This window comes from Ascaphus truei, chromosome 22, assembly GCF_040206685.1.
Source record: "Ascaphus truei isolate aAscTru1 chromosome 22, aAscTru1.hap1, whole genome shotgun sequence".
NCBI lineage: Eukaryota > Metazoa > Chordata > Amphibia > Anura > Ascaphidae > Ascaphus > Ascaphus truei.
In genome coordinates, this window is record NC_134504.1 from 10771993 (window position 1) to 10893888 (window position 121896).

The following is a 121896-nucleotide window of genomic DNA, read 5'->3' on the forward strand; positions in this document are numbered from 1 at the left end:
TCAAAGGGTTAATTAACCCCTGGAAAGTAGCTAATAAGGAAAGGGGAAAAAAGGGGGGAAAAAAAGCCAGTTTCAAATTATTGGAGTAAGAAAGCAGGTTTTTTTTTGTTTTTTTTAACAGGGGGAACAGTCGCACAGGGGTGCTTATAACTTGTCCTCAACCCCCTCCCCGATCTGGTTCAGGATATCCCAGCTTCAGCACAGGTGGCTCAAAGACAGAGCCCCCTGTGCTGAAGCAGGGATATTCTGAAAACCTGATCTGTTGGGGGAGCTTGAGGACCGAGTTGGGCAACCCCTGCGCCAACACACAGATGACCCACAGCACCGGAAAGTTCGCGCCGTATGAGAACGCCGATAAGGGGATAGGTACATTTTTGGGGAGCAGTATTTTTTTACAGGATGGACGGGGGTCCCAATAAACTTGTGACAATGACCGTGACGTGAACGATTTATGCGCAGCAGACGTACGGCAGTTTTGCATGTCATCGCGTTTTACTCACAGCCAGCAAAGAGAGATCAGGAACGGCGAGGAGCGTTAGCAGAGGTTCTATGGCACCATATTTAATAACCAAGTCCCTGTAAGCAGATCCGTCACCTAAGAGGTAAGACAGCAGGTCAGCAGAGCGACAGGGCCAGAAAAAGGTCACCTACCTACACAGGTTCACCACGGAAGGTCTGTTAACCACAATAGAGGCCTGGCACAGAAAACCTGACCCACTGAACATCTTTGGGAAGAGACAAATCACGGCTTCCTGGAACCACACCCCACAACTCCTGGCGTTGCGCTAAGCATTATGGGACACGACTCCGGGAAGCAGAGCAGCGATTGACCATTTCCAAAGAAGCTATGCAGCAGCAAGGGGGCCTTCAGCTCCCTACGTCACCGACGAGTGGATTTTTCCAGCCGTGGACAGCACATCCACTGCCAGGAAAACACTTCACATTTGCAGGTCCCTCTAGCACCAACGGGCCACATGCTTTTTATTTTTAAATGAACCTTTAACTTTATTTTCTTCTCTGAAAGCCGCAAAACAGCCCTGCGAGATGTATTCTCATTACAGGACTGAAGCAGGTGGTCTCCGGAGCCAAACAGCATGTCTAGGGGACCCCCTGCTTCCAGAGACACTTACCTCTGTAGGGGGTGCGGGGCCAATAGGAAGACGCAAGGGATGATGTCACGGCTTCACATTGGCCCGCGGTGCAGTTAAAATGCCACCATTATGTTAGGCACACAGCGTCCCTGACTACAGATACTGGCTCCCCCTACCGAGGTAAGCATCTCTGGAAGCAGGGGGTCCCCGGAACGGAAGTTAACAGTTCAGCTCTGTGGAAAACTCCCCTACTTCAATCCTCTAATAAAAAACAAAAATGGTGGAATGCGTCATGTTTTGCCGCTTTAAAAGACGCAGTATGTAGGACTTCATGTGCAGGCCCCTGAACGTACAATGTGATATTCAGCTGGAGAACAGATAAGGTGACCACGCGTTTCATAGCTTTTGCTGAAGCTTCAAGCCAACAAATCCATGCAATGCACACTACCCAGGGTATTAGGTACCTTCATGTGTACCAACTATTGCAGAGCTGTAGCAATTAGGCTGCAAGTAGAGGCATCTTAGAAAACGGAAATACGGCAATACTTAAAAGCAGATTTTTTTTAACCCCCCCTGAGAAACAGGTGAGGGTCCCCTCCCCACGTCACAGACCATTGGAAGCTACAAACAGCACCTATGAACCACGTGGTCCATAAGATCTGCTCGGACGTAGTACAGATGCAGGATATCTTTACACCTACCCGTAAGCAGATGGATACACAGGCATCTACCAACTGGATACAGCATTGGACACTATACATAAAGCTTGGCCCCCTGCAGGCGCACTTACCTGAATTCCCTCCTACTGTCTCTGTACGTTCTCCCTACCTACCAATTAGACTGTAAGCTCCTCGGGGCAGGGACTCCTCTTCCTTAATGTTACTTTTATGTCTGATGCACTTATTCCCATGACCTGTTATTTATATTATCTATTATTTGATTAACACGTGTATTACTACTGTGAAGCGCTATGTACATTAATGGCGCTATACAAATAAAGACATACAATACAATTGGACAGCGACACGGAGAACCCCCATTCCTAAATCCACGTGTGGTTGGGACTTGGAATACAAGTCATTATTTGTAACCATCCTACTTCTAGGTACCTGCAATATTGCCCAGGGCCCACACCGCCTGCTCGCTGATGTGAGGGTGCGGAGACGCCAGCAGGGAGATGAAGGCCGGTATAGCGCCACCCTCCACGACCGCCCTGGTTTGATCGGAGGTGCCGGACGCTATGTTGGTGAGAGCCCACGAAGCTTCAAACTGAATGGAGCTGCAGTCCACCTGGCCCAGGAAAGACACCAGCTTGGGAATGAGGCCGGCTTCTATAATCCGATCGATGGGTGGCTCCCTCTCCCGGGACAGCAGCTTCCTGCCAAGGGTGAGATCAACCCATATTAAGAGAGATGTCCAACCAGCGTTACATTACCCCAGCAGTTGTGTAGGGTTTTCCCTTATAGATGGGAAGCAGGGGGGGTCTCTGGAAGTGACCAGTGATAATTTCAGCTCTGGGGACCTGTGCTTCCAGAGAAGGGTCATAAATTACATCTACGAAAAAGGAAGGAGTCTGGGCTCGTGCTGTCCAACAGTTTCAACTTAAAATATCGTCTTGCAGCTGTGTGCGCTGGAGACGCTCCCCAAATGCGCCTAAATCGAGAACACCCCAAAGGTGATCTCAAAACAAGACATGCACAGCGCACCAGGGATCAGTATCAAGAATAATACATTTTATATATAGTCAAAAATACATGGAATGACCAAACAAAATAAGAAAGAACATAACAAATCCCTCCCCCACGAGGGTAATGGAAAGACACAGGCTTTGCCAGAAGCACGTTGTAGCGAAACGCGTAGAGGTCCTGAGGCAGCTCAACACGCTCACCCATTGGCTGTGACAACTGAACCAGGAGCGGAGGAGAGATCGGCTGGGTGCCGGTGCAGTCTGGACGCCACATCAGCGCCAGCCGCGGCTACCCCGCTCTGCTTCCTAGGGTCAGTACTTGGCCCTCTCTGGTTCTTCTGCTGTAGCTGAATACAACTAATAAGTAGTTTAAGCTATTTTGCTGGTATTTTTTTTAGATTCATAGACGCCTATGTCTATCCATTACCCCTGTGGGGGAGGGATTTATTCTGTTATGTATTTTGTCTGTTGCACTATTTTTATTGTGTTTGGTCATTGCATGTAATATTTTTGACCATCTATTAAATGTATTATTCTTCATACTGATCCCTGATGCAGTGTGCGTGCATTTCTTTTTCTTGTCATAAATTACAAATCGCCAAGAAATCAGAGAAGCCGAAATATGGAGCTTTACCAATTTCACAGGCCCCGTTTCCCAAATAAGGCAAATGTAGGATTATAACGAGTTTATTACACAGATTAGGTTGTCACAAAGTGCAGGTGCAGAGATTTACACCAAGCAATAGCTGGAATAATGCAAAGTTAAGGCCAGCCACGAGTGACAGGATTTCCTTTGCAAGAGGCAACAGCTATGGCCGTGATATCAGAACCATTAACAGGAAGTGATGTCAGAACCATAACAGGAAGTGATGTCAGAGCAAGATGCAGGTCAATGTTATTTCCTGCTGGGTAGAGGCTGCAGACGCAGCTCAGTAACCATATCAATGCCTTTGAATGGGGGTTGAACTTCATTTGTGCTTCTGACCAGTTAAATTGCAAGCTCTTTGGGGCAAGGCCCAATGAAAGCTGCAAAACATGGCATATTCTCTTTTATGTTGCTACTCAAATACCATAAATGTAATATTAAAACCAAGTGTCACCGCCTTTGCTCACCTAAAAAACAACAACAAAAAAACAGACTAAAGCAGCTAAAACCCCAACCAGCTGCCATGGCGTCTGCGATAACGCAAGGCACAGACTGTGGGCGTCACGCAACTTACCTCGCAGCTTGCGTGGCTTGCATTTGCGTCTCCAGGCCGCTGCCGTTTATCCCGCGGACGATCTCTTCAACACTCCACTGGGTAGACGACTAGAATGGGAAGAGAGACCTTCAGCCTGAAACGCCGCGCTGGCTGGGGAGACGCCGCAGATATTTCTGTAATGGGTGCTGCTGTGTATTTCCAGTCTATTAAAGAGGCAACCCCAAGCATGCAATTTGACAGGATTGAAGCAGGGGGGGCCCAGGAACTGAACCCCGTTAATTTCAGCCTCCCCCGCTTCCGGAGATGCAGACCGGCATAGGGTGCGCCGGTATCTGCTTGGCTAGCAGGGACCACGTAATGGCGGAGTGTCAAAGCTGGCGCGCCCGGTGGGCCAATAGGAAGCTGTAACATACGGTTGAGCGTTAAACTTTGCAGAGATACCGTCCCCATCTTTGAAGGTCTATCCTCAGGAAGCATGGGGTACCCGGAGCTGAAATTAATGGGGTTCAGCTTCGGAGACCCCCTGCTTACAACCCATGTAAAAAAATATTTTTTTAAAGCAGATTTCTACTTTAAAGTGGTTCAATGAAACAGGCGGTCCGACCCCATTTTTAAAGCGTTTATGTGATGGCCGACGGGGAGAAAGGACCTGCCGTTTACATAAAACGGAGTTTATTGGGTGTTTAAATCAATTCATACGCGCAAAACACGGCTTCTAGACAAGGGTAAGAGGGAGGAAGTAGTTCACAGAAAGTGTGCTGGATTCAGGGAACCGCCTCCCAGCAGAGGTGGCAAGGGCTAAAACAGTAAGGGAATTTAAAGATAAAAAATGCTTGGGATAGAGATGCTACGATTTAAATAATAAAGGCAAAGATCAAAAGGAGGACTGAGGTTTTACAGCACAGGAAAATGAGTCTTAAGCAGAGTCGGCCAACTCCAGTCCTCAAGGGCCACCAACTGGCCAGGTTAATGATATCCCTGCTTCAGCACAGGTGGCTCAATCCGTCCCTGCTTCAGTACAGGTGGCTCAGTCTTTTGCTGAGCCACTTGTGCCGAAACAGGGATTGATTGAGCCACGTGTGCTGAAGCAGGGATATCCTTAAACCCTGACCTGTTGGTGGCCCTTGAGGACAGGAGTTGGACAACCCCAACGTAAAGCATTTTCACCACATAAAACAAAAGTGACCCATCTGTACACCGCAGAGATGGTTCTGCAGCACCCTGTCACGCTGCTGCACCGACGGAGACTTGTTACAAGGCTCACCCGCTCAGACCCGCACCCTACCTGCCCGTTCTGGCTCTTCTCCTGGAGAGGAGACGTCGGGTCGTCCGGGAAGCTGCTGACATTCCTCCGCTTCAGCAGCTGGTCGTCTTTCTTGGCCTTCCTCAACTCCACGTTCACCTCGATCCGCCTGCGCCTCATTTCCTAGGAGGGAAGCAAGACTTCAGCGCGTGCCTGAGCTCGACTGCCCTGGGGGACGGGGGGGAGGGGGGGAAGAGTAGAGGCGGTGAGCAAGGCCCAGCCACATGTCAGCTTACCGTGGTGTCTTTGCCCTTGTTCTTGAACCTGATGAGACGGGCGCCGGTTGCATTCTCATTGTTGGACATCTTCAGTGTAAGGAGTTAAAGAGAGGGGGATACCGCAAAGTCACAGCAACTGCGGGCACAAGAAGCTACAGTTAGATCACCGATCTCACCCCAACAAAGGGCAAGTAGATTGAAAAAGTGTAAAGGGGGAAGCAGAAGTTTGCAGGAGGAGAGCCCGATTTAAATCCTAGTTCCGTGTGACTTTGGGCTAAGTCACCATCTCCCTGTGACTCAGGCACTCACAAAAATAGAACATAAGCAGTGACTCATGCTGGGAAAAAAAACCCAATGTACAGCACTGCATACACTATCAGCAAGGTAACAAAAAAGTATAGGCATTAAAGTGGGAAATGACATGTCAGATAAAATCAATTTAAAGTCCACCCTGTTACATCAGCATACCCGTTAAAGTCCCGTCCACTGAACCCCTATCCGTAGATGCCCCCCCTGAACCACCTCCCTGACCCTAGACAGCCCCTGAACCCCCTATCCCTGACCCTAGACAGCCCCTGAACCCCCTGACCCTAGATGTCCCTGAACCCCCCTATCCCTGACCCTAGACGCCCCTGAACCCCCAATGCCTGACCTTAGACAGCCCCTGAACCCCCTGGCCCTAGACGCCCCTGAACCCCCTTATCCTTGACGCCCCTGAACCCCCCTATCCCTGGCCCTAGACGCCCCTGAACCCCCCTATCCCTGACGCTAGATGCCCCTTTACTTGTCCCTTGAAACCCCCTGACCTTAGATACCCCCGCACCCCCGCACCCCCGCACCCCCGCACCTTCCAGCAGCCGATGCCTCCGCAGAATGCAGCGTGCTCGGGCCGCCGGCGATTTAAATGCCCGGCTCATCTCTCCTCTCATTGGTTAATTCGAGCACAAGCAACGCAGCAATTGGTCCGTTTGAAACAAGCTGCTGGGCGAGGCTTGGGGGGGGGGGGGCATTCGGGTTTAACACGTTCGTTGCCGGGCGTTATTTATAAAATGCACTCCCCCCGCCCCCACGAGTACTGCAGGAGGTTGGGTTACCATTTCCAATCGTTAAGTGCTTGCAGAGGCTGAAACGGACGGAAGGAGATACATCCGCTGATAGTCTCTGTTTTTGGATAGTAACCACACTCCCAGAGTGCCTATTTATTGTAATCACACGCCCATAATATATATAGTACACTGGAAAAGTAGTTTTTAGATAGTAACCACACTCTTACAGTGCCTTACCATACCAATAATATATATATAATAAATATTATTATATATGCTGCATTGGAGGAGTTCTTTTAAATAGTAACCACACTCTTAGAGTGCCTTACATACCAACACACACACAATACATGTTATGTTATTATATATGGTGCATCGGAGGTTTTGTATTTTTTTGTGTGCTGTACATCGATCTAAATGCTATTGAAAATGTAGTGGGGAAGAAAAATAAAGTCATTGGTGTATTTATGGCTCAAAAAAAGAGCACAGGAGAGACTACAGAAGTCAAAGTTTAGTTTGTAAAAAAAAATTATATATATATATTAGTACCCAACATACAATGTGTCACCCACATATATAAGCCCGGACACACAACGCTCTGTTAAGTCACTTAATATAACATTAAGCCATATTTTCTCCTGTATTGATCATAGCGTTAACTACGGTCGTTTCAGCTTCAGCAAAGGTGCTCAATCAGTCCCTGCTTCAGCACATGTGGCTCAATCAGTCCCTGCTTCAGCACAGGTGGCTCAATCAGAGGCTCAGTCTAAAGCTGAGTCCCCACTGGCGCTGAGCGCGCTCATGCTTGGAGAGCGCTTCAAGCACGAGCGCCTGGTGTCCTGTCATTTACACACACACACACTCGCGCGCGGGGAGGGGGGGGCATTGAGCGCGCTGGAAAGTTAGATTTTTTTGTTTACATAAGCGCCAAGCGCCGGTGATCTTGTGTGCCCACGCACGCGCACCGCGTGAGCGGGGACTTACATATATCTGATATCTGATTATTATTTATATAGCGCCATTAATGTACATAGCGCTTCACATCAGTAATACACGACTGTTTAGTGATAATAACATTTAAATAATGCTGCAAAACATTTAGAATAAGTTTACACAGCCTGAGGTTTTTGGGATCCAGAATACCACGATTTTTGTATTTATTTTTGCAAACCCAAAATACCACATGCGTACTGCCATCCACCAATGCGTTTCAAGCCTCGCTTTGGAACAGGGCCACGCCCCTTGAAAACCTCCCAGGTAATAACAAAGAAGTGGGCGGGGTCTTACAACGTAAGAAACGTTTGTAATGCTGGCAGACATGCAGTGACCCAGTGGCCTAATGGATAAGGCATCAGCCTCCGGAGCTGGGGATTGTGGGTTCGAGTCCCATCTGGGTCGCAAAAAGCTGACGTTTTGTAACACAAAGCAAATAGTTCCTAATTAATAATGTAATTATATGAATCTTTGTCCTGCCTTTCATTATGTAAAAATGTCACTTCCCTGTTATAATTGTGCAGGATACTGTCTGCCTCCTTATTTGTTTTAGAACAGTTTATTTATACGCAATTTTAATGGGAGACAGAACAAAGAAATGGGGAACCACGGGTAAAATAACTAATATAATGCCCTGTAAAATCTGTGCTTTTTTTTTTTGTTAAATAAAAGGTGCCTCGCGTTGTCGCGACGTTGCGCGTCATGCGACTTCCCAGATATCGTTCCAGTCCTCCTCAAAGGCTGCGTCCCCGCTGGCGCTGAGCGCGCTCGTTCTTGAGAGCAGTGAGGTCACCAACTCTCTAAGCATGAGCGCCGGGTGTCCTGCCTAATTTTGGGGGTGGGGGTGGGGGGGGGGGGGGGGCATTGAGGGCATGTTGAGCGCGCTTCAAAGTTCACTTTTTTGGGCTCCTCAAGCGCCAAGCTTGGGAGAGCGTGTGTGCCCGAGCATGAGCGCGCGCGCACCGCGTGAGCGGGGGCGTCTACATAACGAGTACAAGAAGTAAAAGCGAACAGCACGCTCAGCACCAGCGGGGACGCAACCTAGCGCTCTCCCAACTCTTGCTCCCATCTGCTCATAGAAGCACTTTCCCCGTTACTCTCCGCCCATAATGAGGACATTATTCTCTTGTAGATGGGGAAATAGTTTTAGGCCTGTGATTGATACCATATCTTTGGGTTTTTTTAATGCTCGGCCGCTGCCCTCCGAGCCTGGAAGGCCGTCTTGGGTGGTACCCCCGGCTCAAAGACTGTATTTCTAAAGCGCGGAATCATGTCTGAGTGATTGGTTACATTTTAGGTGGACCCCACAGGGCCAGGGAATGCCGGACCACCGGGCGAGACAGTACCCCCAGTTTTAATCAGCCAAAGGCGGAAGTCTTTGTCCGCTGGGCGGGATTCAGACTTCTCCATGTCAACTCAACCACTCCCCATTCTCCGGGAGTTCCCTCAAATAATCTGTCCCAGTTGGGAGACATAGTAATATTTCATCAAGTTGGAGTGGCTCGTCCCCTACAATCAGTGGGTCTGTGCATGATAGAACGGTTATCCTAGGGCGCCTTCCCCCCCGCCCCCTACCCCTCACACGAATTGAACAATGTGTGATTGGAGGTCTCTCAAGTCTCTATTTGAAACTGGGATCAGTTACGTACAGAATAATGATGTGATTCTTTCCATCCACGCTTCTTAAAATAGTCGGGAACCCCACGATTGGGGAGTTCTTTGTTTTTTGGGGGCATTATTGTGGGCTAGGAGGGTAGCATGACAGGGAGCTCAAGTTATATTCAAGCAAGTTGTGGTTTTATCGCAGAAAAATTAAGTCTAAGTGCCGCTCTTTATCTCGATCCGCTATCTCGACTCGCGCATACGCCCTGAGTAGTTGGAGTATATGCGTTTTTGAATGGTAAAAAGGAACATGCCAGGAAAGTAAAAAAACATTTTATTATAATGCAAATCTGTGTGCATTTCAAGTGTTTAAATATATATACAATTCCCACCAGCGATTAAAAAATAATAATAAGTGATATTGTTCCACTGCTTTTACATATTTCAAAGGTAAAATAAACATTCCAATACTAAAAAAAAAATAAAAGAATTAAAAACAAAATAGAAAATGATATTTTTCTAATAACACAGTAAAAAAAAAAAAATGGAAATAAATGAAAACTATATTCAGCTTAACATAATAACAATTTCATATTAGGCCAAAGTAGACTGGTTTATTCAACATATTATTATTTTATTCACAGGTAACCTACAAAGATATGCTGTATTATGCTTTCGAGATATAATGCAGGCAAAAGTGATTGGGTGCGAATAATTAGATCATATTAAGATTATATGTTTTTAAAAACAAACAAAAAAAAAAAAACAGAATTTCAGGCAATTAAAAATTAACGATATTTCAAATACAACGCACCAAATGAATTAGGAATTTGTAAATTCATAAGAAGTATTTTTTGAACCCCGACGCGTTGACCCGTCTGGCAGCGAGGGGGTTATTGTGTAATTAATTATTAGGCCCAGATCTATAACGCGGTGATAAACGGGAGTAAAGACGAAATAAAGCTCAGCGCACTTTTTGTGGATCCAGGCTTGTGTCTGCTCGTGTCCGCAACGTCTGACCCCCGATTAGATCTCTTATTTGTAGGATATCGTTGTGTTTATCCCAAGCAGGTTTGAACATCCTTACAGTATTAGCCTTTTTACCACCTCTGTTGGGAGGCTGTGCCGTGAATCCACTACCCTTTCTGTGAAGTACTTCCCCCACATTAGCCTCCCACCCTCCAGCTCCAGAGAAGGACCCCTCTCCCTCTCTCTGAAAGATGCTTTCCTCCTGTACTTTGCGGATGTCCATGCAAGTTTTTACCACCTTCCTTTTTCCGAACCGTACAATTACAGTCGTTTAAACATGAAGCCCAGACGTTTGCAAATAGAATTATCTGCCCGCGACGGAATTAGAGTGCGATGTACTTGCAGCTTTTGGCCACAAGGAGTCAGTATACTTTTACATACCCTAGTAGTGGTAAGCAAAGCCATTTACCTCCACACCACCAGCAACATCTCCACTACCTCTGCACTGGGGAGAGCGGGCTGCTGCGGTGGCCAGGGGTTGGGGGAAGCAGGTGAAGCCCCCCTTATGCGCACCAGTAACATAGGCCAGGGGTGCTCAATTCCAGTCCTCAAGCTCCCCTCCGCCCCAACAGGTCAGGTTTTCAGGATATCCCAGCTTCAGTACAGGTGGCTCAGTCGTCAGGTGTTGGGGATATTGAGCCTCTGATGGAGCCATCTGTGCTGAAGCATGGATTGATTGAGCCACCTGTATTGAGCCACCTGTGCTGAAGCAGGGACTGATTGAGCCACCTGTGCGGAAGTAGGAACTGATTGAGCCACCTGTGCGGAAGCAGGGACTGATTGAGCCATCTGTGCTGAAGCAGGGTCTGATTGAGCCACTTGTGCTGAACCAAGGATATCCTGAAAACCTGACCTGTTGGGATGGGCTTGAGGCCTGGAGTTGAGAGAGACCCCTGCCGTAGACCAAGTTACATAGTAGATTTATATTTGTATTTATAATGATGCAGACGAAGGCGAAACAGAAAACCCCAGTGACCCATCACCCGATGCTATCTCACAAGGGGAAATATAAATTCTTCCTGACCCCAGTAATACCGGATTTCTCCCTGGATCAACATCCTTCCGCCGATCGCAAACAGCGGTGGGATTCTCCTCTCCAAATCCGCAACACATCCCCGGGATATATACCGGTGACTTTCCTAGTGTTACTTCCTGGGGTTTTTAAAGGGCATTTAAATAGCCGTCCAATAGGAAGCCGCCACCGATGACGTCGCTGCTTCCTATTGGCCCAAGATTTGGCAGCCATTTTATATCCCCGGTGGGAGATTAAAATCCGGTAACTTCACCATTAGGTATCTCAGAAACTGGGGTGTCCCCGGCAGGGGCCAGCCTTGGCATTTGCGGGGCCCAAGGCGGCAGGCTGGCAGCAGGGCTCCTCCGGTGCAAGCAGTCAGGGGTACTTACCTGCCAGCCCGGGTTAATCCTTGGAGAGCAGCCCTCCTCCTGCAGTGTTGCGGCGCTGTGACGTTGCGGAGTCACTTGACGTCGGGTCGCATAACAACGCCGCCCTGCAGGAGGAGGTAAGACGCCCCCGCTCAACACACACACATCTCAAAAGGAGCATTTCCCACGAGAAAGACGGGCAACTGAACAGGGGCGGCCGACTCCAGTCCTCAAGGGCCACCAACAGGTCAGGTTTTCAAGATATCCCTGCTTCAGCACAGGTGGCTCAATCCATTGATTGAGCCACCTGTGCTGAAGCAGGGATATCCCTAATAGCTGGCCCTTGAGGACTGGAGTTGCCCACCCTTCTTCTACAGGGAAAACAAAGAGGAGGTCACCTGCTGCAGCTTTATTTTGGCCAGCATGCCGCGGGGGTTTGAAACCTTCATTGAGTAACCGGCGGTACCTTTCCCGGTAAGTATCTTTGGGGAGCAGGGGGTCCCCATTGCTGAAATGAACATGGTTCTCTTTCCGGAGACCCCACTGCTTTTTATCTAGGTGGGGGGATGGGAGGGGGGAAAATGACGGTGTGTTTGTGTGTGTGTGTGTACGTGTCTAGGTGTGTGTATTGTATTGTATTGTATGTCTTTATATAGCGCCATTAATGTACACAGCGATTCACATTAGTAATACGCGTGACAATCATATAAATAACAAATAACAGGTCATGGGAAGAAGTGCTTCAGACATAGAAGTAACATTAAGAGGAGTCCCTGCTCCGAGGAGCTTACAATCTAATTATGTGTGTGTGTAGTTGTGTGTGTGTGTGTGTGTATTCCGGTATATATATATATTTTTTCCCTGCACATTTAATGGAGTAACAAGTCTTAAACACCTTTCACATTAATTATAATTCACATTAGCGCCCCGCACCCCTTCACTCCCGCACCCCTTCACTCCCGCACCCCGCACATTAGCGCCTGCACCCCTTCACTCCCGCACCCCTTCACTCCCGCACCCCGCACATTAGCGCCCCTCACCCCTTCACTCCCGCACCCCGCACATTAGCGCCCCTCACCCCTTCACTCCCGCACCCCGCACATTAGCGCCTGCACCCCTTCACTCCCGCACCCCTTCACTCCCGCACCCCGCACATTAGCGCCCCTCACCCCTTCACTCCCGCACCCTGCACATTAGCGCCTGCACCCCTTCACTCCCGCACCCCTTCACTCCCGCACCCCGCACATTAGCGCCTGCACCCCTTCACTCCCGCACCCCTTCACTCCCGCACCCCGCACATTAGCGCCCCTCACCCCTTCACTCCCGCACCCCGCACATTAGCGCCCCTCACCCCTTCACTCCCGCACCCCTTCACTCCCGCACCCCGCACATTAGCGCCCCTCACCCCTTCACTCCCGCACCCCGCACATTTAATGTAGTGGGGGTTTTTTTCACCCCAACATTTTTTATTAAATCAATGGTGCGTCTTCGAATCGAGGAAATACGGTATATCTCGCTAGTTTGTGTTAGTTTGTGTGCTGTTTGTGTGCTGTTTGTGTGCTGTTTATGTTAGTTTGTGCTGTTTGTGTGCTGTTTGTGTGCTGTTTATGTTAGTTTGTGCTGTTTGTGTGCTGTTTTATTCCGAGTCTCTCAGTATAAAACCATTGGACTCTAAGGGGCCTATGCAGAGAGGTCCGAGAACGAAGTAATCTCCATGATGTCGCCAAAAGTGGGTATAGGTATGCAGAAAGGTGCACAAATGTGGCGAGATGGGTATGACATCGGCGTGTTTTTTTGGCGGATATAAAAAAGCGGAGAATCGTTGGCGAGAAGGTGAAACTCGCATCTGTTCGCCATGTCGAAGAAAACGTGGTATTCCAGGAACAACGTTTACAGATTCTCGCCATTTTGGCACACCAGAATGGCGTATGTATCAGCAAAAGTAAACGCCAGAAAAAAACGGCAGATTTATAAATCTATGTCAACAAGGTAATCGGACTTATGTGCATACGCAACTCTCTGCATAGGCCCCTAAATTACAATCCACGCTGAGCGACCTCCCCCAAATATTCCATGTGTCGCCCACTTTTTTGTTTTTAGATTGTCAGTTCCTCGGGGCAGGGACTTCCTTTCCTGTTGTCTTGTGCTGTGTCAACGTGTATGTCCTATTTGTGTAGGCTACTGTCCTCCTTCCCACATTGTACTGCGCAACAGAACACGTTGGCACTATGCAAGCATAATAATGATTCCATCTATCGTGAAACAAAAGTGAAAATCAGCACAGAAGGTGTTACGAGGGGCGAGTGCTTTTAATACGTGGCAAGCCCTGTTTACGTTGCCAAGTGGGACTAAACCTTTTAGCGAAACCTTAGTAGCGAATTCTACTTCCGAGCTCACAGCACACGCGCTGAACCAACATCAGCTCTCCGTGTGGACGCAATTTCCGCCATTTTTTACTCCCCAAAAATCTAAAAATGATCCTTTTGCAAGATGGCTGCGCAGGCGGGAGGGCGACGGGCATTACACATTGCGCTGTGTCGAGGGATCGAAAGGGGATTAACACTTTATTATTGATCTCCTTCTTCACTCTTCTAAATCCCCAAATGCATTTTGAGCTGAGCGAGCGCTTCACAGCAGTAATACACGTGACAATCATATAAATAACAAATAATATAATTAGATTGCAAGCTCCTCGGAGCAGGGACTCCTCTTCTGAAATGTTACTTTTAGGTCTGAAGCACTTATTCCCATGACCTGTTATTTGTATTATTTGTTATTTATATGATTGTCACGCGTATTACTGCTGTGAAGCGCTATGTACATTAATGGCGCTATATAAATAAAGACACAGATACATAAATAACAGATAAAGGGGAGAAGCGCCTCAGACATAAAAGTAACATTTAGGAAAAGGAGTTAATATTCTATGATGTAACCTTATTCCCCCAATTCTTTTGTAAGCGCCTCAGACCTGCTCCCCTGCTGTTTCATTGTTTTAAGCTGTATGTATATGATGTTTTTGTTCTTGCCCTTAACCTCACATTTGTACTGCACTGCAGACTATGTTGGTGCTATATAAATAAAGGATACCAATAAAATGTGCAAAATAAAGTGTCATGTCCTTAAAAAAAAAGATAGGAGTTACTGCACAGATCAACTAAATAAATGTACCAATATGCTGATATTATACATTTGTTAGTACAACGAATTGACAAGGCACTGAGTGACCTGTTGTTGCTTTTTATCTCCCCTTGCCCCTTTCCAGTGCCGTTCACCAGCTAGGTCATTGGTGATGTCATATGGAATGTCATCAGTTATGTCATTGGTGATGTCATATGTGATGTCTCCAACTGTCATTGGTGATGTCATGTGTGAGGTCATCAGTGGTGATGTCATTTGTGACTTGTACCCATAGACGAAAACCTCGATCTCAGGAACCGTCATGAAAAATGTGGTTACGATGAGATGTCCCAAATGTGCAGCGAACAGACAGAAAGCTTCCTAACACATATAGTAGGCGACTATGGGGGGCGATGGCTGCTTTAAAAGGGTGTATAGGGGGAAACACATCCAGGCACAAACACACACAATGGGTTTGTTACTCCCAGTCGGGCAGTGAGGGAGGGTGACAAGAATTGGTGCAGTTTTGTCGAGCTCCAGAGGCTCCTCCAGTGAATCATTCATGTTTCCCCTAAGGCTCCCCCCTCATTAGCATGGAACAGGGAACGTGCTACAAACAGCAACTCTGCCACTCAGTGCCAGGACCACATCCCCGCTAAGATGAGAACACACGCTCTGTGGCTCCTATTCCTCTCCGTTGGCTCCGCCGGTGCTGCGGTGCAAAGGAAAGGTGAGTCCAACCTTAATATTAAAAAAAAGGGGGGATTATTTGTTGGTCTCCTCCTGCTGTGAAAACAGCACAAGATTTAACCTCAAAACAACATCTCCTGAGAGCTGAGATGGGTTCCCCCTCCCAGGATAAATCAGGTGTTTGCAGCCAGGGCAGCTGATAAATCACATTGTAGGATTGTGTATTTTCTTGCACTGTTTTGCAGTGAGAGGCGGGATGTGCGATATTATTGATCTGGAATTATTTCTGATAAATTAAAAAAAATAAATATGGCAGCCGTGTGTTTCAACTGATCAATACATTAGAACAGGGGGTGCGCAAACTGGGGGGGGGGAGGGCGCGCGTCGCTTACAGAGGCCCCAACACAACGTTGAAATAAAATGTCGGGAGAGCGCGCGAGGCCTCTGTATGTCTCTTACCTGCTTGACGTCAAATGACGCCGCCGATGTCGCAGAGAAGGGTAAGAGGGGGGCGCGAGCAGGCCGGGGGAGGGGGGGTGGCGCACCCCTGAATTAGAACAATAATATTGAGCAACAGGGTAGTAGAAACGTCTTAGCTTGAAAACTTTGAGCACATGACGTTGTGTCGTTTAAAGATATCACAACCTGCAGCAAACCTGTCCTGTTTGTGGCCAGAACTAAACAAGCAATCCATGCAATATTCTACGGGTTTTTCTTTCTTTTTACATAAATCAGTTCTGATGTGTTAGATAATACTACGGGTTTTTTTTTTTAAATTCAACTCAATGTCATTTTTAATGAGTTTAATATACTGAGCATCCTGTTATGTCTACAGCAGGCTTTAGCCCACCTCCCCAGCAGTGCAAGATATTTGCAACACTTTCCTGTTTGTGATAATCTGTTGCCGATGTTCCCAGCTGTTTGAGCTGCAAACTGTAACAATACATAATGCTACCTTAGTAATATGAAACGTAAAATTTAGCATAGGTTGAACATGATCCACGTATGTGTCTTTTTTCAACCTCATCTACTGTGTAACTATGTATTATAAGAATACATTGTAGCTTCTGAGTTACACTGACTGAAGGATTGATTTGAAACTGAAAGGCGGCCATTTAGTGAACCCCGGGAAGCAGGATCTGTGCTGATCGATCACGGGAGAACGAATCGATCGGCAGCTTAGGTAATTGGTTTTCAATAAAGATAACCAAAGGCTGCATATATTAAAACGAAAACAAAACAAAAAAAAGATATATATTTGTTAAGATTGCCTATGTAAACCCCAAGATCCATAGGAGTTTCCGTGTTATATTTCCCCGAGCAGCACTTTTGTGGGGGGTTTCCCAAGCAAAACTGAACGATGTGTCATTAACATCACAGGAGTCCAAACAGGCCCCTTTTAAAGTATTTCTCTGCTCAGTGTTAGCAAATTAAAACTATACACTTGACACAACGAGGTAATTTATATTATGTACTTTTCCGAGCGTCCCTTTTGAGTTGGTCGAATTCCCCCAGCGCTCTCCAAACAGAGGTGAAACCCCCTTAAACATGGCGACGCAGTTACTCACACAATGGCAGCCCGAAGTGGGCTGCGTCTTAGAAACAGCACATCATTCTGGGACCGGCGTGGTAACGCCAGGCGGCGACCTGTCTCGTTAATCCGTCCCTTGGCAGGGGTGCTGATGCCCCCCCCCCCCCCGGGTAACACGGCGGGGTCCCTTTCCGACTCGAGCGCGGAAAAGCTAGCCAAGAATGGGAGAGGTGGAGGTTTGCTGAAGGGGCTTTCTGTCCGGCTCATAATGCCAAAGAATTTGATTGTGGATTTCAGCGTCCGTGACTGAGCAGGGCACAAAGCCATTGTTTAACTCCTGTCCTCAAGGGTCACCAACAGGACAGGTTTTCAGGATATCCTTGCTTCAGCACAGGTAGCTCAATCAGAGGCTCACTGAGCCTCTGACTGAGCCACCTGTGCTGAAGCAGGGACTGATTGAGCCACCTGTGCTGAAGCAGGGGTATCCCCAACACCTGATGACTGAGCCAGCTGTGCTGAAGCAGGGATATCCTGAAAACCTGACCTGTTGGTGTCCCTTGAGGACTGGAGTTGGCCCCCCTCTGTTCTAGTCTCCGGGAACGATTGGATTTTGAAACTAAATCTGCAACCAAGAACGAATTGGAAGGTGGTCCTTCCCCCCCCCCCATTTAAATCCACTATTACCCCTTTCGCTGCTGGAAGGGTTAACAACGCTATGCAGAGCAAAAGAGCATTATTCTATTTGGGAAAACATTTTTTTGGCGATGGCGCCCGTTGATAAACCTTTTTTTATTCTTTCTACAGAAATATCTCTATATATTTTTTTTAATGCTGTCGGATTATTATTTTTTTCCTGCGTTGCGCACGATATGTCTCCTTGTAGAGAACGGTCATTTTGTGGCTTACTGGATAAAGCCCGGTGAAGAAATGTAGGAGAAACGTATATTATATTATATACTGGCCCTTTAATATGGACCAGAATATCTGTTTAAAAAAGAGAACACAGATATACCAAATAAGTAAACATGGGAAGGATGTGGATCCAGGGAGAAATCCGATTGCCAATATTTGGTGTCAGGAAGGAATTTATTTCCCCCCTTAGGAGATACCATTGGATAATGAGTCACTGGGGTTTTCTGTTTGCCTTCCTCTGGATCAATACACTGTAAGTACGGATATAGGATAATGTATCTGCGAGGTTGAACTTGATTGAAATTTTCAACCACAGTTACTACTGTTTGTAACTATGTAACATTGTCCATTTGAAGCTGTGCTGCTTCAGTTTGCGTTCGCGACATTTGAATTAAAATGACATTTACCAAAATAAAATCCGAATATTTCTAAAAAAAAATTTGATTCCCATATTCATCTCATAGTTACATAGTTACATAGTTACTGTACATAGTTACATAGTAGATGAGGTTGAAAAAAGACGTACGTCCATCAAGTTCAACCTATGCTACATTTAGACAACAGATACTTTGGGCCTCATGCAAAGAGCAGCGCTATTTACAATCTCGCCATTTTCCGGAGAAAATCGCGCTAAAAACAGCTGAAAATGGCGAGGTAGGAAAAAAGCGCCATTTTTTTTTCTATTTGAAAATCTCGCCGCGCGGCTGGCGAGAAACTACATCTCGCCAGTCTGAAAAATATCCGAATTCAGAAAGGCGCGCTCGCCATCTAGCGGCTGTTTTTGGCGCGATTTTCTCCAATTTTCTCCGCCAACTAAAGTTGGCAAGAAGCAGGAGCTCGCCGGCTATAGGGAAACAAAAAAAAAATGCGCGATTTTTTTTTTCCCTTTCAGCTGCGCGCATCTCCTCATTTACAATTCTCCACATGCAGTAATGCTAAAAATAGCGAATTTCGCCCATTTCTGCATATGGAGAATAAAACTCTCCATTAAACCTACTTTTTATTCCCCTCTCCAATTTTAAATAGCGCTGCTCTCTGCATGAGGCCCTTTATCCTATATCTATACTTACTTGTTGGTCCAGAGGAAGGCAAACAAAAAACCCCAGTGTCACATCATCCAATGATGTCTCATTATTTAATTTTTTTAACATTTAATCTTAAAAGTGCACTCGTCTTTAAAGCTGGGCCCTGTCCTGCAGGACACATTACCACGCTCAGGAAGGGGTCGGGTCGGATTCTGAGTCGCTGTCCTGCAGGACACATTACCGGGCTCAGGAAGGGGTCGGGTCGGATTCTGAGTCGCTGTCCTGCAGGACACATTACCACGCTCAGGAAGGGGTCGGGTCGGAATCTGAGTCGCTGTTCTGCAGATTCCTGCATATTTTTGATGCCAGGGGAATCCTTTATTAACTGCATTTGCTGCCAAGCTGGACAGCAACACCCCAACCCCCCCCCCGTCCTACCCCCATATTTAATATGCAGTGAAGCCGACTTCTACGTGCCCAGGAAGATTTAAACTCCCTTCATTTGACTCCTATTGCTGAAAATAAGGGCGAAGGGCGCTATTTTATGCGTCTAAGATCTTTCACATGTACCGTAACCCCCTTACTCTAAAAACCTTAACCCCTAATGCTAATCTTTATCCTAAAACCCCCAACCTTAACCCCTTACCCTAAAGCCCATGAAGTGATCCCCTAGTGCTATCGCTAATCACTTACCTTAGGGGCGAAACGTGCCCGCCCTTGGAAGCAAGATGTCCCTTTCCCCAATTTTATATCAGCTAAAGCCGTTTTTTTTTTGGTGGAAATTTGCCCGCTAAAGTGAATAGGGAATTTTGGCCACTTCGGCTGATATAGACTAAGTCCCAAAGCAGGACGTTCGCGGAGCTCTGGTGCGTGGAAACGGCAGGAAACGTGGGACAGGGGTATGGTGGCAGGTAACGTGGGGCAGGGGTATGGTGGCAGGTAACGTGGGATAGGGGTACGGTGGCAGGTAACGTGGGACAGGGGTATGGCGGCAGGTAACGTGGGATAGGGGTACGGTGGCAGGTAACGTGGGACAGTGGTACGGCGGCAGGTAACGTGGGACAGGGGTAGGGTGGCAGGTAACGTGGGACAGGGGTAGGGTGGCAGGTAACACGGGACAGGGGTACGGTGGCAGGTAACACGGGACAGGGGTACGGTGGCAGGTAACGCGGGACAGGGGTACGGTGGCAGATAATGCGGGAAAGGCGTACGGTGGCAGGTAACGTGGGACAGGGGTACGGTGGCAGGTAACGTGGGACAGGGGCATGGCGGCAGGTAACGTGGGACAGGGGTACACGGCAGGTAACGTGGGACAGGGGTACGGTGGCAGGTAACGCGGGACAGGGGTACGGCGGCAGGTACCGCGGGACGGGGGTACGGTGGCAGGTAACGTGGGACAGGGGTACGGTAGCAGGTACGTGGGACAGGGGTACCGTTGCAGGTAACGCGGGACAGGGGTATGGGGGCAGGTAACGTGGGACAGGGGTACGGTGGCAGGTAACACGGGACAGGGGTACGGTGGCAGGTAATGTGGAACGGGGGTACGGTGGCAGGTAACGTGGGACAGGGGCATGGCGGCAGGTAACGTGGGACAGGGGTACACGGCAGGTAACGTGGGACAGGGGTACACGGCAGGTAACGTGGGACAGGGGTACGGTGGCAGGTAACGCGGGACAGGGGTACGGTGGCAGGTACCGCGGGACGGGGGTACGGTGGCAGGTAACGTGGGACAGGGGTACGGTGGCAGGTAACGTGGGACAGGGGTAGGGTGGCAGGTAACACGGGACAGGGGTACGGTGGCAGGTAATGTGGGACGGGGGTACGGTAACAGGTAACGCGGGACAGGGGTACGGTGGCAGGTAACGTGGGACAGGGGTACGGTGGCAGGTAACGCGGGACGGGTACGTGGCAGGTAATGCGGGACAGGGGCATGGCGGCAGGTAACGTGGGACAGGGGTACGGTGGCAGGTAACGTAGGACAGGGGTACGGTGGCAGGTAACGTGGGACAGGGGTAGGGTGGCAGGTAACACGGGACAGGGGTACGGTGGCAGGTAATGCGGGACAGGGGTTACGGTGGCAGGTAACGCGGGACAGGGGTACGGTGGCAGGTAACGTGGGACAGGGGTACGGTGGCAGGTAACGCGGGACGGGTACGTGGCAGGTAATGCGGGACAGGGGTACGTGGCAGGTAACGCGGGACAGGGGTACGGTGGCAGGTAACGCGGGACAGGGGTACGGTGGCAGGTAACGCGGGACAGGGGTACGGTGGCAGGTAACGTGGGACAGGGGTTACGGTGGCAGGTAACGCGGGACAGGGGTACGGCGGCAGGTAACGTGGGACAGGGGTACGGTGGCAGGTAACGTAGGACAGGGGTACGGTGGCAGGTAACGTGGGACAGAGATTACGGTGGCAGGTAACGCGGGACAGGGGTTACGGTGGCAGGTAACGCGGGACAGGGGTTACGGTGGCAGGTAACGCGGGACAGGGGTACGGTGGCAGGTAACGTGGGACAGGGGTACGGTGGCAGGTAACGCGGGACAGGGGTACGGTGGCAGGTAACGTGGGACAGGGGTACGGTGGCAGGTAACGTAGGACAGGGGTACGGTGGCAGGTAACGCGGGACAGGGGTACGGCGGCAGGTAACGTGGGACAGGGGTACGTGGCAGGTAACGCGGGACAGGGGAACGTGGCAGGTAACACGGGACAGGGGTACGGTGGCAGGTAACGCGGGACGGGGGTACGGTAACAGGTAACGCGGGACAGGGGTACGGTGGCAGGTAACGTGGGACAGGGGTACGGTGGCAGGTAACGTGGGACAGGGGTACGGCGGCAGGTAACGTGGGACAGGGGTACGTGGCAGGTAACGCGGGACAGGGGAACGTGGCAGGTAACGCGGGACAGGGGTACGGTGGCAGGTAACGCGGGACAGGGGTACGGTGGCAGGTAGCGTGGGACAGGGGTACGGTGGCAGGTAACGTGGGACAGGGGTACGGTGGCAGGTAACGTGGGACAGGGGTACGGTGGCAGGTAACGTGGGACAGGGGTACGGTGGCAGGTAGCGTGGGACAGGGGTACGGTAACAGGTTAGAGAGTCTCCTAAGGATACAATTTATATGCAGCAGAATATCTTCTGAATCTGCTTTTCCCTGTTCACTTTTTTTCTGTACAATAGAAACTCTTCAATCAGCAAAGTTTCCCGGCTGCAAAAAAACCCAACAACCAGGTCTATTAAGGAGAAAAACCCCATTACTTGAATTAGTATTTTTTGTGTACTTTGTATCAGTCTGTAGTAAAGGGCTTAAATAAGTATATCATTATATATATATTATTTTTTTAAATTAATGAGTTAAAGCAGGGGTTTTCAACTCCAGTCCTCAAGCCCCTGCAACAGGTCAGGTTTTCAGGATACACAGGTGGATCAATCAGTCCCTGCTTCAGCAGAAGTGGCTCAATCAGTACCTACTTCAGCACAGGTGGCTCAATCAGTCCCTGCTTCAGCACAGGAGGCTCAATCAGAAGCCCAGTCTTTGACCCAGCCTCTGATTGAGCCACCTGTGCTGAAGCAGGGATATCTTTAAAACCCGACCCTTTAGGGGGATCTTGAGGACTGCAGTTGGCCCCTCCCCTGTGTTAAAGGGCAACAAAATAACCTTGAAAGTCAACGTGTTTTTCCATTGCTTTTGAAACTCAGGTCTTCCGCCCCCTGATATAAGACCCGTCTCGATATCGTCGGCTGTCAGGGACCCGCACGTCTTTGAGAACACAACTTCCAGCCTTGACAAGATCCCTTCTAAAGGGACGTCCACCAGTGTCATGGCCCCAGCTCGGAGCCTCTCACTGGAAAGCTCCACCAGCCGTGGACATCTGTCTTCAGCCGACCATCAGGGGCAGAAAGATGAAGGGGAGCTGACGATGCCGCCAGATAAGAAGACGAAGGCCAAACTGGCCTTGGACAATAATACCGGGCTGAGGATGGTAAACGTGCCGCGAACGGCTCTGTTGTCTGCAGGTATCCACAGAGGTGTCCAGCTCTCTTCCCCGGCCTACGGGAATTCCCATCACTTCCAGCTGGACAGGTTGCAGCCTGTTGGCACCAGGATCTCTTCTTCTTTCCACCATGCAAGTTCGCTCCATCATAAAGCCAGGTCACTGACCGATTCTCAGCATCTACAGGATCCCAAAGGAAGCAGGACCAATGGGTACGACACAAAGGACCATGAGAGTAACAGGCCTCGTAAGGTCACCCATTACAAGCACGGAGAAGCTCTCCGTAACTCCAGCAAACCATCCTGGATGACCAACCGCCAGCCGTCCAGCCTACTCTATCAATTCAATGCATTCAAGAGAGGTGATCTGCTATATATTTTATTATTAGCATTTGTTGGCAAGATGCTAACCTAACGTATGCAGCAGAGCAGTACAATGGGGTCAGGAAATAGGTTATCTCATTCTGAATTTATAGGTTAGAAGGTTCCTGCTCATAGGAGTTTACAGTCAAAAGCAGGGGTGGGCAAATATTTTGGCCGGAGGGTCACTTTACAAGTTTTGCTAAGCTTCGATGGGCCACACACAATGTAGGTCCTCACCAGCTTCTCCACTCCTCTCACCTTCATCTGCCCTCCCTTTCTCTTTCTTACCCCCCTCACTCTGCCACTCTTCTTTCTACCACTGTGCCCTTCCCTTTTAATCCTCCCCATCTCTCTTCTACCCTTACTCACTCTCTCCCACCTCTTCTCCCCCCTCACTCACTCTTCCCCCTCTCTTCTCCCCCAACCTTCTCTTCCCCCTTCCATCTATTTCTCGCCCTCCTCCCCCTATCCCCCCCTAGGACCCGGAGACTGAGACCTTGAGAACTTGGATGCAGCGTTGGGCCCCCAAAATGGGGCCTTACACGGCAGCGGCAAAGGGGGAGCCCACCCAGACGGTGATAATGGAAGTTGGGCCCGACCTCTGGTGGGGCCTAACTTCCGTGTTGGGACCACCGTGGTGGGCTCCCTGTGTCACCGCCGGGTAAGGCCCCACGCCACAGTTAGGGCCCGGGGAGAGGGTGCGGAGAGAAGTGGCCCGTGATGTATTTTGCCCACACCATGTCTAAAGGGTCTTTGGCACACCATGTTTTAGGCAACTTACAAGTGCATCAAAGGTAAGAAGCTTGTTGATGGAGTTTCTTAAAGTTGATGTTTCTCATTTGATACCAGATCTGGAGGAGCTACTTAATGCAGAAAAAAGGTGATCAAAAATGACGGGGTAAATACAGAATCTGATACACTTTATTATAACATTTGCACGATGTAATTTCTACTTAAAGCAGCAGTATGCTGTGGACATTTTGGGGGGGGGGGGGGCAGGGAAGGGGGTGTTTAATGACCTGAACCGCGGGCCCCTCACCTTTAGCGATCTCGCAGTTCCTGAGATTTCATTCATTTTGTCCTGAGGGTCACATTGCAACTTTCTATTGATAATCCGGTGGCCAGTAGTATGAAATTAGGAGCAGAGAGTCCAAGGGGCACCATCAAGGTCCCGAGTGGGGCGCCAATTGAAGAGCCCTGGTGCAAACCATTTAATGGCTGTTTAGAAGGTGAAATGTGTAACTAGGAAGTTATCCAGCCACATCAGCCCGTGTACCATGTTGGATTGTCATTTGTACACGCGTGTTCTTTACAGACTCTGACAGCAAGGAGAGGATTTGTTTGGCAGAGTGCCACAAGGAGAAAGACGAGAGAGAATCCTTCTGTAACAGCGACTTTGGTAATTATTTACCTCCGTTGGGCGCCATGACTAAAGGGTTTGTCTTATACAGAACTCGCTACATTCGTTTTGTGCGGTAAGAACAGTGGATATCTCTCCCTATGTACGGCGACTTGGTGATACGCTGCCCTTATAAGTTACCCCTGTACATCATCATAATAACAATAATATAGCCCTTTTGTCCCACAGCGCATCGCAATTACAGTATAGTGCACGGCCTGCAGCATATAGGAATGTTACAGACACCCAGGTGAGCTTACAATCTATGTTGTTGGTGCCTGAGGCTCAGGGAGATACAGTGACCTTCCCCAAGGAGCTAATACCGGGATTTGAACCAGGTTCCGCTGTGTGCGTTATCATAGTCAGCGTCTCTGAGCCGCTCCTCCTCGTGGGAGCCTGCACACCAGAGATCTTTATAACTAACACGGTATGGCAGGCTATGTTTCTTGGTGGAGATCACCATTGGCATTAAAGTGAAGCCCTTCTCCACTTCGGGCCAACGCACACGCCCTGGATGGCTCCCGCAAGCAACCACATGGCTGCGAGCCCATTAGCCTAGTGGCACACTCAGGTGACACAGGTCTTCCTGCAGTGAAAGGGTTACGAGATCTCCCTTTATTTTACCAACACATATTAATGACGACAGCTTGTAGATGTTGGCAGGTATGCTTGTACGGGCAATGAATTTACTGCTGCTGGAGTGGTGTCTCTCTCTCTCTCTCTCTCTCTCTCTCTCTCTCTCATTCTGACAGCGGTGAATGGAATCGTGCACAATGTAGAAACGCTCAGTACAGGACGCCAGCTGATTACTCTGCTCGTGAACAGTGATGGTTTGTATAAAATGAACCGACTGTACATAACCCCGGACGGATTTTTCTTTCGAGTCAAGATACTCGCGGTGGACACGCTGGGCTGCCACAAAGCCTGCCTGGATTTCAAACTCGGTAAATACAAACAAACCATCATTTTGCCAGTAAAAGCACGAGGGAAAACGTTGTTACTGGTAAAACAAAATACATCTTGTATTCAGAATATACTTTTGATTGCTTTGCTGTTCTACGTTGTTATCCAAGTATTCCTTAGTTTGTGTTAATAGTGTGTTGATAGTGTTATCATAACTGCATCTCTACTCAAATTGTGTTGTATTGTGTATTGTGTTCCAAAAATGAATAGCAGTTAACACACACACGCACGATCTCCATCCAGCTGTGAAGAACATAGATGGACAGAGGCAGGTCCAAAGCACTCACTCAATAGCAGTAAAAAGTATACTTATTCCATCAAAAATACGCAAATGGGCGACGTTTCGGACAACCAAGGCCGTGTTCATAGTGGCCCCACACACGTGACGTCACACGTGCCTGTTGCTCGGGAGAAACCTGCACGGAGGTCCGGGGAGGCGTGGCCGTGATGTCACGTGAGTGGTTCGCCCTCATTGGCTGAAACCGCACGCCGTGATAAACTCAAAATTGTTTGTCTGGCCGAGAGTCCCGCGTGCGGTCGCGCGCTCGATGGCCGGCCTCATAGAGGTACGGCCTTTTGTTCGCGGCGCGCGGTCACTATAATCGCAGCCCAAGAACATTGTCGGGATCCTGTCCTGTCTGTCGCACGTGCACGCAGGCGCTGGCTATCTTTGTAACATATGCTTGGTAAAGAGTTCAGTTCAAGTAAATCCCAAGCACATTTAACGCTTCCAACTTTCCCAGTAACATACAGTATTAGTCCTACGAATGACCTCTGCATATCCGTCTACCGTCTTACCCAAATCCCCATTTTTATCTCTTCCTATACCACAAAGCAGGGCTGCGCAACTCCAGTCCCCCATGCCTTCCTGGATATCCCAGCTTCAGCGCAGATGACTCAATCAGACAGAGGCTAAGTTTGAGACTGAGCCTCCTGTGCTGAAGCAAGGATATCCTGTTGCAGGAAGGGGCTTGAGGACTGGAGTCGAGCACCCATGCCAAAATTATTTAGACCAACACCACATCTTGTGCTATGCTGCACCATATATCATTTTCTATAACAAAACCCACTATATAATTTGCAAATCAGTGGCTTGTTTTCTCCATTATACATTTTCTGCAAAACAGGATGAAATCTAGCAAAGAAATTTTCAAAAAAAAAACATATACAATATTTGATGTTTTTTTTGATTTGATTGAAAAGTACAATTTGAAGCCGTTTCCTTTGCGTTGTGTTGTAGGGAGCAGGTATATAGTGATGGGGCAGGTATACCACAGGGGGATGGAGTTACCGCGCGGCCCCCAGCAGCAGCAGCTACTTGGTGGACGTTTACGGTCTGGGGACGGACTTGTGAGAAGCGGCAGCTATGTGCGGAGGTTTAACCGAAGAAAAAGCCGCAAAGTGCTAACGGCCGTTCATGCCAAATGCAGATAACACCGTGGGGCTCGACTCCATTTTGTGGGAAGTGGGGGAAGAAAGTCGAGAGTGGTGGTGGGGGGGGGGAGAGAAAAGGGAGAGGGAGAAAAGGGAGGGGGGGGGAGAAAAGGGAGGGGGGGGGGAAGAAAAGAGAGGGGGGGGGGGGGAAGAAAAGGGAGAGAGGGGGGGGAAGAAAAGGGAGAGGGGGGGGGAGAAAAGGGAGAGAGAGGGAGGGGGAGAAAAGGGAGAGAGGGGGGGGGAAGATAAGGGAGAGAGGGGGGGGGGAAGAAAAGGGAGAGGGGGGGGAAGAAAAGGGAGAGAGGGGGGGGAAGAAAAGGGAGAGAGGGGGGGGGGGGAAGAAAAGGGAGAGAGGGGGGGGGGGGAAGAAAGGGAGAGAGGGGGGGGAGAGAAAAGGGAGAGGGGGGAGAAAGGGGTGAGGGTGGGGAGAAAAGGGAGAGGGTGGGGAGAAAAGGGAGAGGGTGGGGAGAAAAGGGAGAGGGGAGGGAGAAAAGGGAGAGGGGGGGGAGAAAGACCGGGACAGAGAGAGTGGGGGGAGAGAAAAGGGGGGGAAAGGGGAGAGACAGGGACAGAGAGAGGGTGAGGGGGGAGAAAGAAAGGGGGTGGTGATTATTTTCAAGGTACCTCTCCACGTGTTGTGACAAGGTGTTTTGGGAGGTACAGAAGTTAACAGATGGTCTACTAATAGGTCCCCCTCCCTCCTCTCATACCTGCAGCATCCCAGACTGATTTGGAACATAACTGGGACCCAGCGACACCATTCCATAAAATGTACCACGATACAATGTAACCATAACCACGGATGGCTTGTAAAAAAAAAAAAAAAAATAGTCGGGCCCCTCCCGTGGCCTTTTCCTTCAGCCTCGTGGCCTCCGTTCCCAACTCCGTGAAGCCGTTCTCGCCGTGGCGAAGAAAGATTCAGCACCATTGAAACGCATAAGACTAAAACTATCTGCAGCGGAGGGAAGGCGACTTCACAACAGCAGCTTTGAGGGTCACTCAACTGTCGAAGTGCCTTACTGCGATCACAGGTTGCGCTTACACAGGCATCGGGGGAACCAGGCACAGGGAAAACTGCTGCACATATATATATTTATATATATATATTTATAAATGGCAAACATATTTTGTATAATATACACAAAATTAGACAAGTAAAGATATTAATATGATAATTATACCATTTTGGCCTATCCGCTGTAACCCTTTCACTGCTTGAAAATCCAAACGGATTGCAGGTTATTAATCGCTGGGCCGCCTCGCTGCTTCAGAGCATGGAAAGTCCCACTTACGTCAATAGCAATTTCGATGCAACCGTGCCCCAAACGGCACCATCATAGTGTAATGGGCAACTCTTGTGTAGAACAGGTGTGGCCAACTCGTCCTCAAGGGCCACCAAAAGGCCAGCTTTGTAGGTTATCCTGCTTCAGCACAAGTGGCTCAGTCAGTGACCGAGCCACCTGCGCCGAAGCAGGGATATCCTGAAAACCTGGCCTGTTGGTGGCCCTTGAGGACTGGAGCTGGCCACCCCTGGTGTAGAATGAAAGTTAATGAGAAAAGCAGTCTCCAAATTGATGGAGACTACTGCCACCTACACCGATTCTTTCCTTTGTGTGCTGTAATACTCTGTGAACATCTTGTTGCCTTGGACACTTAACCATTAAAAAGGGCGGTCACATCCTTACAAATAACCCAGCATCCTCATGCTTGTTTTGTGGCTCCCAACTAGCACTTCACATGAAAAGGCAGTGCCATTATTCGGCGCCCGTACTGGGACCTGGACACCAGCATTGTGAGTTCTGCACTCGGCCCTCACCTTTTGAAGCTGGGCCCCGTGCTGCTGTTATCCATCAACGCACACGTGTTTAATACACAAAATGAGGCCTTGCTCAGCTTCAACGAGCCCCTCTAGGAAGTGAACGTCACTTCCTCTTCAGCCTTTGCACCGAACTCCCCCCCCCCCCCCCACCGCACGTTGCGGGACAGCCCAAGATGTATTTGACGGACACAAACACAGGCAGGAGAGCAGTGCCGCGGTCACTGGCAGTAGGACCGGTGGTACTCATTTCAATCCACACATTTACCCTTAAAACGATAATTTTACAGTCTGACATTTAGTCGCAGTTCTTCCACAACCAAATCTGCCGGTATTCAGCCGCTACGTACCTCGCCGCAGGGACCTTATCCTTACCCTAAAACCCCCTAATCTTAACCCCCAATACCAACTAACCCTTACCCTAAAAACTTAACCGCTTACTCAAACACCCTATCCTTAACCCACCTTCCCTTACCGCTAAATTAAGTTGTTCTTGACAAAGCGGCTGGCGGATGAGTGTCCGGCGGAGACATGGCTGCGGCGAGATGGGCAGGACCAAATGTCCGATTCGGATAATTGTATGCCGTGGCACTCCCTGTATATACGCTTGCACTTCTGTTTCTATGCTTTGGGTTTAAATAGCCTTCCCATACCTATCAGTTTCCTTGATCTGCATACCGTTTCCCCTAACGCTCACATGGCCTCATGCAGAGAAATCACATTCTTAGGAGGGAACTGGTGTGCGAGGATTACAATACTGACGCAGGGTCGGCCAACTCATGGGACACCAACAGGTCAGGTTTTAAGGATATCCCTGCTTCGGCACAGGTGGCTCAGTCATTGACTGAAGCAGGGCTATCCTTAAAACCTGACCTGTTGGTGGCCCTTGAGGACTGGAGTTGGCCACCTCTGCTTTAACTCATTCAGTGCCAGAGGAAACCTGCAACATTCAGAGTCCCTTTGGCACAGAATAGGTTAAGATTACTTGCATACGGAACAATGTGAGCTTATGTTTTAAGTTGAATAAAAGTATGAAAACAGAAAAGGGCAGATCAATAAATCTGCAGTTTCAGTCCGAATCAAGCACAAAACATTAGCGCATAAATTTGAGTTAAATTACGCTAGAGTGAATGCCTCTCTAGTTATACTTCTTTGCTATATAACGTTTCTGAAACCGTAACACTGTTACCGTGATATTCAATGGGGGTTTTCGGATTGTGCTACTCTTATCCCCAAATTTCTAGTAATTAAAAGACATTTCTGCAGCATATTGATTTGCGAAACGGTGTAACGTCGCCCTTTTCAGACATGGTGTATTTCTAGAGACAGCCGTATAATCAGAGCGCTCAGCTGAAAAATCTACCTGCTGCATGCATGCTATATGGTTCATGTGCAATTGTGTATTTCCCGGGCAGTTTGCTCAATATTCTAAAAATGTAAGAGACATTAAAACTAAATTACATAGTGAGTTCCAATCATCGCAATCAACAAAAGTTACACATGAAGTAAACAGCAGCTCTGGATTTGTGCCTAGTATCAGCCGACACGACCCAAGCTCATTGAATTCAACCCATGACGGCTTAAAAACATATGTGTAAAAAAAAAAAGCACAAAATTGCAATAAATACAAAAATATAAACCGGCATATATGCAAAGACATCTCTAAGCTCTGGGGAGAAGAATTGATCTCCGTTTATTTTGTTTCATATACATCCATATTTCGAGTTTTAATACAAAAAGGAAAAAAAAAATTTGAAATCGGACAAATGTTTACAAACAAGATACCTTCAAAATCGATGTTTGACCCTTCAGTCTGACTCGCTGTAAAGTATCTTCCAGTCAACAGTCTGTAGTCCTCAGCCTGGCATTGTTATGCAAGATAATTTGTTTATTTTATTTTTTATATCTCCCCCCCCCCATGAACAATAAACTCTTTTGTTGATTCACCAGTTTTGAGTGTGCACACGTGTACATAGCAGCTCCTTTCATAGAAAGAAAAGACACAGGTCTTGTACTTTTAATTACAGGAATCGTGTTAAAAGACGGAACGAGTTATGTGGGAACTGAGCGGGACCTGGCGCGTTTCCGTGTTTTTTTTTCTTTTGTCTTTGATTTTTTATTTTTTTATTTTTATAAGAAAAAAATCATTAGTTTGACAAATGAGGGCAGCGATAAAAAAGCGTCTTTTTTTTTTGCAACAATAAATAAATACAGTCAAAAGTTATGTGTGGACTTTAAACCAGCTTCTTCATTGAAGAACAGTTGTGGCATTTCCATGGAGCGAGTTAAAAACTCCATCGCTTTGTATTACGGATTCCGCTTGCCCTCCTGGCTTGCTCTCTTAAAACCAAGGTTTTCCTGCTTTTTGCCACAAGGATACAATGATTTTCAGGGCTAGAAAAAATTGATGCCGATTTGGAATTCCCCCAATCTCTCTCCTTTGTCCTTTGGACAAAAATAAAGTCAAGAATCCTATTTCGATTGCGGTGAATAATACAAAGAAGTTGAGTTGTGTCAGGTGAACCCAACAATGATCATTAAAAAAAAAAAATAAAGTCTGGCTTCCCGTTTAAACATTTGATAACCCAATCTTGCCGCTTGTGCGATACCTTTGCACGCTGAGCTTAAGAAGTAGACTACAGTTTGTTGTTATGAGACCTGCAGGATACAGAAAATAAGGGAGTTAAGAATCCTTTGCTTGATCCCTTACAAGAAACACAAGATGCGCTGTCAGGATTCCCAGGGGCGTATTTAATCAAATCTTGCGACGGGCGAAACCAGTGGGGAAAAAACCCTGCACGATATTTACCAAAGAAAACTAATCCCATTGCAGTTTTTCCTTTGGTAAACCCGGTTGCCATTTGCTTGCGCTGGCTTAGTCTCCAGAAAACTTTAATAAATAGGCCCTTTAATCCAGGAGTGGTCAACGCCAGTCCTCAAAGGCCACCAACAGGTCAGGTTTTCAGGATATCCCAGCTTCAGTGCAGGTGGCTCAATCAGCGGCTCAGTCGAAGCAGGGACAGATTGAGAAACTTGTGCTAAAGCAGGGATATCTTGAAAACCTGACCTGTTGGAGGCCCTTGAGGACTGGAGTTGGCCCGCCCCCTGGCTTTAATCAGTTAATGTACTTCAGAAGTCAGTTGGGCTGAAACATGTAAGCGGCTGACTCGTTACAGAACCGGAACCCTGTGCTGGAATGTGTAACGCTCGGGCATTTGCAGCAATTCAAAGGTCCGGCGACGTAAAAATAAAACATGAGGTGTCAGGAAACGCTTCCACAACGTTCGATAAACTTTTACTAATCCATATTACTAATGACGAGACATTCACAAGTGTGACCATTTCTGGTGAATTATACAATATATGTACAAAAATATATATTATTTTACAATGATTGATGCACAGCTGCAGTCAGGAACAGGTCACGAGACCCCCTTTCGTGCCGTTCAACAGTTCTCATAAACTCCGCCAGGTTTATACATTAAAATACAATTTCAGGCACTTTGTCGAATGACCGTAATACAGTATATTGCAAAGGTGTACAATAATTGTTCTAGCTTATTTCTTCGTACTGCCAATGTGGGCCCTTGTCACATTGCATCCCTGTTTTCAACATTTAATGATTGGAGAAATGGGGCGGTTTGTACTTTTTTTTTTTTCCCCGGAAAGGGGAAACGCCAAGGGGAAAAAAACAGCCTCCCCCCAAAAAAACAACATGGAGAGACACAACATCCAACATCCAGCTGCAATTCCAGTTAAAAAGGCCAGACTAAAAAGTATCACAATCTGCAAGAAAAGAAAGACATGGGCAGGGTGAATGAACAAACAAGCTCGCAAGCAACACGTGCGGTAACACATGCGGTAACACGTGCGGTAACACATGTGGTGACACAGGCAAGCAGAAGCATGGCACAACGCACATGTGCAGTGACAGAGGCGGTGACACAGGCAAGCAGAAGCATTGCACAACGCACACGTGCGGCGACACAGGCAAGCAGAAGCATGGCACAAGGCACACATGCGGTGACACAGGCAAGCAGAAGCATTGCACACCGCACACATGCGGTGACACAGGCAAGCAGAAGCATTGCACAACGCACACATGCGGTGACACAGGCAAGCAGAAGCATTGCACAACGCACACATGCGGTGACACAGGCAAGCAGAAGCATTGCACAACGCACACGTGCGGCGACAGGCAAGCAGAAGCATTGCACAACGCACACATGCGGTGACACAGGCAAGCAGAAGCATTGCACAACGCACACATGCGGTGACACAGGCAAGCACAAGCATTGCACAAGGCACACATGCGGTGACACAGGCAAGCAGAAGCATGGTGACGGCACACTGGACACATGCGGTGACACTTGCGGTGACACAGGCACTGATCTATTCTATGTAGGATTGGCCACCTCAGCTCATCGGGGAGCTACATTTCGCACAAAGGGGACAACTCATTACAATGCGATGGTGCTGATGGGAACATTATGGCATGGAAAGGCCCATTCGGGTCAACGGGAGTTTCCAAGAGATTCTGCCCAGACTGGGGGTTTATTCATTAAACCGGTGCGAGTGCCAGTGTCAAATTAAATGCTGTCATATTTGCTAAAAAATACTTTTTGGACCAGTTAAGTCGATCCAAACTATACGTCAAATGAATTCAATAGTGCCTTGTACTGTGTGTGTGTATGTGTGTGTGTGTGTGTGTGTGTGTGTGTGTGTGTGTGTGTGTGTGTGTGTGTATGTATGTATGTATGTATGTATGTATGTATATATATATATATATATATATATGTATATATATGTATATATATATATATATATATATATATATATATATATATTTGTGCCATTTCACAGATTTCAGGCACCTAGAACTTTGGCAATTTCAATGTAATAAATGGTGTTACAAAAGGAAGCTTAAGGGGGTCTCCTTTTATAGAGGGGCTATATCTATCGACCCTATGCACATCTCTGGGAATATCGCTTTGTAATCAAATATTTGCATTAAAAGGTGCCAGCGAAGGTAGAATACCCCTTCGTGTACTTCTGTATATATATATATTTTTTTAAACAGAGATACATTTTATTTTTATGGTTAGATAAGCACACTAGGCCAGGGGGCGTTCACCTCTAGTCCTCAAGCCCGCCCAACAGGTCGTACTTAAAGGATATCCCAGCTTCAGCACAGGTGGCTGATTGAGCCACCCGTGCTGAAGCTGGGACTGATTGCAGGCGTGGCTCAATCAGAAACAAGTGCCAAAAACTATTTCTGCTTTGTTAAAAGTTGTGAAACATAAGGCCGGTCAAAAAGCATGTATAGAGCAGGCAGGCACATTCATGCAATCAGCAAGATACAGCCGGGGATTGCCATTTCTGTGTGGCACAAAAGGATTCGGAGCCTATAATGTTCCCCAGGTACCGGTTATATCAATATAGGCCAAACCACTCTATAAAAACAGGTTTTTGGTAGGTTTCACAATTGGAAGAAACGGTAACACCCAACATGAAGCATTCGCATGAACGAAATCTGCCCCATTAACTTAAACATGCGCTTAGAAAGTGATGCCCCAAGGTCTGGATTGACTAAAAACGGAGCTAGGTACAGTATAGGGTGTAGGTTGTATATGGGACAGCGTGCCTGCGTTTCCCCATATTATATCAGTGTGCGCGACTGACTTAGCCATGGTAAGAATGTTTATTTTAAAATTATTTAAGGTCTGCAAAGGATTTTTTTTCACTAATCGCCAGCTAGCACGGAAGCTGTTCAGTTCAATGGCTTCTCACTCCACTAAAGCACTAATCGGTATTGGGAGCCAGGCTCCGGCTGGATAATGCCCAATGCAATATGACTTTCAGTAGCTCCGATTCTGCCTGATACAAATATTGGTGTGACGTATCCCGGTCGTTATAGGACAGCAGTCTGCAAACGAAACACCCCATTCATTCCAACCCCGGAAGGGTTTCTGGAAGGTTCTCCGCGCCCCGTATTACCTGCTCGCCTTGAAAGCTTTCAACTTCTGCACAAAGAACGACTCCAAGACCTCCGCGCTCTGACAAAAAGGGGAGTCGCTGGGGTTGTAGTAACGACAGTTATCAAAAATTTTGGTCATGTCCGCTACAAACTCGGTCAGCTTCTTGTAGAAACGCGTCCGTATCCTCTCTTCCATGGTGGCCAGGTCTATAAAACAGGAGAGAACGGTGAAGACCGCAATCCCGCACGGAAATGTCTGCAGGCTCTTTCACGTTCGACAACACCCCCTCCACCCCCCGCATCCCCTGGCACGGACAATGTCATTATTTCAAAGGCTCTTCAGCATTTCATTCAAAACACATAAAAAAGGGGGAAAGCGTAGAAACAGCACAAGTTGGGCCGGAAACATTGGCGGTGTTGAAGTTCTGTGGAAGCCCAGTGTATGTTTAAAAGCTGCACTATACAGTTACGTAGTAGATGAGGTTGAAAAAAGACATACGGTCTGGCAGCATACGGCCGCGCTCATGGTGGGGGCGTTGCTGTGTGCGCCCGCTTGCACTTTCGGGACCCTTACCTGCTTTTCTATTGCAGTTCCTCAAGTGCCCGCGGCGCTGCAGTGCGTCGGCGCTGCTACATTTTGGCCAGACAAGTCAATTTGTGATTAAGGGCTGCAGTCACCGTCACGTGAGCTGGTTCAGCCAATGAGGGGCGAACGAGCTCCGTGACGCGCTCGCCACGCCCCCCGAGCGCCTCCCCAATCTCCTGCACCCTAGTGCACACATCGCTGGGGCCTGCGCCGCCACCTTGTGCTCGACCTAAGTGTTACTTGTGTGAAGGATGGAAGGATGGAAGGAGGGGCTTGGGGGGCGAGACCTGCTACAGCCTATTAGAATGGCAAAGACCTTGCAAAGCATTTCAAGTTGCACCTTCTTCAGGCTCACATGTCAGCAGCTTTATAACGGAGTTTGAAATCTGTACTCCGGACATCTCTGAACAACCATCACCAATGCGTTTGACAGTGGAAACACTCCTAATATTACAGTGATCAGGACTCATTTGTAAGATGCGAGCGTGTATAACAAAGCAGTTAGCCAATTCATGTGTCATTTTTCTGCTGGCTAAACACTAATTCCACTGTTTATCCTCTCACCGCAGGAGAGGACTGAAAAGTACTGGGGGCCCAGCGGTCAAGCTTACAATGCAAGGTAACCCAAAGCTACAAGGTTAACAAATCCTATTCAGGCACAACTGAACAAACAAGGTTAATTTGCTTCTTTCCGCTGTGCATTCCTTCCCTGTGTTTGTCTTTCCTGCAAATCCCACTGTGTCTCATAAAAGTCCCTGCCCGCTTAGCGAGACCGTCTGATCTGGGCTACTGAACTGTAGCAAACAGTCTCCACCTTCACTGGAGCAAAGTGGGAAGAGAAGCTAACGTAACGGGCTTTATTACGCCGGGAAGCGCCTGCCTGACCTCTGTCAGACACCCAATGTTTAAAGCGCATCTTTTACTCGTGAGAACGAAAGGAGCCGGGTGAGAAACACAACTAATTATATTGGACACGTTTGTGGTGAACTCGTGCACCCTGGGACGAAGGATTGCGCTTCACTCCGTGGATTAGTGATTTCTTCCTTCTTCACCCAAGTGTCTAAGTTGTATCTGTTTGAAATAAGCCACTAGGACAGTGTTTTTAAACAGGGGTTCCTATGAACCCTAAAGGGTTCCCTGCAATTATCAGGTCATTTGAAAATTGTACCAAATGCAGAATAATTTACAATGTATCTGATCTCAGACTCGCTATAAGAGAAGGTTGGGGTTCCTTACAATGCATCTGATCTCAGACTCGCTATAAGAGAGGGTTGGGGTTCCTTACAATGCATCTGATCTCAGACGTGCTATTAGAGAGGGTTGGGGTTCCTTACAATGCATCTGATCTCAGACGCGCTATTAGAGAGGGTTGGGGTTCCTTACCATGCATCTGATCTCAGACTCGCTATTAGAGAGGGTTGGGGTTCCTTACAATGCATCTGATCTCAGACGTGCTATTAGAGAGGGTTGGGGTTCCTTACAATGCATCTGATCTCAGACGCGCTATTAGAGAGGGTTGGGGTTCCTTACCATGCATCTGATCTCAGACTCGCTATTAGAGAGGGTTGGGGTTCCTTACAATGCATCTGATCTCAGACGCGCTATTAGAGAGGGTTGGGGTTCCTTACAATGCATCTGATCTCAGACGCGCTATTAGAGAGGGTTGGGGTTCCTTACAATGCATCTGATCTCAGACGCGCTATTAGAGAGGGTTGGGGTTCCTTACCATGCATCTGATCTCAGACGCGCTATTAGAGAGGGTTGGGGTTCCTTACAATGCATCTGATCTCAGACGCGCTATTAGAGAGGGTTGGGGTATCTTATAATGCACCTGATCTCAGACGCGCTATTAGAGAGGGTTGGGGTTCCTTACAATGCACCTGATCTCAGACGCGCTATTAGAGAGGGTTGGGGTTCCTTACAATGCACCTGATCTCAGACGCGCTATTAGAGAGGGTTGGGGTTCCTTACAATGCATCTGATCACAGACGCGCTATTAGAGAGTGTCGGGGTTCCTCAGAATTTCACACAAGGTACTTTAACCAAAAAAAGGTTGGAAACCCCGGCGCTAGGAGGATCCGGGGGAGAACTATGATGCCGGTCACAAGATGTATTGTAACTTGCAACAATGCTCCTTAAAAAGGTTATTAAGAACCCAAAATAAACTTACTGGGAGAGTTCTATAACCAGGACTCTTTAGAGCAGGGGTGCGCAGATTTCTTGAGCTGCGCTCCCCTGCCTGGGAGCCACAGCGTTCGCACCCCCCTCTCCTAAGGACACCGCATCAAATGACGTCACGTGACCCCGCAGCGTGAACCATGACGATGCGTCGCCGAAGACCCAGCAGAGACCAGGTAAGGCAGTTACAGAGGCCTCACGCCTCCACCGGCATTTAATTGCCGTGGGGAAGAGCGCGGGGCCCCTGTAACCGCCGCGCCCCCCCCCTAGAAATTTAGAGCAGCAAAACATGTGACATTATATATACATGTATATATATATATATATTTTTTTTTTTTAATGAATCGGTAATTAAGTATTAGATAATACTGCATTTAAAAAAAAAATTCAACTCTTAATTACATTTTTAATGAGTTTAATATACTGAGCATCCTTTGATGTCAATAGCAGCTTTAGCCCACCTCCCCAGCAGTGCAAGATCTTTGTAACACTTTCCTGTTTGTGGTCATTTGTTGCCAATGTTCCCAACCGTTTGAGCTGCAAATTGTAACCATAGGTAATCTTACCGTAGTAATATAAGGATACATTGTAGCTGCTGAGTTACACTGACTGAAGCAGCCATTATGTTAGTAACACCATAAGGATTTTTCAAGGCGCACCAAACGATTGCCAGCTTGGGTAAGGACGAATAATTATACATTGCCACACGCTTTACACGTTTAAATAGGAAGAAAAAAAAAAAAGGGGGTTGAATGTGGTATTGCTGCTTTAAAACAGCCGTTGATAATTGGGACCAGGAACAGATTGTAGGGGTTATATGCAGGAGGTGCAGAGAGCGAACATGGCCAGAATTAGAGACTTGTACTTAAAACCTCCTGTTTGGTGTGTGTACAAGTTTGAGAGCTCGCTCATGGCTCAGATTTCGGATCACTAAGCATTTGAAAAGGAGGCGGGGGTTGTACACAGCCTTTCAAAAAAATTGGACAGATTGTTCATTCCCGCGTATGGTGAACAGAAGAAGAAGTCATTCTAAAGGGGCCTTAAAAACAATCCCCGTGTGCTGGATAGGACAAAGTATTTGTCATTCTTGGTCCAGGCCACAGCCTCAAGCAAACTTCGGCTCTGATCAACGGCTTCCTACTTTCAGAAACGTTTTCGCGTGCCAATGTGGGGGTTCACAGGGATTGGGGGTTACTTATTTAAGGCTGCGTTTTCGGTTGACGGATGCAGCCATTTTATATTCGGAGGTTAAGGTTATTGTACACATTTCTATTACTGCTTGAGAGAACCGGTCGTAACAACAGCCGAGCCACACAGAACAGATCTCACGTGGAGTTATGCGTTCTCTATAGAAGTATTCCACTCTGTACTTACCCATAGGTTCTTTGATCACCTTATAATAATCTGGTGCGTCGACGGGGTCCACCGCCTCTAAGAAGGGCCACGCCATTTTGTGAGTCTACGGGAGAGGATGAAATCGCATTATTCATTCAGTTGGTACATCACAAGATATGTAGAGAACCCGTAGCCGCGCGCTTCCAACCGGGGGACCCCGCGCGCTTCCAACCGGGCCCCGCGCGCTTCCAACCGGGCCCCTATTAGGGATATTCAGCACAGGTGGTGCAATCAGTCTCTGCTTCAGCACAGGTGGCTCAATCAGTCCCTGCTTTGAGCCACCTGTGCTAACCATTTCCTGCTTCAACACAGGTGGCTCAATCTTAGAGTTTAAGGATATCCCTGCTTCAGCAGAGGTGGCTGTCACTGACTGAGCCACCTGTGCTGAAGCAGGGATATCCTGAAACCCTGACCTGTTGGTGGCCCTTGAGGACTGGAGCTGGCCACCCCTGCTGTAAAATAGTGCAGCTGTCGATTTCCTTGGTAGCTTACAGTACATAGCGGTGACTGCAGTACAAACCCTATAACCACCTCTCTTTCCCTTACCTGTAAAGACCGCAGCACCCGCTTCAACCCCTCATAATCTTTGTCGGTCAGCGGGCTGAGCACCGTCATGGCGTCCTCCGTGGACTGGCACTGCGGGCAGACGTACTCGTCAATGTACTCCGCCTCGCTTTGCAAAATGCCAACGCAGCGTCCGTGAAACCAGTTCTGGCATCGGTCACATCCTATGTAAAACCTGCAAGTCGCAACACAAACACAAACCGGAGCGGTGAAATTCGGTGGCGAGGGAAAAAAGAGCAACGGATAGAAAACTGGCCGACAAACAACTTGCAATGAGTTCAAACACACATTCACATGTACTATAAGATATGAAGCATACAAACATTAAGACCCCCAAAACTAATATATATATATAAAAATCTGTGTGTGAGGGGAGTGGGGGGGGGGGTGAGGAGGAATTACTTTGCAAATCTATATATGTTTTGTAATATCCGGGGTTCTCCAAATGCATTCAACATATATATGTTTCTATAAGGCTTTAATAAAAGTGTGTAGAATATATAAGATGCTTTTGTTGAAACACACGGATGCAACAGACCACATAACAGAAGAAAACCTCTTCTACGAAAGCACAACGTAGCCTTTCCAGATTCCCACCAAGGTGTGATATGCAGTAATTACACAAGGGAGAGAGCATGCAGCCTATTCAGAGAGAATGGTCATATTCCTTTTTATTTCAACGCATCCAGTGTTCCCGTGTGTTCAACATGCTCTTATAGTGGGGAGGGGGGTTAATAAATAGGGGTGTTTAGCTAGGGAATGGGAAAAGGGGGCAGGGGGGGAACAGCCAAAATAAAAGCACATTGTAATCTGTTGCATTTAACCAAAGCCAGAGCAATGCGCTGCCTAATGATGAGAAAGGGATGCGCGTGTCCGCACTCACTGTGAGTCATCATATGGCGTTCTGCAGAAACAGTACAATTCCTCACTGCTGCCCTCTTGTGCCCGTTTACAATCATTACAGATGTACACATCCAGTTTCTGAGCTTCCTTTTCTGTGATGCCAACACAGTCGCCATGATACCAGTTAGCACAAAGCTCACAGCCAACATAGAACCTAAAATGTTCACAATAACATGACAAAGTAGTTGTCATTTCAATACTGTAAGGCATTTCTCCTCCAGCTTTTTTTTTTTGTCAAGTCCATTCAAAGTACAGAACTTCAAGAGCGCAGAGAATTCAGCCAAATGCCACGAGCACAATTTTAAAAATCGGGTGAAAGAATTTACCCCAGGGGGAGGGCAACTCCAGTCCTCAAGGGCCACCGTCAGATCAGGTGTTGGGATATCACTGCTTCTGCAAAGGTGGCTCAATCAGCCCTATCTTCAGCACAGGTGGCTCAATCAGAGGCTCAGTCTTTGACTGAGCCTCTGATTGAGCCACCTGTGCTGAAGCTGGGATATCCTGAAAACCTGACCTGTTGGTGGCCCTTGAGGACTGGAGTTGGTCACCCCTGGTTTACAGTACAGAGCCAATAGATTCCTTCATGGGTAAAGGGGTCACTCAGAACATTTTACTAAACATACGGAGATTGATAGACTAGTGGTATAAATTCAAACTTTATCGTTTTTATACAGGGTGAAAATAAACACAGTCGGACCCCTTCCACAAAAGCAACTCTCCTGTTATTTCAGCCCTTTGTACCATGCAGAGGTATCCCATTTTAATGTGCCGCCCCGTTATTCACCAGCAGTAACCTCGCTCCCCATTTTCCTCCAGGGTTCATGGTCTTTGTTAGCTGGGTCTGGGGCGGTGTGCCCTGCGTTGCCAGCTCCTGCAGGACTCAAATGGTTCGAATCACACGCGTGGTCCTTTCACCCACCAACTGCAGGCCACTTCGAGTGTGGGATATATTGTATGCCCGTGGCCGCTGGACTACGTGGTTAATGTCTTCTATTGGGAAGGGCCTTAATCTAGATACACCAAAGGGAGCGGGAATCCATGTCTACTTCCATAGGGGAAAAGGGCCTATATAGAATTACCCCCTAAACATCATCACAGCTAGAAACAAATGTATCAAAGCAAGAAGTTGTTAAAGGTTAACCCTTTCGCTGCCAATGAGGGGTGTCTGCTTGTTGGCAGCAAAAGGGTTAAAATACTTGAGGCGCTGTTGCACACTTACCTAAACTACAGGTTTGCCCGTTGGTGTGTACCAGAATATGGGAGAGGATTATGCATCAATGAGGTGAGAGCCCGCGGAAGCTGGAACCACTGTGCGAGTTAATGCAGCAGAAAGGTCAGCCACGGGAAGGATCGCGTCTGCTCTGCCACAGCCAATTCCACTCTCGCTGCATGTGCACTGCGATTGGTTGCGGGCCTTACTAGGGTTGCGTTCATTAGGGACTCCCCTTTAACTGGTGTCAAGCTATATATGGCAGGGGTGCTCCACGCAAGTCTTCAAGATTTCCCCCCGCCCTCCCACAACAGGTCAGATTTTCAGGGTATCCCTGCTTCAGCACAGGTGGCCCAATCAGGGACTCAGTCTTTGGCCGAACCTCTGATTGAGCCACTTGTGCTAAAGCTGGGATATCCTGAAAACCTGACCTGTTGGGCAGGGGGGCTTTGAAGACTGGAGTTGAGCACCCCTGATATATGGCATTGTTATTCTAACATTAGTCTGACTTGAGAATCTAAATACAGGATGTTTACCTTGTGACTGGGGATCCTTCTTCCCTACAGATTAGTTTGCATGCAGGGGGTTCTGCAGAGCTGCACTGTGTTAATTTCTGCTCTGGGGACCCACGGCTTCCCGAGATACTTACCTCCGTAGGGGGTGCTGGTAGCAGCTCCGGTCGGGCTGTGTGGGGCTATAAAAATGGCGGCTTTAAAGCACCTGCCAATAGGAAACCATGACGTCATCCCTTCCGGCTTCCTATTTGCCCGCGTGACCGGGACATCTAAACCTGTGGAGTCGCTACCGGCGCCCCCTACAGAGGCAGGTGTCTCAGGAAGTAGGGGGTCCCCGGAGCTGAAATTAACGGGGTTCAACTCCAGAGACCCCCTGCTTCTCACCTAGGGGGATATTTAATTTGCTTCTTTAAAAAAAAACTGTGAGTTTCCACCTCCAGCTTCACCATGCTAATCCATTGACTGCGCTCCTGATAATGTCCATGAGTTAGCGCGCATCTTCACATTTCCCAAGCCACGCTTAGTGGACATCACATACCCTTTAACCCACGCAATCTACTGCAAACTCCCCCCCCCCCCCCACCACCACCTGTGCACACCTCTGCATGGAAAGCCTAGAACAGCAGGATACTCTGCTTAACAGACCAAAAGAATGAGCACGTGCAAAGCGTACATATGCAAAAAATACAAAAACAGGAGCACTTATGTTGTGAGGTGATCACACCGGGGGAATCTGGGGGTCTTGGAAATAATCCAGGATGACATTCAATGGAGATACAAATTATATACGTGACCAGAGAAAAATTGGTATGTGTCACCTTTAAAATAAATAACTAGAGAGAGAAATGATCTGTTGGTTACATACAGCTAGCTGTTAGAGTGTAAAAGCAACGCATGGAGTTTGATGAATGAAAGGACATGAATTGGGTGTGGATTCTCACTTAGGACCAGGCTGTTACTCACATCTTTGTCAGGGCTTGCTAAATGCAACGGGGATGTCACAACGCTCATGCTAGCTCAGCCATAATGAAAGCTTTTCAAGCACCTAAGTCCTTAAGAGGATTTACTGCAGGGGGTGGGCCAGCTGCCGTCCTCAAGGGCCACCAGCAGGTCAGGTTTTCAGGTTATCCCTGCTTCAGCACAGGTGGCTCAAAGACTGAGACACTTGTGCTGAAGCCAGGATATCCTGAAAACATGGCTTGCTCGTGGCCTTTGAGGCCTCGCATTGGCCACCCGTGGATTTACTGCATATAAAATTTTTTGATAGATATAGATATATATAATTTAAAAAAATCAGTGTATTGAAAAAACGGCTACTTGGGATTATAACAGAAAATGCCATTAATTCCCCCATTATGAAGAATGGGCCAGCAATGCACGGCTCTGAAGCAACAAAAAGGCACTGGACCACGTCATCCAATAAAGAACTACAGTACATGGCGAAAACGGACCTTGCTTGATAATTTACTTTATTGTACAATACCTACAGAGTTTCATTTTTATTGATGGAAAACAAGGAGTTTTTTCCCTCCTAATGGTCACTGTTGTAGGTGTTGTAAGCACTTCTGCATTAATCATTACATCTTTGTAAACACTGGAGCCTTCTTTCATGTTTTAGGTCTTACTATAAAAGATGTCACAGCGCGTGGGACTGCACCGTTGCTAGTTCTCCTCGCACGGCCTGCTGTACAATGTGCAGAACCGCTGTCTCAACTATACCACTTCTACTACTGCCGTGGGGAATTAGCATATCATAGGGCCAAAGCCAGGCCTTCTACACCAGTAATCCATATGTAAAGCCATCCAAGATAACGAGATCTTATATTGCATCTGCAGTAACTTCATTCTTCCAACAAATACTATCAACCAGAAGCAGCCTCCTTTCCTGGGACCAGTTACAACTCTTTAGTTGTCAGAATGAGAACTCAAACACCTGTTTTCGGTCTAGAATCGGTGGTTTCGTCATATACAAGATCTTGAGTAAAACCACAAGGTCCACAGCTCTCTCTCTCGTCTCTGCTAATTACAAGTTTGACAAGTTCTGCGCTAATTATTGCTGCAGTAGTCCATCTTGGTCATACATGGCAAAGGCAAAATCGTTCTAAAGCTATTCGTCGTTAGTGAATGAATGACTGCTCTGTCCCTCAACCTCTTCCACCACCAGAGGAACTGGGAGGGCATTGCAATTAGGCTAAAGGGCACGGAATCATTCTGTCCTGACACGCCATGGTTTACGCTCCTACTCCTGTCCCATGAAACATGATGTAAGTCAACACAGCATGCCACCAACACACAGAACGCACATGGTTTAAATTAAAACACAACCACCACGAGAATGTGTGACCTGGGCGATGTTTGTGAGAGATGTGAACGGGGGTAGTATAAGAAAAAAAACAGGGGGGTCATTTGCAGATCAGTGGGCAGTTACACAGCAGAGGTGAGCAAGTCTGGGTAGGCTTCATATCTAGACCAGGAGGGGCCAACTTCAGTCCTCAAGGGCCACCAACAGGTTAGGGTTTAAGGATATCCCTGCTTCAGCAGAGGTGGCTGTCACTGACTGAGCCCGCTGTGCTGAAGCAGGGATATCCTGAATGCCCTTGAGGACTGGAGTTGGCCACTCCTATTCTACATCCTACTTGTGGCTCTCCTCTACCAAATCCTAAAAGACTAAGGCCTCTATTCAATATGCTATGAAGATGTCTTCCCTGTGCTGGAGAAGTGCTCAGCTCCATTTAAGTTAAGGAGACTAACATCTTCTCAAGCGCTGGGAAGAGGCTTCACAGCATTGTGAACAAAGGCCTAGCGGTGGGAATCGAGTCTTAGGCCCTTGCAGAGAGTCTCTGTACTGGGATTTCACCCACTCTATGGATTGATGGTGTATTTCCCCCTCTATTACAAGCGGTATGACTTACCTTGCTCTATCGTAGCACAAATGTCTCTGGACTGAAACACAGGGGCTTATTATCAGTGGCTGGCCAGCAATCTGCCTGCCCAAAATTACACGCAAAGGAGACACGGCTATGCTTTTATCCATTCTATATTATTTAAAGCAGCAGTTCTACTATTTCCCACGTGTGGTAGGAAAAATATGAATTCCTCGTTTAGGTGCTCTTGTTTGTGCTAAACCAAACAGCATACATGATCTATAGGTACACTGCTAGCTCCTTTGTATCAACTCAAGTTCAAAGCGCATAGAAAGCAAACGTCCCATTAACTTAGCTCGGTAACATATGGTAGACGTATTGCTAGCAACTAGGCCAGGGGCGGCCAAATCCAGTCCTCAAGGGCCACTAACAGGTCAGGTTTTCTGGATACCCCAGCTTCAGCACAGGTAACAATCAGTGGCTCATTCATTGAGTGAGCCACCTGTGCTGAAGCAGGGTTATCCTTAAAACCTGGCCTGATGGTGGCCCTTGAAGACTGGAGTTGGCCACCCCTGGCCTAGAGGCTATTAATCTGGTTAAACAGCATTTGTGAAGAAAATTAGAGAATAGCTGGCTGGAAACCATGGAGGCTCAACTTTTATTGCATTCGTTAAAATTGTTAACTTCTAGGAAGAATTTAGTTGTAGTTATACGTCTATCTCATAGACACGGTCTTACCCCTTGTGCTTAACTGCTGCTTTAAACAATTCATTCTGAGTGACCGAAACCCAACTGGAGGTGAAATGGGTTAATTCATTCTCTTGCATCTTAGAGTTTCTTTACAATTAATAACCTCAACTTTTAACCAAAGGAAAAGAAAAGAAAAATACGTTTTTTTTCTCTGCACAACGTAAAGGTTAAAATGGAACTATCCCACACAGGAAGCTGGGTTAATCTATGCATGTAAAGACCGTTAAAGGTTACATAATACGTCAAAGAAAACAAAAAGAAACCCAGGAAAAGCAATTAAGAGAAAGTTTCAGAAAATGTGGCTGTTATTTAAATAAAGCTCTTTGAACTTTTGGGCCTTGCGAGTCAAACGGATTTAAACCCAAATTTTACATTTGCTCAAAATGTTTACTTCTGGCGGCATGTTCTATTTTGAATTAAATGCAGCAATAGCAGCGTGAAAGTGCGTTATATAAAGCAAATGGCAACATATCGATTTGAAAGAGGTAATATCTACATGGCCATATTGAAAATAAGAACATCTTCCCCTCGCACCAATAGCGTGTGTGTGTGTGTGTGTGTGCGTGTGCGTGTGCGTAAAAAATAAACACATGTGGAATATTTTGCGCGTTTCTATGTTGCAGTGCACAATATGTATGGGTCTGTATTATAGCTATATTATATAGAGTCTATATTAGCGGAAATTCTCACCTATATGCTGTTAACGTCGGCCCTGTGACAAAATGTTACAGTGAAAAGCTCATGGCAGGGAGTTTGAATTGGATCCCAAAATGTAAAGATGCTGCTTAGCCGCGCGCGACCCCAGCCATGTGCGACCCAGGACCCAGCCATGTGCGACCCAGGACCCAGCCATGTGCGACCCCAGCCATGTGCGACCCAGGACCCAGCCATGTGCGACCCAGGACCCAGCAATGTGCGACCCCAGCCACGTGCGACCCAGGACCCAGCCATGTGCGACCCAGGACCCAGCAATTTGCGACCCCAGCCATGTGCGACCCAGGACCCAGCCATGTGCGACCCCAGCCATGTGCGACCCAGGACCCAGCCATGTGCGACCCAGGACCCAGCCATGTGCGACCCAGGACCCAGCAATGTGCGACCCCAGCCATGTGCGACCCAGGACCCAGCCACGTGCGACCCAGGACCCAGCAATGTGCGACCCCAGCCATGTGCGACCCAGGACCCAGCCATGTGCGACCCCAGCCATGTGCGACCCCAGCCATGTGCGACCCAGGACCCAGCCATGTGCGACCCCAGCCATGTGCGACCCAGGACCCAGCCATGTGCGACCCAGGACGCAGCCATGTGCGACCCAGGACCCAGCCATGTGCGACCCAGGACCCAGCCATGTGCGACCCAGGACCCAGCCATGTGCGACCCCAGCCATGTGCGACACAGGACCCAGCCATGTGCGACCCCAGCCATGTGCGACCCAGGACCCAGCCATGTGCGACCCAGGACCCAGCCATGTGCGACCCAGGACCCAGCCACGTGCGACCCAGGACCCAGCCATGTGCGACCCAGGACCCAGCCATGTGCGACCCAGGACCCAGCCATGTGCGACCCAGGACCCAGCCATGTGCGACCCAGGACCCAGCCATGTGCGACCCAGGACCCAGCCATGTGCGACCCAGGACCCAGCCATGTGCGACCCAGGACCCAGCCATGTGCGACCCAGGACCCAGCCACGTGCGACCCAGGACCCAGCCACGTGCGACCCAGGACCCAGCCACGTGCGACCCAGGACCCAGCCATGTGTGACCCAGGACCCAGCCATGTGCGACCCAGGACCCAGCCATGTGCGACCCAGGACCCAGCCATGTGTGACCCAGGACCCAGCCATGTGCGACCCCAGCCATGTGCGACCCAGGACCCAGCCATGTGCGACCCAGGACCCAGCCATGTGCGACCCAGGACCCAGCCATGTGCGACCCCAGCCATGTGCGACCCAGGACCCAGCCATGTGCGACCCAGGACCCAGCCATGTGCGACCCAGGACCCAGCCATGTGCGACCCAGGACCCAGCCATGTGCGACCCAGGACCCAGCCATGTGCGACCCAGGACCCAGCCATGTGCGACCCAGGACCCAGCCATGTGCGACCCAGGACCCAGCCACGTGCGACCTAGGACCCAGCCATGTGCGACCCAGGACCCAGCCATGTGCGACCCCAGCCATGTGCGACCCCAGCCATGTGCGACCCAGGACCCAGCCATGTGCGACCCAGGACCCAGCCATGTGCGACCCAGGACCCAGCCATGTGTGACCCCAGCCATGTGCGACCCAGGACCCAGCCATGTGTGACCCAGGACCCAGCCATGTGCGACCCCAGCCATGTGCGACCCCAGCCATGTGCGACCCAGGACCCAGCCATGTGCGACCCAGGACCCAGCCATGTGCGACCCAGGACCCAGCCATGTGCGACCTAGGACCCAGCCATGTGCGACCCCAGCCATGTGCGACCCAGGACCCAGCCATGTGTGACCCAGGACCCAGCCATGTGCGACCCAGGACCCAGCCATGTGCGACCCAGGACCCAACCATGTGCGACCCAGGACCCAGCCATGTGCGACCCAGGACCCAGCCATGTGCGACCCCAGCCATGTGCGACACAGGACCCAGCCATGTGCGACACAGGACCCAGCCATGTGCGACCCCAGCCATGTGCGACACAGGACCCAGCCATGTGCGACCCAGGACCCAGCCATGTGCGACCCCAGCCATGTGCGACACAGGACCCAGCCATGTGCGACACAGGACCCAGCCATGTGCGACCCAGGACCCAGCCATGTGCGACCCAGGACCCAGCCATGTGCGACCCCAGCCATGTGCGACCCAGGACCCAGCCATGTGCGACCCCAGCCATGTGCGACCCCAGCCATGTGCGACCCAGGACCCAGCCATGTGCGACCCAGGACCCAGCCATGTGTGACCCAGGACCCAGCCATGTGCGACCCAGGACCCAGCCATGCGCGACCCAGGACCCAGCCACGTGTGACCCAGGACCCAGCCATGCGCGACCCAGGACCCAGCCATGTGCGACCCAGGACCCAGCCATGTGCGACCCCAGCCATGTGCGACCCAGGACCCAGCCATGTGCGACCCAGGACCCAGCAATGTGCGACCCAGGACCCAGCCACGTGCGACCCAGGACCCAGCCACGTGCGACCCAGGACCCAGCAATGTGCGACCCAGGACCCAGCCATGTGTGACCCAGGACCCAGCCATGTGCGACCCAGGACCCAGCCATGTGCGACCCAGGACCCAGCCATGTGCGACCCCAGCCATGTGCGACCCAGGACCCAGCCATGTGCGACCCCAGCCATGTGCGACCCCAGCCATGTGCGACCCAGGACCCAGCCATGTGCGACCCCAGCCATGTGCGACCCAGGACCCAGCCATGTGCGACCCAGGACCCAGCCATGTGCGACCCAGGACCCAGCCATGTGCGACCCAGGACCCAGCCATGTGCGACCCAGGACCCAGCCATGTGCGACCCAGGACCCAGCCATGCGCGACCCAGGACCCAGCCATGTGCGACCCAGGACCCAGCCATGTGCGACCCAGGACCCAGCCACGTGCGACCCAGGACCCAGCCATGTGCGACCCAGGACCCAGCCATGTGCGACCCAGGACCCAGCCATGCGCGACCCAGGACCCAGCCATGTGCGACCCAGGACCCAGCCATGCGCGACCCAGGACCCAGCCATGTGCGACCCAGGACCCAGCCATGTGCGACCCAGGACCCAGCCACGTGTGACCCAGGACCCAGCCATGTGTGACCCAGGACCAAGCCATGTGTGACCCGCGACCCAGCCATGTGCAACCCAGGACCCAGCCATGTGCGACCCAGGACCCAGCCATGTGCGACCCAGGACCCAGCCATGTGCGACCCAGGACCCAGCCATGTGCGACCCAGGACCCAGCCATGTGCGACCCAGGACCCAGCCATGTGCGACCCAGGACCCAGCCATGTGCGACCCCAGCCATGTGCGACCCAGGACCCAGCCATGTGTGACCCAGGACCCAGCCATGTGCGACCCAGGACCCAGCCATGTGCGACCCAGGACCCAGCCATGTGTGACCCAGGACCCAGCCATGTGCGACCCCAGCCATGTGCGACCCAGGACCCAGCCATGTGCGACCCCAGCCATGTGCGACCCAGGACCCAGCCATGTGCGACCCAGGACCCAGCCATGTGCGACCCCAGCCATGTGCGACCCAGGACCCAGCCATGTGTGACCCAGGACCCAGCCATGTGCGACCCAGGACCCAGCCATGTGCGACCCAGGACCCAGCCATGTGTGACCCAGGACCCAGCCATGTGCGACCCAGGACCCAGCCACGTGTGACCCAGGACCCAGCCACGTGCGACCCAGGACCCAGCCATGTGCGACCCCAGCCATGTGCGACCCAGGACCCAGCCATGTGCGACCCCAGCCATGTGCGACCCAGGACCCAGCCATGTGCGACCCAGGACCCAGCCATGTGCGACCCCAGCCATGTGCGACCCAGGACCCAGCCATGTGCGACCCAGGACCCAGCCATGTGTGACCCAGGACCCAGCCATGTGCGACCCCAGCCATGTGCGACCCAGGACCCAGCCATGTGCGACCCAGGACCCAGCCATGTGCGACCCCAGCCATGTGCGACCCAGGACCCAGCCATGTGCGACCCAGGACCCAGCCATGTGCGACCCAGGACCCAGCCATGTGCGACCCAGGACCCAGCCATGTGTGACCCAGGACCCAGCCATGTGCGACCCAGGACCCAGCCATGTGTGACCCAGGACCCAGCCATGTGCGACCCAGGACCCAGCCACGTGCGACCCAGGACCCAGCCACGTGCAACCCAGGACCCAGCCATGTGCGACCCAGGACCCAGCCATGTGCGACCCCAGCCATGTGCGACCCAGGACCCAGCCATGTGCGACCCAGGACCCAGCCATGTGCGACCCAGGACCCAGCCACGTGCAACCCAGGACCCAGCCATGTGCGACCCAGGACCCAGCCATGTGTGACCCAGGACCCAGCCATGTGCGACCCAGGACCCAGCCATGTGTGACCCAGGACCCAGCCACGTGCGACCCAGGACCCAGCCACGTGCGACCCAGGACCCAGCCACGTGCAACCCAGGACCCAGCCATGTGCGACCCAGGACCCAGCCATGTGCGACCCAGGACCCAGCCATGTGCGACCCAGGACCCAGCCATGTGCGACCCAGGACCCAGCCATGTGCGACCCCAGCCATGTGCGACACAGGACCCAGCCATGTGCGACCCAGGACCCAGCCATGTGCGACCCAGGACCCAGCCATGTGTGACCCAGGACCCAGCCATGTGCGACCCCAGCCATGTGCGACCCCAGCCATGTGCGACCCAGGACCCAGCCATGTGCGACCCAGGACCCAGCCATGTGCGACCCAGGACCCAGCCATGTGCGACCTAGGACCCAGCCATGTGCGACCCCAGCCATGTGCGACCCAGGACCCAGCCATGTGTGACCCAGGACCCAGCCATGTGTGACCCAGGACCCAGCCATGTGCGACCCAGGACCCAGCCATGTGCGACCCCAGCCATGTGCGACCCAGGACCCAGCCATGTGCGACCCAGGACCCAGCCATGTGCGACCCCAGCCATGTGCGACCCAGGACCCAGCCATGTGCGACCCCAGCCATGTGCGACCCAGGACCCAGCCATGTGCGACCCAGGACCCAGCCACGTGTGACCCAGGACCCAGCCATGTGCGACCCAGGACCCAGCCATGTGTGACCCGCGACCCAGCCACGTGTGACCCAGGACCCAGCCACGTGCGACCCAGGACCCAGCCATGTGCGACCCAGGACCCAGCCATGTGTGACCCGCGACCCAGCCACGTGTGACCCAGGACCCAGCCATGTGCGACCAAGGACCCAGCCACGTGTGACCCAGGACCCAGCCATGTGCGACCCAGGACCCAGCCATGTGCGACCCCAGCCATGTGCGACACAGGACCCAGCCATGTGCGACACAGGACCCAGCCATGTGCGACCCAGGACCCAGCCATGTGCGACCCAGGACCCAGCCATGTGCGACCCCAGCCATGTGCGACCCCAGCCATGTGCGACCCCAGCCATGTGCGACCCAGGACCCAGCCATGTGCGACCCAGGACCCAGCCATGTGCGACCCAGGACCCAGCAATGTGCGACCCAGGACCCAGCCATGTGCGACCCAGGACCCAGCCATGTGTGACCCAGGACCCAGCCATGTGTGACCCAGGACCCAGCCATGTGTGACCCAGGACCCAGCCATGTGTGACCCAGGACCCAGCCATGTGCGACCCAGGACCCAGCCATGTGTGACCCGCGACCCAGCCACGTGTGACCCAGGACCCAGCCATGTGCGACCCAGGACCCAGCAATGTGCGACCCAGGACCCAGCCATGTGCGACCCAGGACCCAGCCATGTGCGACCCCAGCCATGTGCGACCCAGGACCCAGCCATGTGCGACCCAGGACCCAGCCATGTGCGACCCAGGACCCAGCCATGTGCGACCCAGGACCCAGCCATGTGCGACCCAGGACCCAGTCATGTGCGACCCAGGACCCAGCCATGTGTGACCCGCGACCCAGCCACGTGTGACCCAGGACCCAGCCATGTGCGACCCAGGACCCAGCAATGTGCGACCCAGGACCCAGCCATGTGCGACCCAGGACCCAGCCATGTGCGACCCAGGACCCAGCCATGTGCGACCCAGGACCCAGCCATGTGCGACCCAGGACCCAGCCATGTGCGACCCAGGACCCAGCCATGTGCGACCCCAGCCATGTGCGACCCAGGACCCAGCCATGTGCGACCCCAGCCATGTGCGACCCCAGCCATGTGCGACCCAGGACCCAGCCATGTGCGACCCAGGACCCAGCCATGTGCGACCCAGGACCCAGCCATGTGTGACCCCAGCCATGTGCGACCCAGCCATGTGCGACCCCAGCCATGTGCGACCCAGGACCCAGCCACGTGCGACACAGGACCCAGCCATGTGCGACCCAGGACCCAGCCATGTGCGACCCCAGCCATGTGCGACCCAGGACCCAGCCATGTGCGACCCAGGACCCAGCAATGTGCGACCCAGGACCCAGCCATGTGCGACCCAGGACCCAGCCATGTGCGACCCAGGACCCAGCCATGTGCGACCCCAGCCATGTGCGACCCCAGCCATGTGCGACCCAGGACCCAGCCATGTGCGACCCAGGACCCAGCCATGTGCGACCCAGGACCCAGCCATGTGTGACCCAGGACCCAGCCATGTGCGACCCCAGCCATGTGCGACCCAGGACCCAGCCATGTGCGACCCAGGACCCAGCCATGTGCGACCCAGGACCCAGCCATGTGTGACCCAGGACCCAGCCATGTGTGACCCAGGACCCAGCCATGTGTGACCCAGGACCGAGCCATGTGCGACCCAGGACCCAGCCATGTGCGACCCAGGACCCAGCCATGTGCGACCCAGGACCCAGCCACGTGTGACCCGCGACCCAGCCACGTGTGACCCAGGACCCAGCCATGTGCGACCCAGGACCCAGCAATGTGCGACCCAGGACCCAGCCATGTGCGACCCAGGACCCAGCCATGTGCGACCCAGGACCCAGCCATGTGCGACCCCAGCCATGTGCGACCCAGGACCCAGCCACGTGCGACCCCAGCCATGTGCGACCCAGGACCCAGCCATGTGCGACCCCAGCCATGTGCGACCCAGGACCCAGCCATGTGCGACCCCAGCCATGTGCGACCCAGGACCCAGCCACGTGCGACCCAGGACCCAGCCACGTGCGACCCAGGACCCAGCCATGTGCGACCCCAGCCATGTGCAACCCAGGACCCAGCCATGTGCGACCCAGGACCCAGCCATGTGCGACCCAGGACCCAGCCATGTGCGACCCAGGACCCAGCCATGTGCGACCCAGGACCCAGCCATGTGCGACCCAGGACCCAGCCATGTGCGACCCAGGACCCAGCCATGTGCGACCCAGGACCCAGCCATGTGCGACCCAGGACCCAGCCATGTGCGACCCAGGACCCAGCCATGTGCGACCCAGGACCCAGCCATGTGCGACCCAGGACCCAGCCATGTGCGACCCAGGACCCAGCCATGTGCGACCCAGGACCCAGCCATGTGCGACCCAGGACCCAGCCATGTGCGACCCCAGCCATGTGCGACACAGGACCCAGCCATGTGCGACCCAGGACCCAGCCATGTGCGACCCAGGACCCAGCCATGTGCGACCCAGGACCCAGCCATGTGCGACCCAGGACCCAGCCATGTGCGACCCAGGACCCAGCCATGTGCGACACAGGACCCAGCCATGTGCGACCCAGGACCCAGCCATGTGCGACCCAGGACGCAGCAATGTGCGACCCAGGACCCAGCCATGTGTGACCCAGGACCCAGCCATGTGCGACCCCAGCCATGTGCGACCCAGGACCCAGCCATGTGCGACCCAGGACCCAGCCATGTGCGACCCAGGACCCAGCCATGTGCGACCCCAGCCATGTGCGACCCAGGACCCAGCCATGTGCGACCCAGGACCCAGCCATGTGCGACCCAGGACCCAGCCATGTGCGACCCAGGACCCAGCCATGTGCGACCCAGGACCCAGCCATGTGCGACCCCAGCCATGTGCGACCCAGGACCCAGCCATGTGCGACCCCAGCCATGTGCGACCCAGGACCCAGCCATGTGCGACCCAGGACCCAGCCATGTGCGACCCCAGCCATGTGCGACCCAGGACCCAGCCATGTGCGACCCAGGACCCAGCCATGTGCGACCCAGGACCCAGCCATGTGCGACCCAGGACCCAGCCATGTGTGACCCAGGACCCAGCCATGTGCGACCCCAGCCATGTGCGACCCAGGACCCAGCCATGTGTGACCCAGGACCCAGCCATGTGCGACCCCAGCCATGTGCGACCCAGGACCCAGCCATGTGCGACACAGGACCCAGCCATGTGCGACCCAGGACCCAGCCATGTGCGACCCAGGACCCAGCCATGTGCGACCCAGGACCCAGCCATGTGCGACCCCAGCCATGTGCGACACAGGACCCAGCCATGTGCGACCCAGGACCCAGCCATGTGCGACACAGGACCCAGCCATGTGCGACACAGGACCCAGCCATGTGCGACCCCAGCCATGTGCGACACAGGACCCAGCCATGTGCGACCCAGGACCCAGCCATGTGCGACCCAGGACCCAGCCATGTGCGACCCAGGACCCAGCCATGTGCGACCCAGGACCCAGCCATGTGCGACCCAGGACCCAGCCATGTGCGACCCAGGACCCAGCCATGTGCGACCCAGGACCCAGCCATGTGCGACCCCAGCCATGTGCGACCCAGGACCCAGCCATGTGCGACCCAGGACCCAGCCATGTGCGACCCAGGACCCAGCCATGTGCGACCCAGGACCCAGCCATGTGTGACCCAGGAACCAGCCATGTGCGACCCAGGACCCAGCCATGTGCGACCCAGGACCCAGCCATGTGCGACCCCAGCCATGTGCGACACAGGACCCAGCCATGTGCGACCCAGGACCCAGCCATGTGCGACCCAGGACCCAGCCATGTGTGACCCAGGACCCAGCCATGTGCGACCCAGGACCCAGCCATGTGCGACCCAGGACCCAGCCATGTGCGACACAGGACCCAGCCATGTGCGACCCAGGACCCAGCCATGTGCGACCCAGGACCCAGCCATGTGCGACCCAGGACCCAGCCATGTGCGACCCAGGACCCAGCCATGTGTGACCCAGGACCCAGCCATGTGCGACCCCAGCCATGTGCGACACAGGACCCAGCCATGTGCGACCCAGGACCCAGCCATGTGCGACCCAGGACCCAGCCATGTGCGACCCAGGACCCAGCCATGTGCGACCCAGGACCCAGCCATGTGCGACCCAGGACCCAGCCATGTGCGACCCAGGACCCAGCCATGTGCGACCCAGGACCCAGCCATGTGCGACACAGGACCCAGCCATGTGCGACCCAGGACCCAGCCATGTGCGACCCAGGACCCAGCCATGTGCGACCCCAGCCATGTGCGACCCAGGACCCAGCCATGTGCGACCCCAGCCATGTGCGACCCAGGACCCAGCCATGTGCGACCCAGGACCCAGCCATGTGCGACCCAGGACCCAGCCATGTGTGACCCAGGACCCAGCCATGTGCGACCCAGGACCCAGCCATGTGCGACCCCAGTCATGTGCGACCCAGGACCCAGCCATGTGCGACCCCAGCCATGTGCGACCCAGGACCCAGCCATGTGCGACCCAGGACCCAGCCATGTGCGACCCAGGACCCAGCCATGTGTGACCCAGGACCCAGCCATGTGCGACCCCAGCCATGTGCGACCCAGGACCCAGCCATGTGCGACCCAGGACCCAGCCATGTGCGACACAGGACCCAGCCATGTGCGACACAGGACCCAGCCATGTGCGACCCCAGCCATGTGCGACCCAGGACCCAGCCATGTGCGACCCAGGACCCAGCCATGTGCGACCCAGGACCCAGCCATGTGCGACCCAGGACCCAGCCATGTGCGACCCCAGCCACGTGCGACCCAGGACCCAGCCATGTGCGACCCAGGACCCAGCAATGTGCGACCCCAGCCATGTGCGACCCAGGACCCAGCCATGTGCGACCCCAGCCATGTGCGACCCAGGACCCAGCCATGTGCGACCCAGGACCCAGCCATGTGTGACCCAGGACCCAGCCATGTGCGACCCCAGCCATGTGCGACCCAGGACCCAGCCATGTGCGACCCAGGACCCAGCCATGTGCGACCCAGGACCCAGCAATGTGCGACCCAGGACCCAGCCATGTGTGACCCAGGACCCAGCCATGTGCGATCCCAGCCATGTGCGACCCAGGACCCAGCCATGTGCGACCCAGGACCCAGCCATGTGCAACCCAGGACCCAGCCATGTGCGACCCAGGACCCAGCCATGTGCGACCCAGGACCCAGCCATGTGCGACCCAGGACCCAGCCATGTGTGACCCAGGACCCAGCCATGTGTGACCCAGGACCCAGCCATGTGTGACCCGCGACCCAGCCACGTGCGACCCAGGACCCAGCCACGTGCGACCCCAGCCATGTGTGACCCAGGACCCAGCGATGTGCGACCCAGGACCCAGCCATGTGCGACCCCAGCCATGTGCGACCCAGGACCCAGCCATGTGCGACCCCAGCCATGTGTGACCCAGGACCCAGCCACGTGCGACCCAGGACCCAGCCATGTGCGACCCAGGACCCAGCCATGTGCGACCCAGGACCCAGCCATGTGCGACCCAGGACCCAGCCATGTGTGACCCGCGACCCAGCCACGTGCGACCCAGGACCCAGCCATGTGCGACCCCAGCCACGTGCGACCCAGGACCCAGCCATGTGTGACCCAGGACCCAGCCATGTGCGACCCAGGACCCAGCCATGTGCGACCCAGGACCCAGCCATGTGCGACCCAGGACCCAGCCATGTGCGACCCAGGACCCAGCCATGTGCGACCCCAGCCATGTGCGACCCAGGACCCAGCCATGTGCGACCCAGGACCCAGCCATGTGCGACCCAGGACCCAGCCATGCGCGACCTAGGACCCAGCAATGTGCGACCCAGGACCCAGCCATGTGCGACCCAGGACCCAGCCATGTGTGACCCGCGACCCAGCCATGTGCGACCCAGGACCCAGCCACGTGCGACCCAGGACCCAGCCATGTGTGACCCAGGACCCAGCCATGTGTGACCCCAGCCATGTGCGACCCAAGACCCAGCCATGTGCGACCCCAGCCATGTGCGACCCAGGACCCAGCCATGTGCGACCCAGGACCCAGCAATGTGCGACCCAGGACCCAGCCATGTGCGACCCCAGCCATGTGCGACCCAGGACCCAGCCATGTGTGACCCCAGCCATGTGCGACCCAAGACCCAGCCATGTGCGACCCCAGCCATGTGCGACCCAGGACCCAGCCATGTGCGACCCAGGACCCAGCCATGTGCGACCCAGGACCCAGCCATGTGCGACACAGGACCCAGCCATGTGCGACACAGGACCCAGCCATGTGTGACCCAGGACCCAGCCATGTGCGACCCAGGACCCAGCCATGTGCGACCCAGGACCCAGCCATGTGCGACCCAGGACCCAGCCAAGTGCGACCCAGGACCCAGCCACGTGCGACCCAGGACCCAGCCATGTGCGACCCAGGACCCAGCCATGTGCGACCCAGGACCCAGCCACGTGTGACCCAGGACCCAGCCATGTGTGACCCAGGACCCAGCCATGTGTGACCCGCGACCCAGCCATGTGCAACCCAGGACCCAGCCATGTGCGACCCAGCCATGTGCGACCCAGGACCCAGCCATGTGTGACCCGCGACCCAGCCATGTGCAACCCAGGACCCAGCCATGTGCGACCCAGCCATGTGTGACCCGCGACCCAGCCATGTGCAACCCAGGACCCAGCCATGTGCGACCCAGCCATGTGCGACCCAATAAACCACTTTTATGTTATTATCTCTCGTTCTGTGTCGGTATATTGGATCTCTAAGGATCCTCAATATGTGTATTCTGTATGTATATATGTATGTGTACACACACACACACACAAACACACACACACACACACAATACGGATGGGGTGGATTGCTGCTTTATACTACCGATTTCACTATACCTACATTTCACGCTGCCATTGCTGCAGTGTCTTAAAAAACCCGCCTCGCTGACAAAAACCTGCAGTTTCTTGATCAACGTTTGACTAAGAAAGGCAGGGACAAAAAGGCAATTCCAGGGGAATGGGCTCACTCACTTGGATTCGTCGTAGGGCGTCTTGCAGATGCAGTAAAGCTTTGTGTCCTTCTTGTTCTCCTTTGAGGTAGTGGAAATCATTTTCTTCTTCTTCGACTTGGCAGGAGTCGGCTCTTTCTCCTCCTCCCGCTTCCTCTTGTGGGAAGACACAACGGCGGAGGCGGCGGTGGGGGACGTGGAGCTTGCCGCGTGCTGCGGGGGGGTGAGGTGAGGCGGGGAGGGCAGAGATGGTGGCGGCGATGTTGGAGTGGACACTGCAGCCGCGGCCGCTTGGACCTTTTCTTTCTCTTTTTTAATCTTGCTCAAGTCTTTCTTTAATTCTTCCTGCAAACCGTTCAGAAAACAGATTACGTTATAGATCATCGAGTCTCTGTATCACCTTCCCCCTACATGCCCAATTCCTGGGTGATTATGGATGTGGCACCTAAAATGTACAGGTATCTGCACCATTTGAAACTCTGCCTCCAACACTTTGCTTCCCCTCTACCTGCTGTATGACAAAAGGCAACAGCTTGCTAACCGCTCTGAAACCCAAAAGGCTGCAATCGGTGCTTGGGTAACCTGTGGAGCAGGCCAGACTTCCCTGTATGCATGCGCAAATCTGTACCTAGGGAGAAACCTTCAGCTTCCATGGGGCGTGCACGCTTAAGTACTGGGTGTCTATACAGGGGTGCAGGAGTATGTACAAATATTTCGCACAGCCAACTGGCTGATTTTCTCTTAGGGTTCAGGCTGGGGGGGCTTTAACGCAGTCCCCCCCCCCCCGACATCATTTTTCTGCAGGTCTCATCCTTCCACAAAAGCCATTTTGTTTCCATCAGGATCCCGGATGTCCAAACAAGCTCCCCCCTTACCTGCACCTCTATTTGCAATTCTTTGTCCAAAAGGGCTCTTTTTTTGAGTATTTCCGCTTTCAGCTGCTCCTTGTGTTTGAAGAGCAGTGCAGACAGCTTGGTGGCGTTCTGCTTGCTCCTCTTCTGCTCCACGCACTCCTCCCGCTTCCTCTTTTTGGCGGCCTGCTTCTCCTCTTTGTCTATTTTGTCCAGGATGTACTTCATTACCTGGTTGCAAACGATCATTCTGCAAAAACAAATAGAAACACGGTGGCACTGCGGCGTCTCCAACACATTCACATGGCAACTCCTGGAAGGATTTGCTTTGTGGGTAATGTAGGACTGAAAAATAAAAATCTCGGCATGGAACAACTTGTACAACACCGGGTTTACTGTTGGTGATACTTTGTAATGGTGTCCACTGTCTTTCTCTTGGAAGCACTCGCATTGAATTGCAAATAAACTTTCTATATACAGCAAAAATACATAAATAATTACTTATGAAAAGAAGAATCCACTTCCAATTTGTTGGACCTACTTCTTGAACTAGATCTTAATAAGACCGTAAGAACTTTATTTCATGTAGAGCTTTTCTCCCGATGGGACTCAAAGCGCGTCACAATTTCAGCATAGCGCGCGGGACGCAGCACAAAGGAATGTTACACACACAGTTCCTGGCCAGCAGAGCTTACAATCTATGTTTTTGGTACCTGAGGCACAGGGAGATAAAGTGAGCCGCTCCTTCGATCGTAGGATTTTACTTGTATACACGAGAACAGGTGGGATGGTCTTATATATACAGTGGCAAGAAAACGTTTGTGAACCCTATAGATAATTACGGAAATGCCATAGTTTTTCCATGATAACCTTCTTAAATCAAAGCCAGTCTTTTCTTAAATATCCAATAGGGTTTCTATGAACTAATTGTCTTTTGAAACAAAATGTATGAATTAGACAATGAGTAATTAAGAGTCAGGGTATGTGCAAAAGTAAAACCCTGGTTTTATCAGCTAAATTAAAGGGGATCATTCTTCTCATGTGTTTAAATAATTAGGTAGATCTTCAGGGGTGAGTTTGGGAGGCCCCACCCTATATAAAGATCAGAAAGCTTGTGAGTTTGATCTTCACCATACAGGTGTGTGGAAATACTTCATGCTAGAGATTGCATGCAAGAAATTTCTGAGGACCTCTGATGAGCATCAATAACGGCTTTGCTGTCTAGAAAAGGTTACAAAACCACTTCCAAAGATTTGGGGCTCCACCAATCCACTGTCAGGCTGTCTACTAATGGAGACAGTTCAAGACACCAGTCACTCTACCCAGGAGCGGTCGTCCTACCAAAATCTGTACAAGAACAAACCAGCAAATCATATAGGAAGTCACAAAGAACCCCAGAGTAACATCCAAGGATCTGCAGGCCACTCTTGTCTTGGCTAATGTTAGTTTTCATGACAACTACCAGAAAATGACTGGACAACAACAATGGTGCTCATGGTAGGATAGCCAGGAGGAAACCACTGCTCTCTAAAAAGAACATTGCTGCCCGTCTGAAGTTAGCCAAAGAGCACATAGATGATCCACAAGCGTTCTGGAACAATGTTCTCTGGACGAACGAGTCAAAGGTAGAACTTTTTGGCCTCAATGAGAAACGTCATGTTTGGCGAAAACCAAACACTGTGTTCAAAAAGAATCTCATCCCAACCGAGTGTGATGGTTTAAGGCTGCTTTGCTGCCTCAGGACCTGTACAGCTTGCCATCATTAACACAGCCATGAATTCTGCATTGTATCAGAATATTCAAGAGGAGAATGTCAGGCCATCCGCCCGTGAGCTGAAGCGTAAGTGGGTCATGCAGCAAGACAATGATCCTAAACATACAAGCAGATCTACAGAAGAATGGCTGCAGAAGAAGAAATTCCGCGTTTTAGAATGGTTTAGCCAAAGTCCGGACCTAAACCCCTTCGAAATGTTGTGGCCGGACCTGGTGTGAGCTGTCCATGCAAGGACGCCCTCAAATATCACTGAGCTGAAGCAGTTCTGTAAGGAGGAATTCCTCAACCCCGATGTGAGAGACTGACCCGCAGTTACAGGAAACGTTTAATTGAAGTTATTGCTGCTCACGGCTGAGCCACCAGCTACTGAAGCTAAAGGGTCACAGACTTTCTCACACACGGATATTGAATGTTTAATCATTTGTGGATAAATAAATGTTGAAAAAGTGTCATGTTTTTGTGTCATTTGTCTGATCAGGTTATCTTTATCTGCTATTAGGACTTAGATTAAGATCTAACAACATTTTAGGTTTGAAATATGTGAACATCCTAAGGGTTCACCAACTTTTTCGCAGCACTATTAACATTGCATTATGACAGATGTATGCCCCGTCTGTAGTCGCACCGTGCTATCTTACCTTTGATTTTCCTCTCGTTCAACAGGGGTCAAGGTCTTTTTCTGTTTTAAGTGCTCTATCACTGCGTTCTGCTTCATAACCACCTTGGAGACAGAGCGAGACACACACAAACATTACAGAAAGAGTTTACACCAATGAGCATGCGACACGTGTCCCTAAATCCCAGGGAGACTGCCCATGAAGCGGATACAGGTTATACTTTTAGCAACGTGTTGATACTGAACAGACTTACATCATAAGTAGACCTTGAAGTCCCAGTCTACAGTAAAAGGCGTGTAATGGTCCCTACCAGGCTTTAACCCTTCACAGTCCCATGTGAATGCAGGGGAGACGGGTCCTCCCGTTCCCCAGGTCCCTCCCCCTTTGTTGGTAGACGCCGATCTGGAAGGGGGGTTTCCCAGGCCTTTGTTCGGTGGGTTTCAGCCGGAACTTCCGCCTAACCAGCCATCTTTATCCAGCAGGCCCATCCAAGGGCCACATGTAAGCCCACACGCCTCTTTTCGCTATGCTCCCTGACCCCCAGGCCTATTATCCCCCAGGCTTATTACTTCCCCAGGGCCATTAACCCATTATATCCACCCAGACCCAATAACCTGGTCATATCCCTTCCAGGACCCATTACCTCCTAATATCCCCTTCCCGTTGTTCATATATGCTTCTTAGAATTTTTCCTAGGCCCAACAGTTTCGGGTTGGCGGCCCGGTGAAAAATGACACCCCACCATAAAAGGCAAGTGAAACAGTTTAGCACAAACAGTTCATGTAGACTGTCTGCCCTGACTAAGACATCTCATAACGGGGATCACCACGGTCATTAATCACTGTCATTAAGCAACCCGATTCTATTCAATAATATATATATATTTATTTTTTTAGGTGTTTGGCCCCGCCTTTTAGGTTCTGACCTTCTTGCTAATTCTCCAATTAGCAGTTAGGTATAAAACTATACCTCAGTATAAAGGACTTGTGGTCATCCCATAAGGTTGGAGGAAAGGAGATTTCACCAGCAACAAAGGAAAGGGATCTACAATAAGGGCAGTTACAGTGTGGAATTCATTACCCATGGAGACTGTGATGGCAGATACAATAGATTTGTTAAAAAAAAAAAAAAAGGTTGGACATCTTTTTATAAATGGAAGGTATACAGGGATATACCAAATAAGTAAACATGGGAAGGATGTTGATCCAGGGAGTAATCTGATTGCCAATATTTGGAATCAGGAAGGAATTTATTTTCCCCCTTATGATATATCATTGGATGATATGTCACTGGGGTTTTTGTTTGCCTTCCTCTGGATCAATACGTAAGTATAGATATATGATAAAGTATCTGTTTTCTACATTTAGCATAGGTTGAACTTGATGGACGCACGTCTTTTTCCAACCTCATCTACTATGTAACTATGTAACTCTTCTATGTGGTAGCCTGGAGCTCACTGTACAGGAGAAGGTGGTGAGTCTGTGTTAAACAAAAGAAGCGTGTGTGCATGAGCGCGTGCACTGAGGAACTTGTGCACTGAGGAACTTGTGCACTCGCACTTTTTTCCTTCATAATGCCGAGGGAATTTTTGTTTCTGTTTTTTGCCAGATTTAATTGCACTGAATCGCAGATAGCATAAATGCGTTCAACTCTTTCAACCAGGGCATTATTGACCGGTAATTCCTTGTTCCTCAGGGATTATTACTTAAGTATTGCCCTATTCCTGAGTGCATTAGTCCTGTGGGGGTTGAACTACATGGTTCTAACAAAAAAGGTGCTACTGAGGCTAATTTAACAATTTTAATTAATGCAATTAATTGTGGCAAACTGTGACCAATGAATAACTCATGTCCACGTCTTTCTCCTAGAGTAATCCTTAGGACTGAAGGAATGATTATCCAAAATTACCTTTCATGGACTAGAATACATCAGACTTGTTTGCTTTGCGTTGAAGCAACTTTGACCTGTCTATCAATCAGTTTGTGTGTCTAGCTCAGTGGTGTTCAATCTTATTTTGTTAAGGAACCTTATAATTATAATGTGATATTCTGCGGAACCCCAACCCTCTCTAATAGCGCGTCTGAGATGAGATGCATTGTAAGGAACCCCAACCTTCTCTAATAGCGCGTCTGAGGTCAGATGCATGGTAAGGAACCTCAACCCTCTCTAATGGCGCGTCTGAGATCAGATGCATTGTAAGGACCCCAACCCTCTCTAATAGCGCATCTGAGATCACATGCATTGTAAGGAACCCCCAACCCTCTCTAATAGCGCGTCTGAGATCAGATGCATTGTAAGGGACCCCAACCCTCTCTAATAGCGCGTCTGAGATCAGATGCATTGTAAGGAACTCCAACCCTCTCTAATAGTGTGTCTGAGATCAGATGCATTGTAAGGAACCTCAACTCTCTCTAATAGCGCGTCTGAGATCAGATGCATTGTAAGGAACCCCAACCCTCTCTAATAGCGCATCTGAGATCAGATGCATTGTAAGGAACCCCAACCCTCTCTAATAGCGCGTCTGAGATCAGATGCAGTGTAAGGAACCCCAACCCTCTCTAATAGCGCGTCTGAGATCAGATGCATTGTTAGGAACCCCGACCCTCTCTAATAGCGCGTCTGAGATCAGATGCATTGTGAGGAACCCCAACCCTCTCTAATAGCGCGTCTGAGATCAGATGCAGTGTAAGGAACCCCAACCCTCTCTAATAGCGCGTCTGAGATCAGATACAGTGTAAGAAACCCCAACCCTCTCTAATAGCGCCCCTTGGTTCCTCACCTGTTTCTGAATGATTTCACTCTGATTGGAGCCCTGCAGGGTCTGCTCCCGCTTCACATCGTGCTGCTGGGTCTTCTTCTTTTGCTGCTGCTCCCGCAGCTGCTGGATCCGCTGCAGCTGCTCCTGGACGCTGGCGGCCTGCACGGTCACCACGTTCTGAATCTGATGAGCCTGCATGGTGCCGGCTTGCTGGATCTGAATGGGAAGCTGAAGCTTGATTTGCTGGGGCAGGCCGCCTTGCTGAGCCTGGATTTGAGCTACGACGTGCGACTGCAAGTGAGACAGAACCTGAACCTGCTGCTGAAGCTGCGGTACTGTAATCATTTGGGCTTGAGTTTGCTGGATTTGCAACTGCGGGCGAGACGGGGATTGTACAGTGATTTGATTTACCGTCTGGCCCGCTGCAAATGTTTGCACGTGGGTCTGCGGCAGGGTGGAAGCTTGCAGCTGTTGCTGCAATGGCGCGTGTATCTGAAAGGAAGCCGGTAAGGTCACCTGCACGGATTGTTGCATTTGCCCTGGAGTCTGAGGCAAGGTAAGAGTCTGCAGCTGGTTATGGATCTGAGGCGGACTTTGAAGCGCGGCTGGCGATGTCATTTTAACAGTGACCGGTGGCATGGATACTTGAGTCACAGTAGATTTAGCTTCGTATGTCACTGCCGGCTGGACAGACACTGGGGGTTGAGCTACCGTCTCAGACGCAGGCTGGGAAGCACCTGGAACTGCCGGAGGCGGCTTTGGTGGTTGATGCATCTCTGGCTGCAATGGAGGCTGGGGTTGAAATGTCACTGGATGCTGCAGCTGTGGTTGAATGAGAGAGAATGACTGGAGTGGAGCAGAGACCTGAGCTTGGGCCGGGACACTAGCCTGGGCCTGCTGCTGTACAGATGACTGGACCGGCGGCTGAGCCGATGCTTCGGCCGCTTGTGGCTGAGCAGCTGCCTGTAGCGGTGGCGGCGCCTGGATGTTCTGTACCTGGTTTTGTGATGCAGGTGTCGGTTCAGATGTTGCTGCTGTTGCTGCTGATGCTGCAGAGAAGATGGTAAAGACACAGGAATGAGTTATCCCACGGCAATAGTACACAGTCTATAACCAAGGTCATTTGTATATTCACACCAGCCAACGCTACACTCCAACATCTCCCCGGCAAACCAATACCCAGTTTCTTTCTGGGTGTTTATGGAACAACATGACACTGGACAATACCAGGGCAAACAGCCCATCAACCCAAGTGTCCTGATAGTTGGCAGCACTTCGGCAAAGACATTACAGCACGGTATCTTTGCGTCAAAATACTCTCTGTTATCTACTCCCAATGTAAACAGACTGTACCTGATGTGGCAGTGGAAACAGTTGCCGTCATAATTGTGCTTGCTGAGGAGGATGTCGCGGGTATGGGGGTGAACAAGAACCTCTGTATGGTACCATTTGGCATTGCTGCCTGCATCAGCTGCTGCCCCGGACTCGCAATGATGGTCATACCCGGAGGGATCAGCTGCAACTGGCCTGTAGTTTGGCCCTGCCCCTGAACCACAACAGTGAGGCCCTGTGCACCGCCCTAAGGAACAACGTACGGTTAAAGAGAGAGAGAGAGGACCCGTGCAAACACAACGGACATAAGGAAAGTGTGAGCACATAAAAAAAAAACTTACTGAGAAACCTGCTCTGTGCTTGAAATAGAAGTTACAGAAATCATGTAGCTTTTAAAATGGGGATACAGGTTGGAGTGAAACGGTTTTAGTTGCTCCAATTATTACTGTTACGTTTATGCTCTGCTGGTCAAGAACACTACTTGCGCCACAGGGTGGCAGTGCAGGGGACGGTGTACAGTCTTCCAATGTGTGGAAAGGGACCGTCCATCCAGAAGGGGGTCATCTTACCTGCCCTTGTGTCAGCTGCGTAAGTTGGGCCATTGTCAGTTTAACTTGTCCCTGCTGGGGTCTAACGGCCTGTGGTGTGGCCGCCTGCGGCTGAATTTGTTGCATGGGTGTGCCCACCTTGTGCCCTGGGCTTGGGACAGTGGAGCCAGCAGTCACAGCAGTGGAGACGGGCTGGCCCCTGATGATCTGAGTTACAACCTGTTGAGTCTGACCTACAAGGGAAACAAAAAACCACCATTGGAGAAGGAAAATGAAGTGGATCATTCGGAGGGGGAATTTGCTTTGATCTGCTAGATCAGGGGTCTCAAACTCCGGCCCGATAGGAAGCCGTGACGACATCGGCGCAACCTGTGACGCGAGAGCTTTAAAGTTTAACGCCCTGCTTGTTGAGCCAGAGCAGCTACCTGCACGCACTTCGGAGGTAAGTATCTCCGGAAGCACGGGGTACCCTGAGCTGAAATGAATGGGGTTCAGCCCTGGAGACCCCCTGCTTCAAAAAACAACTATATAAAAAAAAAATGTATACAAAATTATACAAACCTTTACATTTAAAACCTTTAAATAAAAATACGCCGGCTTGGATTGCTCCTTTAAAGGTCTGGCGTTGCACCCTGCATAACAGTATAATAGAACCAGCTCATTTTCGGAAGGTGATTGCCTCTCCAGGGTGTGTTCATAGTATGCTTATTATAATGACAATATTTGGTTATTGCATGTGGATGTATACAATTGGTTACTTTCCCCCCTATGATGAGCCAAACCCTGTCTGAAAGGAAAACTATTATTCTTTATAGTGTCAAAACTATATATATATTTGTTTACCAGATGGGTGAATTCCTTGCTGTACCACTAGTGGATTTCGGATAACGGTCTTTCCTACGGTAGACTGCTGAAGGGGAGTCCTAATAACAGCCATTCCGGGCCTTAGCTGTGCTCCGGCCGAGATCACCTGAAAACAGAGGAGGCCAGATCAGTTCCCCAGCTTTCAAAGTAACGATCTATCTCTGGAAAAGCTTGGCTAAACTGGGGGGGGGGGGGGGGAAACAGTTTGAAAAATAACAAATCAGAATGTTGGTTAAGTTTCCAGACTAGGGGGCTCGACTCCAGTCCTCAAGACCCCCCCCCCCCCACCCCCCAACAGGTCAGGTTTTAAGGATATCCCAGCTTCCGCACAGGAATCCTCGAAGCAAATTATATGCAAATACAACTATTGACAGTGTTCGACAAACCTATACATTTGCACGCCCCGGGCGAGTGGATTTAACCCCCGGGCGAGTAAATATTGGCCCAAGCAGCACACGTTTGGTACTAGGTGGCGAGTAGATTTTTTTGTGTGGCGAGTAGATTTTTTGGTGATTTGTCAACCACTGACTATTGACATACATCTTATTACCAGAGGCTGGGCCATATCTTCCAATAATGGGACGTTACAGAAGTCTTTGCATTAGTATGACCCCGACCCCGAAAAAGTGGAGAGAAAGAGGAGAGGGAAGCAATGGTAGGAAATCTGGCTAGCCTAACTTTGGCATATCTATACAGAACCCGTAAAACAGGGGTGCTCAACTCCAGTCCCCTCAACAGGTCAGGTTTTCAGGATATCCCAGCTTCAGCACAGGTGGCTCAATCAGTGGCTCAGTCGATTGTGCTGAAGCAGGGACTGATTGATCTACCCGTGCTGAAGCTGGGATATCCTTAAAACCTGACCTGTTATGGTGTCTTCAGGACTGGAGTTGAGCACCACTGTTCTAGACAACTCTTTCAAATAATACAATTAGCACACAAGCAGGAAACCCACACTCCCACAGAAATGTATTTCGTTACGTGGAACTGTAGCCCGCTGGGAAGCTGTACACATCGAAGGCATTCTGCCACGAAGCTCTGTCCACGTTTAGTGGGAAAACTGGCACTGAGTCTTGCTAAGAGAGAACACTGCTTGTTACTGCTCAAATGTTCAAAAGTGAGCCAAATCGTACCTGTTGCGCTGTGGTCGTGGTACCTGCAGAACCTGCAGTACCTTGGGTGTTCGGTCGGATGGAGACCGTTGCTGTCCGAGGCTGGAAAGTTGTGTACGTTTGCTGACCTCCAGCACTGGACGGAATAATTCCCAAAACCTTCTGCTGGACTACACCTGGGTGTGAACCAAAGTACGTTCTTAGATCACGCTACACGGTTTAATGGTGTGACAGCTAAGTGCAAATCAACCTAAGCTTCCCAATGGATTATAAAACTATACCTCCTTGTGTCGCTGGCACATTCAGAGTAACAATTTTGCTGTTGGCTCCGAGAGGCAGTTTGGTAAGGACTTTGCTTGCCATGGTGGCTGGGCTTCCGGTAATGTGGAAGGTCTGGCCAGTGCTAGCAATGGAAGTGGCGGAAGTAACAGCTGTGCTTGCAGCTACAAAGAATACAATGCATGGAGCAGTCTGGTTATTCACCCAACCTGCTACCCAACTAAAATACAATAACAGTAATACATCGCCAATGAGGAAACGTTCTGCTATTTTCATTCTTCGCTGTAAAGAAATTGATCTTCAGTTACCGACTGCACGATTCCCATTCACCAAACAGCATTTTTATGATGTCTCTTTTTTTTTTTTTTTTACCTCTCCTACTTTGCTGGGAGGCTGTGCCATGCATCCACCGCCCATCAACATGTTAACTAAATCTACCCTGTACCATCACCGTATGCTGAATAATTCGCGTTTACCTGGAGAAGACTGTCCTTGCTTAACCCACGTAGCAAAAGTCTGATGAAAGTTCTTGTTCTGTTGGAATGTCACAGTTGCCGGAGAACCGACCTTCGTGGTGAGAACGACTTTTGTTCCAGGGGTCCCGGAACCGGTTAAGGAGCTGACCACAACCTTGTGGGGCGCTGACGCCGGAGTTACGGTGCTGCTTGTTGTGGCTGTGCTTGCCGCACTGCTTGCCGAAGGCAATTGCTTTTGCTGCTCCAAACGTTTCTGAAGTCACAGAATATCTGGTATCAGTGAACAGCTATTGGTGGAAGTTTTTAACATTGAGGAATTGTGTGAAACACACACACACACAAAAAAAAAAAATAGACAAAAGAACCTCTAAATACTGTAGTATATTTCAACACAAAAATTACAGAGAAAGGAATAAAAACGCTACACGAATCACCGATTCTAAGCATCCGTTATATTGGCACATACAAAAGGTGTTTTCACTCACTTCTATTGCAGCATCCAAGGACGGGCTTTTAAATAGGAGTTTGTTTTGTTTAACAAAACAATAAACGTGCATTGTAAGGCTGCGCGTACAGTGCCGGCGCGTCAAAACAAATGCATTGCCGCGTCTGCTTATAGTAAGCGCGACGCGGCGGAGCGACGGCTTGGTCGCGATCGCTGGAAGTCATCTCAATTTGATTTTTCCGGCGACCGTGGCCCGACGGCGCCGGCGCTATAAGCGCGGCCTGACGTCGCCGGCACTATAAGCGCGGCCCGACGGCGCCGGCGCTATAAGCGCGGCCTAAAGCATGGCTGCTGATTTTAGACTTCTCATAGCTCAGGAGTGCCTGACTCCTGTCCTCAAGCCCCCCCCACCCCCCCAAAGACAGCCTCTGATTGAGCCACTTGTGCTGAAGCAGGGACTGTGCTGTAGGGATATCCTGAAAACCTGACCTGTTGGGGGGAGGGGGTTGAGGGCTGAAGTTGTGCACCCCTGCAATGGATAATGGGAAGGTTCAAAACAAACGGAAAATCAATTACAAAAAACTTAGAACTTCGAGTGCATATCCTAGTATTAACATGCTGTTTGCGCTGTGGCAGGCTGTCTGCGCTTCTGTCTCACATTAGTCAAACCATGGAACATCCGCGGAACGCCTTTACTGCTATTGGTTCGACTGAAAAATGGATACAAAGGTAACACAGGCTGCAAAGTTTATACCATTTTTACAGCAGTTTGTGTGTGGATGAGATGGTTGATAGCAAACAGTCAGTATTTTCAAAAGGAGCATAGATGTGTGTGTGTATATATAATAATAATAATAATAATTCAGGTTGCCAGTAACCGTTTACCCATAACTTCATCATTGCTAAAAATAAATAAATAAAATAAGGCGTTTAACAATATGATGAGGGTGCCTTTGAGAGGGTGAAATGGCCATGGAATGTGTGCACTAACGCAGTACATTCCTATGCCGGTATATTGGCCTGCAATTACACTGCAGAACCCTACATTAACCATGGGGTGAACACTACTAGCTGCACAGAACATAGATGGAAATACACTTCCATGTGTACGCAAGCCACAGCAAGCTGGATAACAGGCGAGAGTACAGGTCTCTGCCACCTGCTTGGCAGCCGTGCGCTGCCGCCTTATCTGAGCCACTTGTTGGACCTCGATTCCCTCTGAATTCTTTTGATGACTAACCTTAACTTGCTGCTCCACGGCTTGTGCCTTTTCCTTCTCCACCCTAAAAAGAAGAAAGGAAACACACTGAGTACATCTCCTGTAAAGGAGTAACCCAAAAATCATAAAATAGACCCCCCCTTTAGACATTTTATCTTATCTTTAACAATCTTTATCTAGTGTAATTTGTAGATAAGTCTATGTCTCATGCCCATCAGATAAAATACAATTGCCTTTTTCATAGCTGGAGACCTTAATACAGGGGCGGCCAACTCCAGTCCTCAAGAGCCACCAACAGGTCAGATTTTAAGGATATCCCTGCTTCAGCACAGGTATCTCAATCATTGATCCACCTGTGCTGCAGCAGGGATGTCCTAACAACCTGACCTGTTGGGAGGTCTTGAGGACTGTAGTGGAGATCCCCTGTCCTAAGGAACTGTGGTCCTGTGGCATAGATCTCTTCCCTTGCTTACTGCCAGGATGCAGAGCTGCACAGCACGCTCCCCCAACGCGGGGGGAATGGGTGACATTGAGACAGCATTTTGACGGGCGTTTGAGAACGTCCCAGTGAATGAATGCTTCCATGCTGAAGGCAGGAGAGCAGAACCTCGCCAGTCCCCAAGAAAGAGTTGGGCAAACACCTGACCATAGAAAGGATGAGATTACGGATCATATTTACTAATCCGTCTTCCGACATTGACTTGAATGGGCTGTTCCAGCGCCAGAAAGCATAAGCTTTGTAAATAGGACACTATATACCTTGAGGTCAGCTTTGCCCTACCCACAAAAATATTGTAAAGCTCCATGAAAACCTTATAGAGAGAAAGAAAACGAGGGCTGAACAAGAATTACCTTTCAGAAAAACATTTGATTTCCCATAAATCCAACTCTTCTTCCGCAACCCAGGTCTCCAGGATGATGGGGCCTGTTTGCTTGGGAGTAACCGGCCTTTTTGGCCTAAGTGCGCTGGACCGAAGACCTTTCCTCTGCGGGGTGGGCGTTTCTGTGACAGAAATAACACTAGGGGTTTAGAGGCAATCCAAGCGGGCGGGTTTAATTTTTTTACATGGGATTGAAGCGGGCGGTCTCCGGAGCTGAACCCCATTCATTTTGGCTCTGGGGACCCCCTGCTTCTGGAGATACTTCCTTCTGTAGGGGGTGCCAGGAGCTGGTTGCAGGGCTCACGTAATGGCGAAGATTCAAAGCTTCCGCACCTTGCGGGCTAATAGGAGGCCGTGCCATCATCCAGTGAAGCTTCCTATTGGCCCACGTGACCGGGGGGGGGGGCCTTAAACTTTGCAGAGCTACCGGCACCCCCTTTGGAGCCAAGTATCTCGAAGCAGGAGGTCCCCAGAAATTAATGGGGTTCAGCTACCCCCCTGCTTCAATCTTATGTTAAACAAATAATAAGAAAAAAGCACATGAATTGCTTTTAAAAAGCCTGCTTTGTTGCAGCCTGTGGTAATGAGGGTCTTAGTCCGTTCATTCCTGGGTGGACATGCAACATATCACATGCTCCTTAAGCAAATAAAAGACCAAACCGAGCTTTCGGCGAAACACTACATGATCCCAATGTAAGCAATGCTTGTTTTTTGCCCTCTCCTCTGTCCGTATAGTTATATTATCGATGTGCTACCGAACTTCCAAGCTGCTTCTCTTAAATAAACCTAAAGGTATCCCTGATACATAGCATTGTGTAACGGCTTACTGCCAATGCGGGCTGCCTGGGATGCAAATACCAAGCAGCCCTGGCCCACTATAGATATCTCTGTGGATGTTCTAATAGGTGGTATTAAGGCCTGTAAATACGTTGGGAAGATCAGAGGCTGTAATATTTACTATTAGTGAGATAATCGTGTCTCTTGGAACTCGTGTCTCAAGAAAAAAAACAAAAACAAAAAAAACTTTATTTAGTGATTAGTGGCACCTTCTATACGAAATGCCAGCCTCCCTTATAAGTATTGTTATGTAACAGGCAGACATACATACCCTTTGGAGCCTCTGGAACACCAATTGGGCAAATTATTTTCCTTACGCAATATTCTGACCGTATACCGTACGGCCCAACGTCCCTCCTCTTTATTATCTCAGTAGTTGTAATTTCTGTTTCAGAAGATTCTGCAAAAGTTTTAACAGCATTAGTTAAGATTTAGTGTGTGTGTGTGTGTGTGTGTGTGTGTGTGTGTGTGTGTGTGTGTGTGTGTGTGTGTGTGTGTGTGTGTGTGTGTGTGTGTGTGTGTGTGTGTGTGTGTGTGTGTGTGTGTGTTATCTTCCATGTGTTGTTTTTAATCAATCAGTTCTGTACTATGAGAAAATATTTCTAGCATTTTTTTTAAACTCTGAATAACATTTTTAACATATTATAATATAACAAGCATTTTTTTTTGCTTCTATTGCAACCCTTTACTAAGTCACATCCCCTTCCTCTTCTGAAATGGGCTCTGGCACACCCCTTGAGCCCTGCCTTCTCTCTAGCAGTGCACCAACTGTATCTTGTGACTGCCTGGTCACATGATCTTCCCCACAGAACTTTGCATCTTTGGTCCTCTTCTGCTGCACCGACAGCCATTTAGTGAACCCCCCGAGCCGCATCTTCGCCGATCGATCGGCAACTTAGCTAATCACTGGTCAGTGTGCAGATTGTATGATGCACATATTGGATGGATTTTTTAAATGGCAGCTTGAACTGCTGTTTTAAACGTTAATGTTAGTAGAAACGTTTACAAGCACATTACCTGTACGGGTAATGCTTCCCCCGGGAGGGGGCTTGGCCGCCATATCATCCCATCTTAAACAGGCCCACAGCAAACGCAACTTAAGACTCACACCAGCCAACGATTTCACCGTTTGAAGTCGATACCTGCAACCAGGAACCAGGTGGTTAGGATTTGTAAATTACAAGGACTTATTTTGCATTTCTGCAGATGTGTTGTTACTTTTCGACTAAACCTAAATTGCATTGATTAAAACAGTCAGTCTAATTTTCCTTTTAAGGGATGAAAGACAGATAATTGTTCAAGTTGTAACTTTTAAAAAAAAAAATGTAAGCTTTTAATATAGATTTTCTTCCCGTCAGTTCTACGAGATGGGATCTGGAAGAGAATAGCTGAACGCGCTCGACCGAGATCAACTGATCCCGGCACCCGTAAATCCGCCCACAGGGGCGGAGATGAATACTGAAAACGAACGCTCCCAGGTGGAGAAAGAACCGGCCTTCTTTGAGAAAGACCCCTGGGAGGGCCGGATTTCTCCACCGTGGAGGATTCGTTTTCAGTTCAAAGAGATGGAAATGGTCAGATACAACATCACTACAAAAAAAAACACTGGCGTGTGGGCAAAAAGTTTTGTCGTTTCTAATCGGAAGGGTGATCAGTGCTTAAATGCTTTCACTGTCACTGCAGCAATGCATTGTTTTAGGAATAAAATCGGTAGCTGCCAACTGTTTCTACAGCTGCGCTTATAGTGCCTGGCGACGGTGATGCGACGTCGCTCCAAAATAAATACATTGACTCCGTTGCAAGCGCTCACAGTAAGCGCGACGGAGCGACCAAAAATTTGGAAGCCGGGAAAATTTGATTTTTTTAGAGACAGTCGCCACATGTCACTGTCTCTAAATCAATACAAGAGCGCTGCCCGCCCCCTTCATGACGTCACTTAAACCTGAAATATAACTTTCGCTAGCGACGACGGGTGACGTCATCGGTTGCGTCGCCGGCACTGTAAGCTCGGCCTTAGTCAACATGACAAGAACCTTTATATGCACTGTGATGGGTACAGAATCAGTTTATGGACATGCTAAGGAACCTACGCACCTCCACGTAATCCCAAATGTTGGCCTTGGAGAAGGGTAAGGCCAGATATCGAGCGCTGGCTTCGCATTGTAGTTGAAGCATGGAACCTCTCGGATGCCTCCCCTTCTGGAGAGCTTCTTCAAATCATCGTTGGGCAAAACAAAGATGCTCTTTTTGCTGCTCTTGGTAACAAACTTCCTGTAAGACGGAAGAGCTGTCCCTGACCGGGACTTTTTCGGTCTCGCGAATTTCATAAGTTTCACTTTGTCTTTTGTAGAATACTCTTTGCTCACAGTCATGGTCGTCAAAAAGGTGCCCCCTGCCGTGGTCAACGAATCCGTCACCGTTGTGGTTACCACCGTTTTACTTTGCTCCTTCATGGACACCATATCGGTGTCCGTATCCGGAGCAGTGACCTTCGTAACAGTAATGGTCTTAGTTCTACTAGAAACAGCAGTGTTTTCTGTGGATGACACAACAGTCTTCTCTTCCATGGAAGATGATCCCCCGGATACTTCAACAACAGTCTTAGATGTTGACACGGTTGAGGTTGTAGTGGTGACTTCTGTAACAACTGTTTTTACTTTGTTGTCCCCATTTATTGACTCAATTTTGTTTTCTGCTGGCAAGCCGTTCTGCTCGGGGAAGTCCCTACCCGAGCTAGACTCCTCCCCAGAGGTGACAGCTGACGGAGTTACTTTTTCCGCGTGTTCTACTCCACCAATGGAATTATTGCCCTTGAACGAGGGTTGGGTTACGGTTTTCCTACAAGAACCATCAACACGATTCCCTTCTTCAGCGCTACGCTGCTCGTTAACACCCTTTTCTGAATCGGCTGTAAACTTTTCCCTTTTGCCTCCCAATTCAGCATCTTTTTGAGAACTCGGAGGTAACAGTGTGTTAATATTATTTTTCTCTTCCACATCTTCCATGGCGATATCCCCATTCATGAATGGCCTTGTTATAGGCTCTTTTAACTGTTTAACTGCATGTTCAGGGATCGTTTTTGAAATGTTATTTACCTTTGGTTCAATTGCGCTAATGGTCTTGGTCTCACATAGATCCTTTGTTAAACACTCTTTTTTAGAAAACGCATCATCTTTCCCGTTGACCTGCGATGCTGTAATCTGCCCCTTTTCCGTTTTGTAATTAACATCTTTTTTGTTGCTTTTTAAATCGTCAAGGTAATCCAGATACTTATTAACAGGACTCTCCGCCATCTTGGAATCTTGACTTAGCTGTTGACCATTAGATGATGGTTTCTTCGAGTCCAACAAACCATCACAAACGGAGTCTTGGGCGACATTTTTAGAGCCTTGAACGTATTCTGCTACTGGTTCGGTTTTGGAGAGCTCTTGAATTTTGCAGCCGTCTTTCTGATTGGTTACATTATTTTCGCAACAGTCTTTCTTATTCCCCTCAACCTCTTCATTTCCTTTCTTTACTGACTTGGCTTCCTTATCTTCTTGGAGGGACACTGGTTCGCCTGCCAACGGCACGGTTTTCAAAGACTCCTTATTTTCAGAGCAGTCTTGGACTCTTGCTTCGACGGGAACAGGCAGAGGAGTGAGCTCCTCTTGTTTAACACTGTCATTCAAGGACATCGGTTCAGAATTCCCCAAACTGCACTTCTCTGGACTTCTCCGATTTGTCTCTTCACTTTTTGATGGCGTAACAGGCGTGCCACAGTTTGAGGAAGAAGCACCGTCAACTTGAACATCTCCAGTCCCAGACACACGTTCCTCTGCTTGCTTTCCATTCAGATTTCCCGGGATATTAAAGTTACTTAATGCCGCCCTCTCTCCCTCTTTAGTTTCACTACCACCCCCTTTCGTTTCCACCACCTCTTCAGTTTTAAATACAGTGTTGGATGCTACATCAGCGTTATTGTTTGAGATGCCTTCTTTATTATTGCATTTTTCTGAGCTGGGACCCGAGGGCCCTTGGCTCTCTGTCTTCGGAAGCTTATCTGAGGAAGGTTCACCAGACTTAGCATTAACCACGTCTGAGCAGCCCTCACGCAATTCCTTCAGCACAGTTTTACTTGAAAGGTCCATCTTGCTTTCATTGAGCGACTCCGTACATGTTTCAGCTTTTATTTTAATGCCCTCTGCTAAATTCTTCTGTGGGTCCAAAGATGCGACCCCGCCCTGCTTCGCAGACGCCTCCAGTTTTAACTTTTCTAGTCGCTGCTTTTCTTCCAGTGTGAACTGCTTGATTCGCCTTTCAAGCAGTACGTCCAGTTTAGATGCTTTTACTTTCTTTTGGTACCACGTCCTGGACTGAAACCCGTTGCTCACATTGATTAGATCCATGTCGGGAAACTTCGCCTCCTCTTTTATGCACGCTTCAGATTTGGTTTCATCCATCTCCATGGGTTCCTCCTTGATAAAGCTACCTTTCTCGCAGCATAGCTCTTTTTCATCTGTAAGCACGTCATCTGTTCGTAAATGACATGAAATAATAAATAATCAACAGTTGTTTTCTTGTATAAATGATAGATTTTTTTTTTCGCCACAGGTGTGGGTTATTTAAAAAAATAAATTAAAAAAAAAGAAGAAAATACGTAACTGTCAATTCCAAATCAAACTATTTTGCGGTTGTAGACGCACATTGTTTAATTATACGTGTCTATAATGATTGCTAACATTGCAATGCGTTCTCTGCAGTTATAACGGAGAACTTCAACCAATCTGTTTATATGGGAAAATAAATCCAATTAACCCTTTGGATGCCCCATGATGTTGCTACCACGCCTGGTATTCCAGGCGCCCCATTACACAGTGCAGGGGGGGCCCATCTCCAGTCCTCAAGGGCCACCAACAGGTCAGATTTTCAGGACATCCCTGCTTCAGCACAGGTGGTGCAGTCTTCGACTGAGCCACCTGTGCTGAAGCAGGGATGTCCTGGAACAGGATTTCACATTTCTCTGTCTCCCTTTGCAGCTCATAGGATTCATGTCTCCCTAGTTTAGCTGCCTGTTATTTTCCCTGTCCCAGCAGCTGGCTGCATGTGAAAAGGCAACATAATTGTTACATGTTGTTTACACAGCCCTAGTCAGTGTTGGTTGCCTGCAATCTCCTATTCTCCTAGCTGAGAATGGGCTATTCTGCCCTCCCACCTGTTTTGCTGACAGTTAGTCTGTCCCAAGACTATTCCTGTTACCCAGATTCCCCCACACTGCCTTTTCATTCCTGACTCTGGCTGAGTGAGTACCTTCATGTTACACTCCTATGGCAAGGCCATCTCTTTTTACCTGTCCTTAAATACAAACTCACAACTACATAACATCCACAAGTGCCTGTATTTACTGCTGCTTTCCTAATAAAGTGAAGAAAATATAGCAGGACTTGGTGTGCTTTGGAAAGAGGGCTGAGTTAAAGCTATATGGGGCTATTCACACATCACACGTGACCCTGGCTTCAGAATAAGGGATATCCTCAAAACCTGACCTGTTGGTGGCCCTTGAGGACTGGACTTAGCCACTCCTGACAGTGGGTTAGTGGTCAAGGCGCGTTTTCTACAGGAGATGGCGAATCAGGCAAGGAAACAGAAGAGGACTCATACACTGTGTGTATACATTATACAAAGCTGCCATTGCAAAGTTAAGGACGGGAGGACAACACATTGAAAAGAACGAATAAACAGCTCTTCAAGAAGGCCATTAACCTCCAGTGACCCCGCCCTTCCGTCACGTTGTGACCCCTCCGAGTGATCGCGGTGTCGCGGGTTACAGAAACAGGAGTTCCTGCCAGACCGCGTTCCGCGCTGCTGAACGCCATCTCCACCGAGAGAGAGCGCTAAAAAGACGCCCATGACGTCAGCACGAAGTCATGGGGTCCCTGGAATGTGGTGACTGCATCATGGGACCCCCTCAAAGGGCTCCTTGGGATTTCTTTTAAATCATTTAAAATACCCGCCACTAACGCACATTTCGGCTTTTATTAGGAGTCTCTTCTTCCAATCTCTGCACTCAAAGATATCAATTATCAAATGCCAAAGCGAGATAATACCTTTGCCTCCTTTATCTAACGAATGGGTATCCATTTCCATTTCTTCCCTGTCGCTGGACTTTCTCTCCTCCTCCTTAATGGGGGCATTCTGCTCGGCCGGGCCTGACGATTTGCTTTCTGCGCTTTCGTTCGCCGATGGATCCTGGGACACTTTTGCTACTTTGTCCTTTGCGTTGGTTTCTAATTTCACTCTCGCTGGGCTTTTCCTTTTTTCCAATGCTGTGGGACTTTCAACTTTGTCGCTACATTTTTCTGAAGCATAAAGAGAGCACAACCAGTTAGGGTATATCAAGGGTGGCCAACTTCAGGCCTCAAGGGCCACCAACAGCCAACGATTGCGCCATCTGTGCTGCAGCAGGGAAATGCTTAAAACCTGAAGTGGCACTTGAGGACTGGAGTTGGCCACCCCTTGTGTATATTCGGAATGAAAATAACTTATCCCCATCCCACTTTTTTTTTAGGCTATGAAGTGCCTGGAATGAGCTCATATTTTAGGTTGACACTGAACAGACTTTGCAAACCCTCTACAAGCATTTTGGGTGAAGCAGTAGCTCGCTCAATGGAAATGTAACTGCATTTAGGGAGAAGGAGCGGCTCAGTAAGACACTGACTGGCATTGAGTTTGTAGCAGGGGAGCCTGGTTCAATTCCCGGTGTCGGCTCCTGGTGACCTTGGGCAAGTCACTTTATCTCCCTGTGCCTCAGGCACCAAATAAACATAGATTGTAAGCTCCACGGGGCATGGACCTGTGCCTGCAAAATGCCTCTGTAAAGCGCTGCATACAATTAGCAGCGCTATACAAGAACATGCTATTATTATTTGAAGCTGGTGAACCTGGTTTGAATGCTAGTGTCAGCTCCTTGTGACTCGAGGCATCACCTTATCTTTCTGTACCGCAGGAAACAAAATTAGATTGTAAGCTCTATAGGGCAGAGGTGAATCCAATGTAAAGTGATGCATACATATTTAGAAGATAAAAGGAAAATACAAAATGTCAGCAGGTCAGTTCTAGCGTAACAGCCTGTGTTTAAATTAACAATACAAGCCGAGCTATTTATTTTTTTAACATAGGATTGAAGCAAGGGGTCTCTGGAGCTGAACCACCATTAATTTCATCTCCGGGGAGCGCCAGCTTCCTGTGATACTTACCGTCGAAGGGGTGCCGGCATATCCTGCAGTTTTAACGCTCCTGAGTCACGTGGGCCAATAGGAAGCCGCACTGGGTGACATTTGAAAAGCGGCCACGACGGGCGCCCTGCAAGCGAAGCAGCACCCGCTACGGGGGTATCTCGGGAAGCATGGGGTCCCCAGGGCTGAAATTAACGGGGTTCAGCTCTTGAGACCCCCTGCTTCAATCCTATGTTAAACAAAATAAAACATTTGCAAAAAAACATCGCCCGCTTGAAATGCCTCGAAGTTCCAATGCAGGCAGTAATCTAAAGCCGCGCTCAAACCTTCTAGCTGAAGTGCAAAGCCAAGACGGAGCAGGAAAACCTGTCAGTGACACGGGCAGACTACAATGTAGGAATCCACAATAGGGGGTTGGTGCAATCTCCTTCAGAGAGGTGTTTCCAGACCTCTGGTAGATAGTGTAGAACAAGGGGGAAGAAGAGCACACACAAGCCCCTAATAGCGTAAAACATTATTTAATTGGGTACAAAGTGTAAAGCAACAATGAATGCAATTACCAAATGGAAGCTTTAAAACAGCATGTAAAGGGTTACCCCAGCGGGAGGGACCCGCCGCGTGCCTCCGTTCAGCGTCCCGCACCACGCAGTAGGTTGTCTGGAAGAAGACGGCTCCACCGGCGTCCTCGTCTCCCCGTGACACTTGCCCGTTTGGTGGCTTGGTAATTTCATTTGGCAATTGCATTCATTGTTTCTTTACACTTTGTACCCAATTAAATAAGGTTTTACACTATTAGGCTGCGGCCCCGCTGCCTGCGCTGCACGCGTGTCTGCGAGGCAGGCGGCGCATGCAGCAGAGTCCCCCCGGTCTGCAGAGAGCTGCAGGGGGAAAGACAGGAGGGACGTGACGGGGGAGCGGCCGTGACGTCACCCGGCAGGTTCGTCCTCATTGGCTGAACCGGCGGGGGGCGTGGCCTAGCGCTCCGTCGCGAGTCCTGCTCTCCATTTTCTTGAGCAGGAGTTTGTCGGCGCAGCACGGCGACCCCCTCGCGGCGGGCCCGGCCCCAATGTGGGGCGGCTCTTGTCCCTGCAGCGTCTGTCACAGCGGGCGCTGCAGTAGCCAGCGGGGACCTGGCCTTAGGGGCTTCCGTGTGCTCTTCTACCCCCTTGTTCTGAAGCTCTAATGCACAGGTAAGGAGCTTGGCCTGCTTATCATACCGCATGTAACCAAAAAGATGCTAATCCCTTTGTAACTGCACTATTTGTGGGAAATCAAAAATGGGTTGTAGAAATCAAACCATAATCAGGAGTCAAAATGGTAAACAAATCAAAGCCACTCTCGCATACGATTGAGAATCTTGTGTCACGTTGTACAAGCGATTATTTAAAAGCACTAACACGCTGAAAGATTTAACCTCACCTAAGATTTTTCTGTAGGACACATTGGTATTTCCGGGAAAACGAGGAAGAAACTTCTGAATGTGAGTCTTGCTGATCCAGCTCCAGCCTCCGTATCCGGTCACTCTGTATTCTTCTCCTTTTTGTTTCCACACCTGATGAAAACAGAATGGTTAACCAAGGCCGAGTTGGTCCTGGGCAATGTCAACAGGGCGTTACAGCACCTAAACCAGGGGGTCTGCAACCCGTGGCTCAGAATGTAAACACATGTGGCGCTCACCCTGCGGCCAGTCCCTCACTCCCCTGCCAGCCGGATGTCGGACCCAACTTCCATATACGCCCGCTTGGCATCTCCAGCTCCGCGGGACCAGAGACGGGCCTCTCACGGTGCCCCAATGTTAAATACTTCAATTTAGTGTTTAGTGCGTGGGGGCAGAGGGGGAGGGCGGACAGGGACGGACGACGATAACGGAGTGTGTGTAGGGTGGGCGATTGAGTGAGAGGAGGAGGTTTGTATGTGTGGGGGGTGGGGAGAGAGAGAATATTGTGTGTGAGGGGAGAGGGGATTGAGTGAGAGGACAGGGAGAGGAAGGGAAGTATTTTTCTTTCTTTCCCTATTTCTGATTGAAGTTTGTCCTACGTTAATGCTTATATATACACGTGAGTGAGTGAGTGAGTGTGTGTGTGTGTGTGTGTGTACAGTATATGCATCATGCATGCGTTTGTGGGGGTGTATTCATTTTCATGCATGTGCTGTGGCTCTCAAAATATTTTGGTCAAACAAACAAAACAAAAACACAGCTCCTTACTTAAAAGGTTGCAGACCCCCGACCTAAAGCATGTACGCAGAGTAATTATAAAATGTGCCTAGTTACAAAGGTATTGTAACGTATTTAAACACTGACTAGGGCAGGGGAATGGGGGGGGGGGGTCAACTCCAGTCCTCAATGGCTACAAACAGTTCAGGTTTTCAGGATATCCCTGCTTCAGCACAGGCGGCTCAATCAGTGGCTCAGTCATATGACCTGTTGGCACGGTCTAGGACGTTTGGCCGTGACCAAAACCCCGCTTGCGTTCCGCTGCCGGGACGTTTCGACGCGATGTCCGACGAGTCGGCTCTACGTGCATGTTTAAATGTCTGCGTGGGAACCACTTAGACCGGCCGCTCTATCTTTAAATATCCCGCGCGGGATATTTAAAGATGGCGCGTCCGCGTGAGTGGTCTAGGCATTGTAGCGGTCTCGCGAGGGACATTTAAACATGCGCTTATCAGACCTGTCTTGTCAGTGGGCAGTCGGGCGCGGCAGAATAGGCTTGTCGGGTGAGTGGCGGACATTGCGGCTAAATGTCTCAATTAGTGGCCCCTGAGGACCGGAGCGGGTCCCCCCTGGACTGGGGCTACTGCTGGTTGACTGAATTGTTTAATGGCTCCATTAAGGCATCGCAGACAAATCATTTCTAGTGAACGCTTCCTCTCTAAAGAAGTATTACCTGGTGCTTCACAGGGAATGTATATTTGACCCATGTTGCCTGCTGCATACTTTCCTCCTCTTCCTGCTTCCTCTCCTTTTTTTTCACCTTATCTTTTTCTTCTCGTTCAATGGATGTCATTCGACGTAACCTGAATGAAGAGAGAAACAGATGTATGCAGACCTCACCTTTAATCCCCTTCCCTGGCAGAGGAGTTGGAGGGATTGTCCCTAAATGACCGTCTCAACTATACCATTTAACAGCCATAACGCTTTTCTTCATTGCACACAAAGCTATTTTAGCTGCTTGCTGCAGTCTCAAACAACCACAGCCCCTAAACGCAGCCAACATGGTGAGTGGTATGGGGCAATATCAACATGTCCCTCCCACGTATGGTCAAGTTAGCAACAACGCCCTCAGTTCAGATCCTCATGGTACCTCTATTAGCCAACTGCAGGGAACGGGAGTTTCAAAGGACTGTAATGAATGCGATGAGTGGTCAGTGGCACCAAGACATTTGAACTAAGGGCTTCTTCTAAACAAGGGTTGGTTAATGCAGGGGTTCTCAACTCCAGTCCTCAAGACCCCCCCCCAAAAAGCAGGTCAAGTTCTCAGGATATCCCAGTTTCAGCACAGGTAGCACAGTCAAAGACTGAGCCACCTGTGCTGAAGCAGGAACTGATTGAGCCACTGTGCTGAAGCAGGGATATCCTCAAAACCTGACCTCTTGGGGGATCCTGAGGACCGCTGCTCAGAACCCCTAGGTTAATGTGTCTTTGCTAGGTACAGTAGACTGGATTTCATCATCATTTAAAAATCGGCTACAGCAACACCTATTTTCACCCGCTGCATTTTTTTCTATTCACAACCTATTTTTTGCCTCAAAAACAAATAATAAAAAATAAAAAAAAGCTATGCAGACAGATTTTACCAAACCTGCTCGTTGTCAAAAACTTTTCCTATACAATTTCTATTGGGCATCTAGTGCGCTGCACACTGTAACATACACAGAGTATTACACTATTGCAATGATCTGCTATCACACGGACACAGATTTTGAACGCACGGTTTTTGAATGACTTACCTTGTGTGACCCAAGGACTCCCTCCAGATTGGCAGCATGACAACCGGTTTAATGGCACACTCCAATATGGCGAGCGCCAGGGCAAATTCTCTAGGTTTGCTACACATCTGAACGGCCTTAATCCAGTTTGACCTTAAATTACATTAACAAAGCGAAATATTCAGCACACACAAAGCAGTAGCAAGTAGAGCCATGAACAACTGTCTTACCTCCATCACGGCTCATTAAAAGGCCTCGCTGCAAACCGCTTTAACCTTTTCCTGCATCTCAAATAGTTGAGTGTGATGCTACAATTGGCGTAACATTGGTTTATTTTCCAATCCACAATTGCCGCTAAAGACAAAGTGATCAGTTTAAAAACATATTCCTTAATGATGTAGAAATAGCTGCGTTAGTCCAGTTGCGATAGTGCAGAGTAAACGAGGGGTTCAGTATTAGGTGTTACCTTTTTTTATTTGGACCAACTATTGATCTTTTAGGACAAAGCTTTCGGGCGCAGGACAAAGATTTTGGGCGCAGGACAAAGCTTTCGAGCGCAGGACAAAGCTTTCGAGCGCTCTCCTCTCTTCCTCAGGTTGGGCAATAAGGATTTGCAGAGATTCCATGAGTTTACCCCAGATGTAGAAACCAAGGTAACTATCTAAGGCAGATGATGCCGAGAGGTGATGGCAACGGGGTCAGTGAATACACAGACTTACAAATATCCCTAAAACGTCTGCTAGCATATATAACCTACATACCAAGGTTATGCTACAAATAAACCCTTTGTTCCCTTGTACAGTCCTGCATTTAAGCACAACGCAACCACTTTCTCAATGAGACTGACTGCTGCAGCTGAACATACGTACTAGAAGTAACACCCCCCCCCCCAGTGATTCCACTCTCTGTCACACAGCAGTGCAGGAATTACCTGTGCGAAGCCCAGTTCGGATGAAGAAACGATGCAGGGATGTTGTTCTCCAGCTGGATGATGGTGAGCCGTAGTGTGGATATAGTCAGCACCTTGGACCCATGCACAGACCCGTTCCATTTGAACTCCCCAGTGGGACTCATGCAGAACTTGTGCGACAGGTGTCTCCTCTTGTCGTGGTCCTCTCTGTGCTGGTGTTTATTCAGTGCAAAGGAGTTGGTTGTGTACTGGTTGTGGTACACACGATACTTCCCCTCCTGCCCCAACTTAAAATAATTGCCCATACTGCCTTTCATAACCATTTCTTTCCTGGTGCTCAGTCGGGAGATTTCTCCTTGAGAGTTTACCACCAGAACCTGTAACAGCAAAACAAGAACAAATGAATACAGAAAAGTGGGCTTCTTAAAAAGATAAACTCTGCTTATTTTGATACAACCCCCTCCCCCCAAAAAACAGGTTTGAGTTTTCCAATAGGTACGAAGCCCATTGTTGATCAATTTTCGATTAAAGGAGCAATCCAAGCCACTGTTTATTTTTTTTGCAAAAGTTTTAATTATTTACACAGGATTGAAGCAGGGGGTTCTGCAGAGCGTAACCCTATTAACTTCTCCTCCGGGGACCGCCTGCTTCCAGAGATACGTACCTCCGAAAGGGGTGCTGGCAGCTGCTCCGGCTGAGCTGTCTGGGCTTTAAAGTTTAAAGCTCCCGCGTCACACAGGTCAATAGGAGCAGCACGATAACATCATGGCTTCCTGTTGAGCCGTGAGAGCGATGAACAGCGGCCATTACATGAACCCCGGCAGCAGAGCGGCGCGGCTACCGGCACCTACTACGGAAGTATCTCGGAAAGCAGAGCTGAAATTAGTGGGGTTCAGCTCCAGGGACCCCCTGCTTCAATGCTATATTTAAAAAAACTTTCGGGAAAACAACTGCCGTCATGGATTGCCGCTTTAAGTCCAAAATACGCTGACCAAAGAAATCCCCTGTTACAATGATGGCAAATGACGCGGTTAATGGAATACTTGTTTCGATCGGTGGAAAAAGCTACTCTAATGATCCAAATAGGTCCGTTTCAAAGATCTGATCCTGGGGTATGTAGGAACCAAAATGCACCAATTACTCACCGCAAAGGGCAGTCAAAGAAACGACAGGATCCGCTCGAGCATCGGCTTTTTATTTAAACAAAGAACTAAATGACAAACTTGTTTACCAAAAGGCGCACAAAATGCCTCGATTGTAAGCAGTCATTTCCTAGCAGCAATCTTTCTGTTTAGGATAACTCGCTGGATATTTGGCATTTCAGTAATTCACCAAATAGGAAGAGAAGGTTTAACAATATCAGTGCTAACTGCAGTCAAGGCCTGCAAACAGGAAGGCGACCCCCCCCCCCTCACCCAAACCCCCAAAAATACAGAAATATGTTGCAGGTTCCTGGGAGTCAAAACTCAAATTTCAATGCAGCCTTCAAAAGCAGTTTGTTGGTCAATTTTAGCACATTCGTGTCTCAGACAGGTCTGCAACCCTGTCATTCCTCCATTAATGTCTTAACATGCAATATTTCCACTGCAGCCGGGGGTTCTAGGCAATGACATGCAACTGAGCACACACAGTAATAATACATAATAATAATGGTTTGTTCTTGTATAGCGCTGCTAGTTTTACGTAGCGCTTTACAGAGACATTTTGCAGTCACAAGTCCCTGCCCCGTGGAGCTTACAATCTATGTTTTTAGTGCCTGAGGCACAGGGAGATTAAGTGACTTGCCCAAGGTCACAAGGAGCCGACCCCGGGAATTGAACCAGGTTCCCCTGCTTCGCACTCAGCACCAGTCAGTGTCTTTACTCACTGAGCCGCTCCTTCTCCCAGTGCGTCACTCTTTACTTCTTGTCCGTTTTCACACGGATCCCTATCAGCTTATGGTCTATTTTGGAACGGTCTAAGTGCACCCGAAAGGAAGAGGCCAAATATAGTTACCATACAAAGAGTGTCACTTTGCTGCAAAGCGTTACGGCAGAGAAGGATTGGAAACCCAAACACTACTGAGCTGAAACCACGAGGAAAATAAAAATTACAGGTTAGCACAGGGGCGGCCAACTCCAGGCCCCAAGGGCCGCCAACGGGCCAGGCTTTCAGGATATCCCGGCTTCAGCACAGGTGGCTCAGTCTTTGACCTGTGCTGAAGCCGGGATATCCTGAAAGCCTGGCCCGTTGGCGGCCCGCGAGGCCTGGAGCTGGCCGCCCCTAGGTTAGGAGTTCCAGTGAGTGCACTTGGTCCGTACATGGCGGATGCAGAACAAACACACACCTCTCTGCCTTCCTTATAAATCTTATTTGCTTCATGGGCTGTAGCAGCAACCTGTAGGTTCTTCAACAGACTTAACTTGCTGTCCGGGTTGCGTAACCTCGTGACCATCCGTGTTGATCCGGCGGTGCTTTTGCCGGCGCCGGGCAGGTCCCCTGGGTCTCCGGTGGGCTTCTCCAATTTCATGTCCCCTGGTCCCCCCAAAAAATAAATAGGAAAAAGCCAGTCAAATGGTTACATGCTGTAGGTGAAAGTTACAGACACCCGTTACGTGACACCCCGGGTAACTTTAGATTACCCGTCTCGTCTTGGTTAGCTGCTGCCGGCTGGGGTCCTTTATTTGCATTCTCAGCGGTGTCGCCAGGCTTGTTAGCGTCATTTAAGACAGAACGGGGCTCGGCTGCGATGCTGGTGCTACCGCTCTGGTCACTGCACAGCTGGGGCGCGGGAGGAACAGTAGAACTGGTGTCCACCTCAGCAGCTTCTTGTAACGTTAAAAAAAAAAGGGGGGGGAGGGGGGTCAGGCATTTTTAAACAGCTTGCGCAGTAACACGAACACAAAAACAACAACACGTAACAGAAAGGTGATTGATTGACGAGATGAAATGGAAGAAGGTAAAGTCAGGAGCCATGTAAAAACAGCGCCAATGTGCGACTTTTATTTTAAAAGGCTGGTGTTTTGTAACTTTTTATGTCGGTCTCGTTCTGGTGTCTTTGACTAAATAAACAATTGTTTTCCGTGTCGTGTTTTCTCCTGTTATTTTACACAGGATTGAAGCAAGGGGTCTCTGGAGCTGAACCCCATTCATTTCACCTTGGGGGACCCCCTGCTTTCGGAGATAAAGAGCTCCGTAAGGGGGTACCTGTAGCTGCTCTGGCTCGGCTACCAGGGTTCACATAATGGCCGCTTTTCAAAGCTCCCGCGCCCTGCGGGCCAATAGGAAGCCATGACGTCATCCGGTGCAGCTTCCTATTGGCCCATGTGACGCGGCAGCTTTAAACTTGCAGGAGATACCGGCGCCCCCTTCGGAGGTAAATATCTCCGGAAATATGGGGTCCCCGGAGCTGAAATTAATGGGGTTCAGCTCCGGAGACCCCCTGCTTCGATCATATATAAGGGGGAAAAATAGCTTGGTTTGCTCCTTTAAGTTCTACCTGGCGTGGATGCAGACGTTGCATGTGCCACATCCGCTAGCTAGGGCTGTAACGGCCTTTTCATATGTGACAGAATTATAATATAATAATAATATAGTCAGAGACCCCAATCAGATTGCTGCAGTAATAGACCCTTCCATAAAATGCACAAAGGTCTTTAGTCACAGAAGCCAATTCAATTATCATTACCTTAAATTACTGCAATGTAATTGTTGTAATAAATAAGGGTAATAAACATTTTAAAATGAACCTGAAGGCAGCCCCCCCACCCCCCCTATTTCAAATCTAAATCCCCCAAGAACGAGGACTTCAGATTTATCCGGCAGCAATTAAGATGTTAGACTTGAACTCATTTGATTTGACACCATGGAGCGTTCAGCAAATTACCTCGTTGATTTTCTAATTAACAGGTGTTTTATAAAAAAACAAAAAACTAATTGTTGCAATGCAGGGGTGCACAACTCCAGTCCTCAACACCCCCCAACAGGACAGGTTTTAAGAATCTTTCACTTACTCATTAACAATATCACAGCTTCGGCATAGGGGGCTCAACCAGTCCCTGCTTCAGCACAGGTCTCCGACTGAGCCACCTGTGCAGAAGGTGGGATATCCTTAAAACCTGTCCTGTTGGGGGAGGCGGGGGAGCCTTTAGGACTGGAGTTGAGTACCCCTGCTGTTAAAAGCGTTTTACACACACACAGCCAGACCTGTTTTAAGCCTTCATTTCAGAGCAGGCCAGCAGGAGGCAACACACACTAACATCTGAGCCTGGCTGTGCTGCACTTCTCAAGAGCAACACCTGCTGCTTCAAACGGTTACAGAAGCTGTGGTCTGTTTGCACTGCTAGCCTCTAGTCTAACTGATGGAAGAAAAGCCCATGCATGATTCAATAAGGAAATCCACCCCAAGGCCTCACTACTACGGCTTCCTGTTTTTCTCGTGAGCAATTCCAGAATCTCTAAACCAGTTACGTTGTTGTATTTTAAGATGTTTTGATAGAAACAACTATACAACAGCCCATCAACAATGGCTAATTGGCCTAAATATTCCAGTTTAAAGTAGCAATCCCGCCTATTTCGCATATGTATTTTTTTATTTAACTTTTACAGGATTTTAACCGTGTCCTCTGGAGCTGAACCGCGTTATTATTAGGGTCCCGTGACACTTACCGGGTTTCATTGCAATGTTCTTCCTGGACATTTAAAGATGGCCACCGCTGTTGCCAAACAGGAAGCTGTGACATCACACCTACGATGATGTCACTGCTTCCAATTGGCACATGGGGGGGGGGAGGAGGGGGGAACCCGCGAGATTTTTAGGCCATTTTCATTTCCCTAGAGCGAGAGAAAATACCGGCTACAAAACCTGGCGAGTATCTCGGGACCCGAGCCTCCCCGTAGCAAAATAAAGAACACAGTTGAGCTCAAGAAAAACCCTCAAATGTTGCTAAAATAAAAAGAAACTGGGGGGGGGGGGGGGGGGGTTAATACCAAATACCAAAGCCAGACACACCTAAATTATTATTTTTTTTTTATATAGTAATTACTAATTAGTAACCAGTTAATGACTAATTTTTTTTTTTTTTTTAAGTTCAATCACAATGCAAAAAACAACAATTACAGATCTCACTAATGCCAGACAAGTTTAAAGGACAGGATTGCAGGCAGGTCTAACAAAAAAGATTTTTTTTGGTTGATCTATAAGTACTTTCTTTACCCGAAAATACAAACTATGACCCCCTATGGAATCATTGGAGCTGTGCTCTTCCCCAGCACCACATATTTAATGCATATAGTGGAGGCGATTTAGACTCTACTTGAAACACAAGGAACACTCGAACGGTCATAAAATAGAATTAAAAAAAATACACAAACCAATGTTTCCTCCACCCTGCCACTCAAATACCTGCTGTGGCAATGCAATGATAACATACAATAAATATGCTGTATAATGTTGCACTGACCATGTACGCAGCGCTGTGCATAGAACTCTGCAGGAAAGAGTTCCTGGCCTGCAGAGCTAACCATCTCATTTTGGTGCCTGAGACACAGCGAAATTGAGTGACTTGCACAAGGTCACAAGGAGCAGACACTTCAATTCAAACCAGGTTCCCCTCACATCAAAGGCAGTGCAATGACTCCAGCACTCATGCTTTACGTTATATTATTTACACATTAGGCACAAGCTTTAATCCGGTTATAATGTGTTGCAAGTGCATTGTATGTGTATATGTACGTACGTACATACATGCAGACGCATACATATACATATTGTATACACACAGACACAGAAAAACGCACACAGACACACAGGCACGCACACAGGCACGCACACAGGCACGCACACAGACACGCACACAGACACGCACACAGACACACAGACATGCACAGACAGACACAGACACGCACAGACACGCACAGACACGCACAGACAGACAGACACGCACAGACACGCACAGACAGACAGACACGCACAGACAGACACAGACAGACAGACACGCACAGACAGACACAGACACGCACAGACGCGCACACAGACACGCACACAGACACGCACACAGACACGCACACAGACACGCACACAGACACGCACACAGACACGCACACAGACACGCACACAGACACGCATACAGACACGCACACAGACACGCACACAGACACACAGCTCGCTGCAAATTTAGTGGCTGAAAACAATGCCCAAGACTGGAAATGAAGGGGTTTAAAATGGCTCACAAAGAAAATCACCACAATAACATCTTCAGGAACAGAAACAGATTGTTAGCAGTATTAGTGTGCAGCATGACGGACACACAAAGGCAGGTAAACCGAGGAAAAGGCCAGTATTATAATAACCAGCAGCACGATGGTAATGGTTTTTATACAAGTTACAATGAATCATACACAATGGAAGCCAGCTTGTTAGATGTAGACACAGCGTTGGAAACACCGTGAGAGCAGAGATGGCAATGATGGGTGCAAATTTGCAGCGAGTACTTCCCGCTGATTTAATGAAGAGGTCAATATCTCCTCCAACCACAGAGGCATCTCAACAAAGACCTCTGTACCTGGTCCAGTCGCGGAGATCTGCGCGTCGGCACTCTGCGCCCCCTCTGCCGCTTTATTGCATTCTTCTAGATCCCCGAGCGCTTCCTTCTTATCGGAAGATGCAGGTTCTTCAGCTGAAGTATTTGTGTTCATGCTGCTGCCGGCGCCGGCAGAGGCCGAGTCCACCGAGATACTTTTACCTCCATCTGTTGGTTCTACAGTAAAATGCACAATACAGCTGGTCTGTTTTAGGAATGTGGAGGGTGGTAGAATCAAAAAGGGGTTTCACGCAGGCAGCCCGCTGACCCGCAGCGGGGGCAAAACTGTGATTCAGGGAAAAACTAACTAGCAGGGCCTTGGGATGAACAAAGACGCTTGTAAAAGATGTGCCCTAAAAGGGTAAAACACACAAAATCCACGGGGAGCATGGGGAGGAAAAAAAAATTAATTGAAGTGCAGCAAAAAATGGCAACGTGGAAAAAGCCTTCAATTGACTTGGCTCTAATGTATTGACTACTTACAAGATGTAAGAGTCAAATAGGCAGGGTTGACTCAAACGGTCAGATGTAAGTGGATGATGCAGTTGTCATCAAAGTGGATCAGGTCCTCAGGATCACGTACCCCAATGTTGAGAGAAAAAAACTGGCATAGCACAGATCACTCGAGATAAAAAAGCTTTATAACAATAAAATATTATACTCACATTCTAACAATAAAAAACGGGCATGTCACACTGCATTAGTGTAGGAAGACTTTAGCCAGCTGGCTCACCGTCCCGCAACGTTCCCCCACTCCTCCGCCTCAGCCTCCGGTCAGCTGTTACACTGCTCCGACTGGCGTGTGACGTCACTTCCGGTTTCTTCGGTCGGTGAGGGCTGGATCCTCCTGCAACTCCTCTGCTGTATGCTCCGCTCTGGATAAGACTCCCACTCCAGGAGTGTCATACTCCTGAGGAAGAAAGCAGTCGCTTTCGAAACGCGTAGAGTGGGAGTCTTATCCAGAGCGGAGCATACAGCAGAGGAGTTGCAGGAGGATCCAGCCCTCACCGAACGACGAAACCGGAAGTGACGTCACACGCCAGTCGGAGCAGTGTAACAGCTGACCGGAGGCTGAGGCGGAGGAGTGGGGGAACGTTGCGGGACGGTGAGCCAGCTGGCTAAAGTCTTCCTACACTAATGCAGTGTGATATGCCCGTTTTTTATTGTTAGAATGTGAGTATAATATTTTATTGTTATAAAGCTTTTTTATCTCGAGTGATCTGTGCTATGCCAGTTTTTTTCTCTCAACATTGGGGTACGTGATCCTGAGGACCTGATCCACTTTGATGACAACTGCATCATCCACTTACCTCTGACCGTTTGAGTCAACCCTGCCTATTTGACTCTTACATCTTGTAAGTAGTCAATTCATTAGAGCCAAGTCAATTGAAGGCTTTTTCCACGTTGCCATTTTTTGCTGCACTTACATTTTTTTTTGTTTCCTCCCCATGCTCCCCGTGGATTTTGTGTGTTTTGCTGTTACTGTGGGGGAAGAGTGAAGACTACCCCTTCCAGTGGGTTCCAGAGCAGGGGGTGAAACTGTATTTACTTAAATTTTAATCACATTTTTCACCTATTTAAGTTTTTGATTAGTCACTTATTATTAGTGTCCACTTTTTATTTGTTTGCGCCTGTGTTCACTTTACCCCTAAAAGGGTAATACATTGCAAAGCCCATCAACTTTGACAGGTCTAAAGCAGGGGTGACCAACTCCAGTCCTCAAGTAGCATCAACAGGCCAGGTTTTAATGCCATCCCGCTTCAGCACAAGTGGTGCAGTCGACGACTGAGCCACTGATTGAGCCACCTGTGCTGAAGCAGGAATATCCCTAATACATGGCCTGTTGGTGGCCCTTGAGGACTGGAGTTAGCCACCCCTGGTCTAAAGCATATGCCGGGAAAATGACCAATTTTGGGCTACCGAATGTATCAAACGTTTACAAAGTAATAACTAAACGAATGCACAAAACGATGGGAGTACAAGTCCTTCCACACAACCAGTCTCGTTATAACACAGCATATTCACAGCTTGAGAACGCCAATTATACATTTCAGGACTGCTCAAACCATCAAGAATGACAGATACAACCATAACAGATTACATCACGAGTCAGCGTATAAAAGTAACATCTCTCGGTCTCCGTGGCACAAAGCCAGGCGTTTCAAGTCACTTTTGTGCCAAAAACGACAAATTATTATTCATATGTATATCAGGGAACAAATGCATCCACAGTCTAACACAGGGGGGCTCAACTCCAGTCCTCAAGACCCCCGCCCTTCCCCCCACCTCCAACAGGTCAGGTTTTCAGGATATCCCAGCGGCAGCATGGGTGGCTCAGTTGAAGACTGAGCCTTCGATTGAGTCACCTGTGCGGAACCTGGGATATCCTGAAAACCTGACCTGTTGGAGGTGGGGGGCGGGGGCTTGAGGACTGGAGTTAAGCCCCCCTGTTCTAACACACAAAAATAAAACATAGAACAGGGCTACCACTGAATAACAAAAACACATATGCAGTAAGTACCTTCATCACAAATATTCAACTTTACACCCAATTAGCTAGAACAGATAATATATACACACAGACTCCTCTGGCAACTAAGAGGTTGAGTGGTGAAGGGACCAGATAGGGGTTAATTAAATGTGCTAAAAGTTGCAGCTCCATTTCACCTGCTTTTGCCTTTTCCGTCTCCTCCGCTGGTTCCGTCTCCTCTTTGGACTTTCCCTGCGTGGGGTCAGAGAGTTCTTTGCCTTTGTCAGCATCGGCTTCGGCAACTTTCTCGGCAGGCTTCTCGCTTTCTTCTGGAACTTTGCTTTCTTCTGATTCACCTCGCTTGGCCATCACATTAACCAGTATTTCATCTAAGCAAGAAAAACAAATACATCTATTTAAAAATTGCATATTTTTTTTGTGGGACACTCAAGTACCCCCCTAAGGTGGGATATCGCTGTAACCGCTCTGTGATTTGTATCAAAAAATTCAGCTATCACAGATACACTTATAACAAAAGGACAATATATATGTTCACTAAATGGCTGCCTTTCAGTTTCAAGCAATCCTTCAGTCCGTGTAACTCAGCAGCTACAATGTATTCTTATATTACCAAGGTAACATTACCTATTGTTACAGTTTGCAGCTCAAACTGCTGGGAATATTGGCAACAAATGATCCCAAACAGGAAAGTGTTACAAAGACCGTGCCCCGCTGGGGAGGTGTGCTAAACCCTGCTATATAGAAGAAAGCAGATCCGGCGACACTGCTAGTGACAAATCCAGGCTACTTCCGGGTTGGTAGAAAAAACTTTATTGGGACATCACACACACAAGGCTACACCACGATCTCCCCCTCAACGCGTTTCGTCGCTGTTCTATAGCGTGAAACGCGTTGAGGGGGAGATCGTGGTGTAGCCTTGTGTGTGTGATGTCCCAATAAAGTTTTTTCTACCAACCCGGAAGTAGCCTGGATTTGTCACTAGCAGTGGCGCCGGATCTTCTTTCTTCCATTCAACTTCATTGAAGGCTGCACGCTTCCAAACGGAGGACAGAGGAGAGCAGGACCCAGATCAGAGAGCATCTAGAGGTAGGGGATTTCCCTCCCAGCCCTGATTCTTTTAGAGGTCTTTATCTGCATCACCCAATCCGTTTCCAAGTGACCTATTGCCACCCACGGGTGCTGAGACTCTTCACCTGAGCGCAGGACAGTTTCTTGTAAACCCTGCTCTAGAAATAAAAAAAGATGCTCAGTATATTAAAACTCACTATAAATGGCATTATAGCTGCAGTTCAAGCTGTTTTACATTTTTTTCCCCCCATTCAATATGTGCATCGATACAATCTGCACACTGACAAGTGATTAGCTAAGTTGCCGATCGATCCGTTCTCCTGTAATCGATTGCTGAAGATTCGGCTTGGGGTTCACTAAATGCATCTTGGGTCCTCTTCTGCTGCACTGACAGCCAAAGTTCTGTGAGGAAGATCATGTGACCAGGCAGGCACTAGATTCAATTGGTTCACTGCTAGAGAGTGGGCAGGGCTCAAAAAGGTGATGCCATTTCAGAAGGGGAAGGGAATGTGACTTTGTAAATGGTTGCTATAGGAACAAAAATGCTTGTTACATTAGAATACATTTAAAATGTCTTTAAAAATGGTTTATTGTTTAATTTTTTTAAATGCTACAAGTATTTTCTCATAGTACAGAACGAATTTATAAAAAAAAACACATATAGGATATTGCTTGAACTGCTGCTTTAAGCGTTGAATGAAAATATAAAAATAATAATAATAAGTATTATTTAATACTACAGACCAGATTTATTTAGAAAAGAAAGCATGTAGGATATTGCTGGGATCGCACCTTTCCATTCACACTGTAGTTACAGCACAAGGCTTGCTGCTGCTTCAAGTGACAACTTAGCTGACACTTGGTTACCCGTCAGTAGTTCCCGATTTCCTCACTCTACTATGTCCCGGCAGCACCAAGAACTACAACAAACAATGCGCTGCTCACCATTGGCCACAGAGAGGAAAGATTTGTTGTTTCCCCGGGCTTTATTGGTCAAGTCTTCTGTTATATCCATGTGCCGATGGACTTCTTCCTTCATCTCCTCTAGAGTCTTGCAGAGGTCAGATTCCCAGTTGTCCTTGTCCAAACACTCCAGTAACTCATCCAGCTGGACCTTTGTGCTGTAGTACCAGATTTTCTTATCCTTGTCCAAATCTTCCTCTCTATAAAGAAAAAGAATAAAGGGGGAATAAAACAATAAAGGTCAGCGAAAACTTCTATGGAGGGAAAGTCTGACAGCGTAAGACGTTGGAGGGTACCAAGTGTAGCCTGCATCCAGGCTTCACATGCAAGGAGTCCAAAGCAAGGACCCGTCTATATACAAACTACATCCAAAGCAGGGGGTGGCCAACTCCAGTCCTCAAGGGCCACCAACAGGCCCGGTCTTCAGGATATCCCTGCTTCAGCACAGATGGCTCAATCAAAGACAGCCACCTGTGCTGAAGCAGGGATATCCTGAAAACCTGACCTGTTGGTGGCCCTTGGCAATGTGTCAACGGCTGCAATGTGTTAACGGCTGCAATGTGCTAAAGGCTGCAATGTGTTAAAGGCCTCTGGCAGACAAAGTGTTTCTGTGGCAGAATGTAAAAGCCGTCATGTTTAACATAATTGCATGCAGACATTCTGAGCGTTGTTTCTCAAACATTGTACAGAGATTAACTTGCAGGTCAGGTATCAAACAGGCTTGCTGGACGGGAGACGAGATAATAGCAACAGAAACGATAATACTAATCTGGTCTGTTGCCCTTGCGTTTAGGGTCACATCCCCCAACAGCAATCCGAAAGAAAGGCTAAAGTTAGGAAAATACGATGTATACTGGGTGAGTTTACCCAACTGTGGACAGCGTGCAACACAGAAAGTGTGGCAAAAACACAATCGCGTAAGCTTTTTTCCCCCAGAGATATTCCAATTCCTGCACCCTTTTTACAACATAAAAAATACCCGATGGTACTCACACAAAAAAAGAAGAACCCCGCTGCCAAAAAGTCCGGAACAAAGTATAGCACATATCTATGACAAATCTGTATTTTAAAATCGACAGAGCTCTGAGTAAAGTAGTGCAGAGTAACGCACCAAGTCACAGCTAGTCCTCGCTATCCGACGTTTCACTTTACGACGAATGGCATATCCGATGCTTTACAATGCAACCCTATGGGCCATTTTTCGACGCCGGAACGCCCCTGTCCGACGCCGGAACGCCCCTGTCCGACGCCGGAACGCCCCTGTCCGACGCCGGAACGCCCCTGTCCGACGCCGGAACGCCCCTGTCCGACGCCGGAACGCCCCTGTCCGACGCCGGAACGCCCCTGTCCGACGCCGGAACGCCCCTGTCCGACGCCGGAACGCCCCTGTCCGACGCCGGAACGCCCCTGTCCGACGCCGGAACGCCCCTGTCCGACGCCGGAACGCCCCTGTCCGACGCCGGAACGCCCCTGTCCGACGCCGGAACGCCCCTGTCCGACGCCGGAACGCCCCTGTCCGACGCCGGAACGCCCCTGTCCGACGCCGGAACGCCCCTGTCCGACGCCTGAACGCCCCTGTCCGACGCCTGAACGCCCCTGTACGACGCCTGAATACGCTATCCTACGCTCACCGCCACTGATTAACATGGGACTCGCTTTACAACGGTTTCACTATCCAACGCTACTTCCAGAACGGGTCCCATTGGATAACCGTGGTCAGTATAAGTACAGGAGGGAGAGGAGAGAGAGATAGATAGAGAAATGCTAGAACAAGGAGGTCCTTCTCTGAAGTGTGTGTGTCAGTCTGTGTGTGTGTGTGTGTGTCAGTGTCTTTCCTCTCCCTCCCCCGACGTCACTAATGCCTCTTCTGCCAGCATGAAGTCACTTCGATCATGGAATTTTGTTACAACACAAGGATTTTTCCTATCAAAACTCTATAGGTGCCAGCAAAGAAGTTTCACTTCAAAAAGAAAAACACACGTTGGATATTGCTTGGATTGCTTCTTTAAAACACTAGGGTGCAATGGTGAGAAAAATAGTATACAGAAAGAAGTCAGAAACGATATGCCTACCACACAAAACTGTAAAGAAAAAGTACACAAGCACCAATTTGAAAACTTATAAACTAAAAAAAAATAAAAACATGTATCTCGGTATTTATAAGGAAGGAGAAGTGAAAAACACAAAAGCTCGCTCCTCTCAGCTCAGGCGTTCCATATCTGGATACCTGGCTCCTTAAACACACCTGCACAGTCACTGCCCTACACCTGTTAACAGTGCAGCAGATGTAAACCATGTGCATCTTCATTAGAAATGGTCCATGCACTTTGCCCGTAATTTTCTGTCTGTAGCAAATGAATCATCTCCCTAACATGCGGTTACATTACTGTGCACAAATAATAAGTGGCGTCTTGTAGTCGGAATACAAAACGGGCGGATCAAGACAAAACACGCTATAAGTACACAAGGCGACAACCTGGGAGTGGGCTGGGCGATTTACATTGCTGCACGCTACATGCAGATAATAATACGTAACAATACGAGTAACAGAGCAAAAACCCAAACCAGGGCAAAAAGTTATTTCCAGGCCTCAATTAAAAAACACGAAATATATGACATGTCCTTTAGACAAAAATGAACACTAAAAATTGCGAGCAACTTTAAAAAAGCCACAGAATACATTCAGTTCTGGGACATCCTGCAATGCATTGTCTGGTTTTTAAATAAAATGGATATGTTGCCTCTTGGACCAAGTTTCTCCATACCCGTATTTTTGTTTTGCTCCCTACTGGGCCCTTTCAGAAAAGTATACAGCTCAAATGGATCGACAGGGGATAAAGCAAAATAAAGAAATACAAGTAATGCAAATGGAAGAAGAAACGGCATATGCTGTATACTTTCCCCAAAGAACTTCAGAAAGTAAGTACAACTAAGGCTGTTAACAACTAACACACTTCCTGTGTGTTTCACTTAGAAGAGGGTAACGTGCGCACACGGAGAAAGAGAGAATTGATTCAGAGTAGCATGCGATATATTCAGGGGTAGATACAAATATAAGAGTGAGAATTTTTAAGAGGCAGCGTTTTGTTAGGTACGGGAGGGGGTGTCTGTGACACTCCCACAGGCGCACGGTACAGGATAGCTCCGACCAGCTCTGCCCGGTTATCTCCGAGCTTGTACGTACTCTGCCTCATGATCCCTGGTGATGATTTCTCCATATACCGAGCGGCGGTGACTTACCGGACCGGACAGTCATCACTGCACACAGCACAGGCGCCAGGGAGGAAGTGCCCGCGCCTGGATTTTTCCATCCTTGCATATGCTCCTGTAGTGCATGGTTACAGGATTCACAGAAAACCTTTAACAATGCATTATAGGACCATTATGCATACAGTGACTGCACACCACAGCTTCCACACTTTCCTTCACACCATTATCCATTTTTCATTTCAAAAAGGTATGAGAAAATGTGAAAGGATTTTGCTTCCGCTCACGAAGAAGCAAACCTTTCAAAAGAAGCATGAACACGAGGAGTCCCGCTCCCACTGCTCAGGCCCATCATTAAGAACACTTCTACCCAATAAATAAGCCTCCACTTTACACATTGCGCTGGGGGGGTGGCCACCATCGGCAGCAAACAGGTCTTAAACAAGACCAGGGAAACTAGAAAAACAACAATGTATTTAATGGAGGACTCAACAGTGCTTCCTTCTGTCAGAAAGTCCGTAAGCAGGTTCAAAACTGATTCTCCTAACACGATCATGCTGCCCATTATGATTTGATTCATTTATTGAAGTACTTATTTACAAGTATTTAGAGGCTGTTTAAAACAAGGCTAAGCACCTCATAATGGCCACGCCTGGCTAGTAATGCTGATATCAGTTATCAGAACACGTCAGCAGGGGATCAAATGAATGAAGCTTCCGAAGCAGGCTTCGATGGACTCCCCCCATTGCCTAAAACGGCCCAAATATAAACCTTTGTTTCTCTATATCGTGCACTACACTATCACAATCAGATCGTTGTGTTTGTAGATTCATCTCCTTTGTATGCACATTCAGATTGACAGGGCTTGCTGCTCTTCAGCTTGCAAAACTAAACCGCGTCCCGGAAAAACATCCAAAATGAACAGAAATATAACAAAGCATTTCAAATCTGGATAATATTAATAGAGTAAATCAGGGTGGGCTTAACTTCAGTCCTCAAGCACCCCCCTAACCGGTCAGGTTTTTAGGATATCCCAGCTTCAGCACAGGTGGCTCAGTCTTCGACTGAGCCTCTGATTGAGCCACCTGTGTTGATGCTGTGATAGCCTGAAAACCTGACCTGTTGTGGGAGGCGTTGAGCACCCCTGGACTAAATGATACCCATCAATTAAATACTAATACTAACCCATGTGGTATGCAGCTAATGCAGAGCAGAGGGGGAAAAAAAAGTGAAAACATGGAATTATGCCGAATCAGAAAAAGAGAATCCCAGTTATATTACTGCCAATAATCTAACCTTTGGGAGGGGGGAGAGGGAAGGGGGATGGAGGAGGGAGGGGGGGAGGAGGGGAGGGAGAACAACACAAAACATTGGCACGCGTATGCAATGCAGGTGTTCTAGCAGTGCTCTGCAACGTCTTCTCCAAAGTGGCCAAAATCAACAAAGAATTAGGAGTATAAGAGCCACAAGAGCATTGTGATGTCACTTTGGACACATTTAAAGATTGGAAAAGTATTGTACAAGCTTCTCTAACACCTGTCCAATATATATTTACACAGGTCCTGCTAATCCGCAGAGCAGTTTTCTCACACTAAAATTCACCTGTAAACAGGTATAAAACATCGCACTGCAATTAGCAGAAGCAGAAAGGCCAGGGGTCATGCCCATGGACCTGCCACCCGTGGGATGCCAGTTGAAGATGCCTACTTTAAGGGCACGCCCAGGCCCTCCACCGCCAGTTAGAGAGGCCAGGTTAAGATCACGCCCGGGCACTTCCACCCGCGGAACGCCACTTGAAGAGGCCTACGTTAAGTGAAATGCTATAAAGTTGATATTGGCGTATTACAATCCCACGCCTGGGCACCTTATTGCTTTATCCTTAGTATGTGAAAGCGGTAGCAACCCCAGTGTGGAAATTGCCGTACGTGTAAGGTTTTTGGGTGGAGAAATTAATGTGATCACTGAGAACTAGTTTAGCAAAACACAAATTAAAGGGTTAAACGAGATCTCTACGGTCTGAGGTTTTTAAACACATTTTCAAGTCACTTTAGGCCCCTTCTTCAGGAAGCTCACATCAAAAAGCTGAGTTTGAACCCTTCCAGCGCCCCAGGCCGTAGTCACTATGTCATCGGGACGGGCACTTCAAGGACCCCAGGACGTAGTGACTATGTAACCCTCAAAGGGCTACCTTTTTGAAGGGTTAGATTGAACCCTGCGTTCGCTCGGAGCTTCAGTCGTGATCTAACCAGAAGAAAATGGCTGCCGGGGATACATGAACGCACTGTGCCGGAGCGGGCCGTGGCCCTCAGCCACCCCTCCGGCACTAAAATCAAATATGGTAAAGCAACACATCATACAACGGAAATGGTTTGTTTACTTACATGATAATTCTTCTGTTCAGGAACCAGTATTTCCTTCGGTTTCGGTCATAGCCGATGGGTTCGTGTCTAATGTAAGGTTTATTTTTTTGGATTTCAGCTACGCAGTCATTCACACCGGGCACCTTGTGAGCCACACAGACTTCACACTGCCACTCATCCTCGGGTACTTCTTCTAGAGGAGGTTTGACACACTCCAAGTGGTACACCGCAGAACACGTTTCACAACAAAGCAAATCGCCCAGTTTGTGGCAAACACGGCAGTGGTCGTCGTACTGGATCACTCCTTCCGACATCAACTCCTCACGGGCCATGTTCGTGGTTAGAAACTGGTCCACTAAAAAAAGCAAAACCTGCACTTTACTTTCTGTTGGTCCGTACGGGTAGTCTTCCATATCCTGGTATGGAAGCACATGATGGTATTCCTTGTCACTTTCACAGTACACTCGCAGAACCTCCGGCCATGTCATACCATCTATGAAATACAAGGTGGAATTAACGCTGTCTTTAAGGTCCGCAGGTCCAAAGGTGGTATTTGACGTGTCTTCTTCGCGCAAAACGGCTTTCAAAAGAGCAACGTGAGTCTCTGCCATTAGAGTGCATTGCTCTTGACTTACAAGAGCGGCGCAGAAATCCTCAAAACGAAAAGGAGAGAGGCGTAAAACGGTGCCAAAGCTCCTCAGTACTTCATAGATGGCAATTACATTCAGTAAATGCTCATTAGGCACCATTAGGTCTTCTGAGGACTTGGGAAACACCAGAGGGGGGACGTCTTTTTCCTCATATATTGGGGACCGGGGGCGATGGATCCTGGGTTTTCGCCTTCCTGTAAACAAAGTGACAAAGTCAGTTCACCTATGTTGGAATAAGATAAAAGTCATACAAATATATTCAAGAGACAACGTTTTCAGATTGTTCAATGAACAGGACGTTTCAATTTGTGAAGTGGCTATTCAACAATATTGTCTAATAACATTGCTTAATAAAAAATATATTTACTGCAAAACAGTATTGAGTATATGCTAGCGATCGGAGCGCTATTTTATTTCATACTGTATTATTCTAATCGGGTTTAAAGAACAATCAAATAGCATAATAGAGGAGGTTGAAAAAAAAAAGACATACTTTCATCGAGTTCAACCTGTGTTTAATGCAGACGATAGTTACTTATCCTATATTTGTATTTACAGTATTTTGATCCAAGAAGGAAAACAAAAAAATCCCTGTGACATATCCTCTAATAATATCTCATATGGGGGGAAATACATTCCTTCCTGACTCCAAATATTGGCAATCAGATTACTCCCTGCATCATCATCCTTCCCATGTGTACTTATTGGGTATATCCCTGTATACCTTTCCTTTCTAAAGAGATGTCCAACTTTTTTTTTAACATATCTATTGTATCTGCCATCGCAGTCTCCATAGGTAATGAATTCCACATTGTAACTACCCTTACTGTAAAGAACCCTTTCCTTTGTTGCTGGTGAAAACTCCTTTCCTACAACTTCAAGGTATGACCCGTGTCGTTTGTATTTATAATTTTAGTCCACGAAACAACAAAGAGTGGGGAGTGATCACAGGACCATACTAATTGAATGAAGTATTTATATTCATAGGTGAGGTAATCAAAAGGTGGGTGCAAACTGTGAACTGAAAGTGAATCAGAAAAGGGGAAGGGGAAACACAAAATGAATGTGCCCCCAAAAGAATTCACTTAAATGCACACCACCCAAGTGTAAAAATTAACTTTTAATAAATCCTTAAAACATATATTACCAAAGTAACGTGTGATGTGAATTAAAAATGTATTAAATCATAGCTATCAAGCAATCGTGTCGTAAGTTATTCATACTATCCCAGTACCAGTTGATAGGATGGGATGTTAAAGACAGGGAATGCTATGAGTAGGGCATTAACCCCTCTGGGGCAACGATGAGACCAATTGTAGAGTTGTGTATAAATATATTCAGGTAGGTGGCCACAAGATTTAATATCCTATTACTGCTAAATATAGCTGCCTTGCACATTAACATAGAGATTGGTCTGAACAATAACGCTGGCATGTGATAGTATAATAGCTGTATTATAGATCTTCCAAGTCTTTAACATTCCCTGTCTTTAACATCCCATCCTATCAACTGGTACTGGGATAGTATGAATAACTTACGACACGATTGCTTGATAGCTATGATTTAATACATTTTTAATTCACATCACACGTTACTTTGGTAATATATGTTTTAAGGATTTATTAAAAGTTAATTTTTACACTTGGGTGGTGTGCATTTAAGTGAATTCTTTTGGGGGCACATTCATTTTGTGTTTCCCCTTCCCCTTTTCTGATAATTTTAGTCCAAACTCAAAAAGGTTCCATTTATGACAACTCTGTTGTCTATCCTTCAACCAGTTTTCAATCCAGGTGTAAATATTTTTTACCGAGACCAATTTGCTTTATTTTGTACACTACCGTCTGGTGTGTGGAACTGTATCAAAAGCCTTTGCAATCTAAGTAGACCACATAAACTGCATTACCCTGGTCTTAATTCTGACTTACCTCAAAGAAACCAATACGGTTAGTTTGGCATGACCTATCCCTCATAAATCCATGATATTACTAATAATTTTGTTTTCCATAAGGTATTCTTGAATATTATCCCTTATTAAACCTTCAAGTAGCTTCCCTACTAGTGATGCCAGGCTTACAGGTCTGTAATTCCCCGGTTGTGATCTAGTTCCCTTTAAAAATATAGGCACCACGTCTGCTTTACGCCAATCTTTTAGTACTGAGCCTGTGGAAATTGAGTCCTTAAATATTAGATGTAATGGTTTGGCTATTACTGAATTTAACTCCTTAAGAAATCTTGGATGTATGCCATCGGGCGAAGGTGCCTTATTTACTTTATTTTGATCAAGCCGCCTATGAACTTCTTCCTCAGTTAACCAATGGTTCGTTAATATACAAGTTGTGGCTTCCTCCGGTGGCACTATTTTTGCAATTGATTCCACCAGGGTAAATAGAGGCAAATAATTTGTTTAATACCTCTGCTTTTTCCTTATCTCCTTAATTTGCCTGCCCACCTCACACTGAAAGTGTCCCATCTTCTCTTTTCTAATCTTTTTGTTATTAATATACCTGAACTTTTATGGGTTGATCTTCATTTCTAATGCAACTCTTTTTTCATTTTCAATTTTTGCTAATCCGATGGCTATTTTGCAACTTTTTGTTACATTCCTTATGTTCCTTTTATATTTATTACCCATGGGTATATAATAAGTCTGCTTTTTTAACAATGCTTTTTTTCTGTAAAATGCCATCTCAATGTATTCCTTTCAGATTATTCTTCTGTTTATTAAAATCAGCTTTTCTAAAATTAAGTGTTTGATGAAGCTGTATAATATGGTTTTTGTAATTTCATTCCAATGAGACCAAGTCATAATCACGGTTTTCCAAATGTTCAATGACTTCAATATTTGTTAGTACTTCTACGTTGTTTGATATGACCAAATCCAGTATTACTTCTCTCCTGGTTGGTTTCTCAATAATTTGGGTCTTTAAGCACCCCCAAAAACCTGTTTCCTTTAGTTGTAATGCTAATCTCATTGCCCCAGTCTATGTCTGGATAATTAAAGCAGCAGTCCAAGCTGCCCCCCCCCCCCCTTTAACATGTGCATCAACACAATCCACACAATGATAAGTAATTAGCTAAGTTGCCGATCGATCCGTTCTCCTGTGATCGAACGGCAAAGATTCGGCTCAGGGGGCTCACTAAATGGCTGTCAGGGCAGCAGAAGAGGACCAAAGATGCAAAGTTCTGTGGGGAAGATCATGTGACCAGGCAGTCACTAGATACAATTGGTGCACTGCCAGAAAGAGGGCAGGGCTCAAAAAGGGGTGTGCCAGAGCCTGTTTCAGAAGAGGAAGGGGATGTGACTTTGTAAATGGTTGTTATAGAAACAAAAAATGCTTGTTACATTATAATACATACAAAATGTCATTTAGGGCTGTTTTTTTATTTTATATGCTACAAGTATTTTCTCATACTACAAAACTGATATTGCTTGGGGTGCAGCTTTAAAATCGCCCATTATGCAAATTTCTCCTAGTTTTTGATGCCTTCTCCATTTGCAAAAAATATTTTGGCTTCCTCCATCTCACAGATATTTGCTGGTTTATAGCATATCCCTACAAACATTTTCTTTCTACTTTTACCTCCACTGCTAATTTCTATCCACAAACTCTCTACAGTTTCATCATTCCCTTCAGAAACATCTTCCCTTATAATAGGATTTAAGTCTGGTTTAACATATAAATACTCCACCTCTTCCATTTGATCGACCCTCTAAATTAAACTGCCCAGTCACGAGTTTCATCCCACCATGTTTCAGTAATGTCCACGCTAACATATTATTCCCTTGTAGCGATTAATTAAAACCCCAATTTTATCTGCTAGGCGTCTTGCATTAGCAAGCATGCATTTAAGGTTGTTACCAGTCTGTGCTATTGTTGGGTTATTCGCTCCTACCTTTCTCCTCCCATTATATTTAGTCTTTAGAAGTTTACTAGTATTATCTGTATTCCATACGGGTGCCTCCCTGCTTGCCAAACACCACCTTCCCCCATGACAAATAGCTATTTCCTCATTCTTAACTAGTCCATTATCTACTAACAATCTGATCATCTCAGTATCCAAATTATTGCACACTTGATTTTGTAATCTCTTAAATGCCATTAGCTCCTTTTTAAGTGGGGTATATATGAAGTGCTCTCAACATGTCCTAATAAATAATATTAAAAAAACAAAATAATTTACCAAACCCAGGGTTTCATTATCAATAATGTACTGAAATAATGTTAAAATGGATTTGAAGCAAAAGATTACACTGAGTGCTCATTTGCATGTCATTACCCAGAATCCCTGGCTGCAATGGAAGCGCTGTATGCCAAGAGATAATGTGGAAAGGAAGGGCTGCAGATCTAACAGAGATATATTAATGTGCTCACAGGTGATATTTTTATTTGCAATAATATATTCTAATTCTGCTCTTATATAAAGGTTTAATGTATTGAAGCACTGATTCACGTTGCTTCTGTTTAACCAATCACAACTTTAAATTAAAAAAAGTATTAAATTACAGTGTATATAGCAAGGGCTACCGCATAAGTGACACACAAAATGAAAGGTTTCTAATAAACACAATGAACAAAGCATTGCATTCCCCCAGTATTGCGGCTCAGATAAGCTTTCTGCTTGAAAACACAAAAAAAAGTAGCAGTGTTTATCTCACAGGAAAATCTTAGGCCTCGGATATAGTAGGCGCGCGTGTGGCAGAGCATGGCATTGCACGCGCCTGCTGTAGAGGCGATCCGTGGCCTGTGGGATCTGGAGGAGACGCTGCGGGCAGGTGTGCGCCCGTGTCGTCACGTGAGCGGCTCACCCTTCTTGGCTGAACAGCGCACGCGACCCAGCTGGCGCGCGACAAAATAAGAGACTTTTGCCGTACGCAGTTGCGCTCTATGGCCTGCCTCAGAGGTACAGCCTTTTGTTCTCGGCGGACGCAGCGCTAAGTATGGACGTGGCCTTAGAGAACCGTGTCAGAGTAGCAACAAGAGAGAAAGTGTACTGAAGTTTTATCACTTATACCTTTTGTGTGTTCAGTCCCCCATTTGAGGATGTGTTACCCAGCAATGACAAACCCTTGTGGATTGTTTAATAAGCTCCCTTGGGTGTGAAATAGGAACCAAACTCTGAAGGATAGGCTCGTGGGTAACAGCACCAGCTGAGAACAATGACACTGACTTTGATACAGGGGAGACAGGTTCCAATCAGCTTTGGTTATAGCACCACAATCAGATTAAGTAAAAATACCTGGTGTGTGCATTAAATGCTTGCCATGCACGGATTAAACAACGTAACTAGTAAAGTGCTTAGGAGTCCAGGAAAGAAGGTCCTCAACTATAAAAGTTATATTCTACACAACATCTGTCACTTGAGGACAGGATAACAGTGGCTTCATAATTATTTAAGACACACATGGAACCCCAAAAGGACCAAACAAATTATAAAATCACTCAATGTTACTTATTTGGAATATTATAAGCTATTATAAATACCTTGTTACCCACCAGATTTACTGTACATGCCAAGATATTTTGTTCTACTTTTAGATCCTGCTGACGAGATTGTAAGCTCCTAGGACGAAAAACCCTTTCTGCTTTGGGCATAAAAAGTCAAGCTTTATGAACCTGATCAATAGATGAGAGCATCGGGCAAACTTAAAGCCGCATATGGCACAAGGAAAACAGGATGCTTTTATTGCAAGTTAAATTCCCTAGATGGGTAAAAAAAAAAAAAATTAACTTTCTTCACTGCTGCACTTGGTGGCAGGGGAAATACTCAGGCTTCTGCGGCTCCATAACTCTGAACGCTGTTCTTGTGAAATATTTCATTTGTAATCCTAAATCACTTGGGACTGATGAAGCTATGTTAGGCTGCGGACATAGTGCGCGCGCGCGACAGAGCTCAAGGTGGCGTGCGCACGAGACAGAGGCGTGGCATCACCAGGCTGCTTCGCCCTCATTGGTTCAAATGCTCACGTGACGCGGCCCGTCGCACGACAAATCAAATGGATTTGTCTCCTCCACATCCTGCCGTGCTTCCGGGCACGCAGTATGGCCCGGGCTGCTTCACATAATGTTTTTGTTCGTCCAACACGCGCGGACTATGGCCGCAGCCTTATATAGCAGCTGGGCACACTATTACAAAATGACCTCCAAGTCGCAGAAAAAGATATATTTGAAACAGCTGGGCAATAGTGTATCACCTCCAGTCACATGTATAATACACTGGAGCATGAGCAAAAACCCATCAATATTTCACTGGGCAGATCAGCTTTCATTAAAACTAAAAGCACAAAGCAACACCTGAGGATCTAGAAGACTGATCATGTGAATGTATAGGTGCCCAGGTGACTTCCAATATGCCCAGTATTATATGCTCGGGCACAAAGCATATTTTAACTTGCAATATTTTAATACCCAACCAATATACATAACTTCAATTACCATAAGCGCTCTTATCTGTCTCACACTCACTCACCCCCCAAAAAGTGGTGTTAATATTGATTGCACCAATGTAATGTGAAGGTTGTTTGGTGGATGGTGCTTCACCAATGTATGCTCTGTTTGTAAGTATAATATATTCAGAGTACTGTCCCAATGTCCATAATGACTGTAAAATAACAGGATCCACCCTGGGGAGATATAGGGACCTAGTGATGCCCACCTGGCTACCTGGCTACCACATAGATTAGTCCCTTGGTAAGTATAACCTACCCACAGGGTATGGTGAATATAGCCATAAACACTGAAAATGGTAAATACAGAGGGGCTTTTACCCTTTACCCGACGGTGAAATCCAGACAGGACAGGTTCTCCAGCATGCAATCCGCAGTAGTAGCGATCAGGATGTATTGAAGAAAAGTAGCACAGCACCCGCAGAGTAGAAAAATAGATGGGGCAACTCCAAATGTAGAAAAATTGTATTTATTGCACAATCAGCTTGGCAATGGAGATATAGGAAACACAACAACGCGTTTCATCCAGTGGGACTTTATCAAGGTGTGTTTGATAAAGTCCCACTGGATGAAACGCGTTGGTGCGTTTCCAATATCTCCATTGCCAAGCTGATTGTGCAATAAATAAAAATTTTCTACATTTGGAGTTGCCCCATCTATTTTTCTACTCTGCGGACGCGGGTGCTGCGCTCCTTTTCTTCGATACATCCAAATGTAATGTGAATACTGCAAAAAGTGTGGTTGGAAATATGAACATTTCCAAACCATACATCACATTCCTATGCCATGTTCTGTGTCGACACTCTTCCCCCTCCGCTGCGTGTCATAGCTTCTTGCTTATATTTTTGTCATACACCAAAAACTGCACTGCATGAGAAGGCCCTTACGCTCACTGTTATATACACTGGAGCGTACCAAAGGAACTGCAATACATTGCAAAACAATTTGGCAATCAAGTGGTTAAGCATCAGGCTCCTGATGAAGGAGTTTGCCATAATCCCTGCAATGTCACTAATGCCTTTAAGACAGCAGAGAATAAACAGCCAGAAGCCATTATGTGTTGTTATCCCCTTTGGTACAGTGTCATTCCCCTGACAAGGTGTTACTTTAACCATTAAGGCTTTTCCTCTCTACATGTTATACAACGTAAGGAATCAATAACAATTGTGTTGACGTATAGAGCAGAAACCAGCAACCTACTGTTCATTAAATCAAGGACCAAACTGCACAATTTAGTGTGATAACTAGCAGGGTCAAACTATGTGACTGGGGCTGTATAAGGCTAAGTCCCCGCTGGCGCTGAGCACGCTCATGCTTGTTGAGCGCTCCAAGCATGAGTGCCGGGTGTCCTCCGATTTCCGCAAGCGCGCGGGGGGGGGGGGGGGAAGGGGGGAGGGAGGTTTGGCATTGTGGGCCAGCTGAGTGCGCGGGGAAGTATAGGTTTTTTGTTTTGATAAGCACCGATCGCGGGTGAGCGTGTGTGCCCGCGCACACCATGTGAGCGGGGACTTACATATATCAATATATGCAAGTCCCCGTCGCAAGCGTCGCCCGCTCAGTGCTAGCGGGGACTTAGCCTTACTTAACCAGGCAAGTAAAAGGGTTTTAAAATAAAGCGTTAAAGTGTGGGAATGTACCACTGTTTTCACTCGCAACAAGGCCTCTTACGGCTGCCAGTTTTCTTTGCACAACAATGAAGTAATAAGATTATTTTTATACACTCCTGCGGGTGATAACACCAAGAAAGATAGGAAGAGAATAAGGAAAAGATTAGGCAGAATGGCAGTACCCAACACTAACCCTAAACTTCAAGTTTCAATGATTAGAAACAGCAACAGGAAATCTTCCAAACACAAATGTAAAACTACTTACACTGGTGGGGGTTTTTTATTGAAAAAAAAAAAGAGCATCAATCACCTAGTGTTCACCTAACATACCATCAAATAAAACCCCCCTGTGTGAGCCCATTCACATGGCTCAGGTCTGCAGCCCTGCCTTTCCACATTATCTCTCAGCATACAGTGCTTCCACTGCAGCAAGGGGTTCTGGGTAATGCCATGCAAATGAGCAGACTGTCACTTTTTATTTCATGTCCACTTTAACATGGGACCCCCTATACACTTATGCCTGCCGTATTACACAGATTTTCCGCACAGCCTGGGTTAAAAGAGGTGCAGAGCCAGCACACCTACTGACAGACAGCTATTTAAACCTTTTGGGTCTCTTCAGTGTGACTGTGCTCATTTGCATGTCATTTACCCAGAATCCCTGGCTGCAGTGGAAGCACTGTACGCTAAGAGATAATAGGGAACGGCAGGGCTGCAGATCTGTCTAAGACGTGAATGTGCTGTACACTGTACGGTGGAGGGGTTGTGTCACTTTTTAAACCATAACTCATATAAATGTTTGGTTGCCACCTAACATGCCAAAGGAATGAGTTCAATGTGATCCTTTGAGGTACTACACCTCTATCTAGGCGTATATAAAGACCTTCACTCACGACCAGCCACTAGCAGACATAATTAATGATTGCAGATGGAATTTAAGGGACCTGTAACAATCTGACTAAAAAAAAAAAAAAAATAACCTGTAGTTAAATAGCTAAAATACCCAAAATGTATAGGAGTTTGTGATTCACATTCCCCAGTTTAGTTATTTTAACTTGAACCTTGAAGATCAATCACTCGAACTGATGGAAATTAAAAGCAATTTGTTAAATGTAAACTTTAAAACATAAAAAGGTCTTAAAATTTGCAGCATTAAGGTGTTGGCAATATTGTAACGTTCAAAGTCAATGTTCAAAACTTTTCAAAGGATTTCTATTTAGCGTCACTAAAGATAATTTTGTCCAGCCACAAAGACCTCTGTCGTCGTGCGAGTGCAAATCACGACTGGTTACAAACATTTCACACTGCAGAATATATTATTGCTTTTCTTCCACCATACATAATAGACAGACGAGTTTGTTAAACAATGGCTTAGCGAGAAAGAACAGATTATAATGAGTGGTTACACGCTATATAGGAGCAGTTCTATATTGGGGCTCGGAGCATTATTGGGTGTGCGTATCCATTGTATAACATCCCACTTACATTAGAGTAGTGAATCCCAACACAGTGTTTGTGAGGTGCCCCACCCCCCCAAAAAAATTCTGAATGGCAGAGCGCAGGCGAGTTCCTGAGCCCGTGTGGGGTCTGCGCACTTAACGCCCCCAAACTGCACCTTGGTGTGGGGGCTATCGCCGTCAACTATAAAAGGAGATTGCAAAGTCACCACCCACTATGCTTTGCATCCACAGCAGCAAGACATTGTGGGACGTGACTTTGGCAGGTCCCGCAGTGAGTGACAGCTATACCCCCCATGCTGCCTGCACACACTGTGGGGCAATTTGGGGCCTTATTAAGCCTGTGTTCCCCCCACAAGCTCAGGACACTATACTGCCCGGGGTCGGTCACAAACCGGTTAGAAAGAGTCTGGTTAAAGCAATACGATAAATTAGGGGTTTGCAGAACAAATCTTTTCTATCAGGGGGTGCACAGTGTAAGGAATGGTGGGAGGAGAGGGCAAATTGGTCACCTGTTTGATAAGGGTGTTCTTGTTACTTCAACCCCAATTAGCACCTCATGAAACGTCTCAATGACTATGGTTGCCAACCAAGTGTATACACAACCTGTTCCAAAAATGTGGTTTCTACACCATAAGCTAGCAGACGTGATATAGTCTCTTCAACAACGACCTAGGTCCTATCATTCCAATGGACCTCACAAATCCAGGTGTCTTTATAACCAAGAGGTACGAATACCAGTGCCAAGTTTAAAACATTTTTTTTTTTATCAGATGTCATGTTGTACTTATGGCTTTGGAAATTAGGCGTCCCTATGCGGTATACAGTAATAACAACATAACGGGCACACATTAATTGACCTCCTTCCATCTTTCAGCCATTGCCATGGAAACACAAAGATAGAATTCACATAAAGATAAAATAGATCACACAGTTTAAAGACCACAAGAAGAAATATTGTCAATAACCAGTCATACATGAGAGAATTACGGTGCAACGGGATACAAATACAAAACCGCCAGATTGCGTGCGTGTGTGTAATCTTCCGGCGTCCTGCTTTAAATTTGCATACTCCATTGCAAACTCCCATACTCCAGCTAAAAAAGTCTCCTGGCACACACACTATAGTTTAGAAATTAATACAACGACCATACAGTATAAAATAAATTACTACATCAAACTTTTCTGCACTCTGGTTCACATTTCTTGACAGGCTAAAACAATCTGCGATATGCAATAAAAATCCCTATTCCCACTAACAAAATATAAATGCATTTTACTTGTTTGTCTGTTGGGTCTATAACATTTTCCACAATGCAAGGAAATGAGAGGCAACGCCACATTTTGGTAAAACGAAGGCCTCACAGCTACCAATAAAAAGGAGAGGTGTCCAACATGTAAACTTTCACACGCCGTCAACAGATGTGCCAGAGTTTTGCAGTTATTGGGGCAGCATAACTGGGGTATTAATACATTAAGAATAAAAAGTTGATTCAAATGTTGTTATGTTTCATTTGTAAAAAGAGCAACTTGTATTTTATACACACGATGTTACATTTCCTCTTTATTACAGGTGCGGTATTTCCCTTTTCGTCCAAAATGACATTCTTTGCTGTGAAAGTACAGTACCTCCAAATAGTTTTGTGGCCTAGAGAAATATTGGTGCAAAGGTAGGTGTGTGTGCGTGTTTATGTATATATATATATATATATATATATATATATATATATATATATATATATATATATATATATGTATATATGTATATATATATATATATATATATAATCAGTAACTAAATAAAACTTCAATCCCATTGTGTATCTGGGTTGTAAATGTGTTTATATAATATGAGGCATGCTATTAACGATTTCTCTCACTTTGCAAGAATATTTTCACTATTGCACCAGGCTCCTAAAATCTTTGGTCAATTCCAATGTGTACTGTTACTTTTGCATTACTACAAAACTGGAGGAAAATGACCTATCATCCATCACATTTCCAACTAACCACTGCATGCAGCAAGGCAAAATGTCTCCGTTTTGTTTAAAAAACTGGAAACCAGTACAAACAAAATATAATAAACATCCAAACTGCAGGTGGCAGGACTAGGTACCAAACTGAGCACACGAGGCTGTCAGCCTCCCCATCCAATGCAACAAGTGACACCTGATACCCAGCCAGAGAAATGCAAAGCACCAAGCGTCGTCAAACCAATGTTACCCATAATAAAAAGGAAGAGCCCTAAAATTATTTCAGAGTTCCAATCTTTGCCATGTTATGTATAAAAATATCCCAAGCAATCTTATAGATCACCTGCATGAAGTCACCCAAAAACATTACAATAAATACATATCTAACTGTGCACCCGATTTGGGAATTAAAACCTAAAACCCTCGTATGCAAAACAAATATTGTGATTTTCTGGCTGTACAATATTATGAAATGTAGAACAAAAATAATAATAATAACCTAATTATAAGTGTATTATGTACTAACATGCACTTGAATTGAGTATTAAAATATAAATAGCTAATGAATGCAAAAAAACATTCAGAAACAACTATTTCACACAGAGCCATGCTATTGTAATATTATTCTACATTAAAATATAAAAGAAATGCTAATAACCCAGTAATATTACATTACCTAAATGCTTATAAGCTCTCTCTCTCCATCTATATTATCTATATTATATGTGTATAAGGTTACATGCCATATACATATTTTTTTATATTATATGTTTATGAGGCTACATGATACTGACCTTAACTGCAACATTTAGGACTTCCTAATCCTGCACTGGAAATTGGGAATTCAAATAACAAAATAACCCAGGCATGCAAAAAAACAAAATAAATATATATATATATATTTTTACCCTGCGCCACATCCTCAGATTAATATAAAACGACTAAAAAATTAAACCAAATTCGAAATATAGAAATGTAGGAGCCAACCCATCATATATAAAAAAAAAAAATAACACACACACACACACACACACACACACACACACACACACACACAACATAAAAAAAACAACAACACACACAACATATCCCACTGCAACCAACAAAAATATGACCCCAGCCATGAGTGATGGGGTGTGGGGTGAAGAGAGATTGGGGGGGGGGAGGGGGAGATTGGGAGGGGGAAAGAGAGATTGGGGGGGGGGAGGGGGAGATTGGGGGGGGAGGGGGAGATTGGGGGGGGAGGGGGAGATTGGGGGGGAAAGAGAGATTGGGGGGGAGAGAGAGATTGGGGGGGAGAGAGAGATTGGGGGGGAGAGAGAGATTGGGGGGGAGAGAGAGATTGGGGGGGAGAGATTGGGGGGGGGGAGAGAGATTGGGGGAGAGAGATTGGGGGGGGGAGAGAGATTGGGGGGAGAGAGATTGGGGGGGAGAGAGATTGGGGGGGGGGGGGAGAGAGAGATTGGGGGAGGAGAGAGAGATTGGGGGAGGAGAGAGATTGGGGGGGGAGAGAGATTGGGGGGGGAGAGAGATTGGGGGGGGGGAGAGAGATTGGGGGGGAGAGAGAGATTGGGGGGGGAGAGAGATTGGGGGGGGAGAGAGATTGGGGGAGGAGAGAGAGATTGGGGGGGGAGATTGGGTGGGGGAGAGAGAGATTGGGGGAGAGATATTGGGGAGAGAGACTGGGGGGAGAGAGAGAGATGGGGGGAGAGAGAGATGTGGAGAGAGAGATGGGGGGAGAGAGAGATGGGGGGAGAGAGAGGATGGGGGGGAGAGAGAGAGAGATGAGAGAGAGATGGGGGGAGAGAGATATGGGGGGGAGAGAGAGATATGGGGGGAGTGAGAGATATGGGGGGGAGAGAGAGATATGGGGGGGAGAGATATGGGGGGGAGAGAGAGATATGGGGGGGAGAGAGAGATATGGGGGGGAGGGGAGATTGGGGGGAAAGAGAGATTGGGGGGGAGAGAGAGATTGGGGGGGAGAGAGAGATTGGGGGGGAGAGAGAGATTGGGGGGGAGAGAGAGATTGGGGGGGAGAGAGAGATTGGGGGGGGGAGAGAGATTGGGGGGGGGGAGAGAGAGATTGGGGGAGAGAGATTGGGGGGGGAGAGAGATTGGGGGGGAGAGAGATTGGGGGGGGGAGAGAGAGATTGGGGGAGGAGAGAGAGATTGGGGGAGGAGAGATTGGGGGGGGAGAGAGATTGGGGGGGGGAGAGAGATTGGGGGGGGAGAGAGAGATTGGGGGGGGAGAGAGATTGGGGGAGGAGAGAGAGATTGGGGGGGGAGAGAGAGATTGGGGGGGGAGATAGAGATTGGGGGAGAGATATTGGGGAGAGAGACTGGGGGGAGAGAGAGAGATGGGGGGAGAGAGAGATGTGGAGAGAGAGAGATGGGGGAGAGAGAGGATGGGGGGGAGAGAGAGAGAGATGAGAGAGAGATGGGGGGAGAGAGATATGGGGGGGAGTGAGAGATATGGGGGGGGAGTGAGAGATATGGGGGGGAGAGAGAGATATGGGGGGGAGAGAGAGATATGGGGGGGAGAGAGAGATATGGGGGGGAGAGAGAGATATGGGGGGGGGAGAGAGAGATATGGGGGGGGAGAGAGAGATATGGGGGGGGAGAGAGAGATATGGGGGGGGAGAGAGAGATATGGGGGGGGAGAGAGAGATATGGGGGGGGAGAGAGAGATATGGGGGGGGCGAGAGATATGGGGGGGGAGAGAGAGATATGGGGGGGGCGAGAGATATGGGGGGGGAGAGAGAGATATGGGGGGGGGAGAGAGAGATATGGGGGGGGAGAGAGATATGGGGGGGGAGAGAGAGATGGGGGGGAGAGAGAGAGATATGGAGGGGGGGGAGAGAGAGAGATATGGAGGGGGGGGAGAGAGAGAGAGATGGGGGGGGGAGAGAGATGGGGGGGGGGAGAGAGATGGGGGGGGGGGAGAGAGATGGGAGGGGGGAGATTGGAGGGAAGGAGAGATGGGGGGAGGGGACAGGAACACACCAGACCCAAGTACAGTAAAAGTTTCCCACCCTGGGTACATCCCCTCTCATCTGTTGCCACCCTGCAAATCTCCATTTTGAACAACAATAGAGAGGATGGAGGCCTAGCTGCTGCTGCGGAGCGGGCACCCCCTCTCCCCCCTCATTACCCGGGGTGCTGCTGTACGTGCTGTGGCTCCTGAAGCTGCTCTCCGTGCAGTAACTGGCATCGTCCTCCTCTTCCTCCTCCTCCATGTCCTGCCGGTAATCCGAGTCCCCCCCCTCCGCCATGTCCTCCTCCTCGGTGTCCCGCGCCTCCTCCTCCGCCTCGGAGCGGCCGTCGCTCTCCTCGCTCTCGTGGTCGTCGTACACCACTTTGCTGACGCTCTTCCTGCCCCCGGTCCCGGTGCCCCCGGTCCCCCCGGTGCCGCCGCCGCCGCCTCTCCCTCCCCCGCTTCTCCGGCCTCTCCCTCTCCGGGTAGCGGGGGCCCGCTTGGCGGCGGCGGCCGGGGTGTGTTCGGTATCAGCGGCCCAGCGGCCCCGGCTGCTGCCTCGCAGGCGGGAGCGTAGCCCGGCGGTGGGGCCTGGTGTCTCCGCGGCCGCCTGCTTGGGCGGCCTGCCTCTCCTCCCCCTCATCGCGGAGGCTGTTCCCTCGGTATACGGCGGACTGGAGCCGAGCGGTTGAGGCGGCAAGGGGTGTGCGGGGAGCGAGCGCGGGGTGAAGTGGTGTGGTTTTTTTTTTTAATCCGAATTGGTGGCGCCCCGCTCCGGATCGCTCGCGGACGCCATGTTTGTTCTTCTTCTCTCTCTCTCCTCAGGTCCGGGCACAGCCGAGCGCAGGCCCTGGGCGCGGGTCACGTGACAGCGGCGGGGAGACCCCTGCTGGCAGCCTGCTGTCACTGCAGCATAGGGAATGCAGAGAGAGAGGAGGGGGGGGGGTGGGGGAAGGAGAATGCAGACATTGAAGTATATACAGTATATATATATATATATGTATATAAGAAATGCATATTTATATGTATATAAGAAATGTATATATATATGTGTGTGTGTGTGTGCCTGTAAAAATTCCTGTGTGCAGTGTACTGCGCGCTATGCTGTAATTATGGCGCCCTTTGAGTTCCATTGGGAGACAGGTGCTATATGAAATAAAGTTATTATTATTGTATATATGCACAGAGGTAATTTATTTGTCTGTATGTGTATATATGTGTGCATGTATGTGTATATACTCAATATATGCTCAAAGAACTAGATTGGTCATCACTTGAGTCTAGGCGTAAAGTTCACCTTTCCTGTCTTGCCTTCAAATACTTTTTGGGCAAGCTACCCGTCTGTCTGAACAAGCCCCTCACCCCTACCACCCGCAGCACTTATCATCTGAGATCTGACTCCAAAAGGCTGTCCATGGTCCCAAGGTTCAGCAAAGTATCCGGCCGCTCCTCCTTCTCCTACCTTGCACCCCAAAACTGGAACAGTCTCCCGGAGACTCTCACTCCCGCCACCAGTCTAAGCTCTTTCAAAACTAAAGCTGTCTCTCATTTTAATCTGGTCTGTAACTGTTACATACGCCTATAATATATATTATCTTTAACTGTGCACGCAATGTCCTTATACATAATATATAAGCCCGCTCACTTATGTAACTATGTATTTGTAACCATGTATTATTATTTGTCATCTTAACTCTATGCCCTGCACATACTTGAAAACGAGAGGTAGCTCTCAATATATTACTTCCTGGTAACACATTTTATAAATAAATAAATAATATAGTAGAAATCTGCCTTAGTGGTTTTAAAAACTTGTACTTTTTTTTTTACCAGTCTTTAGGTGTGTGTGCGTGCGTGCGTGAGCTTGTGTGTGCGCGCGTTCACAAGACCAGAATCCAGTGAGACAGGGCACTACAAGTGTATGTTCACAAGAGAATATCTTCTAGTCCAAAAAGTCAACGTTTGGGTCCTCTCTCTGGGAGCTTCCTCGGGATCGTGTGAAGAGGGGATCGAAACGGTCCCCTCTCTCGCCTCTTACCTTGCCTCTGGCGTTATGACGTCATTTGACGCCGCGTTGCCATGGCGACGCGTCTACAGAAGCAAGGTAAGTGCAGTTTGCAGAGGCTTTGGCCGCTTCCCCGGCACTTAATTTAAGTGCTTTCGGGAAGTGCGAGGGGGCCTCTGTAAACCCCGCGCTCCCCCGCAGCGAATCTCGCGCCCCCCCCCAGTTTGCGCACTGCTGTTTTAGGAAGATGAAAGCAACATTGGGTGCTGTAAAAATAGGAAGGGAATTTGTAAAATAAATCCTTTCTTTTCTGTATGAAAGGAAGGGGAATTGTAAGGTTATGATAAGAAAGTATTGGTACCATGGGTGAGCACATATAGTATATATATTTGTAAACCCCATTGTTTAAAAAAAAATATATATATATATATATATATATATATATATATATATATATACACACACATTATTATATGATATGTAATAATTGAAAACAAAAAAATATATAACTTATATTATAGGGAAATATACACACAAACTGGGTTTTGTAATTTATTTTAAGTCTTAATAAAGCAGCTATAAGAAAATAAAGTCTGTAGCAGAAGGAAAGTAATGCAGAATACATTGTATCAATGTACATTCACATTCCACAGTATTCATTACACCAACTTCACATGCAGTAGTCGTGGCCGAGTGGTTAAGGCGATGGACTAGAAATCCATTGGGGTCTCCCCGCGCAGGTTCGAATCCTGCCGACTACGGTTATTTTATTTTTTAATTGTTGTGCTGCTGCAATTATACCATATTTTTTTATTGATAGGGAATCCGTGAATATTTGTCATTATTACCCTGCAATTTTCGTAACATGTATTCAAATATATCCAAAATACCATTAGGTGACACCTACAATTTGCAGCATTTATTCTGCTCCTTTGAAGAATTAAAATACATATAACAGGCGCTGCAATCAAGTTTATTTAGTGTTATTTCTTGCCCTAAAGCCCTTCAATTCCGAACCCTTTATAAAAATGGAGGCATCAAAGTATGTATTTTTGTTTCCATGGAAACACATCCAAAATGGTTTAAAATAAAATAAATATTCTGGCATCATGCCACGTGTCCGCCTGTCCCAGCTGGTTTAGGTAATCTTTTTACAGTGAGAGGTTTCCTATTTTAATGGAACATCTTCATTGTTACATCAGCATTCTTTTTAACTCAGGGGTCCTCAACTCCAGTCCTCAAGGCCCTCCAACAGGTCAGGTTTTCAGGATATCCCGGCTTCAGTCAATGTCTGCACCACTGATTGAGCCACCTGTGCTGAAGCCGGGATATCCTGAAAACCTGACCTGTTTGAGGGTGCCACCCCCCCCACCCCCCCCCCCCCAAACCCAACCGCCAGGTCTCAAGTGATCATTAGTTTTGTCCACACCCTCTAGACCAGCGGTGCGCAAACAGGGGGGGGCGCTAGATTTTTTTTGAAGGGGCGCGGGCGGTTGCAGAGGCCCCGAGCTCTTCCCCCAGGCATTTAAATGAAATGCCTGGGGAGGCGTGAGGCCTCTGTAACCTAATTACCGGGATTCAGCAGGAATGTTGTGCCGCGTCGCCATGGCAACGGGGTCGTGTGACGTCACAACCGACGCCGGTGTAACAGTGAAAGGCCTCGTTCAGGGCGCCTGCTTCGCTGCATGTGTGCGCGCTTACACTTTCGAAACAATGTATTTAAAGTTAATATCGGTTGTCAGGGTAGCAGCTGCGCTGTCGCCGAAGTACGGAGTTGACGCTGGCTACAGTTTCAATAAACAACTCAAGTTGTTTTTTTTTTAAGCTGCAGCAGCGTCACTGGGACCTCGGCAGCCAATGAAATCATTCTTGAGAATGGTTTCAACAGTGCAACACCGACCCCTAACCTCAGTTCTGCCGCCCCGCCTCCCGAAAGCTTGAAAAGGTCTGCTGGGGATGATGTGCACACGTCACCCAGCAGACTGTCGCGCCCTCCACCTCCTGTTTCTGGCACCCCGAACTCGAGCTGCAGGAGCAGGCAGGGGTGGGGGCGCGCAGCTCAAAAAGTTTGCGCTCCCCTGCTCTAGAGACAAAAAATGGCCTCGTGACCAAAAGGTGCGAACTCATCGAGACCACATTTGCGACCACGCTGCTACATTTGTTAACAGTGGCACAACAAAAATTACATATTGTCGTGGAATTCGTGTTTTGAAGAGGCTTGTGCCTAGTCCCTATGGAAGCAGAAGGGTTAAAAGTCCCTTACCCATGTGAGAAGCCGCCTTACCCTATGGCAGGGCGGCCAACTCCAGTCCTCAAGGGCCACCAACAGGTCAGCTTTTTAAGGATACCCCTGCTTCAGCACAGGTGGCTCAGTTCTGACTGAGCCACCTGCGCTGAAGCAGGGATATCCTTAAAACCAAACCTTGAGGACTGCAGTTGGCCACTCCTTGAACATGAACAAGCGCCTACATCTGGAGATTTCTACGAAGAGACTTTGAATGAGCAACAAATGTTTATTCCCAGGGGAATGAAGCTGCAGCCCCAATCTCACAGATAGTAGGGAGGAAAAAAGGTAAAAATGTATATATAGTTTCCTTGGTCCTTCCGAATGAAACGTCACACCATCCTGCAATTTCCACTTTCCACGACCTTAAAAACCATGTTCACAGTGAGGCTGCGGCCAGGCTGGAGCGGGCGCGCTGGTGCTCTGCTCGGCCGAGCGATTCGTGGCCTGCTAGGTGCGCGCTCGTCTGGTGGCGCGACCACGATGTCACGGAGCTGGGTTCGCCCTCATTGGGGCGAACCGCTCACGTGACGCGCCAGCGAGCAGCAAAATCAAATTTGCTTGCTTCTGCAAGCAGCTAAGCGCCGAGCAGGAGCTCGCTCACGCTGGCCACACACATAGCGGGCAATGTGTTTCATCGCAGCCAGCGTGAGCGCACCCGCCCGCTCAGTGCCACCCTGGCCGAGGCCTAAACGGCTCAATGCCGCCATCCGCTCGCCTTCAAGATTTGTTTTAATCATTAGGTCATAACCAGATTAGTATTTACTCAGTATGGATATTCAGGGGAACGGGCTATGCCGTTTGGTTTCACACGGCTGGGGGGTTATATTTTTAATGTGAAAGGCAAAACATGAAAATAAGACAAGAAAATTTAGAGGATCTGGGGAATTGGCAACCAGGGAAAAATGGGGAATTGTACTGGCGATAGACTGCGACACCGTGTGCTCATTTGCATGTCATCTCCCAGAATCCCTGGCAGCAGGGGAAGCATTGTATTCTGAGATAATGGGGAAAAGCAGGGATGCAGACCTGTGAATCTGCTCACAAGTGATATTATTTTATTTACTGCACACTGGAGTGTTTTTGCCACTCCCCCCATAACTTGCACAACGTGTGATTTTTGGTGCACTGCAAGTATGGAGGTTATTTATGCACAAGTTATTGCAGTGCAGAATCATAATGCAGCAGACTAATAATCAGGAGAGATGTTATTTCGATAGCGTACGCGTGCTAGATAATACATGGTCTTAGCTCCCACGAACTAC

At 48.6% G+C, this 121896-nt stretch overlaps 3 protein-coding genes and 2 non-coding genes across 10 annotated transcripts in view; 3 read left to right on the plus strand and 2 right to left on the minus strand.

Moving 5' to 3' along the window:
• Window positions 1-6424, minus strand: part of KPNA2 (karyopherin subunit alpha 2) — a 12229-nt gene extending 5805 nt beyond the window's left edge. The window contains exons 1-6 of one of the 2 annotated variants that reach the window (XM_075579955.1): window positions 6349-6424; window positions 5520-5637; window positions 5266-5406; window positions 3999-4087; window positions 2201-2469; window positions 501-595 (exon numbers count right to left, since the gene is read on the minus strand). In XM_075579955.1, the coding sequence (XP_075436070.1) occupies window positions 501-595; window positions 2201-2469; window positions 3999-4087; window positions 5266-5406; window positions 5520-5588 (663 nt within the window). In that variant the 5' untranslated portion in view covers window positions 5589-5637; window positions 6349-6424. Of the gene's footprint in view, window positions 1-500; window positions 596-2200; window positions 2470-3998; window positions 4088-5265; window positions 5407-5519; window positions 5785-6348 lie in introns of those variants that run through there. The other variant, XM_075579956.1, reaches the window with a different exon arrangement.
• Window positions 6425-7872: 1448 nt separating this feature from the next.
• On the plus strand, window positions 7873-7945 carry TRNAR-CCG (transfer RNA arginine (anticodon CCG)). Its single transcript has one exon. It is a non-coding gene; the product is annotated as a tRNA-Arg (tRNA).
• A 7236-nt stretch (window positions 7946-15181) lies between these two features.
• Window positions 15182-28375, plus strand: C22H17orf58 (chromosome 22 C17orf58 homolog). Of its 2 annotated transcripts, XM_075579957.1 has the most exons (6): window positions 15183-15404; window positions 22526-23182; window positions 24499-24582; window positions 25335-25526; window positions 26786-26983; window positions 27696-28375. In XM_075579957.1, the coding sequence occupies exons 1-5, from the start codon at window positions 15335-15337 to the stop codon at window positions 26977-26979; spliced, it is 1197 nt and encodes a 398-aa protein (XP_075436072.1). In that variant the 5' UTR covers window positions 15183-15334; the 3' UTR covers window positions 26980-26983; window positions 27696-28375. The 2 variants fall into 2 exon arrangements, with proteins under 2 accessions (XP_075436073.1, XP_075436072.1); XM_075579958.1 differs by lacking the exon at window positions 27696-28375 and having other exon boundaries at window positions 15182-15404; window positions 26786-27030.
• A 2083-nt stretch (window positions 28376-30458) lies between these two features.
• BPTF (bromodomain PHD finger transcription factor) lies at window positions 30459-117189 on the minus strand. Of its 4 annotated transcripts, none has more exons than XM_075579959.1 (32): window positions 116520-117189; window positions 101258-102080; window positions 95652-95869; window positions 93815-94006; window positions 91130-91324; window positions 87209-87394; window positions 86914-87101; window positions 84609-84964; window positions 83699-83830; window positions 82636-82765; window positions 81167-81299; window positions 78620-78871; window positions 74628-77046; window positions 73551-73675; window positions 72805-72933; window positions 71668-71818; window positions 70837-70879; window positions 69152-69404; window positions 68678-68839; window positions 68418-68572; window positions 67267-67393; window positions 66445-66656; window positions 65897-66122; window positions 64565-65592; window positions 61807-61889; window positions 59419-59644; window positions 58566-58888; window positions 40379-40552; window positions 39478-39670; window positions 38911-38995; window positions 34793-34979; window positions 30459-31453 (listed from the first exon to the last, which is right to left on the minus strand). In XM_075579959.1, the coding sequence occupies exons 1-32, from the start codon at window positions 116983-116985 to the stop codon at window positions 31432-31434; spliced, it is 9594 nt and encodes a 3197-aa protein (XP_075436074.1). In that variant the 5' UTR covers window positions 116986-117189; the 3' UTR covers window positions 30459-31431. The 4 variants fall into 4 exon arrangements, with proteins under 4 accessions (XP_075436074.1, XP_075436075.1, XP_075436076.1 ...); XM_075579960.1 differs by having other exon boundaries at window positions 30459-32581; XM_075579961.1 differs by lacking the exon at window positions 40379-40552.
• A 1837-nt stretch (window positions 117190-119026) lies between these two features.
• Window positions 119027-119108, plus strand: TRNAS-AGA (transfer RNA serine (anticodon AGA)). The gene has a single exon. It is a non-coding gene; the product is annotated as a tRNA-Ser (tRNA).
• The last annotated feature ends 2788 nt before the right edge of the window (window positions 119109-121896 follow it).

What these genes read in the sequence shown, in the direction of transcription:
- BPTF (XM_075579959.1), bottom strand. Translation starts at nt 116,985, where the DNA reads ATGAGGGGGAGGAGAGGCAGGCCGCCCAAGCAGGCGGCCGCGGAGACA. An exon ending in CCACGACCACAGCGCAACAG is followed by an intron (nt 67,394 to 68,417) that starts GTACGATTTGGC and finishes CTCTGTTTTCAG; the next exon opens with GTGATCTCGGCCGGAGCACA. An exon ending in AAAGCTTTCAAGGCGAGCAG is followed by an intron (nt 31,454 to 34,792) that starts GTAATACGGGGC and finishes TGTATCCTGCAG; the next exon opens with GTCTCATAACAACAAACTGT.
- C22H17orf58 (XM_075579958.1), top strand. Translation starts at nt 15,335, where the DNA reads ATGAGAACACACGCTCTGTGGCTCCTATTCCTCTCCGTTGGCTCCGCC. An exon ending in TGCTGCGGTGCAAAGGAAAG is followed by an intron (nt 15,405 to 22,525) that starts GTGAGTCCAACC and finishes TTTGAAACTCAG; the next exon opens with GTCTTCCGCCCCCTGATATA. An exon ending in ATTCAATGCATTCAAGAGAG is followed by an intron (nt 23,183 to 24,498) that starts GTGATCTGCTAT and finishes TGTTCTTTACAG; the next exon opens with ACTCTGACAGCAAGGAGAGG.